Below are 112,671 nucleotides of genomic sequence, written 5' to 3' on the forward strand. Positions count from 1 at the left end.
ACGGCGGTATACTCAATGATTGAGGACGAACAGGAATATGACGTGGCTATGGATCTCCTGAGAGGACACTTTCTCCGGCTGGTCAACAAAGTATATGCACGGCATCTCCTGGCTACTAGACAACAGTTCCCTGGTGAGTCCCTCGACGGGTTTTACCGGGCCCTTGCGGCTCTGGGGAGAAATTGCGCATGTCCCCAAGTTTCTGCGACAGAGCACATGGAACTTTTAATTAGAGACGCTTACGTTGCCGGCATGCAATCCTCCTCTATCCGCCAGCGATTGCTGGAAAAGGACGCCTCAGCCTAGCTGAGGCACGGACACTCGCAACCTTCCTGGAGGTCGCCGACCTGAACGCCCGCGCATACACCCCTAGCCACGTGGCAACCCCTTGGACATCATGGCACACGCCACCTCCATCCTCCGCTGACCCTGACACCCTCCCCAGGCCTGCGCAGCAGGACGCTCCGACAAGCTAGCGGGGCCCCGCTGCTTTTTTTGCAGCCTCTCAAAACACCCCCGCCCGTGCTGTCCAGCCCGCTCCGCTCTGTGTAAGAGCTGCGGGAAGAAGGGCCATTACGCTGTGGTCTGGCAGACCAAGTTGGTCGATGCGCTTCCGCGCAGCGACCGCAGATCGTCCCCCTTTGCCCTCCCAGGGCCCAGTGCCGCGCACCGACCTCTCCGGCCCACCTCCCGGCCCCCGCAACAGGCCCACGGTCCTCCCTACCACCGCTCCCGGCTGTCCTGACCGGCCCGCCGATGCCGCTAACCCTGTCCCCAGCCGCCAAGAGGGTCCCACGGGCGCCGCCATCTTGGGCCCAGCACGCCGCGTGCGGGTCCTGGGCGCCGCCATCTTGGGGCCCTGACTCCACGTGCGGGTGCTGGGCGCCGCCATCTTGGGCCAACACGGAAGGCCCTGCCAGCGATTACTCTACCACCGAGGTTGATCTGGAACTCCTGCCACAACTTGCTTCCATCACGCTCGACCAGTCGCGACCATGCACGCTCGCCAAGACAACAACACCGATCCAGCTCAACGGGCATGAGACGAAATGCCTACTGAATTCCAGGAGCACAGAAAGTTTTGTCCACCCCGACACGGTAAGACGCTGCGCGCTCCCCATCCACCCAGTCAAACATAAGATCGAGTTAGCCTCGGGTTCGCACTCCGCCCAGATCACCGGGTGCTGCATAGCGGACCTCACGGTCCAGGGAAGGGTTTTCAAAAACTACAAACTCCTCATCCTCCCCCGTCTATGCGCTCCGGCACTCTTGGGCCTGGATTTCCAGTGCAACCTGCAGAGCTTAACCTTCCAATTCGGCGGCCCTATCCCCCCCCTTACTGTCTGCAGCCTCGCGTCTCTCAAAGTGGACCCCCCTTCCTTGTTTGCTAATCTCACCCCAGATTGTAAACCTGTCGCCACTAGGAGCAGACAATACAGTGCCCAGGACCGGACCTTCATCGGGTCCGAGGTCCAGAGGCTCATAAAGGAAGGAGTCATCGAGGCCAGCAACAGTCCATGGGAGCCCAAGTGCTGGTAGTTCGGACTGGGGAGAAAAACCGGATGGTCATTGATTACAGTCAGACCATCAACAGGTTTATGCAGCTGGACGTGTACCCTCTCCCCGGTATTTCCGACCTGGTTAACAGGATCGCGAAATACAAAGTCTTTTTCACGGTGGACCTTAAGTCTGCCTACCACCAGCTCCCCATCCGCGTGAGTGACTGAAAGTACACCGCGTTTGAGGCAGATGGGCGACTCTACCACTTCCTCAGGGTTCCATTCGGTGTCACAAATGGGGTCTCGGTCTTCCAACGGGAGATGGACCGAATGGTCGACAAATACGGTTTACGGGCTACCTTCCCGTATCTCGATAACGTCACCATCTGCGGCCACGACCAGCAGGGCCATGACATCAACCTCCAAAAATTCCTCCGAACCGCAAAACTCCTTAATTTAACCTACAATAAGGATAAGTGCGTGTTTAGCACTGGCCGTATAGCCATCCTTGGCTACGTAGTGTGTAACCCCGATAGGAGTGATAGGCCCCGATCTCGAATGCATGCGCCCCCTGATGGAACTCCCTCTCCCCAACACCCTAAAATCCCTCAAACGCTGCCTGGGCTTCTTCTCCTATTACGCCCAGTGGGTCCCCAACTACGCCGACAAAGCCCGCCCCCTCATCCAGTCCACCTCCTTTCCCCTGTCGATGGAGGCCCGCCAGGCCTTTAGCCGAATCAAAACGGATATTGCAAAGGCCACGATGCATGCTATCGATGAGTCCCTCCCATTCCAGGTCGAGAGCGACGCGTCTGAAGTTGCTCTAGCGGCCACCCTGAACCAAGCGGGCAGACCCGTGGCCTTCTTCTCCCGGACCCTCCACGCTTCCGAACTCCGCCATTCCTCGGTGGAAAAGGAGGCACAGGTCATAGTTGAAGCTGTGCGATATTGGAGGCACTATCTGGCCGGCAGGAAGTTTACCCTCCTCACGGACCAACGGTCAGTAGCCTTCATGTTCGATAATGCACAGAGGGGCAAGATCAAGAACGACAAGATCTTGCGGTGGCGGATCGAGTTGTCCACGTACAACTACGATATCTTGTATCATCCTGGGAAGCTCAATGAGCCTCCCGATGCCCTATCCCGCGGTACCTGCGCCAGCGCGCAGATTGACCGCCTCCGCTCCCTCCACATGGACCTCTGCCATCCAGGTAACCTGTTTTTACCAATTTATCAAGACCCGCAACCTGCCCTACTCCATTGAGGAGGTCAGGACCGTGACCAGGGAATGCCACGTCTGCGCCGAGTGCAAACTGCACTTCTACCGCCCCGAGCAAGCGCATCTGATGAAGGCGTCCCGCCCCTTCGAGCGTCTCAGTATAGACTTCAAGGGTCCCCTCCCCTCCAACAACCACAACACATATTTCTTGAGTGTTATTGACGAGTACTCCCGCTTCCCTTTCGCCATCCGCTGCCCCGACATGACCACAACAACCGTCACAAAGGCCCTCCTGTCCATTTTCTCCCTGTTCGGTTACCCCGCGTACATCCACAGCGACTGGGGGTCCTCCTTTATGAGTGACAAACTGCGTCAATTCCTGCTCAGCAGGGGCATAGCCTCTAGCAGGACGACCAGTTATAACCCCCGGGGTAACGGGCAGGTCGAGCGGGAGAATGGCACCATCTAGAAGACCATCCTGCTGGCCCTACGGTCCAGAGATCTCCCTATCCCCCATTGGCAAGAGGACATCCCCGACGCCCTCCATTCAATCTGGTCTCTCCTCTGTACCACCACTAATCAAACACCTCATTAACGTCTTCTTGTTTTCCCTAGGAAGTCGTCCTCAGGATCCCCTCTCCCAACCTGGCTGGCCACCCCCGGGCCCATCTTGCTCCGGAAGCATGTGCGGGTGCACAAATCCGACCCGTTGGTTGAGCGAGTCCAGTTACTCCACGCCGCAGTATGCATACGTGGAGTATCCCGACGGTCGGCAGGATACGGTCTCGCTCCGGGACCTGGCACCCGCCGGCGTGCGGCCTTCCCCCCCTACATCAACACTTCCCCCCCAATCCCAATTCCCCCCAGCACCCCCTGCGCTCCCACGACCCAGCGCACAGAACCCCCCTTCCCCGATCACAGCGTCTCCACTACCGGCCCGGGGTACGGAGACACATCTACGACCGACGCTCCCGGAGTCAAGGATGACCACTGGCCCGACGTCACCGACTCCACTGCGACGGTCCACCAGAACACCACGGACACCCGACAGGCTGATCGAGTCCATCTGATGCAATCATGGGGCTTTATTGGACTCTATTGTAATATATTCTTTGCACCCAACTGTATTCGGTTTTGTTCACTTTTGCCACGAGCCAGTGGGCAGCCTCCATCTTCTCAATTGTCTCTACTCATACCACCAGTCCTCGCGCCCCCCTCTCTCTTTTCCCCTTACAACACCCCACCCCCGGGCTTCTTTCTCCACAAGGGGTGAATGTGGTGGTATGAATAGGAGCACTGCCATTGGTGCAGAGCATTGGTTTCCCATTGGCTCTGGCTGGTCATGTGCCTCTCGGCTGATTGGCTGGGACTAGTCATGTGACTGCTCACCAATTGGTCAAGAGGCCTCTGGGGTGGGGTATAAGCACCCAGAGTTCCCGGCGGTCGGCCTTTCACTGTAGTCGACCACCGGGCTTACAACTAGCTGATTAAAGCCTAAGTTTGGACCTTCATCGTGTCTCGCGTCCAATTGATGGTACATCAGGGTGTTCCATTTCTGCACTGGACGTATGTAGGATGGACCGGTTTTGATGTCAGAATCTAACACTGATTTAATGCTCACTTGACTTTTTCCACTCATTGTTCGAAGTGATCCTGTCATTTAAAATCACACAGCTGAATGCATAAAGGACCCAAATCAGCATCACCCAACTTGCAGGGATGTTACCTTTGACTACCTACTGCCTTTGCAGAGTTAGTAGAAGTAATTGGCTATTGGAGCAATTGCAAGAGGTTATTTAAGTCAGTGGGGGGTGGTGTTGGACATTGCGTCAGCAATTTGTGGTTTTGAAGTCCTCTGAGTGGCATCACTTTCTCCCAGTCACGGGGGTTATAGCAAAGGTTCTCCTAGGACTGCAGGATCAGAGGGAGATGAAGCAAAAGCAGCAGGGAAGACTGGCTCTTCACAGAGGAATGCGCAGAAGAGCCCTCAATACTACAATAGGCCTTCAGGAAGAACTTCTCTGACCTACACCTCAGCCAGGAGCAGTGTGTGAAGCTGGCACTGCAGTAGGTAGGATTTAGCATGTAAACGTCCATTCACTGACCTTGACCACTCATGTGAAATTATTAAATCTCTTGCGCTTCTGCATCTCAGCTCTCTTGATGATAGACTGTTGGTATTGACCAGGTCAATAGGAACATGAGTAGGTTATCTAACTGTAGGAGCCTCTACCAGCATTCAATGAGGTCACATCTGATCTGTGACTCCCTCATCTTTAACCCTTTAACCCATATAAATTAATACCTTTAGATAACAAAAATCTATTCATTTCAGATTTAAAACATCCAATATCTATCATCAATGCCAATTTGTCAAGAGTTCGAACCTTCTCCCATCTATTCTGTGAAGAAATATTTTCTAATTTCACTTCTGAAAGATCAGTCACTAATTTTTAGACTGCACCCCCTGTCCAAAGCTCCCAATCAGTAGAATAGACTGGGATTCTCTGGATGTTGCAGTTCAATTTTCCTGCCGGCAGAGCACCCTCTCCAGCGGGTTTTGCGGTGGTGTGGAGTGGTTACAATGGGAAATCCCATTGACAATTGGCAGGAAGATAGAATCCTGCCGTCAGCGAATGGCGCGCGGCCGAGTAACATGCTGCTGAGGAACTGAAGAAACCAGCCCATGTGTTCTATCTATTGAACTTATCTGTTCCCCATAATATCTTTAAAATCTTGTTCTACCATGGCTCAGGCTCCCAGTGTCTTCTGAGCTGCTTTTTGGAGGACCCCTCTCCTCTGACCTGCTTCTTGCACCAGTGACTCCAACCCAATGTCCAGAATCCTGGGGGGATACTTTTGCACCATTTCAGGCCAACCCCCTCATCTTTAAGAGGTGAAGGCTGGCCTGAATTCGTACTCATCAGCTTTAGCGGGTGCTAGTCTCACATGAACATGGGATTCCTGCTAATACATCTCAGTCAAATAATGGCACCACTGACAGTACAACTCTCGGTCAGAATTGCATTGAAATGTCAGCTGAGATTAATGGGTTCAAACTGGCCACTGGGAAGTCAATGTTTGCTGGACTATAGCATTATAGCTGCAATGATTGTTAATCCATACTCTCTGGGCTGGATTGACCTATTTGGAATCTAAGTGCCGACGCCGGTATGGGAACTGTGGCGTTTAACGCCGGAAAAATCAGTGCTGAACACTCACCGATCCTGTGACCGGTGAGGGGCTAGTAGCCACTCAAGTAAAACTTCCGGCTCCCATGACAAAAACTGCTGGAGAATGGCCAGGTCCGTGGCTGCGCATGCACACGCACGCATGCCCTGCACCTGTCGCGCCCTAAAACATGGTGCCGGCCGTGCGCAGACCTGACCTGCCAAATACTGACCACCCCCCACCAATCCACCCAGCCCTTGCTGAAGCCCCCCCCCCCCGGCCAGCAGCACAGCTCCTGGCCGATAGTAGCAGCGCTGGTCACAGTCTGCAGCCGCCACGCCAGGTTCCTGTCCACTGAGATCACAAGCGAACCGCACCACCTTGAACTTGGCCCATCAGCGGCGGTGAATCGCGGAGGCCCTGGAGAATAGAGGGTCAGGCCTGCGAATGATACGCCAACGGTGTTTAAACACCGCGCAGCGAGCAATGCATTTACACTATTTCTGGAGTGCCGGGCGATTCCGATTTGGCGTCAAACGGGCACCCACCGCAATTTTAGCATCGGAGGCTATTCTCTGCCCAATTGCGTTTCGCCATTTCGGCATCGGCCGACGGTGAATCCCACCCCCTATTCCTGCTCTACTTAAAAGTTTGTATGATTTGACTGTTACTTCCAACGTTGCTGTGAAACTTTCTCCAATCATTATTTCTCTTCCCTTCTTGTTGGATCCAGCTAGTTTCCCTAGCACCCAAAGTGAATGTTGATTTGTCGTTGGTGAAAGTGATTAGACTTTGGGTTGTTGATCATACCTGTGCCAATTGTTATCCATGAACAATCAAATGGGCACAGCATCTCTCCATCTAGAAATAATGAACAATGACCAGAAACCGAAACCTTGCTAACATCACCCAAAAATTAATACTCCATAGGTTATACTCTTTTTAATGAACAAAATGGCAGATGACAAACCCTGGTGGGGCACTGTAACTAATATAAAATGTCAAAAGGAAACTTAAATTAAAATGTCATTCCTGGCGGATGATGACGCACCCCAGCCCTGGTGGCGTCCATCGGGCATGGAAGAAGGCTTGGCCCGACACAAGACTCCCGAAACAAGTGCTCTACTCCGAGCTCCACAATGGCAAGCGGAGGGCAGATGAAATACTACCAGGATGCTCTGAAAGTCTCCTTAAATAAAAGCAACATCCCCATCGACACGTGGGAATCGCTCGCCTCAGAACGCATAAACTGGAGAAGAAGCTTCCGTGAAGGTGCCAAACACCTTGAGCATCACAGGGTGGAGCACACGCGGGCCAAGTGTAAACAGCGGAGAGAGAGAGCAGAATCCAGAGCGCCCTACCCTCCCACCTCATCAAACACCACCAGCTAAACCTGTGGCAGGGTCTGCGGATCTAGGATTGGATTATTCAGCCACTGCAGAACCCACCTCACCGGAATGGAAGCAAGTCATCTTCGACCCTGAGGGACTGCCCAAGAAGAAGCACTCAATCTACCTCATGGCTGCTGCTTGCAACACTCAACAGCATGTGGTAGGTTGTCAATTTATCACCCACGTGCAAAAATGACATTGTGAATCGGGTAATTACAGATGTGGTTCAATTTTCATTGAAATCGCCAATGTACAAAGCCAGTTTTGTGCCTGAGCAGCAAGTTGCAAATGTACCCCAACATTTGTTTTCTCTTTAGTTCAAAACAATATTTTTTTTAAAATGTTTTTATTAGTTTTGCGATTTATGCAATACAAAATAAACAAATCTGTACAAACAAAGTTCAATTTACACAAGCCAAATATTACAAATAACCCCCAGAACCAAATTCCCCTTTCCCCCTTGACCACTTCTCCCTTTTTTATGGTATACTGTTTTTTGATTTGTTTTCCATTATCATACATAGCAAGGTCGTATAGTGACACATGCATTACATCATGATACCTCAATCCTGGTCAGCTGCCCATATTTACAAACTTTCGGTCTGAGGCGTGGGGGCGGAGGGGGGGAATGCCATCCCCTCCTCTGCTCAGGGTGTGATTCGCATAAGTGCCTCACTGTTTTATCCCACCTCCCCCATCCTTCTCCACATTTGTTGCTGTCTGTGGTCTCTCTGTGGGTCACCCCCTCCCCTCGTTCTGTTGGCTGTTAGCTACAAACAGGTGTTGGAACAAGTTGGTGAATGGCCTCCACATCTAATGGAAGCCCTCTTCCAATCCCCAGATGGTAAATTAGATTTTGTCTAGTTGGGGAAATTCGGACAGGTCGGCCAGCCAGTCAGCAGCTTTAGGTGGTGCTGCTGATCACCAGGATTCTTCGGTGGGTGATTAGGGAGGCAAAGAGGCAAAGGCCGTCAGCAGCCCCCCCCCCCCCCCCCCCCTCTCCCCATAAAGAGTTCTGGCTGGTCGGATACCCCAAAGGCTACCAATTTTGGGCACGGCTCCACCCTCACCACCACAACATTGGACAGTGCCTTGAAGAATGCAGTCCAGAACCCGACATGCCTGAGGCAGGCCCAGAACATATGGGTGGAGTTGGCCGGGCCTCCCTGGCACCATTCACATTTGTCTCCCACCTCCGAGAAGAACCTGCTCCTTCGGGCTCTGGTTAGGTGCGCTCTGTGTAAATGCACTCTGTGTGCAGCTTTCCGCTGCATTAGGCTCAGCCTTGCACAGGTGGAGCTGGCCCTGCACAGTGCTTCACTCCAGAGTTCCCACCCCATTTCAATCCCTAGCTCTTCCTCCCATTTTTCTTGTCTCGTCCAATGGGAGCGTGCCTTTCCCAACAGTTGCCGATACAAGTCCCTGTAGTTTCCCCACCCCATAAATTGTCCACATCCAACAGTTCTAATAATGATTGTCCCAGCACCCGTAGGTATGTCTTTGTTTCCCTACGGAGGACGCTTTTGACTTGCATGTGTCATAGCTCATTTCTCCTGGCCCGTTGAAGCCTGTCAGTTCTTCTAGCGTTTTTAGTCTGTTGTCCGTGTGGAAGTCACTAACTGTCAGTGCCCCCCCCCCCCCCCCCGTTCTATCTCCACCGTTTAAAGTGGTGTCCATTTTGGCTGGCACGAACCTGTGATTGTTGCAGATGGGGGCCATAGTGGACATTTCGGTCAGACCGTCTTGGCTGGTGGAACCAGAGCCCGGACGGACATCCCTGTGCAGGAACCCTCCTCCATCCTCACCCATTCTGCTTCTGTTCCTTTACCTATCCCCTCACCCTTTCTTCTGTGGCTTCCCAGTGGTAATATTGCAGGTTTGGGATGGCCACGCCCCACCATGTTTCTCGTTCGTTGCAGGACTTTTAGGGGATCTTTGAATTCTTCACTTTGTCTACTGTGTTAAAGAAGGCCCTGGGGACGTAGATCGATGTGGATCTGAACAGGAAGAGGAACCTGGGCAGTACGTTCATCTTGATCATCTGCACCCTCCCCGGCAGGGAGAGTGGGAGTACGTCCTACTTCTGCAGGTCCTTTTTTACTTTCTCCTCCAGGCTGGTCAGGTTCCATTTGTGGATCCATGTCCAGTTGTGGGCGATTTGGTGCCCCAGGTAACGGAATTTGTTTTGGGCTTGTTTAAATGGCAGTCACTCCAGCTCTGCCCCTCTCCCTTGTGGGTTCATCAGGTTGCGCTTGTAGCCCGAGGAGGCTCCAAACTCTTTCAGGAGCGCCATGGTCCCTTCTGTGCTGCTATGGGCATCTGCGACGTAGAGGAGCAGGTCATCTGCACAGATTGAGACTCTGTGCTCTCTGTCTCCCCTCCAGATCCCATTCCAGTTTTTGCCGCTCTGAATGCAATCTCTAGTGGCTCAATTGCCAGGGTGAATAGCCACGGGGACAATGGGCATTCTTCCCTTGTGCCTCTGTGCAACTGGAAACACTTTGAGTATCTATGGGACTGTTGTACAGAAGTTTCACCCATGCTGTGAACCTTGCTCTAAGTCTGAACCGCTCCAGTATCTTTATGAGGTACTTCCACTCGACTGTGTCGAAGGCCTTTTCTGCATCCAGGGAGATGATCACCTATGGTGTTCTCTCCCTGTTTGTGGTCATTATCACGTTTAGCAGGTGCTTGATGTTCGATGTTAGCTGTTTACTCTTAAACAAGCCCATCTGGTCCTCTGTGACCACCTCTTGTACGCAGTTCTCCAGACGCCTGACTAGGAGTTTGGCTAGTATTTTAATGCCTACATTAAGCAGCGAGATGAGTCTGCAAGATCCACACTCTGTTGGTTCTTTTTCTTGGGTATCAGCGTGATTGAGGCTTGTGCTAGCGTTGGAGGCAGGGTGCCCCTTGCTAGCGAGTCTTTGAACATCTCCCTCAAGTGCAGACAAGTTGTGTCATAAATATCATACAGAGGTCCGCTGGGAATCCATCTGCTTCCAGCGCCTGCCCGCCTGTGTGGAGTTGATGCTCTCCAAGACTTCTCCTAGTTCTCATGGTGCTTCCAGCCAGTTTCCTATCCTCCCCCATGACTGGCATGTCCAGTCCATTGAGGAACTGCTTCACTCAAGTCCCTGTCTGGGGGATCAAACGTGTACAGCCTCCGGTAGAAGGCCTCAAACGCATTGTTGAACTTTTCCAGCTCTGCTACAAGTCTGCCTTTGTAGTCCCTAATCTGAGCTATTTCCCCCGTGGCTGCCTGTTTTCTCAGCTAGTGAGCCAGCAGGCAGCTGTCTTTGTCTCCGTGTTCGTAGAAGGTCCCCTGTGTCTGGCGGAGTTGGTGCACTGCTTTGCTCATGGAGAGGGGTGACACGGTAGCACAGTGGTTAGCAGAGTTGCTTCACAGCTCCATGCTCCCAGGTTCGATTCCCGGCTTGGGTCACTGTCTGTGCGGAGTCTGCGCATTCTCCCTGTGTCTGCGTGTGTTTCCTCCGGGGGGTCCGTTTTCCTCCCACAGTCCATAGATATGAGGTTAGGTGGATTGGCCATGCTGAATTGCCCTTAATGTCCAAGGAGATTGGGTGTAGTTACTGGGTTACGGGAAGAGGATAGAAGTGTGGGCTTGGGTGGGGTGCTCTTTCCAAGCGCCATGCACTCGATGGGCTGAATGGTCTCCTTCTGCACTGTAAATTCTATGATTCTATGAAAGCAGGTCAAAGTCCATTTGTAGCTTTTTCCTCTCTACCAGAAGCTCGACAGTCGAGGCCGTGGAGTATCGTCAGTCGATCTCCAGTATGGAGTCGACTAGCTGTTGCCTAGCAGCCTTCTCTTCCCGCTCTCTACGTGCTTTAAAGGCATTAATCTCACCCCTGATCACAGACTTCAGCACTTCCCAGAATGTGGAGGGTGAGGTCTCCCCATTGTGGATTACCAGGGGGTTACTGGTAATGTACCTATCTATGGCTTGTGATATTTTCACAGAATCACAGAAGCCCTACAGTGCAGGCGAAGCCATTTGGTCCATCAAGCCTGCACCAACCCTTCGAATGAGCACACTGCCCATTGACAAGTGCCCACCTTGCCCTAGCTTTGTAATCCCATAACCCAGGGGTGGGCAAACTACGGCCAGCGGGCTGCATGCGGCACGACAAAGGTTTTTATGCGGCCCGCCAATGAGGTGCCCGGAATCATAACCGGCATTTTTGAAAAGCCGCCGGGGAAAAGCCGCTGAAGTAAATGCGCTTATTCAATAAGCGCATTTACTTCAGCGGCTTTTCCCCGGCGGCTTTTCAAAAATGCTGGTTATGATTCCGGGCACCTCATTGGTGGGCCGCATAAAAACGCGTGTAGTGGGGTGGATGAGTGGGGCTGTCTCATTGGTCGGTTTAGTTGGGTGTGCGACCAATAGGAGTCCAGGTTACAAACAATAAGCCTTATTATTGTTTGTAACCTGGACTCCTATTGGTCGCACTCCCAACTAAACCGACCAATAAGGCAGCCCCACTCATCCACCCCACTACGCGCGTTTTTATCGTTGACTCGGCTAGGCTGTGCTTCTGTCAGTGTTAAGGATCAGCACAAGCAACTTGACACCTAATTTCAACAAACTGGTAAATAACTGCAGTCAGATGCATCATTCTCATTGACATTGTTCTGTTACTTACTGAGTTACTTTGTTTTTCAAATAAATGTGCTTTTTTTTCTTTAAAGACCTTTTATTTTGGCTATTTAAAATATTAATTATTTTACTTAATATATCATGCGGCCCTTTAAAATTGTGAATTTCTGAATGTGGCCCTTGCATGGAAAAGTTTGCCCACCCCTGCCATAACCTAATTTACACATCCCTGAACATTCAGGGGCAATTTAGCATGGCCAATCCACCTAACCTGCACATCTTTGGACTGTGGGAGGAAACCGGAGCACCCGGAGAAAACTCATGCAGACATGGAGAGAATGTACAAACTCCACACAATCATGCGAGGCTGCAATTGCAACTGGGTCCCTGGCGCGGTGAGGCAGCAATGCTAACCACTGTGCCACCATCTCGCCAACACAGAAAACCTTGTTGGCTTTGTGTCCAAACTCCATGAGGGCATTGGGCACGGCCCGACTCCAACCTCACATCCTTTTCACCTGGCTGTCTGAACCTCCATGGGTCCAGTGCCCCCATCTGCTCCATAAATGTGCTCAATTATTTTGCCATGTAAGAGGTCTTCCCTGTTTTAGGGTTCGACCTGTCTGTCTGTGGTTCCTGACCACAGTTAAAGTCCCCTCCCATGATGAGTCAGTGCGTGTCTATGTCAGGGATTTCCACCTGATCTTCCTAATAAACTCTGTGTCATCCCAGTTGGGAGAGTATATGTTAACAAGGTCCACTGGTGGCCATTCTAGGACCCTACTGACCATAATGTACTGTCCCCCTGGGTCCGTAATTGCCTGCTTCGCAATAAACACAGTCCTCTTGTCAAATAGTATGGCCACCCCTCCAAGCTCTCATCGCATAGCAAGAATGGTATGTCTGTCCCATCCAGCCCTTTCTTACCCGCACTCGGTCCTTCTCTCTCAGGTGTGTCTCTTGAAGGAAGACTATGTCAGCTTCCATATTTTTCCTGTGGGTGAAGACTCTGGATCTTTTCACTGGGCCATTAAGTCCCCTGATGTTTCAGGTGACTATTCTGATGGGGAGGTTTAGTCCCCCCTCCTGTGGGATCAACCATACATACCTTGTGGATGTGCCCCTGCACTCCAGGTTTCCCTTTGTTAGGGGGACATCCAAAATGGCCGCGGTCACCGTACTCACCATGAGGCCGTGCACCTGAGCTCCGGGGTTTCCCTTTGCCCAGGGCCACCCAACATGGCTGGCGACTATGTGTACACCATGTGGGTGAGCCTCTGCACACCGGGATTTCCCTTTGTTTGAGGACTCTCCAAAGTAGCTACTTATGGTGCCATTGTGTTCCCTGTTGCCATGTGTGGCCTGTTGTAACCAGCCCACAGCCCTTTCCACCCCCTCGTCCCTTTGTTCCCCCTATAGTTGTGCACCTTCCCCCATCCCCTCTCACTGCCACTGTCCCTCTCCCCTCTCTCCCCCTCTCTACTTGTCTTCCCTCTTGTGGTATTCCCCCCCCCCCCTCCCCCCATAGCCAGGTGCTCTCTCTCCCCCACAGGAGATGCATTGCAGCCCCCCATTTGCTCGCACCTGCTGGCGCTAGCTTTCCCGCTAGTGTGATGGACCGCTCCCGGGGTTGGTCTGAGCCTTTCCTCCACCCGCTGTTTTTCTTTCCTTTCCTCTGTTGCTTTCTCCCTCTTTCCTGCGCCGTCCTGCCCTCGCCCCCACCTTTCTGTGCCTTAGCTTTTGGTTTCAGATCTAGGCGGTACAGTCCCGCGCAAATTGTTTCTGCTGCTACTTTCCCAGCAGACGAATCTGTCTGCTTCTGCAGGGCTGGAAAATAGTGCTCCTTGACCTGGAAAGTTACCCATAGCTTGGCTAGGTAGAGCATCCCAAACTTCACCCCACTTTTGAACAGGGCCTCCTTTGCTCTGTTGAATTTGGCCTGGTGCTTGGACAGGTCTGCCCCAATGTCCTGATAGATTTGTATCTGGTGTCCCTCCCAGTTGCAGGTCCTCGTCAGTGATGTACCATCAATTGAACGCGAGACGAGTTGCTGAACCAAAGTATGGCTTTAATCTACTAGATGTTAGCCCTGCGGTCGATTACAGTAGAAGGACGACCGCCGAGAGTACTGGGTATTTATACCCCGCCCTGGAGGCGGGGTTAACAGCCTCTCGACCAATCGGGGAGTCGCCACATGACTAGTCTCAACAAACCGGTCGAGAGGCACACGACCGACCAGGGCCAATGGTAAGCCGGTATTCTGCACTAATGGCAGGCAGCTATGCTAATCATACCACCACATTCACCCCTTGCGGAGAAAGAAGCCGGGGGGGGGAGGGGTCAACGAGAGCTGAGGGGGGGGGGAGAACTGGTGGTATGAGTAGTAAGGAGAGAAGGAAAAAAAATGTATCCTTGGCTTCCCACTGGCCCAGACATTTAGCAACAGTACATAGTGTCCATACAAGGTCCATGGTGGTGTTGAAGTTAAATGGACTCGATCAGCCTTTTCGTTGCCCGTGACGTCCTGGCAGACCGCCGCAGTGGAGTTGGTGACGTTGGTTCAGCCGATGGTGGTGGTTCAGCTGATGTCCTGGACTCCGGGAGCGATGGTCCTTGAACTGTCTCCATACCCCGGGCTGGTGGGGGAGACGCCATGGATGGGGGAGGGGTGGCCTGGGTGGGGCGCTGGGGGAAAAGGGACAGGGGGGGTCTGTGGTGAAGGGGGGGAGGGCCGCACGCCAGCGGGTGCCAGGACCCGGAGGGAGACCGTGTCCTGCCGACCGTCGGGGTACTCCACGTACGCATACTGCGGGTTAGCGTGGAGTAACTGGACTTGTTCCACCAACGGGTCGGACCTGTGCACCCGCACATGCTTCCGAAGCAAGATGGGTCCGGGGGCGGCCAGCCACGTCGGGAGAGGGGATCCGCAGGACGACTTCCTGGGGAAAACAAGAAGATGTTCATGCGGTGTCTGATTAGTTGTGGTACAGAGGAGGGAGCGGATAGAATGTAGGGCATCTGGGATAACCTCTTGCCATCGGGAAATAGGGAGATCTTTGGACTGGAGGGCCAGTAGTATGGTCTTCCAGATGGTACCATTCTCCCGTTCGACCTGTCCATTACCCCGGGGGTTATAGCTGGTCGTCCTGCTAGAGGCAATGCCCCTGCTGAGCAGGAATTGACGCAGCTCATCGCTCATAAAGGAGGACCCCCGATCGCTATGGGGAGAAGTTGGAGAGGAGGGCCTTAATGACGGTCGATGTGGTCATGTCAGGGCAGGGAATGGCGAAGGGGAAGCGGGAGTATTCATCGATCACTGTCAGGAAGTAAATGTTGCGGCTGCTAGAGGGAAGGGGCCCCTTGCTGAGACGTTCGAAGGGGCGGGGTGCTTTGATCAGATGCGCGGGCTCGGGGCGGTAGAAGTGCGGTTTGTACTCTGCGCAGATGTGGCAGTCACGGGTTACTGTCCTGACTTCCTCGATGGAGTAGGGCAGGTTGCGGGTCTTTATGAAATGATAGAAACTGATCACCCCTGGACGGCAGAGGTCCGTGTGGAGGGAGCGGTTACGGTCTATCTGCGCGCTGGCGCAGGTACCGTGGGACAGGGCATCAGGAGGCTCATTGAGCTTCCCAGGACGATACAAGGTACCGTAACTGTACGTGGACAGCTCGATCTGCCACCGCAAGATCTTGTCATTCTTAATCTTGCCCCTCTGTGCATTATCGAACATGAAGGCTACTGACCGTTGGTCTGTGAGGAGGGTAAACTTCCTGCCGGCCAAATAGTGCCTCCAATGTCGCACAGCTTCGACTATGGCCTGGGCTTCCTTTTCCACTGAGGCGTGGCAGAGTTCGGAAGCCTGGAGGGTTCTGGAGAAGAAGGCCACAGGTCTTTCCGCTTGGTTCAGGGTGGCCGCCACAGCTACTTCTGATGTTTCGCTCTCGACCTGGAAGGGGAGGGACTCGTCGATGGTGCGCATTGTGGCCTTTGCGATGTCCGCTTTGATGCGGCTAAAGGCCTGGCAGGCCTCTGTCGACGGCGGGAAGGTCGTGGACTGAATGAGGGACGGGCCTTGTCGGCGTAATTGGGAACCCATTGGGCATAGTAAGCGAAGAAACCCAGGCAGCGTTTAAGGGATTTGAGGGTATTGGGGAGAGGGAGTTCCATCAGGGGCGCATGCGTTCGGGGTCGGGGCCTATCACTCCGTTACGCACTACGTAGCCGAGGATGGCTAGACGGTCGGTGCTAAACACGCACTTATCCTTATTGTAAGTTAGGTTAAGCAGTTTTGTGGTTTGGAGGAATTTTCAGAGGTTGGTGTCATGGCCCTGCTGGTCGTGGCCGCAGATGGTGACGTTATCGAGATACGGGAAGATAGCCCGTAATCCGTACTTGTCGACCATTCGGTCCATCTCCCTTTGGAAGACCGAGACCCCATTTGACACCGAATGGAACCCTGAGGAAGTGGTAGATGCGCCCATCTGCCTCGAACGCGGTGTACTTGCGGTCACTCGCGCGGATGGGGAGCTGATGATAAGCGGACTTGAGGTCCACCGTGGAGAAGACTTTGTATTTCGCAATCTCGTTTACCATGGCGGAAATACGGAGGAGAGGATACACGTCCAGTTGCGTGAACCGGTTGATGGTCTGGCTGTAGTCGATGACCATCCGGTTTTTCTCCCCAGTCCGGACCACCAGCACTTGGGCTCGCCAGGGACTGTTGCTGGCCTCGATGACCCCTTCCTTCAGCAACCTATGGACCTCGGACCCGATGAAGATCCGGTCCAGGGCGCTGTACCGTCTGCTCCGGGTCGCGACGGGTTTGCAATTGGGGGTGAGATTAGCAAACAAGGAGGGGGAGTCTACTTTGAGGGACGCGAGGCTGCAGACAGTGAGGGGGGGTATAGGGCCGCCGAATTGGAAGGTCAAGCTCTGCAGGTTGCACTGGAAGTCCAGTCCTAGGAGTGCTGGTGCGCAAAGGTTGGGAGGATAAGGAGTTTATCATTTTTAAAAACCTTCCCCTGGACCGTGAGGTCCGCGATGCAGCACCCGGTGATGCGGACGGAGTGCGAACCTGAGGCTAACCCGATTTTGTGTTTTACAGGGTGGTCAGGGAGCGCGCAGCGTCTTACCGTGTCAGGGTGAACAAAGCTTTCCGTGCTCCCGGAGTCCAGCAGGCAATCCATCTCGTGCCTGTTGAGGTGGATTTGCGTCGTCGTCTTGGCGACGTGCGTGGACGTGACTGGGCGAGCTGAATGGCCGCGAGCCGTGGAGAAGATCCATAGTCGGCGTCGTCGGCCGAGTGGGTGTTCATAGAATCATAGAATTTACAGTGCAGAAGGAGGCCATTCGGCCCATCGAGTCTGCACCGGCTCCTGGAAAGAGCACCCTACCCAAGGTTAACACCTCCACCCTATCCCCATAACCCAGTAACCCCACCCAACACTAAGGGAAATTTTGGACACTAAGGGCAATTTATCATGTCCAATCCACCTAACTTGCACATCTTTGGACTGTGGGAGGAAACCGGAGCACCCGGAGGAAACCCATGCACACACGGGGAGGATGTGCAGACTCCGCACAGACAGTGACCCAAGCCGGAATCGAACCTGGGACCCTGGAGCTGGGCTGGACCTTGTGTGCCAGTCCAGGATGGCGGCGCCCAGGACCTGCACGTGGAGCCGGGGCCCCAAGATGGCGGCACCCAGGACCCGCTCGTGGCGTCCGGGGCCCAAGATGGCGGCGGCCGCAGAGCCCTAGTGGTTGCTGGGGGTGGGGTTAGCGGTGCCGGCGGGCCGTTCGGACCGGCTGAGAGCGGGGGCAGAGAGGCGCGCAGGCCGGGCGCAGGTGACCGGGGCGGGGGGGGGGGGGGGGGGGGGGGAAGATTGACGCGGTGCGCTGGAAGGGCCCAGAAAAGCCCGGAGGAGGAGATCCCCGGTCGCTGCGCGGCACAGCAGCGACCGATTTGGCCTGGCAGACCGACGAAAAATGGCCCTTCTTCCCGCAGCTCTTACAAAGGGCAGAACGGGACGGGCAACGCGGGCGAGGGTGTTTGGCAAGCCCACAGAAATAGCAGCGGGGGCCCGCGGACTTGTCGGGGCGTCCCGCGGCGCAGGCCTGAGGGGGGTCGGGAGCGGCGGATGGCGGTGGGGAAGTGTGCCAGGACGCCCAGGGCGCTGCAGCATGGCTGGGGACATAGGCGTGGGCGTTTAAGTCGGCGACCTCCAGGGAGGTGGAGAGAGTCTGTACCTCAGTTAGGCTGAGGTCGTCTTTTTCCAGCATCCACTGGCGGATAGAGGCAGACTGCATCCCAGCCACGTAAGCATCTCTGATTAAAAGTTCCATGTGCTCAGTGGCTGAAACTTGGAGGCAGGTGCAATTCCTCCCCAGGACAGCGAGGGCCCGGTAAAAATCATCTAAGGACTCACCGGGGAACTGGTGTCTGGTAGCCAGCAGATGTCGGGCGAACCGGCTTAAGAAATTGTCCTTTTAGAGTATCCATGGCCACGTCATATTCCTTTTCTCCCCCCATCACCGCGTAGGCTGCCATGCCCGCGCTGGAATGGAGAATATGAAGCTTCTGTGCCATGGTGGGGGGCTGCTTGAGGTCGCCAGAAACACGCCAGCCAATGCTTGAAGATCTCCGATGCATTCGGAGTTTGCGGGCTGATGAGGAGACATTCGGGCTTGATCCGGAGCTCCATCTTCAAATTTCTAGTAGATTAAATTGATGTACCATAAATTGAACGCGAGACGAGGTGCTGAACAAAAGTATGGCTTTAATCTACTAGATGTTAGACCTGCGGTCGATTACAGTAGAAGGACGACCGCCGGGAGTACTGGGTATTTATACCCCGCCCTAGAGGCGGGGTTAACTCAGCCTCTCGACCAATCGGGGAGTCATCACATGACCGACCAGGGCCAATGGTAAGCCAGTGTTCTGCACCAATGGCAGGCAGCTATGCTAATCATACCACCACAGTCAGCCTGGCCTATTGCAGGATTCTTTCCCGGTCTTGGTACCGTTGCATCTTCGCAAATATAGTCCTCTGCTGCTCCCAGCCCTGGGTTTCGGCCGGAGAGACCTGTGAGCCCTATCTTTGGCAGGCTGGGGAAGCTCTCCCTTCCCAACAGGTGTCCCAGCATCTGGACCACATAGTCCGTGGGGTTCCTGCCTTCGGTTCCCTCGGTAGTCCCACTATTCTGAGGTTCTGGTGCCTCGACCGGTTCTCTTGGTCTTCCACCTTCCGCTTAAGGTTTCCCTGGGCTGCCACCAACCTTACTATCTCTTCCTCTAGGCTGATGATCCAGTTGATCTAGTCCTTGGAGAACTTTTCCAGCTCCTTGATTGTGCTCCCGTACCTCTAGTCGCCTATCCACTTTGTCGAGGGCCACCTGCATGGCGGCCAGTGCTTCCGTGACCTCCACCTTGGCCACTGCCTGGATTCCAAGCCTTATGTCCTCCTTTAGATTTCTGGTGAGGAACTTCCTCCAGGCGCCCTCCGGTGAGGGCGAGTTCCCTAAGCGGCTTGTTGGCCCCTCTCCTTCAGGTGCGGTCAGGGCTTCCTCTCCTCATGGGTCTCGCTCATGGGTTTCTTGAGGTTCCTGTTGCTTCTCATTTCCTCGCGGCCTCTGGGGCAGCTGTTATTCGGCATTTGGATTAATGTTTTGTATCTTCGTTTGTAAGTTGAAGAGGGTGATGAGCGGCTCCTGTTTTTCTCAGTTCTGGTGGGCGATTTTCGGTTAAAAGTGCCTAACTTTGATTTCCTGGGAGGAGCAACACCTTCTGTTCATCCACTCAGCCTGTCCCCGTCACTGGACGTCAGTTCAAAACAAGATTGACAGTCTGGATGTCTGTCTCTGTACAGCTCAGTACCCCAAGAGCGCTGAATAACATTTCCACGTTTAATACACAGGCATACAATGTTGCACAGTTAAACAAGAGCCTCATCTGACAAATGCAATTCAGTCATCAAAATGAATGAGCTGAACACTGCTGGAGAAACAATGTGGTGCAATAGGTACCAGTGTTCTCAGAGCGGACAATAGAATAAATTGCCAGGGCCCTGATAAGCATTCGGTATCTGTCACCTGATGGCATGTACGTATAGGCATGCCAGGTCAGGTTATTATATAAACTCCAGTTTTTTTCAGAGTGTGGTGGCAGCAGTAAATTTATTAAAATGCCAATGTATCCTCTGACATCGCAAAGCTGAATTAAAAACCTCACACCAATGATTCTCATTATCCAGTCCAGTGAGATTCAAGCTCTTCCATTTTTACCTGTAATCTCCATTTTCACTAGACGAATAATACAAGTAACACTTTGTACATGTTTAGCTTAATCAATTCTCGTAATGTATGTGGCTTCAATTGTTCCATCTCGAAGGTAACTTGTTTCTTCATTCCTCATTTGTAGTGCTGTATCTGGAAAAGTACATGAGATCCACATCTCTATTATTTGGAAAGTAGTCAGACATACAAGATTCACCAGCCTAACAAAGTACAGCTCTGGCCATTTAACGCACAACAGTCTACAGAATCATGTTTCTCTAAAATATTCCCTTTACATAGTTTGCGGGGAGAAGAATGACAGAATTACAGTCACTTCTTAATGCGAAAGGGTTTAGAACGTAGAACAAGAAATATTCGACGAGAATAGTAAAGGAGAAGCTAGATAAACAACTGAGAAAAAAGGAATAAAAGGTTATCCTGACAGAGTTAGATGAAGAAGGATGGGAGGACGTTCATTTGGAGTATAAACACCAGCATGGACCAGATGGGCAGAATGGCCTGTTTCTTTCTTTTATATTCAGTGCAATCTCTGTAATTCTATGGACACTTTGCTTGTATTCCTTTGAGCAGAAAAAATGAGGTATGATCTAATTGATTGGTTCAAATATTAAAAGGATAAGGTAGATACAGAGAAACTATTTCCTCTTGTGGGGTAGCAAAAACTCGGGTTGTCATCTTCAAATTGGAACTTGGTCATTTCGCAGGTAAATCAAAAAACATTTATTCACTCAAAAGCTTGTGGAAATCTAGAATCTCCCCACTAAAGCTTGTCTGCTGTGGGAGGAACACTGAAGCTTTCCAGACTGAGAGATTTTTAAAATTACTTTGGAGTATCAAAGGATAAAGAGCTAAGGGAATAACTAGGATTGAGGATTGGGTTTTCCATGATATAACTGAATGGCAGTGCAGACGCGAGAGGTTGAATGGCTTACTCATGATCCTATAGGCTGGAATATACAGGGCACCATGTTCTTCGCCACCCTTCCCTACTAAAACGTTGGTTGGGAGACCACCCATGAGAAAACTGGCTGTTATGTAATCATATTAGACTTGGCGGGGCACTAACTGGCTAACGGTCAGAATTGTGCTGGCACCTCAGGGTTGCTACAGATTGAAGCAGTGACCACTAATGGGTCTGCAGCCAGTCCTTGAAGGAGAGATGGTTGCAGATGCTGGCAGGCCTAAGCGAGGGGGCTCAGAGGCTGGGGTCTGGGTTTGAGCTGCCTGTGGGGGAGGGTTCAAGGGTGGTTGGGGGGAGGGGGGTCATGATCTTTGGTGGTGGAATACCTCCAACAGGCAGAGGGGACCTACTATAGAAGGTCTCTCACTTTCTTGCCTGACACCTCACTTACTTACCCAACAAAACCTGCAGGCTTACCCATTTAGCATGGGTAACATTTGCTGCAGGTAAAATTGTGGTGGGATGAGACATTGAAGTGACCATTAATGGGCTAGTTACAGAACTCCATAGAAACAAGTGCGAGAGAACCACCCAACTCCTCCACCAATCACCGCTCCCCCCCACACCTCCCCTAAAATGCAATACATGTCGTGGACAGGCAGGTAGGCAGTGGGAAGGCCAGACATTGCATTTTACAAGTCCCCTGCCTTCAAACATGCCAGCACAACTCCATAAAACCAAACCCTAGGAACATTTCAGTCATCGTTTCATACATATTTCAGAGAATAGACATTTGAGGGGCCTTAATTTTGGAACGACCCAGTCTTTGACTTTGTGTTCTTAATCCACAAAATTAAAATGTTTATGAAAATCATACCTTTTGTTTGATAATCATTTTTAAAAATACAAGCAAATAATTCAGGTGCTGTATTTTTAAAATACAATTTCTGCATGATTTAAAATATATTTCAAGCCCAATATTTGATCCTGAAATAACTGAAGTATTTTGACTAACAGTACATTTTCTGAATATTTTCCTGAGTGATTTTACTGTTCATAAATCTTCCCATATATGGAAACAATAATAAATATCTTTGGACTCTGTGGAATCCTTATAGTTTTGTCTAATAATAACAAGTGTACTTACTGCATCCTTTATCACTCGCAATTTGTTTCATTTTGTAGCAGATGCATGCAATTAAAACCAAAACAAGAAGCCATACTGATGCAATACTTATCCCGAGCAGGATACAAGCTAAAATAAATCAGAAAGGGGTTGAAATTTAGCATGCATTAAAACATTGAAATCACAATTTAACCAACCTGAGAAGGACTTCGCAGAAAGCAACCATCAGTTATATACTATCATTCAATAGATATAGGGAAAATACGATGAAAATATTAGAAGTTGGTTAAGTCTTGGTGTTACATAGATAATTTACTTCCTTTGTTGCATACATAAGCAGGTGCTCCAAATTTCCGTGGAGTCCAAGAAAAGAAAGAGATCTATCCTACAACTTGAGGTCAACATTTTGTTTGAAAAAATAACAGATAATCTCCCAGTTCATTGTTGGTGATATTTAATATCTAAGGTGGTGCGACTTTATTTGGTTATGTTTTTTCAGTAAGAGTGCCACCTAGATTCTTGCAGTGAAAGTCATCTAAATAGAAATCCACTAAGCTCACTTAGAATTTAACTGTTGGGGGTAGTTTCTATGAATCATTAGATTTAATTGAAGAGATTACACTCTTGGACTCAGAGAAAATAACCCACAGAATATGATAACATTTTTTTCTTTTTATAATTGATATGGTCAGGACTTTGACATGTGAAACCACATCCTCGAAGCAAGACTTTATTGAAAGCACAGTGGAATCACTCAATAGTGTTCACTCTTGGTAATGTTCAAGGTAAAAGCAGTGTTCAATTATAAAAAACACGTGGTACGTTTACAGCTACTTGTGGTGGACAGTGCAAATCAATGGCATAGCTCAGTGTGGTTTTGAATGCACATTTTCCATTGTCATTTTTTACAAGCATTCTGAAAGAGATGTGTTTTTACGGTAATAAGAACTTCTGCAGATAGTTTCAGCAGCCAGGAATTGCAGAATGTTTTCCCTTTGAATAAATTTTTATTTACGTTTTCAACATTTTAACATTTTTACAACACACAAACCCAGCCTCAATGCCATCACCCCCACCCCGAACTTCCCCCCCCCACCGCCCCATCCCTTGACGGTATCCAGATAATAATAATCTTTATTGTCACAAGTAGGTATACATTAACACTGCAATGAAGTTACTGTGAAAAGCCCCTAGTCGCCACAGTCCAGCACCTGTCCGGGCATACAGAGGGAGAATTCCGAATGTTCAATTCACCTGACAGCACGTCTTTCGGGACTTGTGGGAGGATACCGGAGCACCCGGAGGAAACCCACGCAAACAGAAGGAGAACGTACAGACTCCGCACAGACAGTGACCCAAGCCAGAAATCGAACCTGGGACCCTGGAGCTGTGAAGCAACAGTGCTAACCACTGTGCTGCCATGCTGCCGCAGAGTTTAAGATAAACAAACCCCATCTCTGGCAGAAATTTCACCTCCAAGTACCCCATTAGATCCCCAGCCACACCGAGGCATGGGGCTGGAGGGGAAGGGGGGGAAAACAGACCATTACCCCAACAGGACCCACGTACGAACAATCAATGAGGTGACAGCCAAAACATCTGCCCCCACACCCATTTGCAGCCCCGGCAGCTCTGACACCCCAATTTTGGCCTCCAGGGGAACCAGCTCCAAATCCACGTGCAGGATCTCAGACATATTGTTGAAAAACGACCCACAAAATTTCTCCAACTTTGGACAGGACCAGAACATATGGACAGGATTGGCTGGGCCCCTCCTCCCACATCACTCACAGCTATCCCCCACCCCCTCAAACAGCCGGCTCATCCTTGCCTTTGTTCAGTGTGCCCTGTGCACCACTTTTAATTGAATCAACCCAGCCTCACACACGAGGTTGATGTTTTAACCCTTCGCAGCACTTTGCACTGTAGTTCTTCCGCCAACACCATCCCCAACTTTTCCTCCCACTTGGTGCTTCCATGTACTACTCCCTAATCCTACCGTAGATCACCAAAACAGCCCCACTGTCCAGCACCCCCACCAACAGCGAGAAGGACGGTGCCACAGGAAAGATCGGGGAAACCTTTCTGTGTAATTCCGTACCTGCATGTACCTGAAGCCCTCCTCCCACTGGAGCCCATACTTCACCCCCAACTCTTCCAAGTTTGTGAACCGCCTCTCTAAAAACAGATCCTTCATCTCTTTTACCCCATTCTCCTCCCATCCTGAAACCTTGCATTCATACTCCCTAGCTCAGACCCATGATTCCCTCTTAAAGGCATCAACCTTGAACCTTCCCTCATCTTGAAGTGCTGTAGGAATTTCCCTCAAATATTCAGCATGACTACCACCACAAGACTCCCCAAGTACTGCCCCGGGGCAAACGGTAGCAACTTCAGTGCCAGCGTCCACAACCCCGACCCTTGACAAGAACCATCCTGTATCCGAACCCACAAAAGCCTCCGTCTCTCTACTCTAGCCCCACACCTTCTCCACATTTACCACCCAGTAATAGTGTAACATGTTCGGAAAGGCCAAACTCCCCAACTGCCGCTCTCTTTGGCGCATCGCGTTCATAATCCTGGCTGCCTTCCCTGCCCCACAGAAGACGAGACCAGCCTGTCCACCCCTCGAAAGAATGACTTTTGCAAAAAGACCAGCAGCCACTGGAACCGCAGTATCTCATCAAGATTCCTTAAATAGCACCTTCCAAGCCCACAACCACTACCATCTGACAGAAAAGAGCAGCAGATACCTGGGAACCCCACCACGTGGAGGTTCCCCTCCAAGTCACTCATCACCCCCACTTGAAATATATCACCGTTCCTTCACTGTCACTGGGGCAACATCCTGGAACCCCCTCCCTAACAGCACAGTGGATGTACCTACACCTCAAGGACTGTAGTGGTTCAAGAAGGGAACTCACCCCCACCTTCTGAAGGTTAACTAGGGATGAGCAATAAATGTTGGCCTAACCAGTGACGCCCACATCACATAAGTGAATAAAAAAAAGAGAGGATGCTTAGTGGAATGTTATTTTTTTACTCCCTGCACCTGGTCTGCCCGTAACAAGGGTAGACTATCCCATTGCACCAAGCACTCATCACCCTCCCAACCAAGCTCGTGAAATTAGCTTACGATGTCCCACACACCTTCATCCCCAAATGCCTAAAATGAGTTGTCGCTACCCGGAATGGCAACCCTTCCACTCCCAACCCTGCACCTGGAGACGATACCACAAAATATTCCCTCTTCCCTAAATTTAACTTGTACCCTGAAAAGGTCCCAAATTTCCTCAGCAAGCCCATTATGTCCCTCACCGAGATGTATAGCAGCAGATTGTCCGCGTACAGAGACACCCTATGCTCCCCCCCTTCATTAACCCCTTCCATAAGTCCATAAATCCGAGCCCCTCAGCACAATGGCCGAGGACTCAATCGCCAGCAAGAGCAGAAGGGGGATATGGGACATCCCTGCCTCGTTCCCAAAAATACTGGAAAGTACCCCAAATTCATATCGTTCATCTGCACACTTGCAGTCAGATCCTTGAATAACAATTTCACTCATGCCACAAACTTAGGCCCAATCCCAAATTTCTCCAGCTCTGTAAACAAATAACTCCAGTCCACTCTGTCATACGCCTTCTCTGTATCTAATGCCACCACCACCTCCAGCTCCCTTCCCTCTGCCGGAGAAAGCAACACATTTAGCAGCCACCACACATTTGATGACAGCTGCCTGCCTGTATGGTACGGTAGCACAGTGGTTCGCACTGTTGTTTCACAGCATCAGGGTCCCAGGTTCGATTCCCGCTTGGGTAACTGTGCGGAGTCTGCACATTCTCCCCGTGACTGCGTGGATTTCTACCGGGTGCTCCGGTTTCCTCCCACAAGTCCTGAAAGACGTGCTTGTTGGTGAATTGGACAGTCTGAATTCTCCCTCTGTGTACCCGAACAGGTGCCAGAGTGTGGCGACTAGGGAATTTTCATAGTAACTTCATTGCATTGTTAATGTAAGTCTACTTGTGACAATAATAAAGATTATTATTATGTGGGGCCATTCATTCCCATCAACTTTGCCAGCATGTCGCCAAAGTACTCCGTAGGCCTCTGGCCCTTCACCCCTCAGGCACACCATGATCCTCAGATTTTGACTTTGTGACCTGTTCTCCAGGTTTTCTAGTTTGGCTCTTAGCCCTCTGTTGATCTCTACCGCCTTCAGCAGCTCCTCACCTGTCGAGGTAGCCATTAAGCCATGACCATGCCTCCTCCACCTCCTTCATCTTCTCCCCATGCTCCCTCACCACCATTGAAGTCTTCACTAACCTCTCTCATTGGTGAAAGGGTCTCACCCACCCACTCCTTGAGCGAGGTCATCATCTCTGTCCGATGCCTTTCAAAATGTTTTGAGAACATCCACTCAAATTTCCCAGTCATCACTTCAGACATCATTTCCACTGTGATGGGCCTGGCCCCACCCGATGGGCTCTCTCTTGCCATCTTTACCCCTGATGCGTTCCTCACCATGCTTGCCGACGGAATTTCGCTCACTCCCTTTTTCCCTGGATTTTCTTTCCCGGTTTTTAACATTCCATAAATACCTCAGATTTTCCCACAACATCTCGCAAAAGCATTTTCCCCAAAACTAGGTGCATAGCGCTTAAAAAGACCACTCTGGCAGTAGCCGCCATTCATGCGACCTCCATCTACATGCCACAGCGGAAGTCTGTTGCACCATATAACCCTTTAATATTCGATATGATATGCTGAAATGTTCTGCCACCAAACATTTTTTAAACCTGTAGATCCTTTCTTTAAATAGTCATCAAAGACATAACTTCAGCAGTATTATCATGGGGAGGTTGGTGCCTATCGGGGACTGGCAATTTAAAACAAAAATTCCTTAACGTGTCTCTGACAGGGCAGCATTTGTTGCCCATCCTTTAATGCTCTTGAGAAGGTGGTGGTGGTGAGTCATCTTCTTGAACTGCTGGGACCCTTGTTGTGAGGTCCAAGCAAAGTGCAATTAGGGAGTTCCAGGACTTTGACCAAGTGGCAATGAAGGAATATCGATATGGTTCATAGAATCCCTACAGTGCAGGAGGAGGCCATTCAGCCCATCTGATCGAGCAGCCTACCAAGGCCCACTCCCCTACCCTATCCCTGCAACACCGTAACCCCACCTAACCTTTTGGACACTAAGAACAATTTAGGATGGCCAATCCACCTAACCTGCATATCTTTGGACTGTGGGAGGAAACTGGAGCACCCGGAGGAAACACATGCAGACAAGGGGAGAACATACAAACTCCACACAGTCACCCGAGGCTAGAATTGAACCCAGGACCCTGGCTCTGTGAGGCAGCAGTGCTAACCACTGTACCATCGTGCTGCCCTCTAGTTCCTAGTCAGAATGGTGTGGCTTGGAGGGAAATCATTAATCATATTCAGGTAGTTTGGACAAAGATTTCACACCAATGTTGACTTGAAAATATCAATGAATTAATGAGTGAACAAACGCTATCGAGGAAGCCAGCTTTAGAAAAGGCACAGTGGCGCAGTGGTTAGCAGTGCTGCCTCATGGCGCCGAAGACCCGGGTTCAATCCCAGCCCGGGTCACTGTCCTTGTGGAGTTTGCACATTCTCAGCATTTCTGCGTAGGTCTCACCCCCACAACCCAAAGATGTGCAGGGTAGGTGGATCGGTGCCGCTAAATTGCCCCTTAATTGGAGAAGAAAATTGGGCGCTTTAAATTTTTAAAAAAAAACTAATTAAAAGTAATGAAAGAGAAATAACTTGCATTTATATATCACCCATCATAGTTTCAGGAAAGCCCCAGAATAAAATGCAGCAATTTGCTCATAGCAATGCCACAAACAGCAAGAAGAGAGATAACCAGATAATCTGTTTGTCTATTTTTTGGCTCAGCGATTGATGTTTCTCAGAACACATGGGGAACTCACTCCCCTTCATCAAATAATGGCATGGAATTGTTTATATCTACCTGAGAAAGTTTAACACCTTATTGAAGACAGTCCCTCCAATAGTACTGAACTCTCGAAAATGAATCCATCGAATCCCTACAGTGCAGAAGGAGGCCATGTCGCCAGTCGAGTCTATACCGACACTCAAAAAGAGCGGTCTACCTCAGACCACTCCCCTGCTCTATCCCCATGATCCCGCTCACTGATCATGGTCAAGCCATCTGACCTGCACATCTTTGGACTGAGGTTTGAAAGTTTGAAATCTAAATATTTCAATAATTAGTTTCCTAGATTGTGGTTTCTGAACAAAAACTGACACATAAATGTCTTTAATAATAATAATCTAATAATAGTTATTGTCACAAGTAGGCTTATATTAACACTGCAATGGAGTTACTGTGAAAAGCCCCTAGTCGCCTGTTTGGGTTTCACAAAGGGAGAATTCAGAATGTCCAAATTACCTAACAGCACATCTTTCAGGACTTGTGGGAGGAAACCGGAGCACCCGAGGAAACCATGCAGACACAGGGTGAACGTACAGACTCCGCACAGACAGCAACCCAAGCTGGGAATTGAACTTGGGACCCTGGAGCTGTGAAGCAACAGTGCTACCCACTGTGCTACCATGCTGGGAACATAATGTACTCTAAAGTTCCTTGTAATGCGCTGTTACTTCCATTATAAAATATATTCTTCAGACCTTTGAAGTTACAAGAATCAAGAGATGCATGATGGAAATTCATGCTACGTGAGTTACAATTCATTACAGCTGTGAATTGAATTCATGATAATTATGCCTTCAGTATACCCTGCACTTTCAGCAGGCTATACATAAATCACCAGGGTCAAATCATCTTAACAATGGCTATTCTCTCCCACAACTGATTACATCTATTGTCACCAAGTTTGACTCTAACTGGACCGAATAGGTCCATTTTATTTTTTGCAGGATTGTATGAAACAATGTACTTCTGTATGAGTGCCCTGTCTCTCATTACTACAGCAATCACAATGTGCATTTATATTGCAAATTTAACTTAGTACAACATCACTAAGCAGTTCATGGGAGCATTGTCAAGCAAATCTGACACTGAGTTACAAATGCAGACATGAGGACAGATGAACAAACACTTGGTCAATGAGATAGATTTTAATGTGCACTTTAAAGGTGAAGCAGAGATTGAGATTCAGAGAGGTTTACAGAGGGAATGCCAGAACATAGGGCCTATGCAGCTCAAAGAACAACCGTCAATGGAGGAGCAACTAAAATTGGAGATATAAAGGAGGACAGAACTGGAGGAATGCAGAGATTTCAGTGGGTTAGAGAGCTGGAGAAGGTACAAAATCAGGAAGAGGTGAGGCTATGGAGAAATGTGAAAGCAAGAGAATTTAAAATTAAGATGCTGCCATACAGAGTAGAGTGTCTGTAGGTCACCGAGCGCAGGGGTAATGGGTGAATGGAACTTACAGCAGAGATTTGGATGAGTTTAACTTTTTGAAGGGTGGAAGATAAGAGGCTGGACAGATGTACATTGGAATAGTCAAGTACTGTGGTACAGCAGTTTTTACAATTTCTCACCTTTAGAAGGCTCTTTATTACATTCCTTCATGGTCCATGGAACGCTGGTTGCATTGCTAACTGGATTCTCTGCTACACACTTGTAAATGAATTGTTCCTGTTCATTAACAATGTCAATGATCAGTTCTGTCCCATTATGGATTCTATTGATGGCTCCAGACAAAGATTGTTTACCCCAGTGAAACGTGACATTTGTCCCATTGGAGACTGTGCAGCTCAGAGTGGCATTTATAGTTGAACAAGTTGTTGTAACAAGAGGCTTGGAAACTGGCTCTGAAATAGAGACAACAGTTAGGAGGTGAATAATAAGCCTTGATAGTATTCCTTGAATTTCACCATTTTGCATTTCGTGAGAAATTAAGAATCGGTTATACAGCAAAATCTGAAATGTATATAACTGGATTGTTAGAAATGCTTAGTCAATCACCAGATAACACAGGTCCTGACGTTAATGTATTATCAATATAACTCTATCCGAACTAAGCGTCCAGTTAATTCTATCAATTCCTACAGTTTAAATGGGATAACGCAAATGTTGGAAAGACACAATATGCCATAACCCAAGGGAAAAATACACAATGTTAACCCAGCTATTCTGTTTTCTCTGTGATAAACTCTCTGTGTCAATAACAGATCTGAGAAAATGAGAAGGGCACCACAGTGTGAGCATTCCGCATTCCTCCCTCTCTACTGCATTCCTGATCTCGGCTGGAACCCTGAGTGGAGGTTTGCAGCCTCATCATTGAGCGAACACACCTTATGCCTTCTAATAATTGTCTCAGACTCACATTGAGTTTGAAAGACTAAGTTTTATTTTAAAGTTATGATATTAAAGTAACTTACCAAACACTCGCAAATCAATTAATTGTTGTCTTGCAGCTGTCATTGCTGTGCTGTAGCACTCGATTTCTATTTGATATAATTTAGTATCATGAATCTGTACATTGTGCAGCATCACAGAGCCATTCCTGCTCCTTTTCAGTCTGTTTTCATACAGTGGCTGTTTGTCAGATGTGTTGAAACTCCAGGAAGCAAGTTTAGTATTAATTGGTGATTTTGATAGAAATGTTACTTCAGACACAGCTCCACATTGGTTATGTACAGGGAACAGCACCTGTTCTCCCACGGCAGCATTAATGACGGTATTGGCTGAGATCTCTGTCTTACACAATGTAAGCAAATGGAATACTGGAATGGAAAACGCATTTCTGCATTCAATTGATTAATATTTATCTTTCTTCAAAATGATTAACGATTCCCTTTACCTGAATGCAGTGTCAGTATTTTCACATCCAAATTCTTCATATCTACATTGTGTGCCATTTGTTTTTTCTTCTTGTTTGCCATGATTGATCATAAAATAACTTCTTCTATCAAAGGATAAAATAAATTTGTTGAGTACCAGCACTGTTTTATCATGAGAATCTAATTCCGTTCAATTAGAGCAGGCTGAAGTATTTTGTTTTTAAATTGAAAAACATCAATATTGAGAACAAATCATTGTACGAGAGCACCAAGGCTGAAAGGAGTATGAGTTGACTGAGTTATAAAATGCATGGGTTTTAAAACTCCAACTGTTCCAAAAGGAGATAATTGTAAATAAACGTGCAGAGGTCCCAGGGAAGATTGAGTAAGAATACAGCAAGGATAGAGTATGTAAAATTATGTTTTTAAAATTAACAAGAATGAGAAGAAAATTTAGTGATCAGAATAGTTTTGATAACATTAAGAATGGCAAATGAAGGCATGATGAAGAAAGAGGTTTGAAATTGAAAAATAATTGACTATAATGTGACAAAATCTTGTCCACGAGTGTGAGAAAGTGTTTGAAGATTCTTCATATGTAGTGTAGTGTCTGACCTATGATGGATCACAATGTGATGTTTCAGGAGCGGTGTGATTGCTTGTTATTTTCTACACAGGAATGCAAGCTATCACCACAATTTGCCAGTCTCAAGTCTGTTGAGCATCTGCGCACGGGGAATTAATTTGCAACAGCAAAGCATTAAACCACAGGAGAGAATAACTTCACTTCATCTGTTTCATGCTGTCAATATCACACCTCCTACTGACCCATTAAAAGGTACATTCCCTGTAGTGAGAAGCCTGTGGTTGAGACCACAGAGAACTTGTAGAAGAAGCTGGCCATGTGAAGGCAAATGGCTTTGTGCAACTGCAACAAATGTGTTATCTTTGGAAGAGGTTCCAATTTTTACCCACTTACCTTATTAAACTCCTCACACACTATTCAAAGCCATAAAAGGATCATTTCACATTTTCAATGAAACAGGCCATTTTTAAAAACTGTTCAGCTCTCAAGTATGATTACTTTCAAATGATTGTAACTAAAGTATAATTAGAATATTAAACTCGTAGGCAGCACGGTGGTGCAATGGTTAGCACTGCTGCCTCATGGCGCCTCGGCCCCAGGTTCGATCCCAGCTCTGGGTCACTGTCCGTGTGGAGTTTGCACATTCTCCCTGTGTTTGCGCAGATTTCGCCCCCACAACCCAAAGATGTACAGGGTAGGTGGATTGGTCATGCTAAATTGCCCCTTAATTGGAAACAATTAATTGGGCACTCTACATTTATTTACAAAAAAGAATATTGAACTCGTTTTATTCAGGCTTTGCTTTTTGGATGGAAATGTCAGAAATATTCAGTTCCATTTCTGACTTAACTTCACGCAAAAATTGAGCAAAGTGATGCCAAAAATAGGATGCAGAATGACTGTGACGATCTGTTTAATGTTACCAGACACTAACCTGACCAAATAATGTATTTTTCATAAACAGCTATCACATAATCAGAATAAATTATATATTTCAATCTTCAGCCACAGGAAAATTGGATAATCCTATCAGATCAATGTAACATTACAGTTGGGTAATCTAACCAGCACCAGTTGGATTCCACGGGGCATTCTCATGATCCTCTCAAGGCTGAATCCATTGTGATCTATTGATCCATTGATTTAATGGTCATAATTAATTATCCATGTCTTTTTGCCCAGAATTCCCATTCAATAGTATTAATCTAACTATTAAAAGTGTTAAGCGCATTAACGATGAATGAAAATCTATTCCAAATATCGACTATTGTGCATGAGAGAGAGAACGCCCAGTGGTCGTTCCACCTTTTGAAAAAATTACTTGCGCCCTTGAATTTTGTGGTTATATTTTAGGTGAAATAATCGACTTTGACAAATACAAAGTGCAGGGAGAGAACCATATGTGCCGCTGTTGACGGTAACAAACCAAGTTGAGGTGTTTGAAAACGCCACGTGTAACTGATAGGATAACACAGCACTCTGAAACACTTCCACCCGGGCAGAGACTGTCATCTATAGCTGAGGTGGTTCAAATTTTGAAAGCTGATTGGAAGCATTTTGCTGCAGCCAAAATTCACCCATTGGAGTAAATTTAATTAAAGAGTAGAAAATCAAAATTGGCAAGGTTCACTTCAAATAATAAATAGGTTTTTTTTAAAAGCCAGCACATTGAATAAATTGAATTAATTATTTGTGTACCGCTCTATTTTAATGATGCGATATTGCCTTTAGATTCTGCTTTATCATCAAATGTAATTTACAAAAATAGAGTCCATTAAAAAAAATCCCCGCAGGAAGAGTTTGTTTAATTTCAATTTAAAACGGTCACATCATTCGGCCGATCCACTTTTAGAAATAACCGGAGAGATTTCTATCAGGAAGTAACTCTGGAATTTACTGAACATGAAGATTAGGTTTGCAGCCAAAGGTATTTTCATGTATTGAGTTTTCCATTAAGTTTTCTGGGTGTAACTCAAACTAAAGAGCATCTCAAGTTACAGTTCATATCAAACACCAACTTGAATTTAGATACCGCCTTTAATATTCCCCCAAGAGCGTTGCACATAATCAATTTTAGATTGATACATATAAATATCCATTTACCCTTTAACCCGCAAACCTTAAATACATTTCCACTGATCCCCAGTGATCACTTACCTGGAGATAGACACTGTCTAAAATGTCCTTCTCATAATAACCTGGAGTTTGCAGCAAATAAAGACTGGGCTGTAATCACGGTGCAAACTCTGGCTGAGTCTCTATAAATCCCAGTCACTACAGGTAACGCGACAATAATCTGCTGACCGACACCAGAACAAATCAATTCCTTAAAGAATAACAGAGAATGCTGGAAATCCTCAGCAGGTCGGGCAGCATCTGTGGAGAAGAAAGAGTTAAAGTCACGGTTTGGATTGCAGATTTCCAGCATTCGCTGTATTTGTTTTTGCTCCAGTTCAATTCTTTAACGGTTCACCCAGATTTGAAGCGAGCCCCACTTCACCATCCACACTTCACACCTGGCTAACTTTTTCAATGTGGATAATAATATTAAAGAGCTCTCAGTAACAGTGAAATATTCGAGAGCAAAATATCTTACAGCACACTGAAGTAAACTGGGTCGACTGTCTAGAAAGAATTCACATGAGGAAGGGGCAGTGCTCCGAAAGCTAGTGTTTGAAACACACCTGTTGGACTTTAACCTGGTGTTCTAAGACTTCTTACTGTCTTGAAAGAAGATTGTGAAAGAATTATTATTCCAGGTCAAAAACGTTTCCTAGTCCAAACACTAAAAATAATTTTAAAAATCTTTACCGGGAAATCGGTGAATGAATTTCACTTCAACCTGAATGTATACGGGAGGTTTCCAAACTGTTTTAATTTTGTTCCCGCACTTTACTAACTTCGGAAACTCGTTTGTCTTGTGGGAAATTCTGAGTCAAAATTTTCCTCCAGCCCTTTTTTTCCTGCCTTCGCTCTGAAAAAAAGGGCGCGGTTTCTAGTCAGGGAGTTGGTGATGACCTATCCCTCCGTCTCCCCCTCACTGTCTCTTGACCATGTGTCCAGCAGCGAGTCTCTCAGTCTCCCTCTCTGAGACTCACTCACTCCTCCCTGAGTCGCAGCGTCTTTCTCCCAAGCGGCTCCTCTCAATCTCTGAGCAACGTCCTGAACACCAACAAGAACAGCTCTGGCTGAGGCGTGGGGTCAACTCTGTCCACTCACAGACACGCTGGCCTGCAAGTGATTCCGAATAGAATGTCGCCTTTGGAAAGGGGCACGTGGAGCTCCGTTTAATGGTGAATGTGGGCAGATACCTCAAAGCCCAAATGTGTGAATGACACTTGGTGAGGCTGACCGATTTTAAAGTTGTAATTGTGTTCCTCTTTGCTGCCAACAGTTAATTCTCACGGTGAATGTACACATTTTATGTGGAAATCACTAGACTGATGGGTGAAAACAACCAGATATAATGGAATCAGTGAATAAGGGCTTGGCTACGCACAGAAAGAAATCAACTGTCTCAGTAAGACATGCCAGCCAGCTTCCTACAAGAGCAGTTTAGCTTGTTCCACTAGTCACCCTTTCTCCATGGCAAATTCATTCCCTTATCCGACTTTCTTTTGAAAGGCTTAACTGAACCTGCCCCGGATCTTAATCACATGCTACATTAAAAAAAACTTTTTCTTATCTCAGGTTTGGTTCTTTTGCCAATCACTTTAAAGATGTGTCCCTTGGTTTTGGACCCTTCTGCCAATGGGAACAGTTTCCCCCTACCTACTCTGACCCCTCATGATTTTGAACACCTGTATCAAACCTCCTCTCACCCTTCTCTTCCCCCCCCCCCCCCCCCCCCCAGGAGAACCATCCCAGCTTCTCCAGTCTAGCTATGTGGCTGAAGTCCATCATCCCTGGACATTCACTTCAATCTTTTCTGCACCCTCTTTAAATTCACATCTATCTGAATGGTCAGTTCCCAGAATTGGACACAATATTCCAGTTGAGGCTCAGTTAGTATTTTGTAAAGATTCATCATAACTTCCTTGCTTTTGCACTCCAAGCCTCTACTTATAAAGCCCAGGAATCCATTTACCCTTTTAACCATTTTCTCACCCTGCACAGTTATGGCAACGATTGATGCACATATACCTCCAGATCTTGTGTCTGTAGTGAATTTAGAATTGAACCATTTTGTTAAGTCGCCTCACCTCGTTCTTCCTATCAAAATATACCAGTTTCCATTTTTCTGTGTTAACTTTCAATTATTGCACCGTTGTCCATTCTGCCAGCCTGTCTGTGTCCTAACACAATGCTCCTCAGAATTTTCTGTACTTCCAAGCTATATGGTATTTTCAAATCTTGCTCTGTATACACAAATCTAGGTCATTAACATTTATATATATATATAAACAGTAATCCTGGCTCTGAACCCTGGGGAATCCAATTGTATGCCTTTCTCCAGTCCAAAAAAAAATGATTCCCCACTACTCTGCTTCCTGTCATGCGGCCAAAGTGTTATTCATGTTGCCACAGTCCTTTTTATTCCACGGTCTTCAACTATTGTCGGTGAGGCTCAAATAATTTCTGAAAGTCCATATCAACCACATTAGTCTCATAACCCTCATCAACGCTTGCTGTTTCCTCATCAAAAAACTCAATCAAGTTAGTTAAATATGATTTACATAGCAAATCTTTGCAGGCTTTACTTAATCAATCCACATGAGTAACAACTGTTAATTGTGACACAGATTATGCTTTTCAATATCTTTCCTGTCACTAAGTTTAAACTGACTGGCCTGTAGCTGTTGGCTTCATTCTGACACCATTTCTGAACATGGGCATAAGTACACAAAGTAAAACATTCAGTATTGTCATCATCGTCTGATTTCTGTCCCTTCTTTGGGGATTGCATCAACGCGTGAAAACTGGTAACTAATTTGAAACTCTTATATTACAGAAGACAATTATTTTAATTGCCAGGTTAATAAAATGCAATGTGGTAATATTCACATGAAAAAATCCTATCTCACCCACGGCTTTGTCGCTGTGTCTAAAACTTTCCTCACTGGTGTAGGTGAATCTTGATTTCTAACCTTCATCTGTTTATTTTCAACATTTTTATTGGTGTGTGGGCTGCTTTGATGTTTACAGAATGCTAATTCCCTCCGCACTGGGCATTAGAAAGAATAACCACCCAGCACGTTTGTTTTAAACAAAAGCCGTATTTATTTAAGAAATGTATGTGTGTTTCCAGCCACTTCCTGTTGAATAACCCCACCATCTGATTATATTAGTAGCCTTACTGTCCTACACATTTTCCATTCAGCTCTTGAAAACACATGAAACAAATACTGCCTGTGGTGTGTGTATGTAGTGTGTGTGGGAGTGCCCTTTGCTTTCCATCGCATTAATATAAGATTGTCAGAAGAGTTTAGTTTGTACATAAAGCTATAAAAAAAGTTCAGATTTAGGCAAATTTCACTCAATATCAATTTTTTCCTTTGTGACAGAATAGATGGAATTCCACTGTTCATTAGTGTTGTTTTTAATGAAGTTCATGCTCATTTCGGTTATCACCTTTCTTCAGACTGTAGGAACAGAAGTAGGTCATTTAGTCCTTTAAGCCTTCTGCGAGGTCATGACTGACCTGTGACTGAATTCCATTCATGAAATTTCTTTGCATCCACCTATATGATGTATAATACCACCTATCTCTGTGTCATTGGCAAATTTGGAGATGTGACTTTCCTATAATCTGTGTCATTAATAAAATCGCTCAAGGCTGGTTTCGCTCAGAGAGCTAGCCAGCTGGTTTGTGATGCAGAGCAAGACCAGCAGCATGGGTTCAATTCCCATACCAGCTGAGATTTCTGAATTCTCCCTCTCTGTATCCGAACAGGCATTGGAATTTGCGACTCGGGGCTTTTCACAGTTACTTCATTGCAGTGTTAATGTAAGCCTACTTGTGACGATAAAGATTATTTACATTTATATTAGTTAACAATTAAAGTTGTTAGCCGGGATTCTCCATTCCACCAGCAGTGCACCCATGCTCATGGGTTTTCTGGCGGTGTGGGGTGGCCACAATGGGAAATTCCATTGGCAGGTGACAGGAACGGAGAATCTTGCTGACGGCGAGGGAGCTCCGCCGTGGTACATGCGGCTGGCAGATCGGATAATCCCGCCTGTTGTTTCTCTTCCTTCACCTAGTGGTGCACAAGGCAGACTTTCAGGTGTTTCTATTGCCAGGCTTTTCCTGAAGCAGGTTGCTAGCCTGCCGCCAGAGGCTCGTAGCTTGAGGGACACCACTTATCATCAAACATGGCTGGCCAGGAGTCTCACTCGCTTTTACAGCCTGCTATTGGTGTGTTGGTAGGATTTTGTAGTTTGACACTCAATCTGTTAGCTGCATTAACACCTTCCTTGTTCATCAAGCCCTGGGTGGGACCCTGTGATAATGTGGCCCGTTTAAAGGGCGATCGTTTGCCGATGACATGATCCACCCGGGGTTTATTGTGCGTGGGTGCACGAACCATGGCCAATGGGAAAGCAGCGAGGTGCTCAAGGGGCAAGGGCCTGGTGAGTGAGGACCCAGCAGTCAAGGAGTAAAGACCTGTATTGTAGCTGCTGTGCCTGTATATAATTTGACCTCATTGTTGTTTGAATAAATCACTTTCAAGCAGCCTCCTCATTGATACCTCATGCTATTACATTGGCAACAAGAGTAAATTTGACAATGGTTGCAAGCATCAAAATTCGAGGGGAAGTGGATGTCATTGGAAATCTTCAGAGAAGGAATGAAAAGTGGTCCCTGCAGGAATGGTGAGTGAGAAATAATGCCGCTAATAGGAAAACTAGATTATTTTGACCAGGGTAATGAAAGGCCAATACATTGAGAGGCTTGATACTTTCCATAGCTAATGAGATTACTGGGGAAAACAAACAAAAGGTCATCTCGCTTATGGTGTGTGGACCCCAAACTTAAAAACTCATGAGAAATTTTACATCCTCAGAGGCTTGGGATACTAAGTCATTTGATTAGTTAGTAACATCAGTGAAAGACCATTACAACCCCAGACCCTCCACCATACTGTAATGGATAAGTTCAATTTCATCATCAGGGAACCAGGGGAGACAGTTTTTGCATTTATAGCCAGTTTTACCAAATGGTTAAACACTGCGAATTCAGCAGCACGGTGGCACAGTGGATAGCACTGCTACCTCACAGCTCCAAGGACCCAGGTTCAATTCCTGCCTCGGGAGACTATCTGGGCAGAGCTTGCACTTTCTCCCCGTGTCTGCGTTGGTCCGGGTGCTCCAGTTTCCTCCCACAGTTCAAAGACGTACAGGTTAGGTGGATTGGCCATGATCAATTGCCCCATAGTGTCCAAAAAGTTAAAGGTTAGGCTATGTGGGGTTACTGGATTTAGGGGATAGCGTGGGGGTTTGACCCCAGGTAGTATACCCTTTCAGAGGGTCGATCCAGATTCGATGGACCAAATGGCCTCCTTCTGCATTGTAGTAATTCTATTCCATGATTCTAAGTTACATGATCACCTGGTTTGTGGCATTAAGAATGTCAATGTCCAAAAGGAAATGATTAGCTGAAACAAAAATATCCCTGGATAAAGCGATAGAGACAGCTCAATACACAGAATATGCCGAAAGGCACGCTTCTGAGCTACAGTGTGTGCAGGAAGGCGAGGTAAATCAACTTTGGAGTGGTACGGCAGCTATATAAGGACACTGAGTGATGGTCAGAGGGGAGACTGAACTGAAATTCCATGACCATGATGGATTGTGGACAGAATCGGAGAAGACAAATTGGTTGTCAGCCCAGGAGTTTTAATGAGTGATACAGATGTGGGGAGATCACCCTCAGGATACATGTCACTGCAAAGATTTCATTTGCTTCAATTGTAACAGGAAGGACCATACGTGTTAGACGGTGCACCCAGTTTTCAAAGAAAAAAGACACCCTGACTCCAGTACATAAAGTGAAGGAAAAGTCTGAGGGAGAATCCGAGATTTATAAGTTAATCATGTAAAAGTGAGCAAAATGGCTCCCATTGAGATAGTCCTAAAGGTTAATGGGCGACCATTGAGTCTGGAGGTTGACACAGGCACAGCAGTCAAAAGTCATGCTGTACTTAGATAATGTCTTGGTGATGGGGACTTCACACGACGAACATCAAGCCAAACTGGAGGAAATCCTGAAGAAATTTAGAGATGTAGGCATCAGACTGAAAAGGGATAAATGCACCTTTCAGTGAAGTGACATATCTGGGGTTTAAAGTTGATGCCAAAGGCCTGCACTCCTCAGAGAAATTCCTGCACCGAAAAACATTGCGGAATTGAAATCATTTCTGGGTATGTTCAATTATTACAGGCGATTAATCCCAAACTTGGCAACAACTTAAGCGCCATTGCACCATCTATGAAAAAAAAGTATTGATCCTGGAATGATCCTTCGCAATAGGCCTTCAAACAGGTCAAGCTGGCTTTATAATTGTCTACTTTACTAGTTTTATTTTGACCCAGGCAAACAGATAATCTTTTTTTTTCTTTTTATTATTTAAGGCATTTTCAATTCTATACAGAAAGAAATAAGAAACATAACATCAATAAACAACCTTCATAATCATATCCACAGCCTTTGACTATTCACCAACAGCTGCAGCCCTTTCACAAATCCCGTTTGGTTCTCCCCTATCACACCCGGCACACAGTCCTCTCTACGTGTTACCAGCACCTTTGCTTATCTATATTCAGCGATGATATCAGGCGGTACAAACCACACTCCTTTGATTCCTTGGGCGGGATTCTCCCATCGGGAGACTAAGTGCCGACGCCAGAGTGAAAAGCGGAGTGTTTTACTCCGGCGTCGGAGGCCGCTCCTTGCCCCCTATTCTCCCACCCCCGGGGGGCTAGGAGCGGCGACGTGTTATTAACACGCGCCGGGCCTTGGCACCGCGTCAAAGCGGCACCCTGTAAATTACGCGGCCAGCGCTGCATAAATGACATCACCAGCGCATGCGTAGGTTTGCCGGCGCCAACCCGCGCATGCACGGTGGCCATCCTCCCCGCGGGTGCTCTGCAAGAAATGTCGGAGTGATCTTGCAGGGCGTTGGAGGAAAGGAGTGCCTCCTTCAGAGAGGCCGGCCCACTGACCGGTGGGCACCGATCGCGGGCCAGACCCCTTTTGAGCCCCCTCCCCTGGTGCTAAATCCACCTCTAGAATGGATCCACTAACCTATGCCTTGCTAGCCACTCCCCCTTCTTTTTATGTGCTCGGATTGAGATACACCCCCCTTTGATCACCGCCTCCAAAGCTCCACACTATGGAGGGGGAGACCTCGTCCATCTTATTTAGCTCCACGTAATTCCGTATAGCCACCCCTATCCTTTCACTGAAACCCTTATCAGCCAGCAACCCCACATCCAACCTCCACTGCTGCCACTGGAAACCCCCCCTTTCCACTCGCAAATCCAACAGATGCAACCCGTGATCTGAGACCACAATGGCCGAATATTCCTTCCTGACCACCGTTGCCATCAACCTCCTACACAGAACAAAAAAAAACCAATCAATCCTAGAATACACCCGGTCAACATGCGAACAGTATGAAAATTCCTTCGCACAGCCTCCAAATCGCCACGGGTCCACCCCTTCCATTCACTCCATAAATCCCAACTGTTCCTTCGCCATTGCCAACACCTTCAGGGACTTAGGGCATGACCAATCTACCTTTGGATCCAAAACCTTCTTGAAATCTCCCCCCCCCCACCCCCATAATCAACTGGTGTGTGTCCAGGTCTGTGACCTTTGCCAACACACTCTTCAAAAACTCCACATCATCCCAGTTGGGGGCATATATATTTACCAGCACCATGACCCCAGCCTCCCACTCACCATCACAAATCTTCCCCGAGGATCTGCCACAATATTACCACACAAAAATGCCACCCTCTTACTCATGAGCACCGCTTTCCCCCTTGTCTTCATAAATCAGAGTAGGTCAGACCCTACCAACTGAGGAAAGACAAACTCAAGTTGCGAAGACGGGGTACTATTCTGGGAGTCCCGGTCGGTGGTAACACCTCCAGCAAGAGGATCGCGACTACAAGAACCGCATAGCATGAATGCTGGACAATCCAAAATGAAAATATTGGCCAGGAGCTACATATGTAGCCAGGCATCGACAAAGACATCAAGAATCTGCTCAACCAGTCACAATAGAACCTACCGTCAGTGACTCAACTGCATTCCTGGGAATGACCAGGCCGTCCTTGAACAAGATTGCATGTTCCGGTCCCTTCCGAGGAAAAATGTTCTTGGTACTGGTGGAATCTCACTCAAGTGGTTAAATGAGCAAGAAATTTGCACCACGACTTCGGCAACCACCATTGAAACTTTAAGATGGATTTTCGCAATTCACTGCCTCCCAGAAGTTATAGTTTTGGATAGTTGCATGCCTTTACATGGGAGGAATTCCAGCATTTTGTACAGACCTATCCCGCACATCCGCACAGCCACCTATCAGCTGGCCTCGAATGGCCTGGTGGAAAAAGCTTTGCAAACTTTCAAGTCCGTGTTGAAAATGCAGCCAGATAGGCCATTGCATCTCAAGCTAGCCAATTTCCTCTTTTCTTGCAGCACCACCCCCACATTACCACTGGCTAACACCAGCAGAACTCCAAACTCGGCTGGGGCTAATGTTTCCAAATTTGGTGGGAGGGTGGAGGCGAGGCAAACTACACAAAATAAATAACATGGGCTGGATTTTACGCCAGGAAAGTTGTGCAAAATGACCATAGGTCCCTGTTCGGAGTCTTGGGGGGGGGGGGGGGATGGGGGGGTGGCTAGCAGGGGGGAATGTAGAGCCCCCAGCTCTGGCTGCAAATATGGCCCAGAGAGATGCCGTGTCCGTGGCCACGCATGCGCACAGCAGCGACCTGCAGTGGCCACGCCGCGCTTCATTGGGGATGCCGCTCGTGGACCCGGCCCGCGAAATAGTCCCCCCTTTTGGCTTGCTCGCTTGTCATGGACCGCCTCACCACAGTGCCCCCAGCCCAGAATATGTTCCCCCTGCTCGCGGATCGCCCCTCCGCTGAGTTCCCGGCGGGTGAGACCACACGCGATCCACGCTGTCGGAAACTTGGCCAGTCGTGGACGGAGCATCATGGGGCGGGCCTCAGCCAATGTTCGGAGGCCATGGATAAAGCGTGCTCTCCGAGTAGGCCGCTTTTCAGGGGGTGGATCATCGTGAATGCCGCACCGCCCCGATTTCGGCTTCATCGGGGATTCTCCGCCCCGTTGCCGAATGCGATTTCGGCATCGTTGATCAGAGAATCCAGCCCCATGTCTTGACCAAAGGCAACAGATCTTTCCAAGAAGATCTAGTTTTTATTAGAAACTTCAGGGTTGGACTACCATGGTTACTTGGGAGAATCGTAGCAAGGTCTGGGCCTGTATTGGATTTGGTGGATCGACATGGGCGACGGGAAAAATTACGTGGACCACATAAGGAGAGAGGCTGCAACCCCCGCAGCAAAACAGGTGGGTCCAGTGGTTACTGGTAATGTTTCTTCATCAAAACCAGAAATGAGGGAAACAGTTGTTTCAGAAGAGACCGCTTGCTACTTCAGAGAGAAATGGAGAGGGGGGTCTGCAGCCACTCACCTTCTGAGACCTTTAGACAACCATCTGCTGCTAACTACACCAATATCTTAATGGCAGAAGAACCTGTCAGAGAACTGAAGCATACCACCAGACTTCGGAAGTTGCCTGATCGACTGATCTACCGTTCCCTTTTTGTGGGTCTGACCTTGTTGTAAACAGTTACCTGTCAGTAGCCTGTAATGTATATAGTATTGAGTGACTTGAGGGGAGAGGGATGAGGCAGATTGGTCCATATCTGGGACGACTAATCGCGGACCACATGACCCACCCAGGGGCTAGTGTGCGGGAGCGCACGAACCCTGGCCAATGGGAAGATATCCAGGGAGCAGGGGCCCAATGAGTGTGGACCCAGGAGTCATAGAGTAAAGACCTATTTTGTAGTTACTGTACCTGTATCTCGTTTGATCTCATTGTTATTCAAACAAATCACTTTATGATTCAAGCAGCCTCCTTGTTGATACCTCGCGCTTTTACAGACTAAAACCTAGAGCTACTTGTTCAGAGGCTTGGATGCTACCCAGTGCACCCCAAGACCTTCCACTAATTAGAGTACATGTCCATTATCTCCACTCTGTCTCCTGCAACTCAACCAACTCAGTTGGTTGGAATTGGCCCAAATCTCTGGTCTTGCAATTGGCTGGCATCGTTGTTGGCGGGATGGGGCAAATCTCACCATTAGTTTCAGCTTTAGAACATAGAACATACAGTGCAGAAGGAGGCCATTCAGCCCATCGAGTCTGCACCGCCCTCACTTCCACCCTATCTCCGTAACCCAATACCCCTCTTAACTGTTTTTGGACACTAAAGGAATTTATCATGGCCAATCCACCTAACCTGCACGGCTTTGGACTGTGGGAGGAAACAGGAACGCCCGGAGGAAACCCACGAAGACACGGGGAGAACGTGCAGACTTCGCACACACAGTGACCCAGCGGGGAATCAAACCTGGGACCCTGGCGCTGTGAAGCCACAGTGCTATTCACTTGTGCTACCATGCTGCTCCGAGCTAGCAGTCTCTTATGAGTTGTATAATTAAATCTGTTGTGCCTTCTAAACCATAGTGTGTGTTTAACCCGTGTATGGTGGAAAAATGATCACACAAGTTGCTGAATACAATAATTGGCTATTAACAAGCAAACAAGGTTAATATTAACACACACATGCAAGTTGGACTCTAAAACTAATACACTAAATGACCTTAACTTAACTTCCTGGTGACTGGCAAGTACAGAGCAGGTATGACCTTATCTATAAGCTTGCAGTCTGGCAGTGCTGGATGTCTATTGCTGATCGTCTGTGTCCTCAGCTCTGGTCCCTCTGTGGATGGCGCGGATGGTCTTCTTGGCTGGCGAAGGTATCACCGTTGTTGCTGGTTTTCGAAAGCTGCAGTTGAGAAAGCGAGTGGTGGGCTACGCAGCACCTTTTATCCTTCCAATTTTCACATCCTATTGGGCGGTCCCAGGGGAAGGCCCAATGGATCGATAGGGTCTCGATCACCCTGATCGATCCTGACCAAATCGGGCGGACACCTTGATGGCTGGGCGGCTCCCTGTCGGCCATGGCCGTCAGTGTCCGAGGCACGTAGGCCTTCCCAAATAAGGAAAGGAGACGCAGCTGAGTCTGCCACTTATTGTCAGTTTCTACCTGGAGCCCATTGTCCCAGGAACTACCTTTTAATGGTCTTACCCTAGGGGTTATCACTCTTTAATGCCATTAAGTTTTGGTTAAAATAGAAAATAATGGACATCACCAATCTCAAATAACAGACAGGGTGTGACTTGTGGAACAGGAATGCTGACAGATTAAGTCATTGTTATTTGGAGCAGAGTGGACACACATGAACCTCTCAAATCTCTTTTGCCAAATCCCTATTTATTGGGTCTAACCCATCTATATACAGAGGCAGAGAAGGTCAAGGAGCATGCGAGCTTAACTCATAAGCTCATCTATGGACATCTATGACAGGTTACCTGGCCATGCTTTTGGTTCAGGAATGGTCCGTAACATGGTTAGAGTTAAAATAGGAGAATTAAAGTATCCTAGAATTAGGCTCAACAATGTAAAAAATTTTAAGGCTTGAATTTCATATTCCCCCTTTTGGGCTTTGAAGCAGGGGGTGTGTGAAATTTCATGGACGGGATCCCTTCTAGGATTCCACCCACCCTAACCGGGAGGGCCTCAGACAGGAAGCCTGGCCATGCAGGCTTTGTGACCACTGAAGGACCTTTCCCTCGGTCCGATAGCTGAAGGTGGAAATGGGAATACAAAATCACAGGCCTCAATCGCTGGGGGCTGGGCTGCGGGTGTGTGTTCTGGTGCAGTGCGCCGTGCATGGGAGTGTACATACGACTAGTTCCTCAATGTGACCATAACCTGCTGACTGAACGTTGCTGGCCAGAAAACATGTTTAATCAATCCTTTTGCACATGCTTTTTGCGCAGCTGGAGAGCAGTGTGCCAATCTGATTGCTCGGCTGCTGTGCACAGTGGGACTTCCTTCTAAGTGAGGACCTAAGTCCCGCCTGCTGCCAATCAATGCTCACTGGAATGTGAAATTGCAGTGGGCCTGTCAGAGTCGGTGGTCTGGATGGTGGGAGTCGAACCCCCACTATGTGAAAAATTCAAGCCCATGGTATTTTTGTGCTACTGGTGACCAAACACCGCTGCTTCTTCACTCCTTATATGATTCCTACTTTTACCCTGTGTGAGATACAATCAGGAACTCAAACTAAACAATGTAAAAAATGATATTTTCTACATCATGATAGCTCACACTTGTGAAAATGAGAAATTCTGACTCACATTCATGGGGTGTCAGTAATAATATGCAGTGGTCCAAACTCATGAGATAATTTTTTCAACATAACAAACCCAGTGTTTTATCATTTCCCCATGAAATGTATTCCGCAGACATTTTTCAACAGCGCAGAAGGGGAACATATAGCCTATTGGGTCAGTACCAACAACTTGTCGCATAAACAAAACCCTGCATCGCTGATTGTTTGGCAGCCTTCTGTCTTGTCAGACAATAGTTTGCCCTTTGGAGGTCAACTCTGTTGAAAAATTGTTTGGTTGTGGCTCAGGCACCCCTACTGTGGCGTGGCAGTCTGTGCCACACTTGCTGCAGTGGGAGACAGTGGGCTGAGAAGGTGGAGGATTTGCTGATCTCTTGTTTTCTTAAGGCCTTCATGTCAGCCAGCTGAGTTTTCTATTTTGTCTCGCTTCATCCACTGCCCCTCCAGGCAGTCAGCCTCCAGAGGTGACACGTCTTCTCAGCTGTCTCCATCTGTTTGTTGTTGATGTCGACCAACTTTATATCTTGCTTGCAGCAGAGGTATGGACATCCAGCAGGACATGATCCAGAGGCCAGTTTACCGTACAGACGGCCTTTTGGTATAAGGCTGTGGTCATGGCGCCACAATGGTTTGTTTTTAACAATGAGTGTATTCTGTTGGAATTAACATTCTCCACGCCTCCTGAATTGGTGGCCTTTATATTACTTCTTATGTCTGAATAAAGCTCATAGTCTTACAGTTGAAGTTGATGCTTTATTGTGTAAGTTTGTTCTCTCTCCAGAGCTTATACCAAATGTTACATGAGAGCTGTCTGTCTGTGTCCTGCTCACTAGCTGTTATTCCTGTGAAGAGTCCTCCCCCTGACTTCCTGTCTGTCTATTATATGCATCTCTAGTGCTCCCTGCAGTGGTTACTTAGTTGTAGTGTATTTACATTAACCCCTTGTGTATATACAGTGATGCAGATCACTTCAGCCTTGTCTTGCCAATAGATGTAAAAATTACATGTCTGATAGCAAATGTAGTAACCGTTCATCTTTCCCTCATCATGGTGCTATTGTAGCCACTCTCCTCATGGTGTACGGCTTCCTTCCTTCCCTAACATCCTTCCAAAAGTATGTTGCCCAGGACTGGCCACAATACTCCTGTTGAGGCCTAACCACTTATTTATAAAGCTTTACCATAACTTCTAATTGTACACAAGGCCACTTGTCCCTAAAGCCTAGGATCCTGTGGGCTAATTGTAACAACCTGCTCAACTTTTTAAGTCATCTTCAAAGATTTGTTTAACTACACCCCTAGATCTCTAACTTTAAAATGTACCATTTTGTTTCTATTGCCACTGCTCATTTTTATTACCAAAATGCTGCACTTCTCGGCATTATATTTTATTTATCTGCCCATTTCACTAGTCTGTCTAAGTCAGTAATGGGCAATCTAGGTTAATGAGTAGGCCGCATGAGTGGCCCTCCTTCATCTCAGTGGGCCACAAGATTGATATCAAGCTTGTTCACTAGCCATGAACCATGAATAAGGTTAAATACACTGAATACACACTGATTATTTCCTAATGGAGTTATAAAAAATGCTTAATCATTTATATGTTAATCAAACTTTCATAAACTTTAAATGAATAAAAAGAAAGAAATATTTACACTTGAGCTGCAGAGGGAGCCTATGCCTCTCATAGTCAATGTTGTGAGCAATCATTACTTACCTCATTTCACTTGTCTGTGCTTTACGTGTGTATCACTCCAGTCATACCGGTAGGAATAAAATCTACGCGGACAGAAATCAATGGAATGTGGTAACTCTGCTCGTGGGCAGCGGCCAACAAAATGTCTCATGGGCCGCATTCAGAATCCAGATAGGCCGCAAGTTGCCCACTACTGGTCTAGGTCCTCCTGAAATCTCCTCTTTGTTTATTATATTTCCGAGAATTTTGTTATCTGCAAATTTTGAAATTATGTTCTATATTCCCATGTCCAAATCATTAATTTATATCAAAAAGCATAATTCACCATCATTCTGTTTCTTAGCCAATCTTGTATTAATGTTGCTACTGCCTCTTTAATCCCACGTGCTTTAATTTTGCTATCAAGTCTGTTAGGTAGTGTCTTATCAAGCATCCTCTGAAAGGTTATATATATTTTCTGAAACAAATCTATTACTTCATCACCAAACTCAGCAAGGTAGTCAAACACCATTTTCCTTTAACAAATCCCAATTGTCCACATGTTTCTAAATGATAAATGATATTTGTTCTGATTGTGTCTTTAAAAGTTTCCTCACCATTGATGTTAGGCTGACTGGCCTATAGTTGCCAGGATATTCCTTTCCCATTTTTCAGCTGGAATCCTTCAGCCCTCCGGCACCACTCCCATACCTAAGGAATATTGTTGTTAGAGCCTCCACTACCTCCACCTTTTACCTCACACAGGTTGCATCCCATCTGGACCAGGTAACCTTTCTGTTTTGACTAATGCCAACAGTTCATGATCTCCATGACTACGTCAGGCTGTTGGTTAACTAATCTGTGGGACAGATCTCCAAATTTTGGCACAAGTCTGCAGGTGTTCGTGAGGAGGGCTTTTAAGGGTCGACTTGGCAAGGTGTGCCTTTGTCATTTCTGTTACCGAGTTCAATGCTGGCCGATCTGCCCAGTTTTATTCTTATTTAATACATCTGAGCGGCTTGCCAGGTCACTTCAGATGGCATTTAACAGTCAACCATGTTGCCAGGTGTCTGGAGTCACATGCAAGCCAATCTGGGTAAGGATATCCTTTCCTGAAATACATTAGTGAACGAGATGGGTTTTATGGTAATCCGGTAGTTTCCTAATCATTCTAGTTCAGATTTATTAATTAATTTAATTTAAATTCCTCCCCGCTTCCATGGTGGGAATCAAACTCATGTCATGGAGGCATTGGTCCAGACCTCTGAATTACTAGTCCAATAACATTACCATTATGTGACAATACCCATGCTCTTTCCAATACTTTTACCAATCTTCTTGAGCATTAAAGCCCAGCGCTGAACAAATATTTTCAAAACTGAGGTTCAAATCTTATGATTCAATTTCAGAGTCATCAACACGAAGCAATAAGAGATCAGTAGGATGCTTGGCAATGGTAACATAGGGGTAAATATACTAATGCTGTGCTGTCAATGGTCAGATGAACACTGAAGGCAAAACGAGTTGGAGATGCTGCACAATATCTTCGAACACAAAAGATGGAGATGGCCATTCATGGAGAAGTGTTGCCAAGTTTTAAAAGCTAGCAGATGAAGAAGGTGAGACTGCATTGCTGCCAACATACTGGGCAACGGTGACATAAGAGCAGCAAAAGGGGTAGGATTTCTTAATGTTACAGGAAAACAGATAACATAACCAACTCTAACTTGGTATGAAAAAAATGGCCACTGTAGAACTACTGGTAAAATTTTCCCTTACCCGAAAAGTGTGCATGTTGCAAGGAAGCACAACCCAGGTTGCACTGAAAATTCACATCTTACATCTCTGGCAGTATATTGAAGACAATTGTACCATTTGTCACTTGTGTGGAACCTAAATCCTCAGTCATTTCCCATGTCTGATCTGAATTCCATAACTGAAAACTACAAACATACCTGTGGTTCCCGAGTAACAGACCAGCAACACAGCTCCACGAGGACCTTCACACACTAACTGGCCCCTTTTCCAGAAACGATTTGGTTACATTGTCATGTGGTCCACCTTAAGTGAGGAGACAAAGTGTGAAAAAACCCCAGATGGGCGTTGTTAATGTGAGATATCTTACATAGGACAATGTAAGTTGTTAGTAGAACAAGCAGTTAAAATTAGTTAGACAATGACTAGAATTTCACATGTATGACAAGTAATTTAGGTTACTTTTTAACAATCTGAATAAGGAGGTACATGGCAACTATATTTTTTGAATCATAACCTGCACAGGAATCAGTTTAATTCAAAGATTATAGATTGAATACAACATATCCACTAGATATAACATACATAGCCAGTTATCAACTTGTCTGTAGTGCCCTAATTTAACAACTTCCCGTGTAACAGAACTGCTTATAATTGTAGAGTTGAGAGGAGCTGAATTTAAATGTGGAGTTGAAGGCTACAAAGGTCAGGTTTTTGAGGTGTTGAGGTGAGTGCAGAGGAGGTTTGCGATCAAGATCTAACGGGGGCTACACCATGCTTCAAATACTTTACAATATCACATAAGTTTCAGTATGAATCAAATGTGGACTTATACTGAAATCCTGGCAGCATTGAAATGTGCAAACTAGTTTGCAGCCTCAGTAAAGTTATGGTGTAAGTGCAGTACTAAAATATTCAGCTAGATTTTAACCACAAAGACAAATTGTTCATTGAGCAAAATTGTCATTCCAGTAGGGAGTTTGTATCAGAATTTCAAATGTAGAGTACGATTCACCACCACACTGCGCCCAGCGCTGATCTGGGCGTGCCGGCTAAATAGTGGGAAAGGCCAAAATTGAGATTCGTGCAGGGTGCAGACTAGTTTGCAATTCACCCAGCCCACTTCCGATGGCAAGTTCCGAAACACACCCAACCCCACGATCTCCAGGGTCATATCCTCACAGAGGGTGAGGACCTGGAACTCTGGGACTCTGACCCTGTCTTGGTCCTTTCCCGTTTATTGTAGGCTATCTTGTCCTGCGGGCAAAGAGAGGGCATCGTGACCATATGCTTGATAGGTCAGGGAGGTCAAAAGCAGTGGCATTTGTGGACTCTGCACCTGGCCATGAAAGAGTTGTGCTGGTGGGTGCCAGGGTGTTCTGAAGATTGGTGTGGGAAGGGTGTACGGTGTCAGCTAGTGATCTGTGGAGGGAGGGGTTTGGAAATTTGAGGGGTGGCAGATGGAACTAATGCCAGGAGAGAGGTGGTAACTTACCCTTGCAACGCGGTGGACATCATTGGTCTTCTGAATTGGATGGCGGTCCTCCTGGTCATGTTGCCCACACTGACAGCATCTGCCTCTGCCTCCGAGGCACCATTGCCGACCCTGCTGCTGGGCCTCCGACCACCTTGGGGTCAGACGTCCTGTCTGGCATCTATAGCGTTAAGAAGCCTGGCCAGGTTGGCATTCCAAAGTGAGGAGCAGGTCTACGCACTACCATGCTTATGTGTTCACTGGGAGTGAGTGGTGATGGATTGTTTAAAAGCAACTCCCCCTTGTTAGCGGTGTGGCGCTGAGGCGCAGGTCTGATGAATCAGACGGCGATTCAGGAGCAATGGCAAGTAGGGGCTCATTTTTGGCACTAAGCGCCATTGAATACGAGCTGCGACCCCGGGGTGTGCCCCCATGGTGGCCTGGCCCACGATCGGAGCCCACCAATCCACTGGCGGGCCTGTGCTGTGGGGGCACTCTATTCCTCCGTGCCGGCTGGTGTAGCAGTCAGCGATGGCCGGCGTGGAGATGAACCCCCCCTGCGCATGCGCTGGGATGACACCAGCACACGCTGGCGCTCCCACTCATTCGCCAACTCATGCCAGCCGGCGGAGGCCCTTCAGCGCTGGTTGGCGTGGCGCCAAGCCCCTTCCGTGCCAGCCGGCGCATCCACCGCCGGCCTAGCCCCTGAAGGTGCGGAGGATTCCGCACCTTCGAGGCGGCCCAACGCCAGAGTGGTTCGCGCCACTCCTTTGCGCCGGAGTTGCCCACCCCGCCGGTTTCCAAAGAATCCCGCCCCTGGATTCCCAGCGAAAGTAAGATTACCCTCCTGATCCTATTATTGTGTAACGCGCGAATGAACATTTATTGCACTGATTTGAAGACTTTGGCCATCATGATCCTTCCTAGAGATATATTCCATGCACGGATCACTTTTTTTGTGAAGGTTAATTTTGTGAGGGCCACAAAGAATCCAGCATGAGTTTGTCGAGTCAAACAGAAAGTAACTTTATTTACAGCAATGTGTACACAGTACCAGCAGTTCACTGCTCGTTCCCTCTCATAGAAGAGGGAGGGAGGGAGGGAGGGAGGGAGGGAGGGAGGGAGGGAGGGAGGGAGGGAGGGAGGGAGGGAGGGAGGGAGGGAGGGAGGGAGGGAGGGAGGGAGGGAGGGAGGGAGGGCATGCGTGCCCTATCTTACCTTCAGCCGGTCCCACACTGGCCAGCTGTATTTATACAGCTGCACTGCTAATGATTGCCCCTCAGCCCCCTGATTGGAGGAGCTCATATTCCTCAAGGAACATGGAGTAACTAATTGTCCCCAGCCAATAGGATCTGGGCAAGTTATAACAGTGAACGTATCCCAGTTTGCCTTTTACCAGTCAGATACCTTGTTGCCTTAAATTAAGCATGAGGAAAGTCAGCCAAGAGCTAACTGCCAGCATTTGGATGTGTGCATTACAACCTGAAATTAGCACAGATATTGAAAAGCAAGTATCCGAGCTAATCATAAAAATCAATACACCAACTTCAGGGAGGTGGGGTGGGCAGCCCAGTAAGGTAATATCGAGGTACTTGAATAAAGTTCACAGTCCTAATTGATGCTCAGTCAAAAAGGTTTCCTGGTGCCTTCCCCAAAATGTTGGTCTGAATCTTCCGAGGTTATGTTTGATGAAATCTGGATGTAAGTCTGAGGTGTGTGTTGGAACCCTGTTGAAATCTTAACACATGTACATACACTGTAATTGCCTGCGAAGTTTAAACTTCGGCCAAGCTGATTTGCGCTGCCCACGACCCACCATGAATATCTCTTACACTGATTTCAGTGTCAGGGACTTGGGCTAGATATGCTTGACTTGCCTGGATGTTTAACCTGGAAATGTGATGATGGGTATAACTCAGTGATTATTCAGTGTAACTGATTCTGAGAATCACAACCAACCTTCTCATTAGGACCCTGCAACCCAACCAAATTCTCTCTCCCACTACTACTTCCCCCAACCCAGCCCACCCCAACAGGCTCTCTGACCTGACCTGACTACTCCCAAATCCGACTATTCCCCTGACCCAATCCAATACCCTCTGACATTACTACCCTCCCCAACATGACTAACCATGACCCAACCTAACTACTCCCCGACCAAACCTGACTACCCAACCCGACCCAATAACCCTCCCATCCGACCCAATTACTTTCCTCATCTGACTACCTACTCTCACCACCCACCCACTCACTGAACTACTGATCCATTCACCCACTCATTCACCCAACTACACACCCACACACTCACTCACTCCTTCACCCACTTACCATTCACTAAATAACCAACTGAAATACTTCAGACCTTTCAAAATTTACTTGAATACAGCAGCTAATGCCATAAAAGGGACATGTTCTCTCTCCACCCATTTTCTCCTACACTCGCCGGTCTTCCACAGGGATGGCTGAGTTGACCTATCCCTGCTGCAGCCAGGTACGGAGGTCAGGCTGAAATAACACAATTTGGTGGGGGAGGCGGGGTGGGTGTCAGAAAAATTCATGGTCAGTGATAATGCATCCAGAATTACTGGGATAATTAGAGATCAAAAATATCATTGTGCAAAGAAAATTCTAAAGAAAATCATTGAGAATACACAGTAAAAATGTGTGTTGATTAGCGAACTATTCTCAGAAGGAATAATTTGCAATATCTTCAGAAAGACATTCTTGGGAATCACTTTTTTATTGATAGCAAGAAAAGACATGGGGCAGGATTCACGAAACGCGATTGGGCGAATAGCCTCTGACGTAAAAATTGCGGTGGGTGCTGGTTTGACGCCAAATCAGGATACACCGGCACCCCATGTACACTACATCCACTGCTTTACCTTCATCCACATGCTTGGTTACCTCCTCAAAGAAGTCAATAAGACTTGTAAGGCAAGACCTACCTCTCACAAATCCGTGCTGACTATCCCTAATCAAGCAGTGTCTTTCCAGATGCTCAGAAATCCTATCCCTCAGTACCCCTCCATTACTTTGCCTACCACCGAAGTAAGACTAACTGGCCTGTAATTCCCAGGGTTATCCCGATTCCCTTTTTTGAACAGGGGCACGACATTCGCCACTCCCCAATCCCCTGGTACCACCCCTGTTGACAGTGAGGACGAAAAGATCATTGGCAACGGCTCTGCAATTTCATTTCTTGCTTCCCATAGAATCCTTGGATATATCCCGTCAGGCCCGGGGGACTTGTCTATCCTCAAGTTTTTCAAAATGCCCAACACATCTTCCTTTCTAACAAGTATCTCCTCGAGCTTACCAGTCTGTTTCACTGTCCTCTCCAACAATATGGCCCCTCTCGTTTGTAAATACTGAAGAAAAGTACTCGTTCAAGACCTCTCCTATCTGTTCAGACTCAATACACAATCTCCCGCTACTGTCCTTGATCGGACCTACCCTCGCTCTAGTCATTCTCATATTTCTCACATATGTGCAAAAGGCATTGGGGTTTTCCTTGATCCTACCCGCCAAAGATTTTTCATGCCCTCTCTTAGCTCTCCTAATCTCTTTCTTCAGTTCCCTCCTGGCTATCTTGTATCCTTCCAGCGCCCTGTCTGAACCTTGTTTCCTCAGCCTTACATAAGTCTCCTTCTTCCTCTTAACAAGACAATCAACCTCTCTTGTCAACCATGGTTCCCTCACTTGACCATCTCTTCCCTGCCTGACAGGGACATACATATCAAAGACACGCAGTACCTGTTCCTTGGACAAGTTCCACATTTCACTTGTGTCCTTCCCTGACAGCCTATGTTCCCAACTTATGCACCTCAATTCTTGTCTGACAGCATTGTATTTGCCCTTCCCCCAATTGTAAACCTTGCCCTGTTGCACACACCTATCCCTCTCCATTACTAAAGTGAAAGTCACAGAATTGTGGTCACTACCTCCAAAATGCTCCCCCACTAACAAATCTATCACTTGCCCTGGTTCATTACCAAGTACCAAATCCAATATGGCCTCCCCTCTCGTCGGACAATCTACGTACTGTGTTAGAAAGACTTTCTGGACACACTGCACAAACACCACCCCATCCAAACTATTAGATCTAAAGAGTTTCCACTCAAGATTTGGGAAGTTGAAGTCACCCATGACTACTACCCTGTGACTTCTGCACCTTTCCAAAATCTGTATCCCAATCAGTTCCTCCACATCCCTGCTGCTATTAGGGGGCCTATAGAAAACTCCCAACAAGGTGACTGCTCCTTTCCTATTTCTGACTTCAACCCATACTACCTCAGTAGGCAGATCCTCCTCGAACTGCCTTTCTGCAGCTGTTATACTATCTCTAATTAACAATGCCACCCCTCCCCCCCCCCAACTCTTTTACCATCCTCCCTAATCTTGTTGAAACATCTATAACCAGGACCTCCAACAACCATTTCTGCCCCTCTTCTATCCAAGTTTCCATGATGAACATCACATCGTAGTCCCAAGTACCGATCCATGCCTTAAGTTCACCCACCTTATTCCTGATGCTTCTTGCGTTGAAGTATACACACTTCAACCCATCTCCGTGCCTGCACGTGCCTTTGTCAGTGTTACCTTCCCCACTGCGTCACTACACGCTTTGGCGTCCTGAATATCGGCTTCCTTAGTTGCTGGACTACAAATCCGGTTCCCATTCCCCTGCCAAATTAGTTTAAACCCTCCCGAAGAGTACTAGAAAAACTCCCTCCCAAGATATTGGTGCCCCTCTGGTTCAGATGCAACCCATCCTGCTTGTACAGGTCCCACCTTCCCCAGAATGCGCTCTAATTATCCAAATACCTGAAGCCCTCCCTCCTACACCATTCCTGCAGCCATGCGTTCAAGTGCACTCTCTCCCTATTCCTAGCCTCGCTATCACGTGGCACCGGCAACACACCAGAGATGACAGCTCTGTCTGTCCCGGCCTTTAACTTCCAGCCTAACTCCCTAAACTTGTTTATTACCTCCACACCCCTTTTCCTACCTATGTCGTTGGTACCAATGTGCACCACGACTTCTGGCTGCTCACCCCCTCCACGATCCGAGACATCCCTGGCCCTGGCACCCGGGAGGCAACATACCTTCTGGGAGTCTCGCTTGCGACCGCAGAATCTCCTATCTATTCCCCTAACAATTGGATCTCCTATTACTATTGCTTTTCTATTCTCCCCCCTTCCCTTCTGAGCCCCAGAGCCAGACTCAGTGCCAGAGACCTAGCCGCTAGGGCCTTCCCCCGGAATGTCATCCCCCCCAACAGCATCCAAAACGGTATACTTGTTTAGAAGGGGAACGACCACGAGGGATTCCTGCACTGTCAGCCCATTTGTTTTATTTCCCCTGACTGTAACCCAGCTACTCTTGTCCTGTAGCTTGGGTGTGGCTACATCCCTGTAACTCTTCTCTATTACCCCTTCTGCCTCCCGGATGATCCAAAGTTCATCCAGCTCCAGCTCCAGTTCCCTAACATGGTCTCTGAGGAGCTGGAGTTGGGTGCACTTCCCGCAGGTATAGTCAGCGGGGACACCGGTGGTATCCCTCAACACCCACATCCTTCAGGAGGAGCATGCAACTGCCCTAGCCTCCATACCCTCTTACTTTACAGACTATATCTTCCCTGTGGATCAACTGGATCTCCGCCCTCCAACTCTGCTCCCAGTCAGCTGCACTCTCTGTGAACTCCTGGCTCCCTTCTCGCTCTTTGCGGAAATGAAATGAAAGGAGCACCTTGCTCCCTCCTTACCTAACTCCCTCAGTCACCAAACTCTCACTATAGCACTCAAATGCACCAAATTCAGCATTCCCTCAGTCACCAAACTCTCACTGTGGCACTCAAATGCACCAAATTCAGCACCTCCTCAGTCACCAAACTCTCACTGTGGCACTCAAATGCACCAAATTCAGCACTCCCCCAGTCACCAAACTCTCACTGTAGCACTCAAATGCACCAAATTCAGCATTCCCTCAGTCACCAAACTCTCACTGTGGCACTCAAATGCACCAAATTCAGCACTCCCCCAGTCACCAAACTCTCACTGTAGCACTCAAATGCACCAAATTCAGCATTCCCTCAGTCACCAAACTCTCACTGTAGCACTCAAATGCACCAAATTCAGCATTCCCTCAGTCACCAAACTCTCACTGTGGCACTCAAATGCACCAAATTCAGCACTCCCCCAGTCACCAAACTCTCACTGTAGCACTCAAATGCACCAAATTCAGCACTCAGTGCAAACTGAGATTATGCAATGCAATTTTACTTCACTGGAATTAAACACTTGAAAGGTCAAAAGTTCTGCAGATATTTATCAGTGGCAGTGGGCAGAGATTCAGGCTACATTTTTGCTACAGAGGCAGGAAACAGGAACGAGGGTGTTTTGGGGTCAAAAGTTCACCTCTGGTGGTAAACCGATTCATGTTCAGGTTTTAATGGCTGTGAGCCTTTAATTTATTTAGATATGGGATTTCAGTCCATTACAGTCAGAGTGGGTGGGATAGACGTGGGTGGGCCAGCACTGATGCTGCTGAATGTCCTGAGGGAGAAATCTGTTGATTGTTCCAAAATCTTCCATTTCACCAGCCATAGGGGGGGCTGGAGACCTGAAACCTAAGTCAGGGCGTCCACTGGCTTTGTTGACATTGACCTGGAAGTAACACTGGAGGCCATGAGGAAGAGAAAGCATCATGTTCCCAGAGGCTGCCGGAAGGAGGTCATCTTGTGATGCATCAGAGGCCCTTCTCTGTTCAGCATTATCTCCCTCTGCCTCCATGTCTCTTTCTCTATTATCACCTGCCCCTCCGCCTACCTCAATGAGCTCTAACCTTGCAGGGCCTGGCTGTCCTCAAGGTCCACATCTTTCTTTAGGCCCATGTTATGGACAGCGCAGTAGACAACACAATAGCAGAGACTCTTGCAGGAGTGTGTTGGATCCATCACACGTCCAACCCAGACACCAAAATCGCATTGACAGAAACCCAATGGCCTACTTAATGGGGTTGTTCTCTAAGCAAAAGGCATTGGTTGGATTGTCTCTGTGCCTCTGTCTGGGATTCCTGTAGCGGGTCCAATGTCTTCAAATGATTTTCCTTGTCCCCTCAGATCCATCCAGGCATCTTGGGGATTGGACTGAAGATCTGAGAAACCAGGAATGGAGGAAGATGAATAAGTTCTGACAGCTGCCTGGAAAGTGAGTGCACACTTGGAAGATTAACCTGTTGTGGCTACAGACCAGTTAAACTTTGAAGGAGAGGATGCCTTTCTTGTTGATGAATCTCATTGGCTTGTTACTGTGTGCTTTGTCGGCCAGACGGGTGCAGTCAATAGTTCCCTGCACGTGGGGGAATTTGGTGACGGAGACAGAATACAATCTGTACCCGTGAGGCAATATCTGTCATTGAATGAATGTCCTATCCACCTCTGGCAAAGGGGACATCAGTGACCAGCAAAACGCAATGGTGTGCAGTCATGAGCAGGATCCTACCAAGGTCTACAGCTGATCAATGGAAGAGTCAGAAGCAAATAACCTCAAAGCCGGAGTGACTTTGACAGTCACTGACAGAGCATGGTGGCCAGTGCTGTAAGTTGCAAAGGCTTTGGTGACGAGGGCACGGATGTCTGTCATGATCACCCTGGAGAAGCATAGCCTCCTGTGGCATTCAGCCATCTCCGGGTAACTCTGCTTTTGGTGGTTTATCCTGTTGTTCCGTATTGCCATGGAGTCCAGAATCAGTCAGATGTGCCCATGTTGCCAACTGGAGCCTTCCTTCTGAACAGATAGCCATGCCCCTGGTTCTACTGTCCTGGGATGATGGACGTGTGTTGATCCCATTCAAAGTATGGGCACCATGTGCCCAAACCCACTTGCCACTGTCACCTGGACAGTGCCAAGTGTACGGTCTCATTACGAACATAAGAACTAGGAGCAGGAGTAGGTCATCTGGCCCCTCGAGCCTGCTTCGCCATTCAATGAGATCATGGCTGATCTTTTGTGGACTCAGCTCTACTTTCCGGCCTGAACACCATTACCCTTAATCCCTTTATTCTTCAAAAAACTATCTATCTTTATCTTACAAAAATTAATGAAGGATCCTCAACTGTTTCACTGGGCAAGGAATTCCATAGATTGACAACCCTTTGGGTGAAGAAGTTCCTCCTAAACTCAGTCCTAAATCTACTTCCCATTATTTTGAGGCTGTGCCCCTTAGTTCTGTTTTCACCTGCCAGTGGAAACAACCTGCCCACATCTATCCTATCTATTCCTTTCATAATTTTATATGTTTCTATAAGATCCCCCTCATCCTTATAAATTCCAACGAGTACAGCCCTAGTCTACTCAACCTCTCCTCGTAATCCAACCCCTTCAGCTCTGGGATTAACCTAGTGAATCTCCTCTGCACACCCTCCAGCGCCAGTACGTCCTTTCTCAGGAAAGGAAACCACGACTGAACACAATACTCCAGGTATGGCCTCACTAACACCTTATACAATTGCAGCATAACCTCCCTAGTCTTAAACTCTATCCCTCTAGCAATGAAGGACAAAATTCCATTTGCCTTCTCAATCATCTGTTGCACCTGTAAACCAACTTTTTGCGACTCATGCAGTAGCACACCCAGGTCTCTGCACAGCAGCATGTTTTAATATTTTATCATTTAAATAATAATCCCTTTTGCTGTTATTCCTACCAAAAGGGATAACCTCACATTTGTCAACATTGTATTCCATCTGCCAGACCCTCGCCCATTCACATGACCTATCCAACTCCCTCTGCAAACTTCCAGTATCCTCTGCACTTTTTGCTTTACCACTCACCTTAGTGTCGTCTGCACGAACTAGTGCCTTGTTCTCTCTTTGCACGTTTTACCCTCTTTTGGAGTTGTAATGATGCCTTGGAGATTCCATGTTATCGACAGCGCAGCAGACAACAATAGCAGAGACTCTTGCAGGAGTGTATTGGATCCACCACACGTCCAGCTCAGACACCAAAATCGCATCGACAGAAACTGACCTCTTCTCAGCTGTTCAGAAACTGGCAGCTTCTGAAACCTGTATGCCCCTTTACATATTCTACCCACCTCCTTGGGCAAACCCTGATCAAGCTTTTTAATTAGCTTCAATGGGGAGGAGTGTGGGCTTCTTGTCCCATCCTCTCCCGACCATGGTGATTATTGCAGGCACCTACCAATCAGAGGGTCACAGCTTTGAAGCCTCAGCAGTGCCAAGGAAAGGGGGGGGGGGGCACGTCAAAGGCAGGCAGGCGATCTTGGGGGTGCCTCAAAATGGAGATGCACTGTTTTTGCTGAGTAACTGCTGCTCAATATCACTGTTGACAACACCTTCCATCACATTGTTATTGATTGAGAGTAGGTTATCAGGCTGTAATTGGCCAGGTTCGACTTGTCTTGGTTTTTGGGGATAAGACATACCTGGATAACTTTCATCTTTGAGCTACTATTTGCCTGCAGAGTACCTTCTACCCTAGGATCTGATTTCCCGAGCCATTGGGCTGAATTTACAAGGCACTAGATTTCCTGCCCCTTCTCCAAGTCGAGGAGCGGGGAGCCCACCAAGGAGATCACTGGCTGACCTGCAGCCATTGGCCATTAATAGACTGGAGGCCATCAGTGACAGGACGTCCCACCTCAGCAATGTGCCAGTCAATCACAAGCCGGCAGATCTTCAGCACTTTGGATCAGAGGTGCATGGTGTTGGATTGGGATTTGGGTAATTGTTTTGGGTTCTTGCAGGGTGCCAAACTGGTCCGCCCAGGAAACGTGGTTGAGGGTGATGGGTGAATGCAAGATTGGGGTTTGGGAATGCATGGGTGGGGGACAACCTTGGGGGGATGGTAAAATATTGGGAGTACCCTCCGATGGACCCAGAGGGCCCTTCAAGGGTGTGGAGTCTGCATGTTCTCCCCGTGTCTGTGTGTGTTTCCTCCGGGTGCCTCGCTTTCCTCCAACAAGTTCCAAAAAACATGCTGTTAGATCATTTGGACATTCAAAATTCTCCCTCAGAGTACCCAAGCATGCATCAGAATATGGCGACCAGAGGATTTTCACACCAACTTAATTGATTTGATTTGATTTGATTTATTGTCACATGTACTGAAGTACAGTGAAAAGTATTTTTCTGCGGCCAAGGGAACGTACACAGTAAGTACATTGTAAACAAAAAGAATAATCAACAGAGAACATTGACAAATGGTACATCGATAAACAGTGATTGGTTACAGTGCAGAACAAGGGGCCAAACAAAGCAAATACATGAGTAAGAGCAACATAGGGCGTCGTGAATAGTGTTCTTACAGGGAGTAGATCAGTCCGAGGGGGAGTTGTTGAGGAGTTTTGTAGCTGTGAGGAAGAAGCTGTTCCTATGTTTGGATGTGCGGGTCTTTAGGCTTCTGTACCTTCTGCCTGATGGAAGGGTCTGGAAGAAGGCAATGTCCTGGGTGGGAGGGGTCTCTGATAATGCTGTCTGCCTTCCTGAGGCAGCAGGAGGTGTATACAGAATAAATGTGGTGTTAATATTAGCCTACTTGTGACAATAAAGATTATTATTATAAAGTAAACTGCTGCTTCCGGTAATTATCCTGCGATATGAAGTCAATGAGATTGTCGTGGGTGGAGCTAGCTGAACTCAAAAATAACCCATCCCCCCAAAGATACTCATTGGTTATTTGTTGGAACCCATTGCTCCTTATTTTAAGGACATCTCTGGCCAACAAAGGGGACTGAGGTCACAGGTTAGATGATTTTAAATTGTTGCTTCGATTTTAAACATAAAATGTGGTTGTTTCTATAACAGGGTTAACATTTCGAGTTACTTCAAGTTCCCACCATAATTCTGGTCTCGTTACCAAATTTAGACTTGAGTGCAGTAACATTGCACACAGCGGAGTAGATAAAAAGCATTAAGGTCTTCTTTATTTTAAATTTGAAATACGTTTTTCAGCCATTTTGATTATTGTTTCACGTTTACATTTTTAAAAGCTTTTTTTGTTGTCCTGTAGAGGCCTTGTGACGCTGTGGATAGTGTCCTGGCTCGAGGTCAGAATTTCTGGGTTTGAGCCTCACCCCCAGGACTTAGTGGCCAAGGAAGGAGTGTTCATATTGGCAAAGACTGAGCGCCAGGTCAAGCCCAAGATGAGGTGCAATGCCTTTTCTTGTCAGCTCAGATCTTGCATGTCTCTCTTGTGGCGACCATGAATTGGATTCAGTTTGAACAAAGAACAAAGAACAGTACAGCACTGGAACAGGCCTTTCGGACCTCCAAGCCTATGCTGGTCATGATACCACCCTTGACCAAAACACTAAAGAACAAAGAACAATACAATTAATACCACTGAATTAGAGTTGTTTTTTGGAGCAGGCAAGGAGATGGATTAAGGGCCTCGCCCTGTCCACTCTGCACATTGGCTTTGTAATGTAAAGAATGGAATCAAAATTTTAAAAGAAAGGAGTGTTCATACTGCAGCCAGACAACCTGCCAATCCGTTCAACACATGTCACTAGCAGTAGGTGCTAAGAGCACAAAAGATACCTGCTCAGCCATGGTGATGGAAAGAAAGCCACGACCTCTACCATCTATATCCGCGACAGCTTGGACTCTGAGTGAGCTGTTATACACCACTGTCATCAGGTGCTCTGTGTGGCAGGACATTGCTGACCACACAAGGCTGGTGGGGTTGGTAATTAGTTTCTATGAATTGAGTTTGACTTACTGGTGACCTGAGCAGCAGTTTCAGGATGAGGGAGATGACTGAAAGTGGCTAATGCACGTTAATCATCTATGTTCCCAGAACCTTACGATTGGCCACTGGTTTTTCAGTTTATTTTTTCTTAGTACATGGTCTGATTTTGTGAGGCTTCGTTGACAGTATGCTGGGAAAAACCTGACAGGATAAGACACAATCAACCATATGCTTCATATGCTGTATTTTCGTACTCAACCTCCACTTCTCAGCCAACTTTGTATCCATGCTTCCACTGTCCATTTTATTTCATGAGCTTCAACTTTGCTGATAAGCCTGTTATGTGGCACTTAATCAAATATAATTTGGAGATCCATATGGGCCACATCCTGATTAACCGTCTCTGTGACCTTACCAAACAGGCATAAGTTTGGTTAAACGTGATTTGTCCTTAACTAATTTACACATGATCGGGTGACTGTTCATGTTGTCTCAGACTATCATTCCTAAAAGCGCTTGGTCACAGTAGGAAATTCTCACTCTCCAGCACTACAATCTTCTCTTTAAACAGAACCGATATCCCTCCACGATTTTTTCCACCCTATCTTTACTGAACATCTTGTATCCAGGATTATTTGATACCCAGTCCTGCCTTTTTTGAAGTCCAGTCTCTGTTATTGCCAAACCATCATATTCCCGAGTGCCCCTTTGCGCCTGCAGCTCACCAATCCTATTTACCACACTCCTTGCATATACATGCACATGAGCATGAATTTGACCTTACTGTAGTCCCTCTTAGTCTGTCCGCATGTGATACCTTATTATTCTTACTTTAGTGCTTGTTGCCTCTCAAGGTTCAGTGTGCACCTTGTTTCTCCTTTCTGATGCTACATCCTGCTTTCCAACCATTTGCCAAATTTGTTTTTAAACCCTCTCCCACAGCACAAACAAACTGTCTGATAAGGAAACTGTCCAGCCCAGCCCATTCTGCCTGCAGTCTGCACTTCCCCAGAACCAGTATGTAGAACATAGAACAGTACAGCACAGAACAGGCCCTTCGGCCCTCAATGTTGTGCCGAGCCATGATCACCCTTCTCAAACCCACGTATCCACCCTATACCCGTAACCCAACAACCCCCCCTTAACCTTACTTTTATTAGGACACTACGGGCAATTTAGCATGGCCAATCCACCTAACCCTATGTGTTTTGGGAATCTAAAACTCTTTCTCCTGCCCCATCTCTCCAGCCATTCATTCATCCCCACAGATTTTCCCATTTTTATGCTGACTATGGCTGTGTAATCTGAGAGTAATCTGGAAATTCCAATCCTCGATGTCCTATTTTTTAGCTTCTTTTCTATCTCCATAAAATCTGCCTGAAGAACCTCACCCCTCTTTCTACCTCTATTGTTGGCTGTTCACCTTCACCTCTGGATGTTCTGCAGCCGCTCAGTGACATCCAAGACCCTGACACCTGGGAAGCAGCATGCCATCTTGGATTCTTGTCTGTGGCACAGAAACACCTTTCTGTTCCTCTAATGGGAATCCTATCAGTGTTGCCTTCCCAAGCTTCCTCCTCTCCCTCCCTCCTTCCTCACCACCATCTGTGCTATTGTTGACTTGGCTCTGGCTGCACTCCCCAGAGGAAGCATCATCTCCACCAGTTTCTAGAACTGATACCGGTTCAAGAGTGAGACACACCCAAGGGACTCCTGCATCACTTACCTGGTCTCAGTTGGCTGCTTGGTGATCAACGATTCCATCTCTGCCACTGTCCACGTAGCTGTCAGCCTTATGAATGCGCCGGAGGGCCTCCAGCTGCTGCTGAAGCTCAGAATACCAGAGCTTGAGCTTTCTCCAGCTGATGTCACTTCCTGCAAATGTGGTTGCCCAGGACTTGTAAATAGACCTAAACTAGAAGTGCTTTATGCTGGCAATGGAAAATGCTGCTCTTCCTATTGCGAATATCCGTATGTTTACAAAAAGAAAGAAAGCCTTGGATTTATGCAGCATTCTTCATGATTACCAGACATCTGAATGCACAACAAAGTATTTTTTGAAGAGTGGTCACTGTTTTAATGCAGGAATTCAACAGCCAAGGTGCACACAGCAAACTCAGTCAAACAGTAATTGTGATAATGACCAGAAAATCTATTTTAGTTTTTAAAAAAATCTTTATTGACATTTTGCAGTTTTTACATAGTTTACAGAATGAGGCCATCGTGTATTTACATATAAATAGTTCTCTTCCCTCCCGTTGGTTAGCGATGCCCTCCCTCTTCCTCCCCTCCCCTGTTTAGGTTTCCCCTTGGTGTCTTGGTTTATATACATTTTGGCAGGGTTTTGCTTGTTTTCTCGTGCCGACCCTGGCACGGCCCTCGGCCATGTATGTGGTTATGTTTCTTTGCCAGTTGGAATGGACTTTTCTACCCAAGGATAGGGGTTGGTACAGGTTGGTTCGGCCTTGGCCAACCCCCATTCTGACCTGGGACCCTTCGTCCCTGTCGCAGGGCCCTGCTTTTGTGGCCTTGTTCTTGCCCCCCCCCCCCCCACTGCTGTCTATTTCGGCTGTTCCTGTTCTCACCCCCCTCTTTTCCTTCCTCTTCCTGTTCTTTGGTGCCTTAGTGCCCCCCCTCCCCCCCTCCATCCAATCCTTTGCTCTATTGGCTGCTGGCTTAAAACAGCTCTTGGAGCAAGTTGGTGAATGGCTTCCATTTCTTATGGAAGCCCTCTTCCAACCCTCAAAGGGTGAATTTGATTTTCTCAAGCTGGAGAAATTCCGACAGGTTGGCCAGCCAGTCTGGAGCTTTGGGTGGCACTGCTGATCGCCAGCCGAACTGGATTCACCAGCGGGCGATTAGAGAGATAAAGGCCCCCCTTCCCCACAAATACTTCTGGCTGGTCTGATACCCCGAAGGCTGCCACTTTCGGGCTTGGCTCCACCCTCACCCCCAAAATCTTGGACATTGCTTCAAAGAAGCCTGCCAGAACCCAACCAGAACATGTGGGTGTAGTTGGCTGGGCCTCGCTGGCACCATTCACATTTGTCCTCCACCTCTGAGCAGAAGCTGCTCATTCGGGTTCTGGTTCGTTGTGCTGTGTGCACCACTTTCAGCTGTATGAGGCTTAGCCTTGAGCACGTGGAAGTGGAGTTGGCCCTGATCAGTGCTTCGCTCTAGAGTCTCCACCCTATTTCAATCCCGAGTTTTGCCTTCCATTTTTCCCATGTCTTGTCCAGTGGGGAGCGTGCACCTTCTAGTAGTCGTCCGAATAGGTCCCCGCAGTTTCCCCCTCCCAGATTACCCACGTCCAATAGTTCCTCTAATATTGAATGTCTCGGGGTCTGTGGGTATGATGTCATCTCCTTGCAGAGGAAGTTCTTCACCTTTAGGTGTCGCAGTTCATTTCCGCTGGATAGCTGTAGTTATTCTATCAGTTCCTCTAACGTTGCTAGTCTATCCTCCGGATAAAAGTGCCTAGCAGTCACCCTGCCCCCCCCCCCCCCCCCCCCCCCGGTCCTGTGTCCACCTCGTAAAGGTGGTGTCCAACATGGCTGGCACGAACCTGTGATTGCTGTCGATGGGGAGCATAGTGGACATTTTGGTTAGACTGAAGCACTGCCTTATTTGATTCCAGGTTTACAGTGTGGCGACCACCACTGGTCTTGTTGAGTGCTTGGCTGGCGGGGATGGGAGTGCTGCCGTGGCTAGGGCTCGGAGGGTTGTCCCTCTACAGGAGTTCTCCTCCATCCTCATCTATTCCGTTTCTGGTTCTTTCACCCATCCCCACACTCGTTCTGCTGTGGCTGTAGGTTTGGGAGGGCCAGTCCCTCCCCCCCCCCCCCCCCCCAACATATTTCTGTTAAATCTGTGTTTTTGTTTGATTAAGATATTGGCCAGGAGACTTAGGATAAGTCCTCTGCTTTTCTTTAAAACAGTGCCATGGGATCTGTTACGCCCACGCAAGGGCAGAGAGGGCCTGGGGTTAATGTAACATCTGAAATTCATCGGGCGGAATTCTCCCTTACCCGGCGGGGCGGGGTGTCCCGGTGGGACGGAGTGGCGTGAACCACTCCGGTGTCGGGCTGCCCCAAAGGTGCGGAATCCTCTGCACCTTCAGGGGCTAGGCCCGCCCCGGAGTGGTTGGCACCCCGCCGGCCGGCGGGATAGGCGCTTGGCGTCATGCCAACCGGCGCCGAAGGGCCTCTGCTGGCCGGCGCGAGTCGGCACATGCGCGGGAGCACCAGTGCATGCTGGCGTCATCCCCGTGCATGCGCGTGAGGATTCACTTCTGCATCGGCCATCGTGGAGGACCACAATGGCCAATACGGAAGGAATAGAGTGCCCCACGCCACAGCCCCGCCAGTGGATCGGTGGGCCCCGACCGTGGGCCAGGCCACCGTGGGGGCACCTCCCGGGGCAAGATCCCCTCGCGACCCGCCAGGGACCCCGGAGCCCGCCCCCGCCGCCAGGTCCCGCCGGTAAGGGACCTACTCTAATTTACGCCAGCGGGACCGGCTACAGGCGGGCGGGACTGCGGCCCATCGCGTGCTGGAGAATTTAGGCGGCCCCGGTGCCCATTGAGTTGTGCCGGATCCCGCCATTCTCCGAGGTGGGCGGCGCGACTCACGCCGGGCCTAATTTTGGGGGGCGGGAGAATTGGAAGGATGGTGGGGGCGGGATTCACGTCGATCCCCGGCGATTCTCCCACCCGGCGAAGGGTCATCTCCGACAATGCAGCACTCCAGACAATGTTACACATCGTTTCATACAATACTTCACATTGTATCAATGAAAATATGTGACTGAAAATTTTCATCTGTGACTTATTATGGCAAACCCAAGAATGCTTAATTTCAAATGATCACAACAAACAATCACAGAAAGCACGGGGGCTGCACAGTGACACAGTGGTGAGCACTGTTGCCTCACAGCACCAGAGACCCGGGTTCCATTCTGACCTCGAGTGATTGTATGGAGTTTGCATATTCTTACCATGTCTGCGTGGGTTTTCTCCGGTTGCTCCCACAATACAAAGATGTGCAGGATAAGTAGCTATGCTAAATTGCCCGAGGTGGGTTAGGGGGATAGGGTTGGGTGCTCTTTCAGAGGGCCGGTGCAAACTTGATGGACTGAATGGCCTCCTTCTGCACTGTAGGGATGTGGTGAATGTGATTCACACCGGATTATAATCTGTATATACATGTGTCTGTATTGTATGTGCAGTTGCACTACCTGTCCTCCAGGGGGAGTAGCTCTGGGAATGCACGAGTTGTATGGGGCTTCTCCCTTGGCTCTGCCCAGGACTCCTCCCCCGGAAGCTGCTGTATAAAGATCAGTGCCACAGGGTCAGCCGGCCAGTTCACCGAAAGATCAATGGCTAATAGGCTGGCTCTGTTGTGAGTATATTAAAACTGCTATTCTAATCCTACAAGCACGTGTCCGTGCAATTGTTGGTTCCAACAAGGGATTTCTATGAAAAAATTCAAATTTATGTGACAGGAGGAAGGGGTGCTAATTGAAATGAAATGAAAATCGCTTATTGTCACGATTAGGCTTCAAATGAAGTAACTGTGAAAAGCCCCTAGTCACCACATTCCGGCGCCTGTTTGGGGAGACTGGTACAGGAATTGAACCGTGCAGCTGGCCTGCCTTGGTCTGCTTTAAAAGCCAGTCTAGATGACTCTGATTGGTCAAGACATTTTTATGGAGAAAGCAGTGGGGAATTACAGGCTCCCAAAGTTTCTGAAAAATTTAGAAAAGGTGCATAGCTGAGCATATTCCTTTTGTTTGTGGAGAACAGGTCCCCACCTATGAATGCATGTCGCTTCTCGCAATACAGGGACCAGGCTAGGCTGCTGCCTTATGGCTGTGGAGTGCAAAGCAGCTTATAGAGTATCACGACAGTCTGTAAATCTGTTCTCTAACAGGTTACTGCGATTGCTGAGACATCAACATTGAGGGAGAGATAGCACCACCATGGAGCATGAACCTATTGTCTGCTTTTGGGCGAACAGCGTTCATCCTCCCATCCTTGCAACTCTGCCTGTTTCCTTTCTGGTTCCTGTCAGCCAGCCCAGATTGCTGTTGTTAATGTTGAGATACTGCAGCTTCAAGCTGGGCCTTCTTCTGCCAGAGCTTCTTGAAGCCATACCGTCAGGCCACCTAAGTGAAATTCAGTAGTCTTCCACCAGCCATGTTTCAGCCACTGGGGTATCACTGGATAGGAGCGCTAAGACAGGCAAATGCACATGGAAGACAGGCAGTAAGTCAAGGGTGCCTTGTTAACCTTTGTATGCAGTATAGCAGGAAGTCCATGATAAATATGGTTTGCAATGTTTATTTGGTGGTGGTTTTATATTTGCATTGTGGCCAGCTGATGGTTAGTGATGGGGCAAGGTAAGATTTGAAATTAGTGAATGGAGGTCTCTGTTGGATGAGTTCTTTACAAACAACTCCAACAGAAAGTGGCAATCTAGGTTGCCTCCTCCCTGTCTTTTCCTCCTTCTACTCATCCCCATTTTCCTGCTCCTCAGCTGATCACTGTACAGCTGGTGGCAAGGGCTCTGCCTTCATTATGACAGGACCTTTCAGAATGCAGCAGACCACATTGAGGCTTGGCTCCCACTCTGCTGAATACTGTATATCTCCTTTAGAATGTTCCAGGTAATGGAAGCTTTATTTCAGAATGTCGGTGATCTGCTCCATCACTGTTCATGTGGCGGTGTGGCATTCATTATATGCTTGTTGCACATGTCTGCATGGGTTATACACTGGCATCAACAGACATGTGGGGCTGGATTTTCCACCCCGCTGTGCCACATTTGTGTTTTACCCCGCCGACCGGATGCTCCATTGCACCGGCTTGTCGATGCAGTTTCCCATTGTGGGGCAGCCACACGCCGTCAGGAAACCCCCAGCCTGCTGGCAAAATGGAGCATCCCGTCGGCGGAGAATCCAGCCTGTGGTCAGGAACTGGTCCTGGTTACCTAGTAGACCAGATGGCTCAAATTCAGCTGGCATACCAAAATTAAAGCATTAAGATTGCTGCTCGGACATTGACCTGTATGATTCTCGGTGTATGGTTACACAGCAGCTGGATGTTGAGGAAGTGGAATCATTTTCAGCAGATTTGACATGTAGCACCCATAAAACAATGTGCATAACGTCAATGGCACCCTGTTATATGGAGAAGTCTGTAAAACTAGTGAAGCCTTGTGGTCACTCTACCTGGTTGTCACTAGCAAGAGAGAATGAAATGTAGTTAGCTGTCATTGAACAGAGAGCAGCAGTGACCTGTCTACAATAGTGAGCAGCAAATTGTGAGATGGTGCAAAGATCTCCAGCTCCAGTCCAGAAGAAGCCAGATGCATAAATGTTCATCACCACAGCTACCGTCACAGCCGCTGTCAATACAGTCTGTACCCTGCTCTGAAGTTGCAGCTGTAGCTGCAGGATGCAGCAGATATTGGTCACGACATCTTTACCTACTCATTCAGGCCTCTCATACTTTGTCCCTTATTGAGATTCAGATAGAAGAATTGCTCCCTCAGCATGCTAGATAGGTCTGGCTGAAAGTCCTCCCCGTCTTCCTCCCTTTCCCAACTGCTGGTCCTGCTCGGTGTGGCATCTGTTCATTCTCCAATTGATGTCATGTCCTATGTCTGGAAGCAACACGTTTGCGCAGGAACCTTGAAGTTAGCAAAACCCTTCAATACCTGGCACATCATTCCCTTCAGACTTTTGCAAGTTGGAACCACTATAACCAGTGCCAAACTCCTGTAGAATCATAGCAACAGCCAGAAAGAAATCAACCAGAAAGTAACCTGTAAGCAGTCAATAGAATCATGGAATGGTTGCAGCAGAGAAGGAGAACATTCGGCATGTCGTCTCTGTGGTTGCTCTCTGCAGGAGCAACTCACCTCTTGCCATTCCCCTGTTTTTTCCTGAACCTCTGTGATTTTTTTATCTCTTCAGATAATGATTCTTCGCCAATAGGACCAGTTTCTCTTTAGCGACTTTGTCCAAATCCCCTCATGATTTTGAACACCTTCATATCTTTAAATAGTATTAGCCGGGTATCGTTCCTGCTACGGAATGCATGTTCATCTGTGCAAGTTTGAGGAAGTGCAACTGGAGCACTGAGTTCCAGCATGACATCACGGCGTCAAGTCAGCAAGGCACGTTGGTTAATTTCATGATCGCCCAGCTCTATTTACGTCCGGGTCACATTAACTGCGCACACTTTAACACCTGCCACCAATCTTGCATACTGAGCTGCACCTGTGCTTGCATGCTATTGGACGTTCTTTTGGAGCTTCAGGGACTGTCGGCATACCCAAAAAAGTGTGCGTTAATGAGCCCAATTTCTCATCTGGGAACCGTATATCTTTTGTTTTTGTGACCGATGGGAATGGTGTCTCTGAGAAATCAAATCCCCACAAGGTAGCTGGATCTTGCCGAAAATATAATGGCCTTGCATGGTCTCAGGACATGTCAACGCGCTTTACAACTGATGCAATACTATGGAAGTGGAAATGGGATCACTTGTCGAGTAGACAAATACAGCATACCAGCAAAAATGCTGATCCACACAGGCCAGGTGACAGATATTCACCTACAAGGCATTCCCTGTGTTATCTGAGCTGCCACCTCCCTGTTTCACATTTCTCAATGTAATAATCAGCAAACTGTCGAGAAAAATAACACATTGAGAATCCATAAATGTGAAGTTCCGCTCACTCTTGCACTTCTCTCCTGTTTATTGCAATCTACCAATATGGGGCACCATGAAAATGAAATGAAAATGGCTTATTGTCACGAGTAGGCTTCAATGAAGTTACTGTGAAAAGCCCCTGGTCGCCACATTCCGGCGCCTGTCCGGGGAGGCTGGTACGGGAATCGAACCGTGCTGCTGGCCTGCTTGGTCTGCTTTAAAAGCCAGCGATTTAGCCGAGTGAGCTAAACCAGCCCCTGCAGGAGTTAAAAAGGTGCAACATGGTTTCACGCTTTACTTTGAAGAACTATCTTTGGGTCTCCCCATGATTCCATTTTATATTTCATTTAGATTCTTTTACCTAAAAGAATTTCAGACACAAACCAAAGTTTTTTTAAAGAAAGCAATCATTTATTATGAATACACTCTAAAAATAGCATCAGAATTTGAACAACATTTAGGATTTATGCAAGAATTAAAATTGGCATTACAGCAACACAAGAACACCTCCTGTATTACCAAGATGTGTAACCTTTAAAGAAATCAAATGTCCTCCTTAAACTATCTCTATAACAACAGTTAACCACATGCGTGGCTCAAGCTCGCTGGAAAGATTGCAACCAGTTGCACATATATCCTTTGTCATGCCTACTACAGGGTTATTATGTTCTAAACTTTCAGCTAAAACCTTTAAAAATTGGACACAAACACCCAGATAAAATGGCTGCCGAAAACCACGTAGCTTTTTGGAATTCGGACTACGGACAGTATCAAGTCTTCAGCGGACACCTAACTAAATATGGGCATAGGTGAGGGGACCTCACAGCCATCCGTGAAATGAATATATCTCTTTGTTTCAGGACGGACCAACATCTAAAGACCATGGGGTTTCCAGCTGACTGAGTGTCCGCTGGATAAAAGGGAAGATCAAAACTTAATGGCCACTATCATCTTCACATCCTATCACAATGACTTCCCCCATCCAAACTAGACTGGGTGGACCTCAGAAGTGTTAACCCAGGAGTCATGTGACAAAACTGGCCTCAGGTACTGCATCTTGATTACCTCAGGACCCAGCAGATCCATCAGAACCGTCAATCAACAGGCAGTCTGAAAATCAGACTGAAACTAACAGCGAGTCATCAAGCAGCCAAAGTACTTAACCTGCTCCAGTTCCAAAGCTCACCTGAGAACCAATCTCCTAAATATTCAATTGCAAGAATCCTCACAATGTCCTGTGAACCCTAGGCTATACAAGACACTCAGTTCAACTTTAAATCATTCAGTCCATTTAAGAAACCACAGGCCTGCCAAATGGGAGACGGGAAATCATAAACCAGAGGCTGAATTAACTGTAATCTGTAAAAGTGCACTATGTTTATTTGTATCCAATTTATGTGCTCATATATGTGTTAAAACTGACTGGATGATTTTGTGTTAATTCAGGCTAGGAATGAGTATCCTTTATTTTTAGCCTCCCAAATGCTTGCTGCTGAATTATTTAATTGGAATGCATATTCCAAGGTAATAAATGCAGACTTATTTTCATACAAAGCATACTGGTTACTGGAAGCAAGAGAACATATACATCTGTCCGTGACACCTTGCGGTCTTACTTTCCTTTGTAGCCAAGATATCTACATCACAGGCAATCTGTTAGCCTGCACTGAGGCATGATGCTTTAAGTCAGAGAGCAGTCAGGAAGCTACCAGGTGAGTTGACACTGAAGAACGAGGTTGGAACAGTTCTGGGAGAGCTGTGTCTTTTTCCACTCTCATCTGTTAATTTTCAAAATTCTTATTAATAGAACAACACCTATTTTTTTTCCAAACAATAGGTTGGTTTATAAACACAATCCACAACTTTTAAAAATGTTATCATTTCACAGAATGTGGGTGTTATTGACTAGATTGGCAGGGAGAGGCAATGGCAGAATGATATTGTCACTGGAGTAGTACTGTAGAGACTCAGGGTAATGCTCCGGAGATCCGGTTCAAATCTCACCACGGCAGATTAAAAACATGGATGATGACCATGAAACCATTGTCGATTATGGTAAAACCACATCTGTAATTTAGGGAAGGAAATCTGCTGTCCTTACCTGATATGACCTACATGTGACTGCAGATTCACAGCACTATGGCTGACTCTTAGTTCAAGGACAATTAGGGATTGGAAAAATTTCCACATCTTGGCCAAATCAGGTGAGGACAGAGGTTTCCTTCCCTAAAGGACAGATGTGATTTTATATGTCAAGGCATCTGATGAAGAGTCATGAAGAGTCGAAACTTGAGCTCCACAGATACTGTCAGACCTTCTGAGATTGTCCAGCATTTTCTGTTTTTGTTCCAGCATCTGCTTTTATTTATATTGTTAGCCCACTTCAGTTTGAGGTCAAAGGTAAAACCCAGGATGTTGATAGTGGAGGATTCAGCAATGCTAATGCCATTGAATACCAAGAGGTGATGGTTAGATTTTCTCCTGTTGGAAATGGTCATTGACTGGCACTTGTGTGATGTGAAGGTTACCTGCTACGTATCAGCCCAAGCCTGGATATTGTCCAGGTCTTGCAGCATATGAACACGAACTGCTTCAATATTGGAGCCGTCACAAAAGCAGTTGAACATTGTAAAATCATCAATGAACATCCCCACTTCTGACCTAATGATGGACGGAAGGTCATTAATGAAGCAGCTGAAGATTATTGGACCTAAGACACTATCACGAGGAACTTCTGCAATGATGTTCTGGAACTGAAATGATTGATGTCTAACAACCACAATATCTTCCTTTGAGCCAGGTATGATTCCAACTAGTGGAGAGTTTTCCCCCTGATTCACATTGACTCCAGGCCTCCTTAATGCCATACTCGGTCAAATGATGCCTTGATGTCAAGGGAAGTCACTCTCAGCACATCCCTTTTGGGCATGGTTGAACCAAGCCTGTAAAGAGGTCAGGAGCTGAGTGGCACTGCTTGAACTCAAACTGAGCGTCAGTGAGCAGGTTATTTCTGAGTAAGTGCCGAATGATAGCGCTGTTGCTGACTCCTTTGATCACTTTACAGATGATCAAAAATAGACTGATGGGGCGGTAATTGGACGGGTTGGATTTAGCCTGCTTTTTGTGGACAGGGCATACCTGGGTAATTGTCGACATTTCCATGTAGATGCCAGATGCTAGAACAGCTTGGCCTAGGCCGAGGCAATTTCTGCAGCACCAGTCTTCAATACAATTGCTAAACTATTGTCGGGATCCATAACCTTTGCAGTATCCAGTATCTTCAGTCATTCCTTGTTATCTATCATGTGAAGTGAATCAAATTGACTGAAGACTGGTTCCTGTGATGCTGGGGACCTATTGAGGAGGCAGATATGTACCATCCATTCGGCACTTCAGACTAAAGATGGTTTCAATTGCTTCAACCTTGTTTTTTGAACATATGTGCTGGTCTCCCCCGTCATTGAGGATGGGAATATGTGTGGAAAGTCCTCCTCGTGTGAGTTGTTTAATTGTCTAACACATCTGGACTCAGCAGTACTTCAGAGCTTAGATTTGATCTGTTGGTTGTGGGATTACTTAGCTCTGTCTTATCGCATGCTGCTTCAGCTGTATTGCAGCTTCACCAGGTTGCCATGTGCCTGGTGCTACTCCCGACACTCTTCATTGAATCAGGATTGATCCACTAGCTTGATGGTGATGGTAGAGTGGGGCCATGAGGTTGCAGATTGTATATAATGTTACTGCTGCTGATGACCCACAGCATCTCCTGGATGCTCAGTCTTGTGAAGCTAGATCTGTTCAAAATCTCTCCCATTTAGCATGATGGCAGTGTTGCGCAATACAGTGGAGGGTATCTTCAACATGAAGCAGGGCTTTGTCTCCACAAGGGGCTCACTTCTTTTTATTATATAAATTTAGAGTACCCAATTCATTTTTTTCCAGTTAAGGGGCAATTTAGCATGGCCAATCCACATACCCTGCACATCTTTTGGGTTGTGGTGGTGAGACACACGCAGACACGGGGAGAATGAGCAGTGACCCAGTGCCGGGAGCGAACCCGGGTCGTTGGCGCCGTGAGGCAGCAGTGCTAGCCACTGCACCACCATGCCACCTTCACTTCTATTGTTACAGATGCAAGTGATAGGTAGACTGGCGAGGACGGGGTTAAGTATCTTTTTCCCTTTTGATGGTTCCCTCAGCACCTGCCACAGACCCAGTCTAGCAGCTATGTCCTTTAGGACCAGACTGCTCAGTCAGCAACAGTGCACCCAGAGTACAATCTATGTAATTAATGTAAGCTTACTTGTGACAATAAAGATTATTATTATTATGTCTGTCACCTTTGGTGCATCTTCTAAGTAGTGTTCAACATGGAAGAGTAACGATTTATAGGGTTGGGTGTGCCATTATCTTTTCTGGTGCCTAGGTTGATGCTGAGAGTCGGGGCGGTCGGGGGGGGGGGGGGGGGGGGGGGGGGGTCCAACTCGTTTCATTCCTTATTGACTCTTTTGTAGCAGTTTGATTGAACTGTTAGGCTTACTGGGCCATTTTGGAGGATATTAAGTGTCAATCACATTGCTGTGGATCTGGAATTACACGTAGATGAGACCAGGTAAGGATGGCTGATGACATTAGTGACCCAGATGGGTTTTACAACAGTCGACAAAGGTTTCATGGTCCGAGAACCGAGATTAGCCTTGAATTCCAGATTTATTAATTGAATTCAAGTTCTACCAGCTGCCATGGTGGGATTTGAACCTGTGTCGCCAGAGCATTAACCTTTGGATTACTCGTCCAGTGACAGATAGTTTGACACTTCACTTGTAGTCTTTCACTGTCCAGAGTCTAATGCTTGTGTGTGCCCAACATGACTTCCAGCTGGCAGGGCTGATTCTTATTGCAATGGTGATACACCCACTGCTGTCTGCTCTTTTACAATTCATTATGTCCATAACATCACCAATTGGCAAATGTTCAGATGACTCATTTGCCTTCACACATGCTGGAATTTATTTAGTAGCAGGTGTGTGTTCATATGAAGTTTTACTGCATTTTGGATTTCAACAAGGGCTTTGTTACGCTGCCATGGGCACAACTCATCCACAACACAAGGAAGCTTAGGATAAGTGACTAGTCTGAACAGTGGGTTCATCGTACTGTCCAAACGGAAAGAGTAATGCTTGTGAATGGGAGTTGTTTCAACATGACGAAGGGTCACTACAGGGATCAGTCCTGAAACCACTCCTGTTTATCCTGTGTGTAACTAATCAACTAGGAACAGAAACCAAGCTAAATTTGCAGAATACGCCAAGCTCTAGGCAGGGAAAAGACCAGGGGCGGGATTCTCCGACCCCCCTGCCGGGTCATAGAATCGCCGGGGGCCGGCGTGAATCCCCCCCCCCCCCCCCCCCCCCCCGTCTCCGGCACCAGAGATTCGGGGGCGGGGGCAGGGCTGTGCCGTGGGGGCACTCCTTTCCTTCCCCGTTCGCCATAGTCTTCACGATGGTGGAGCGGAAGTGACCCCTCCCCTGCACATGCGGGGATGACGTCAGCAGCCGCTGACGCTCTGGCGCATGCGCGGACGTCCTTCGGCCCTGGTTGGCGTGGCGCCAAAGGCCTTTCCCGCCGGCCGGCGGGGCACCAACCACTCCGGCGCGGGCCTAGCCCCTCAAGGCCTGATCAGGGTTTCTTGAAGATTCTAAACAGATTGGGAAAATGGACCAATGGGATTTAATATGCTCAAGGGCTGGAACTACAGGAGAGAAATAAGTATTGGGAATATTAATTAAATTGGGAAAAATTTCTGTCAGATTCTTCTGATCTCCCACTGTAACTTCACTGTATGACTGGTGGAAACCATGGAGGACCTGACTGTCTGTTCCATGTTCCATGCTATAAGCCAATCATCTGCCAAAGTTATGCGAGGAGAAGCCTGGTCTGAGGAGAGGTTCTACCCTAATGGCCATAGACTGTATGGGCACAACACCTGCATGTTTAGAGGGATGGCTCACGGAAACCAACCGTGTCGTGTACGGCAACAGGAAAGAAAACTAAACACAACTTATAGTCATAGTCATGGAGCACAATTCCCATAGAAGTAATGGAGCACAATTCCCATTGGATGATAATGAACCTGTACAAATTCCCAGTATAACCACAACGTTGGAACAATGCATGCAGCCCAGCATGGCAAGAAATAATCAAACACTGGATGTATTGCGGGAAAGGGAAACAATGATGATAGCTATCTTAAGGCACCTGAGATATGAAGAGTGGTTGGAGCATCTGTGATTGTTTACTCTGGAGAAGAGAAAGATCAGAGAAGATATTATTCTGGTTTCAAAAGTTTGTAGAGGAATGCATGACTTGAATCCTGATATGATAAGAGATTGCTCCAAACTTGAGATTCAGAAATTGGCTCAAGATTAGAAGAGGGTGGATACATTGACAGGTAAGAGCTTTGAGGGTAGATTACATAAACCTAGCCTGTATTCCCTTGAGTATTGAAGAGTGAGGGTTGATTTGTTGAGGTATTTAAAACATTAGAAGAATAAATAGGGTGCGTACAATCCAACTATTTCCTCTAGCAGGAGAACACGAATGAGAGGACATAATCTTAAAATTTGAGCTAAGCCATTCAGGAGGGCAACTGAGAAACAGTTCTTTTCACATAAAAAGTTGTAAAAATATAGAATTCTCTCGCCCAAAGGCTGCGGATACTAGGCCAGTTTCCAAACAAAGATCAATACATTTTTACTTGGTAAGGGTAGCAAGAAATATGGAGTTGTGGTACAGACCCACCTTGATCTAATGGGAAACAGGCTCAAGGGGCTGAATAGTCTCCACCTATTCTAGGAACTTAGATTTAACTGCTGTAGGCAGAGGCTGGTGAATGTGTAAAGTAGACTTCCCAGGTAGGCCGAGCATGAGCATTTCAGGAAGAATTGGATTGATATTAGAAAGACAGGACAATTGAGAGGTAATAATCTTGGAATCACTTTATGTTATTAAAATAAATGTCATGTTTAGTGTCTAACATGGGCAGCACGGTAGCACAGTGGTTAGCACTGTTGCTTCACAGCTCCAGGTTTCCAGGTTCGATTCCCTGCTCGGGTCACTGTCTATGTGGAGTCTGCACGTTCTCCCTGAGTCTGTGTGAGTTTCGTCCGGGTGCTCCGGTTTCCTCTCCCAAGTCCCGAAAGACGTGCTGTTTGGTCATTTGGACATTCTGAATTCTCCCTCAGTGTAACCGGACATGTGGCGACTAGGGGCTTTCCACAGTAACTTCATCGCAGTGTTAATGTAAGCCTACTTGTGACACTAAAGATTACTATTATTATTATTATTACAATTACTGTTAAATATTCCAACAAATAATCCTGATGCTGGAATATAATTTCTGCATTTTCTGAATATTTTCAGGAGGGATTTATTTCTGTCCATAAATCTTTCAATGCATGGAATAGATAATAACTATTTTTGAATTTCTGCTGAACTCTTATAGTTTTTACCTGATAATAACTGTCATACTTACTGCTTCCTTTTTCGCCAGCAGTTGGTTTTATTTTGCAGCAGATATATACGATTGTAATCAAGGCTAAGAGCAATCCTGAAGCAGCAATGTTACGAACCATCCAGGACAGTTTCTGACCTAAAAGACATCAGACGGATTGAAGTTTATCACGCAATGAAACGCTGTAATGGCCATTAAACAAACCTGTAACGAGGCCGACTTTTAGAAAGTAATTATTAATCTACATGTATGTGCATATATGAATAGATATAGGCAGAAATACAGTGAGTGGTATCATTTCTTGTAGTTACGTGAATAATTTACTTCCTAATTTTGAAACATTAGCAGAGAGAACATTTCAAAGTCAGTTTCCAGGAAGTGCAAGAAAAATCAGGAGCAGGAGATCTAACCTACAACTTCAGTCCTGTGCACCAAAAAACAATTAATCACAGCTAATTTTCCATTTCACTGCCCATGGGTTCTCTGAGATTTGGAGCTTTATGGTGATGTTTAGATTGTAAGCCTGGGCTACCCTTACCCTGATGGGTCACTTTTTAAGGTTCTTACTGCAGAAGGGATCTAAGTATATACATTCTTAGCTCAGTTAGAAACTAATTGTTGAAGGACGTTTCTATGAATCTTTGCTTCTTGTAAACCTTTCGCTGAAGAGGTCACATTATTGCGCACAGTTAAAGCGACGAGGCATGACTAAATGTTTTCCTTTTCTATATATATTTTAAAGATTTGAAGCACATACATTATACAAGATCCAAGACTTTAATATTTGCACAATGGAATCCGTCTGTCGAGGCTGAACAGATTTTACAATCACTAACCTTTAGAAGGATTCACATTACACTCTTCTCCGATCTGTGTAGTACTGGTTGCAATGCTGACTGGATTTGTTGCTATACACTTATACATGTATTGTTCCTGTTCATGTATGTGGTCTATCACTAGTTCTGTCCCATTATAGGTTCTAATGATGGCTCCAGACAAGGATTGTTTCTCCCAGTGATATGTAACTTTTGTTCCCATGGAGACAGTGCAGCTCATCGTGATATTTGAAGTTGAACAAGTTATTATTATCAGAGGCTTGGAAACTGGCTCTGAAATAGAGACACTTGTTAGGAGGCAAATTTTTAGTATTTCTTGAATGTCACCATTTTACATTTATTGGCAAATAAACAATTAGTTACATTCCAGCAAAGTTCAAAAATCTGAAATGTTAATAACTGGAATGTTGAAAATGCTTGATCAATCTTGCGTACAAAACACAAACCCTGAGGTAAATGTATTATCAGTTCAATCACTGTCCACGATTAATTTCCAGTTAATTCTATAAATTCCTGCAGCTTCAGTGAGTTAATATAAAAGCTGGAAAACCTAGGCGAATATGCAAAATGTTGACCCATCTGTTTTCAGATGTTGATAAACTCTCTGTGTCAATAACAGATCTGAGAAAATGAGAAGGGCATCACAGTGTGAGCATTCCGCATTCCTCCCTCTCTACTGCATTCCTGATCTCAGCTGGAACCCTGAGTGGAGGTTTGCAGCCTCATCATCGAGTGAACACACCTTATGCCTTCTAATAATTGTCTCAGACTCACATTGAGTTTGAAAGACTAAGTTTTATTTTAAAGTTATGGGCCTCACGGTAGCATGGTGGTTAGCATCAATGCTTCACAGCTCCAGGGTCCCAGGTTCGATTCCCGGCTGGGTCACTGTCTGTGTGGAGTCTGCGCGTCCTCCCCGTGTGTGCGTGGGTTTCCTCCGGGTGCTCCGGTTTCCTCCCACAGTCCAAAGATGTGCGGGTTAGGTGGATTGGCCATGCTAAATTGCCCGTAGTGTAAGGTTAATGGGGGATTGTTGGGTTATGGGTTACGTGGGTTTAAGTAGGGTGATCATTGCTCGGCACAACATCGAGGGCCGAAGGGCCTGTTCTGTGCTGTAATGTTCTATGTTCTAAAGTAACTTACCAAACACTCGCAAATCAAATAATTGTTGTCTTGTAGCTGTCATTGTTGTGCTGTAGCACTCGATTTGTATTTCATATAATTTAGTATCATGAATCTGTACATTGTGCAGCATCACAGAACCATTCATGTTCCTTTTCAGTCTGTTTTCATACAGTGGCTGTTTGTCAGATGTGTTCAAATTCCAGATAGCAAGTTTAGTATAAATTGGTGATTTTGATAGAAATGTTACTTCATACATAGCTCCACATTGGTTATGTACAGGGAACAGCACCTGTTCTCCCACGGCAGCATTAATGATGGTATTGGGTAGAGCTGAGATCTCTGTCTTACACAATGTAAGCAAATGGAATACTGGGATGGAAAAGAAGTATAATAAAGTATTACATAGTTTTCACAGAACAGAAACAGGACATTTGGTTCAGCAAGTCTATGTTGTAGTTTATATTTCAGTAATCCTCCTTCAGCCTTTTTCATCGAACACCATCAATATATCCTGATGTACCTTTCTCCCTCATACTTTATCAACTTCGGCGCGATGAAAGATGGAGTTTAATCCGGCCAAATGTGAGGTGATGCATTTTGGAAGGTTTGATACAGGTAGGGAATGTACAGTGAATGGTAGAACCCTCAAGAGTATTGACAGTCAGAGAGATCTTGGTGTACAGGTCCACAGGTCACAGAAAGAGGCAACACAGTTGGAGAAGGTAGTCAAGAAGGCATACGGCATACTTGCCTTCATTGGCCGGGGCATTGAATATAAAAATTGGCAATTCATGTTGCAGCTGTATAGAACCTTAGTTAGGCCACACTTGGAGTACAGTGTTCAATTCTGGTTGCCACACTACCAGAAGGATGTGGAGGCTTTAGAGATGGTGCACAAGAGATTTACCAGGATGGTGCCTGGTATGGAGGGCATTAGCTATGAGGAGAGGTTGAATAAACTTGATTTGTTCTCACTGGAATGAAGGAGGTTGAGGGGCAAGCTGACAGAGGTCTACAAAATTACGAGGGGCAGAGACAGACTGGATAGTCAGAGGCTTTATCTCAGGGTAGAGGGGTCAATTACATCGGGGGCATAGGTTTAAGGTGTGAGGGCAAGGTTCAGAGATGAACGAGACAAGTGTTTTTCAACACAGAGGGTACTGGGTGCCTGGAACTCGCTGCCGGAGGAGGTGGTGGAAGCAGGGACGATAGTGATGCTTCAGGGCACCTTGACTAATACATGAATAGGATGGGAATGGAGGGTTCCAGACCCTGGAAGTGTAGAAGATTTTAGTTTAGACAGGCAGTATGGTCGGCGCAGGCTTGGAGGGCCAAAGGGCCTGTTCCTGTGCTGGGGTCTCTTGGGTGGAGGGCTCTTGCTCTATTCCTGCTGATCCTCTTCCCTTTTACTGCTTGGTGTCCCTTGAGATCCTCCATGAGATCCAGAAGCCTCATCCGTCCTCTGGCATTGACACTCATGGATTCCCACCACCGCATGTAGCATGCAATTGAAGCCCTGCACCATGAGCGTGCACCCTTCAACATGGAGTGCATGTTCTGCATCAAGGTCTGCACTGTGGATGCCATCCTCGCAATGTTGGTCTCATTGCATTGCAGTGATGGCACTATTCCTCAGACAGTAGATGATGGGGACTCCTCCAGTTGGTCATGCAGTCCGAGAATGGATGCTGCCATCCCTTCCTGATTCTCAGGACTCTGCCTTTGTCATTTCATCAGTTCTGAGGCGACGAGATCCAGTAACACATCATCGGCCAGGGGCTCAGCAGAGTGCTGGGCTCCAGCATCCCTCTGAGCGCCTAATCACTGTGATGTCCCTGCCTTCACCTGCTATGGATCATCAGCTGCGAGGTGATCACCAGTGAGTGACCCAGAAGCCTGCCGACTCGGTAATCCCACCGAGGTATGAGTATCTGTGCTGGTGGAGGGTGCGGGTGACAGCTGTGATGCCTCCTCAATGGTAATTTTGGTCTCCCTCTGAGCTGCCCCTGTCTCTGGTTTTCAGTGGGCACAAGGATGGTCCTGGCTGCTCTTCTGCTTGTCGTGCAAGGGAAGGAAGATAGCATTAGTACATCACGGGGGATTAATGAAGCGACATGTTTACTTACATGAGTTATAACCAGCATGAGGCTTGCGGGATCGGATGAATTAGTCTTCCCATGAATCTCGTTGAGTATGAGCCATGGACTCTATGTACAAAAGCTCGGCCTGAGTGACAGCCAAGCAGAGAAGTCTCAATGGGGATCTGTATGAAATGTGTAAATAGTTTCTTGCTCAATAAATAACCAGATTCTTTCAGCCTCTTGTGTGGACTCCTCTGTATACACAATATTGGTGACCAGGATAAAGTGGAACTGCAGACGGTGTCACTCGTGATTGGAAATCAAGCCATCTCTACTCGTACCACTGGGAGCGCGCTTTGAGGAATGACTATGTGTCCTTTCAGTTCTCACTTGTGCTCACTGCCTCCACTTCGCCATCAGCACAGGCGCAGTCCTGCTTCTCCCTGGCCAGCTTAAAGGCTCTTTCCTCATGGTGGGGGCAAGGGTGCGGAGCTCTTGCATGACACTGGTGGCTGTGGCGGCATGGTGGCACAGTGGTTAGCACTGCTGCCTCACAGCGCTGTGGACCTGGATTCGATCCTGCTCCCCGAGTCACTGTCAGTGTAGAGTTTGCACATTCTCCCTGTGTCTGCGTGGGTCTCACCCCTGCAACACAAAGGTGTGCAGGGTCGGTGGATTAGCCATGCTAAATTGTCCCTTCCTTGGAAAAAAAGAATTGAGTACTTGAAATTTTTTTAAAAGACTCTGGTGATGCTCGAGTTTGTTCCTCAGGGATATAGATGGGGAGATTTTAGGCAGGAGTCCAGTCAGTTCAGTTGGTTGAGGGGTGGCATGCATGGGACTGGAGTGGGAGCGGGATGTCAGCAGCAGAATAGAGACTGGGGAGGGCACCAAGGAATGGGGGCGGGAAGAGGGACCCATGACAGGTGGGGCAACCTGCAAGGTAGCTGTGTGAGGGATCACCTTGGAGGTTTGAGGAGTGGGTGAGGAGCGGGGGGCAGCGAGAGACTGGTGGTGGCAGATTTACCCTGGCTGCACGGAGAAGATCATTCATCTTCTTCTGCCATTGGTGCCCTGTCCTCTTCTGCAGGGAGTTGACACGAACAAGAACAGCCACTGCCTCCCAGGCATGGATGGTCACCTTGTAGAAGGAACGTCATCTGTATCTCGGGTGTAAGATGTCCCTCCTCTGCTGCACTCAGTCCAGGAGCCTGGTCAGGGCTACCTCTGAAAAATGCACTGCTGGCCTCCTGGCTGCCATTCCCTTCAATTGGATTTGGAACAAGTACAGTGGAGTGCTGGGAAGGCATTTAAAAGGGTACATTGATGGGCAGGCAAGCTCATACTCAACGAGATTCATGGGAAGACTAATTCATCCGATCCCGCAAGCCTCATGCTGGTTATAACTCATGCAAGTAAACATGTCGCTTCATTAATCCCCCGTGATGTACTAATGCATTGATCAAATTTCCCCGGCATGAGGGAATCAGCAGCAGGAGGCCGCCAAGAGCGTAGCGTGATTCAAGTATAGATAAAAACCTTTTCTTAAGAGGCTGAAAATTCCATGAGATTTCGGCGACGTGAATTGCGCCATTTTTCTCATGATGCTGCCACTTTTCTATTTTTTGGTAAAACTCCACCCTTACTATCAAAGGTTTTCAGCTTGCACTCATCAGGGCAGCTACGAATCATTAACCATCAATAAAGAGATACAATAATTGTTGCTTCCCGTTACTGTTGATTTATCTTGGGCAGCTGTCCAGATGATTGGAAGATGAAAGTTTCAATGGCATGTTTCTTTTTCAGCAACACTCAAGTTCTGTACCAAACATCAATTTAATGTAACTGGTTTTTTTCAGTTCTATCCCTGTGGAAATGAACTCCAGTGCTTTGTTAACTTTTTTATAGTCTTGCTAACCTCATCTCTACTTTTACTGGTTTAAGTAAGCCACTGCCTCCCAGGCATGGAGCAGGGTGGGCAGCAGGGTAGCATGGTGGTTAGCATAAATGCTTCACAGCTCCAGGGTCCCAGGTTCGATTCCCGGCTGGGTCACTGTCTGTGTGGAGTCTGCACGTCCTCCCCCTGTGTGCGTGGGTTTCCTCCGGGTGCTCCGGTTTCCTCCCACAGTCCAAAGATGTGCGGGTTAGGTGGATTGGCCATGCTAAATTGCCTGTAGTGTCCTAATAAAAGTAAGGTTAAGGGGGGGTTGTTGGGTTACGGGTATAGGGTGGATACGTGGGTTTGAGTAGTGTGATCATGGCTCGGCACAACATTGAGGGCCGAAGGGCCTGTTCTGTGCTGTACTGTTCTATGTTCTAACTATTACCATCTCTGCTCCTGTCCCACATTTAGGCATTATTTTCGAAGCAGTATGCAACCTCTGTATTCTGCTTCTGTGAATACACCACCTCACACCTAGTTATGCTGAAGTTAATTTTTCACATGGCATGCCCAAATGCAATTTTATTAATGCCTTCCTGTCTGTAGTTCTATTCCCCCTTTGTGTCAATTATGCTTGTCAATTAATTTGGTGTTTTCTGCAAATTGTGCTTTTGATTCTTGAGACACATTGCTTATGTAAATGGTGAAAAATCGTGATCACTGCATTGATTCTTTTTTAAAATAAATTTAGAGTACCCAATTAATTTTTTTCCAATGAAGGAGAAATTTAGCGTGGCCAATCCACCTGTCCTGCATATCTTTGGGTTGTGGGGACAACACCCACGGGGCGAATGTGCAAACTCCACACAGACAGTGACCCAGGCCCGGGATCGAACATGAGACCTTGACAACAGTAAGACAGTAGTGCTAACCACTGTGCCATTGTGCTGCCACACAGCATGGATTCTTAAGGAACACCAGCACCCCCTTAGAGTAACTCAGTTGGCCCAAAAATAAAGATTTCTGCATGAAATTAGAAAACATTCTTATTTCTAAACAATAGTTAGAATAATAATTCCTGAAGTATTTTACCTGAAAGCAGCGTCTGCATTTTCACATCAAGGAGGCCCAAGTTCTTCATAGCTTTGCTGTGAACAGTTTATTTTTAGTTTCTTCTTTTCAGGGATTGGCCCAAAAAGAATGTCAACTGGAGAAGAATAAAATAGATTTTTTGAGGTATAGCAGTAATGACCTTTCGTGGAAATCTTTATTTTTCCCAATTGGAGTACATTGAGGCATTTTGTATTTAAAAATGGAGACACATTAATGGTGAGCACAGGACGTGGTACACAAGACTATCCAGACTGAGTGGAATGGGAGATCTGAACATTTGAGAAATAGTGGTCATTTTCAGCCCTTCCTGGGTTAAAAATATAATGTATAAGAGCAGAAACAGAAACTGCAAAGAAAATGTGTGAGGTGTACAATTTTGAGGTCCTGGGAAAGAATAAGTAAGATTAACGCGCAGTTAATACGATCAGTTTAGAATACATCATCGCTTGTGATCAATTTGGAACTTCAAAGAAATGGAAGAAAAATACTCAGAGGACAAGTAGTCAAAATGGTGTTGACAAAATTAAAAAACACAAAAAGTGATGTGACAAAAGAAAAAGGTGAGGTAGAACAATATTGTCCATCATGTGACAATTGTTATCTTGTGCAGTACATCTTGCAGATGTGTGAGAAGGTGCTAAGAGGTTATTTCACTATATAGAATGGTGTCTAACCCCAAGAAGGAATGTACTGCAATGTTTAAGGACTGGTATGACTGTTTACTTTTTTTAAATAGGGATGCAACGCTACAATGTTCCAGTCTCAAGTCTGCAAAGGTGTTTTGCAGTAGCAAAGCAATTAACCACATGGGAAAATACATTTTCTTCGGCTGTTTCTTCGTGATTAATATGAGATTCCCCCACCGACCCATCAAGCGATGTATTAGCTTAGTGAGAAGCCTTGTGGTTGGGACCGCAGAGAATCTGCAGCTGTTAGGCAAATGCTTGCGTGCAGCAATAAGAGCTCTGTTAATTCTGTGATAGGTTCCGATTTTTACTCACCTTGACTTGGGCTACATTCCAACTAATTCACAGATCATTTCAAATGTTCAGTGAAACATGGCATTGTATATTTCCACAGCCAGCTTTCCACAAAATACAACTACAAATATTTGCAAAGTACATAATGAGAATAATAAACTTTTCAGATTCCACCTTTTAATTTTGGGGTGCAGCAGTAAATACCAAAAAAACAAATTTGTGTTCCTAACTAAATTTAACTCCTGGTAAGAATAATGCAATATCACAGTGAAGATCTGTGTGTTGGTCTTTATTGCAAGAGAGATGGAGTATAAAAGTAAGGAAGTCTTGTTACAACTGTACAGGGTGTCAGGAAAGCAGAAGTAGGTTAATCGATCTATGGTTGTATTGTTGGATATTCAAAATACAGGACAGTTTTATGTGGGTTTAATTTAGTAGTTTGTGTAAAAATATTAGATTCTCTAGTTCGATTCATGTTAAACAAAGGTATTTGCATGCAAGGAGTTTTGGTTTCAGTTCAAACTGTGTTTCTATTGTGCTGAAAGAATTTACGATGGGAAACGTGAACACAAACTTGGGGAAAGAATGCAATGTTGCTTAACAACCAGGGGCAACTTTTAGGGAGAAGACCTTTTGAGTACTCATGTTTAACTGGATCCAAACAGTTAGGGCTAGGAGATAAGTGAGGGAACAAGCTCCAGATAAGCTAATGGACAGTTAGTTCTAGAAATTAGAAGTTTCCAGGATGTGTGAAGTTAAAGGAACCTCCATTGGGGCAGGGTACTTGGTCACTGAAGCTAAAATCAGAGCTGAAGGTGCAGACCTGGGTGAATTTGGACAGAAAAGCCAGAGATCAGAAGCAATTCTAAAGTTGGTGTCCTTCTTTTCAGCCTTTGGAAACAATAGTATTCTTTTGGGGACTCAGTACCTGCATTTTTATGTAGAAATTTGGAGGCTGTGGCAAATCAAGACAAGGAAATACAGAAAGGAGAGTTGGCAAACCTGGAGGTGGATCCTTGCTAAAACAGGGGCTGGTTTAGCACAGGGCTAAATAGCTGGCTTTTAAAGCAGACCAAAGCAGTCCAGCAGCGCAGGTTCAATTCCCATACCAGCTCCCCAAACAGGCGCTAGAATGTGGCGACTAGGGGCTTTTCACAGTGACTTCATTTGAAGCCTACTTGTGACAATAAGCGATTTTCATTTCATTTTCAAACAGTGGGGAGGAAGCCTTGTTTGAAAGGAGTGCTGGTGTGAGCTCCAGGACATCTGGTGAGCAACCCATTAAGAAGAAGCTGAAATCAAGAACAAAGCAGTATAAAGATGATTATTAATTGTGCCAATGCAAATCAGGATGCAAAGCTCATGTATATTATATGCAGGGAAGTACTGGCAAATGAAAGATTAAAAGCATGGTGAGTTTGAGGGCAAACCTCTTTATTTTTTTCAGTGAAAAATTAAATCATCAGCTCAAGTCCTTAGCAGAAATGTAACATTGAATGACAAAGCAAGTGAGATCGGGAGGACCAAGCAGGTTCACCTGTCACATTACAGGTAAGCAAAAATGGTGGGTCGTGACGTTTGGGTGGTGTGGATCGCAAAGGTTGGCCAGTTGGTAAAAATGGGACCCTGGCAAAAAAGTTTGAAAAACACTGACCTATGGTAATCTGGGACCATGGCGACTTTACATTTACCTATATTGTGTAACCTGTGTTATTCTTGAAATCTGTGTACCTTTGCGAAGATAAGGAGTGAAGGAGTATTACATTATAGTCAAACTTTTCTTGTTTAATAAATATTATTTTCCTGTTGTCAGAAGCTAATTGGCAGTCCAGTTACTCTGTTCCTCCACGTTTTCTCAAACAAGTTAAATGTTGTGGATTTCTGAGCCAGGGTTCCATTCTGGAACCTTCCCATCCATTAGTAACACCAACTGGGATCATAACAATGGCATTGGTGAGACCACATCTAGTGTACTGTGTACAGTTTTGATCTCTTTATTTAAGAAGAGATACACTAGCATTGGAGGCAGTTCAAAATAATTTACATTTTGATTCTGAGGATCAAGGGGTTGCCTTAGGAGAGAAGTTTGAGTAAGTTGAACCTGTATTTATTGGAGTTTAGAAGAATGAGAGGTAATCTTACTGAAACATGTAAAATTTTGAGGGGGTTGTGACAGGGTAGATCCTGAGAGGGACAGGACGGAAGCATAGTGGGTAGCACAGTTGCTTCACAGCTCCAGGGTCTAGGGTTCGATTCCCGGCTTGGGTCACTGTCTGTGTGGAGTTTGCATGGTTCTCCCCGTGTCTGCATGGGTTTCCTCCGGGTACTCCGGTTTCCTCCCACAGTCCAAAGATGTGCAGGTCAGGTGGATTGGCCATGCTAACTTGCCCTTGGTGTCCAAAAAAGGTGGGGTTACTGGGTTACGGGGATAGGGTGGAGGTGTGGGCTTGGGTGGGGTGCTCTTTCTAAGGGCCGGTGCAGACTCGATGGGCCAAATTGCCTCCATCTGCACTGTAAAGACTATGATTCAATGAGAGGATGTTTGCCTAAGTTTCAAAATAAGGTGTCTCCCATCCACGATGGAGATGAGGAAGAATTTCCTCTCTCCGAAGGTTTGCAATTTTCTTCCCCAGGCTGGGTGACTGAATATGTTGAATGTTGAGTTGGACATTGCTGACCCAGAAGGGAGTCAAGGGTTTTGGAGGTAGGCAGGAAAGTGGAGCTAAGATTACACTCAGATCAGCCAGGACCTTAGTGAACAATGGAGCAGGCATGAGAAGTTGATAAGTCTACACCTGTTCTTATTTTTATTATATACTTATGTTTTTAACCCAGTCATTAACAGGGCAAAGAAATATCTCATTATAAAAAATCTTGTCACAAATTATACATTTTAATTACCAGTCACAGAAATATAGGGAGAAATACCGGGAGATCAATCTCACAGTATAGAAATCCACCCAGGATCCAGTTACATTCTACAGGTCATTCATTCTCCTGATTCTAACAGGGCGGTGTGTGCAGGAGTATATTTAATTATCAATGTCTATATTATGCCCGGAATCCCCATTCAGCATTAGTAATCCAACTCCCAATAATCAAGCACTTTAAGAAAGGCGTTTATATCCTTAACCTACTAATATTCCAGATGTGTGCAGGAGAGAGAAAGCGAGGTGGAGCAAACTGTCTCCCGTTTCACCCGATTTTTAAAAACTCATTAGTTTTACGATCTGAACTTTTAAGTGTTTACAGGGTCGGCTTTGACAAATAGCCGGACAACAAAAATGCAGTCAGTTAGAAAACAAGAATTGTCCTTTTTGACATGAAAGAAGTTGTGGCATTTAGCGAAGTTCAGAAACTTCAGGCAGAAGTGAATATTGACAAGGACAATGGAAGATGCCGAGAAAATTTCAACTAGAATCCATCAGGCAAAGATATGTGTTCGTGGACGAAATGGAATGAAGCTCTAAAGGTGATTATAAGGAGGTTGCCGTTGTCAGTACACGGCCGAAATGTTCATTCACTGAAGGAAATCGTCCCATTAAAAAATATAAATTCCAAATCAAAACAGGATTTACTTAAAACAGGGTGCATTTACCCCGAACGGCGAATATGGACGGCCAGTTATAATGAGGTGAAGTCAGAAATTGCCCTCACCGCGAATTGCAACTTACAAAAATACATTTCAATTTCAGTAGTTTGTTAAAAGTTCAGAATTTAGGATAAAATAAAGCCATAACCCGTTTTTGTAACTTCCCTTTATAAAATAAACGGGGAGAATTCAACCCAGTCGCAGCAGGATTGCTTCGGCACTGGAAGAGTCCATTCGGCCCATCGTCTTGGCACCGGTCCTGCCCTGGGATTTGAACCCGGGACATCTCGCAAACCCTCTGCTGGAAGCGAGCATCATAAGGTGCCAAACAGGTCCATAGCAAAAGGCGTACTTAAACATAGGGATCTTTCCATATTCCTTTTTAATTTTAATTAATATTGCAGTTTAATTTTCAGTTCACATTTAAAACCTGCTTGAATTTACCAAGTGCAGTTTCACATTAAATCAATTTTAGATTGACACATATAAATATCTCATTTATCCTTTAGCAGCAATAGAGAGAACCGCGCCGGCAATCCCCTAAATACATTTCGAGTGATCCCCAGTGATCACTTACCTGGAGATAGACACTGTCTAAAATTCCCTTCTCATAATAACCAAGAGTTTGCAGCAAATAAAGACTGGGCTGTAATCACGGTGCAAACTCTGGCTGAGTCTCTATAAATCCCAGAGTCATTACAGGCAACGCGACAATAATCTGCTGAGCGACATCAGAACAAATTAATTCCTTAAAGAATAACAGAGGATGCTGGAAATCCTCAGCAGGTCGGGCAGCATCTGTGGAGAGAGAAAGGGTTAAAGTCACGGTTTGTATTTCAGATTTCCAGCATCTGCTGTATTTGTTTTTGCTCCACTTCAATTCTTTAACGGTTCACCCAGATTTGAAGCTAGACCCACTTCACCACCCACACTTCACACCCGGTTAACTTTAACAGTAAAAGTAATTTGAAAAATCATTACCGGGAAATCGGTGAATGAATTTCACTTCAATCTGAGTGTATACGGGAGGTTTCCAAACTGTTTTAATTTTGTTCCCGCTCTTTACTAACTCCGGAAACTCGTTTATCTTGTGGGAAATTCTGGGTCAAATCTTTCCTCCAGCTCTTTTTTTCCTGCCTTCACTCTGAAAAAAGGACGCGGTTTCTAGTCAGGGAGTTGGTGATGACCTATCCCTCCGTCTCCCCCTCTCCCCCTCACTGTCTCTGGACCATGTGTCCAGCAGCGAGTCTCTCAGTCTCCGTCTCTGAGACTCACTCACTCCTCCCCGACTCGCAGCGTCTTTCTCCCAAGCGGCTCCTCTCAATCTCTGAGCAACGTCCTGAACCCGGGGCCACCAACAAGAACAGCTCTGGCTGAGTGGCGTGGGGGTCAACTCTGTCCACTCACAGACACGCTGGCCTGCAAGTGATTCTGAGCTGTGGACATTGGAAATCTAGGATGTGAAATTTAGAAAGGGACACCTCGTGAATTCAGATATACGTGTGGGTGTGGAGCTGTGTTCAATGACGAGCATATACACATTCTTGACACTTTAAATCACTTGGCCGAGCTGAAATTGTTTTTATATTAATTTTTTCCCCTGTCTGTTTAATCTCTTCCAAAGACCAGTTAATTGTCAGCCTGGCTGTGTATGTCAGGTTGGTACCATTACATTCTGGGTCACAATCCTGCAACTCCCTCGCTAACAGCACAGTGGGTTTACTTACACCATAAGGGCTGCAGCGGTAGAAGAAGGCAGTTCCCCAGCACCTTCTCAAGGATAAATAGGGATGGGCAACATATGCTGGCTTAGCCAGCGAAGCCCACAACCAGTAAAAAGGAATTTTTTAAAAACAGGGTCCGAATCACCCCAGGATGATCTCAGAAGTAGGGCAGAGAGGTTCTTATTCTATTTCTCCCAGGGGTCCTATAAATCATTTACTGATTGTTAGTAACAACCATATAATTAACCAGAAAAAAAAGTTCAGAATTGTGATTATCATCCGTTTCCTGACCTTCCTTTGGATATTGTATCAACTTGCCAAATAATTTGAAATGTGTAATTATACAAAACAATTATTTTGATCGACAGGTCAACAGAATGCAATGTGAAAATCTTAATGTTAAAAATGCCATCTCACCCACTGCCGTGTTGCTGTGCATCTACAAACTTTCTACACTTGTGTGGGCGAATCGAGATTTCTATCTTTCATCTCTTCATTTGCCACATTTCGCTGGCGTGTGGGCTGATTTGATGTTTACAAAGTGCGAACACCAATTCCTGCTGCACTGGACTACAAAGGATAAGCACCCAGCATCTTTTGTTCAAAACAAAAACAAAAGCCGCTCTTATTTAAGAAATTGTGTGTTTCCAGCCACTTCCTGTAGAATAACGCCACCATCTGATTGTGTAAGTATACTTACTGTCCTACACTTTTTCCATTCAGCTCTTGGAAATACATTAACAAAATAGGACCACCAGTGCTGCCCACGGAGAGTGTGTGTGTGGGAGGGTCTTTTGCTTTCCATCACACTAATATGAGACAATTAGACATGTTTATTTTGCACACAAAGCTATAAACAATGTCCAGATTTAGACAAATTTGGGTCGGTCTAAATGCGTTCTTTTGAGAACATGCAAAACTACTGTTAACTAATTTTATTTTCAATCAATTCAGGTTAGTTATGTAATTATTTCTGAGGTATTTTTTGGTTAAAATTGAAAATAATGGATGTCACCATGCACAGTGCAGGCAAACCATTGTCCAATGTCGGAGTGTAGGCAGACAACTCCTAGGAGTGGTTGTCCTTATTCCTTGGAGAGAGACTGACACATTTGAGCCCCTCAAACCACTCTTGTCAAATCCCCATTTCTTGGGTCTGACACTTCTATATAATGATGTGGAGGAATTGGCACAGTAAAAGGTCTTACAACACCGGTTAAAGTCCAACAGGTTTATTTGGAATCACGAGCTTTCACCTCGACACTCACCTGATAAAGGAGCTGCGCTTGATTAAGGAAATCACGTGTAATAAGGTTAAAGTTAAAAGAGGAAAATAAAAGAACCTTAAAATTAAGCTAAAAAATGAAAAATGGCTGTTGTTTACTGCAACGCTATTGGTGACCAAGAACTGCATGTGTTCATTTCTGGTAGAATCCTTGCCATTACCTTTTAAGTACAGAAGAAGCGGTGGCGTAATGGTATTGTCACTGGGCTAGCAATCCAGAGAACCAAAATCATTCTTTGGGGACCTGGGTTCAAATCCTATTTTGGCAGATGGTGAAATTTGAATTCAATAAAAACCTGAAATTAAAAATCTAAAGATGGGATGAAACGATTGTCGTAGAAACCTGTCTGGTTCACTAATGTCCTTTAGGGAAGGCAATCTGTTGTCCTTACCTGATCTGGCCTACATGTTGACTCCAGATCCACAGCAACGTAGTTGACTCTTAAATGCCGTCAGGGATGGGTAATAAATGTTGGCCTAGCCAGCAATACCCACATCCCATGAATAAAAAAAACAAGAATGAGATACAACCACAGTGTTTAACTAAACCATGTGAAAAATGACATTTTCCACATGACTTGTAAAAATGAGAACTGGTGATTTATAATTCCTGAGATGTCAGTTAAAGAGTGTAATAATTCATAATGAATATAAAACTATTAATATACCCAGTGTTTGCTCATAGAATCATGGAATGACCCAGCACACAAGGGAAACCATCACATCTATGTCAATTCTTTCAAAGAGATATTCACTTAGGTCCATTTAGCTGTTTACCTATGGCCCTGCAATTCTTCCTCACCATAAACTTATACAATTCTTTTCTGAAAGTTACCTTCACCTCCCTTACAGGCTACACATTCAAGATCATAACAGGCTGAGGTAAAAAATGCCTCCTCAACTTTGCCTCTGGTTCTTTTGTCAATTGCCTGAAATCTGAGCCCTCTTAGTACCGATCCTTCTGCCACTGAAAACAATCTCTTTATTTACCAAAGCAAGCTATATTGTTTTTGAATATCACTATTATGATTTAGCATTTCTTTTTTGCTTTTGTATCTTGGTAGTCATGAAGATCTATCTAAACAACACTCATGATTTACAATTGCCAGGCAATGACCATCACCAATGAAAGAAAATGCCATCTACATCTCCATAACATTCAACAATGTTACCACCACTTAATCACCCACTATCAACATCCTGCTGGTCACAATTGGTGGAAACTGAACTGGCCCAGCAACATAAATGCTGTGACTCAAGAGTAGGTCAGAGATTGGCAAGTCCGCAGCAAATAACCCACCTTCTGTTTCCCAAAAGCCTGTCCAACATCTACAAGGTACAAGTCAGGTGTATGATGGAATGCACAATAATAGTGAAGTAGGTAATTGCAGATACTGTCACCATCTCAGTAAGAAACATGAATCTGGGCACTTTTGATCTTTCCCAGCTGTGAAGTCCAGAGTGTTCCGGGGTGTTTTCATGATGTCGGAGATGCCACTTGTCTTGCAACCAGGAGGGTTTCTCCATTGCTTTGGATCTTAAAACATTTTAAAGCACTTTGCTCTGTCTCAGTTCAAAATGCAAAACTTTCCAGTCAGCTGAAAAGATAAAGGGGCATAGCCCCAGGACAGATGGCCCATTAGCAGGTTGTGTAGGGTAATTTTTATATGGTGCACACTGCTGCCATTGTGCAGCAGTGGTGAAGAGGGTGAATATTGAGGTGCACAATCCAAAGATGTGCAGGTTAGGTGGATTGGCCATGATAAAAATTGTCCCTTAGTCCTCAGGGCTGTGCAGGATAGGTGGGATTACGGGGATAGGGCGGGGGAGTAGGCTAAGGTAGGTTGTTCCTTCAGAGGGTTGGTGCAGACTCGATGGGCTGAATGGCCTCCTTCTGCACTGTAGGGATTCTATGATTCTATGACAAGGTGCCAAACAGGTGGATTGCTTGGTGTTGAGCGTCTGAGTTTTCTCTCATTCAGGGAAGTGGAGAACATTCCATTGAGGAAAAGAGAAACATTTCCTATAATCTATAATCAGAGAAAGAAGTAGGCCAATCAAGAAGAAATCATTAAGTGGTGACAAGTTTCAAAAGCCTACAGGTTGCAATGGGAAGGCTAGGCATCAGAAAGTGATGTGAAACAATAACAATGATTAAACAAGTTAACATTACATTGCCAAAGAAATAGACACTGATCTGATTTACACTAAATTAGGCATTAGAAGAATGCATTTAAACACAATAATACAAAGTATGCACTTACAGTGTGACACAGAATAACTGGCCCACATTCGCAGCTCCATGAATATTCGTAGAGGATTCTGGTCTGATTTGGTTGAGAGGATTCTTCCTTTCAACCAAACCAACAAAGTCTGCTTTCCTAAATGGACCCCAAATCAACTCCAAGGCTATCAATTAGATTGAAGAATTTTCAGGGTTTATTATGAACAAAGAATAAATAGCTTCTCAGGCTCACATTATTTTCTCTGCAACTATTTTTTGTGTTATGAAGTAGATCTATCTTGAAGATAAATTGTATAATTGTATAATTGAAGAAATGTATAATCAGAAAGAATGCATGATAACATACTGCTTCCTGGATTTTAAATCCAATAATTTGGATATGATTCTCCATCATGGAGATGTTTTCGTAGGTATTGTTGCAAGCCTGACAGTATGACTTGGACTTTGGGTGCATTAAAGCGCATTCAAACCAAATGACATGAGATCTCCTCCATTAAAACATATTCTGATGTTCAATCAGACTTGGTGTCCAGCTTATTCTTTGCATATTTTGGGTACTGCACACATTGAGTGCTGACGTCTTGTGCTAATATTGTGGGAAAACAGAAAACACCATCCACACTATTGGAAAAACAAAATACTACGGATGCTGGAAACTGAAATAAAAACAGAAAGTGCTGGAAGTATTCCACAGGTTAGGTAATATCTGTGGAGAGAGAAACAGAGTTACAGTTTTAGATCTGTCACCTTTCATCGGAAGTGAGAAAACCTAAAAAGTGATAGGTTTTGAGCAAAGGGGAGGGGGATGAACAACAGAGGAAAGGTGTGTGAGGGGTGGAGGGCAGGATTGATTAAATAATAAAAGATACAAAAAAAACAGAGGGAGTGGCAGTGGAACATATAAAGAAACAAAAGGTTTGTCTAAATTAGGTATGAATGTCAAGATAACAGCTGTCCAAATGCAAAGTAAAGAGATTAACAAGAGAATAAAACTGAACCAGCAAAAAGCCATGAAACAAACTGGGGGCAAATGTAATGATCAAAAATTGTTGAACTCAGTGTTGAGTCTCAGAAGATTGCCAAGTACCGAGTTGAAAGATAAAGTGCTGGTCCTCAAACTTGCACTGAGCTTCGTTGGTTTAGACGTCAGCCATGAAGATCAAGCAGCCTGCTTTCATTTGGCATTAAAACATAGACGCAACAGAATTACTGATAGAATTATCTGTCTCTCTTACCAGTCCTGACTTGTCCCTTGTAGATAATAATAATAATCTTTTATTAGTATGACAAGGAGGCTTATATTAACCCTGCAATTAAGTGACTGTGAAAATCCCCTAGTCACCACACTCTGGTGCGTGTTCGGGTTCACTGAGGGAGAATTCAGAATGTCCAAATTATCTAACAACACATCTTTTGGGACTTGTGGGAGGAAACGGAGCACCTAGAGGAAACCCGCGCAGACACGTGGAGAACGTGCAGACTCTGCATAGACAGTGACCCAAGCTGGGAATCGAACCTGGGACCCTGCCGCTGTGAAGCAACAGTGCTACCGAGCCGCCCATTGGGAGTCAGGACGTTACTCACCACAGGATTCTTAACTCATGAGCTGATCTTGCAGCCATGATATTTATATAGCTGGACCATTTAAGTTGCTGGTCAATGGTTGCCCCGAGAAAGTTGATAGCAGAGAATTCAATAATGAATGTTAAGGGGCAATGGTTAGATTCTCTCTTGTTGGAAATGAGCATTGCCTGGCATTTGTATGGCACCTGTTACTTGCCATTGTCAGTCCAAAACTTTGATATTGTCCAGGTCTTGCTGCATTTGGACATGGACTGCTTTGGTTTCTGTTAGTTACGAATAGTGCTGAACCTTGTGTATTCATCCTCGAGCAGCCCCACATCTGATGTTATAATGGAAGGAAGGTCATTGATGAAGCAGCTGAAGATGGTTGGGCCGAGGACACTAACTTGAGGAACCCGTGCAGTGACGTCCTGAAGCAGAGGTGATTGACCTCCAGCAAACACAGCCATTTTTCTTTGTGCCAAGTATGACTCCAACCATCATCAAATACTTGATAATAACTCAGAAGTTTCAGTATGAATCCTTGACTCTAGATTTATTTGAAATTCAGGTATCATTACAATGCAGAAATTACTTGGCAGCCACGCCAATGCCGTAGGTCTAAATAAACCATAAAAATACTGATACATATATGTCCTGGCACTGACAGTGCTTGGCCCTTCTTATCTCTGTCTTCAGTCTCAACAAAAACTTTTATTTCTCTTGTTTAATAGTCCATCCTGCAGACTGTGATGTTCTGAACTCTCAGGATAAAAGAACATGAAGTTGAAGCTCGTGGGGTTGAATACAAATACCAATGCAGGTTTATTAAATAGCTGTTAACTGTGCAAAGGCTTGATCGAGCCTGAGGCAAAACCCAGGATGCAGGACCCAGATGTCACAAAGTATCATGTGACTAAATCTTTAAGTTGTGGCGATTTCGGAGACATGGGTAGAGCAGGGACAGGAATGGTTGTTGCAGGTTCCAGGATTTAGATGTTTCTGTAAGAACATAGAAGATGGTAAAAGAGGGGGGGGTGTGGCATTGTTAATCAAGGAAAGTATTACGGCGGCAGAAAGGACGTTTGAGGACTCGTCTACTGAGGTAGTATGGGCCGAGGTTAGGAACAGGAGAGGAGAGGTCACCCTGTTGGGAGTTGTCTATAGACCTCCGAATAGTTCCAGAGATGTTCCAGAGAGGAAAGGATAGCAAAGATGATTCTCGACAGGAGCGAGAGTAACAGGGTAGTTGTTATGGGGGACTTTAATTTTCCAAATATTGACTGGTAATACTATAGTTCGAGTACTATAGATGGGTCAGTTTTTGTGCAGTGTGTGCAGGAGGGTTTTCTGACACAGTATGTAGACAGGCCAACAAGGGGCGATGCCACATTGGATTTGGTACTGGGTAATGAACCCGGCCAGGTGTTAGATTTAGATGTAGGTGAGCACTTTGGTGATAGTGATCACAATTCGGTTATGTTTACTTTAGCGATGGGCAGGGATAGGTACATACCGCAAGGCAAGAATTATAGCTGGGAGAAAGGCAATTATGATGCTATTCGGCAAGATTTAGGATGTATAGGATGGGGAAGGAAATGTGGAGCTTTTTCAAGGAACAGCGACTGCGGGTCCTTGATAAGTATGTACCTGTCAGGCAGGGAGGAAGTTGTCGAGCAAGGGAACCATGGTTTACTAAGGAGGTTGAAGCACTTGTCAAGAGGAAGAAGAAGGCTTATGTTAGGATGAGACATGAAGGCTCAGTTAGGGCACTTGAGAGTTACAAGTTAACCAGGAAGGATCTAAAGGGAGAGTTAAGAAGAGCGAGGAGAGGACACGAAAAGTCGTTGGCGGATAAGATCAAGGAAAACCCTAAGGCTTTCTATAGGTATATCAGGAACAAAAGAATGACTAGAATAAGATTAGGGCCAATCAAGGATAGTAGTGGAAAGTTGTGTGTGGAATCAGAGGAGATAGGGGAAGCGTTAATTGGATATTTATCGTCAGTGTTTACACTGGAGAAAGACAATGTTGTCGAGGAGAATACTCAGGTACAATCGCCCAGGCTAAATGGGATTGAGGTTCACAAGGAGGAGGTGTTAGCAATTTTGGAAAGTGTAAAAATAGATAAGTCCCCTGGGCCAGATGGGATTTATCCTAGGATTCTCTGGGAAGCCAGGGAGGAGATTGCAGAGCCTTTGTCCTTGATCATTATGTCGTCTTTGTCGACAGGAATAGTTCCGGAAGACTGGAGGATAGCAAATGTTGTCCCCTTGTTCAAGAAAGGGAGTAGAGACAACCCTGGTAATTATAGACCTGTGAGCCTTACTTCGGTTGTGGGTAAAATGTTTGAAAAGGTTATAAGAGATAGGGTTTATAATCATCTTGAAAAGAACAAGTTGATTAGCGATACTCAACACGGTTTTGTGAAGGGTAGGGCATGCCTCACAAACCTTATTGAGTTTTTTGAGAAGGTGACCAAACAGGTGGATGACGGTAAAGCGGTTGATGTGGTGTATATGGATTTCAGTAAGGCGTTTGATAAGGTTCCCCATGGTAGGCTATTACAGAAAATACGGAAGTATGGGATTGAAGGTGATTTAGTGGTTTGGATCAGTAATTGGCTAGCTGAAAGAAGACAGAGGATGGTGGTTGATGGCAAATATTCATCCTGGAGTTCAGTTACTAGTGGTGTACCGCAAGGATCTGTTTTGGGGCCACTGCTGTTTGTCATTTTTATAAATGACCTGGAAGAGGGTGTAGAAGATTGGGTTAGTAAATTTGCAGATGACACAAAGGTCGGTGGAGTTGTGGATAGTGCTGAAGGATGTTATAGGTTACAGAGGGACATAGATAAGCTGCAGAGCTGGGCTGAGAGGTGGCAGATGGAGTTTAATGGAAAGGGTTCAGAGGAGATTTACTAGGATGTTGCCTGGTATGGAGGGAAGGTCTTACGAGGAAAGGCTCAGCGGCTTGAGGTTGTTTTCGGTAGAGAGGAGAAGGCTGAGAGGTGACTTAATAGAGACATATAAGATAGTCAGTGTTAGATAGGGTGGACAGTGAGAGTCTTTTCCTCGGATGGTGATGACCGACACGAGGGGACATAGCTTTAAATTGAGGGATGGTAGATATAGGACAGATGTCAGAGGCAGTTTCTTTACTCAGAGAGTAGTAGGGGTGTGGAACGCCCTGCCTGCAACAGTAGTAGACTCACCAAATTTAAGGGCATTTAAGTGGTCACGGGATAGACATATGGATGAAAGTGGAATAGTGTAGATCAGATAGGCTTCAGATGGTTTCACGGGTCGGCGCAACATCGAGGGCCGAAGGGCCCGTACTGCGCTGTAGTGTTCTATGTTCTATGTTCTATTAAGTGATCACTCAACACACAACAACAACCCCACATATATAACATTCCTTTCCTTCTTTGGTCCCAGAACAACAATTAACCATAGTACTTGTATATGGTCATCAAAATATATATATGAGAGCAGGAAATTAATTACACAATAATAATACAGCTAATAGGAAAGACAATCTAGTGGGCATCTACACCGCACTGATTGCCTGTGTACTTTAAGGATTTAGTTGTTCTTGACCTCAGAGGTACACTCCGGGTCTTCAGAGGATGCCACTACCCAGGAAGGCCTCACAGTTTCTTGTGTAGAAGGGAGAGTAGTAGCAGCAAGGGGTTCTTTGGCAATTTTGGTATCTGCTGATTGACCAGAAGTAGCAGTCACACGGTCTGATATTATGGAGGGCAGTTCATCCAGAGGTAGTTCTGGCACACACAGTACTAGCACATTGATGTATGTAGATAACAATTGGCTTTTATGTCGCCTCCACACTAACTCATCTTGTGTTTGTACTGTACAGGAGACAGGGCCAATTTCAGCCAATACAGTTACACAGGGACCCACTTCTCGCTGATGGTATAGATGCGTGCCATCACTTGCTCTCCTTATCGAAAGAAGTGCCTTTAGGAATTACCTTCTCTTCTTAGGATTTGTGACTGCTGATTGCATTCTACTATCTTGGACGTCTCCTGCGGCAAAAAAAGATCAAATGCAATTCTCAGCTTCCTCTTCAGCCGTAGTAAAGCTGGGAAACTGAGCAATTGCATGTGTGGTGTAGTGATACCTCACCTTTCTTGAGTAACTAAACAGTTACTCAAGAAACTGTTTAGTTGGCAATTTAATGAACCTTGGTCCTTGGAGGATTTCAGTGCATGCGTCAAGAACTGGACAAACCTTTCGGCAAAACCAGTCGTGGATGTGTGGTAATGTGCTGATTTTATGAGTTGGATATTACTCATCTTTAGATGGTTCTCAAACCCCTGAGCAGTGAATTGTGGGCCGTTATCACTCATGATTTGTTCTGGTTTCCCAAATTAGGCAAAAATCTCATCAAGCTTTTGCATGGTTTGTTCCATAGTTGTTGACTTCATTAGGACCACCTCAGGGCATTTGGAGTGTGCATCTATGACAACCATGAACATGTGCCGTTTGTATGGACCTGCAAAGTAATTGTGTTGTTGCTCATTATGCTTTCCTTAATTTGCTCTGTTTTAATTACGTTTGCTCAAGAGTCGCCAGGTATCTTTCTGATACCACCACAAGGTTCAAAACCGAATACTGATCAATGACTCGATACACCAGTTAGTAAGTTTGAAATCAATGCTCATTTATTTACACACACAGTCAATTATTACTCATGCACAAACTCTACTCACTAAACTACAACTACTACTAATAGCCTATACTTAGCTTCGGGTGCCCACTCAGTCAGAGGAACAATGGCCGTTGTCCGATTCTGATACTGCTGGCTTCGAACTGGTATAGAATAGTAGCGAGGAGCGCCTATCTCGTAGCGTGCGCTGACCTTAGACTTACTTGGCTGGTGCTTGGCGGGCCTCTCGTCACTGAGAGCCAAGGCCAAGGTGAAGGTGAAGAAGAAGAGCGATCTGACTTTGGGGACTCTTCTTTGTACCCTAAAGGGTTTCGCGCCTGGGTGGTTCCTGAACTTGGCCCCAATCATTTGTATTGATTCTCTCCAATAAAGGGGTTGTTCCTCGATCACTGGGTAACCGTTGGCCTGCCTTTGTTTTAGTCTCCACTGGCGCCGGGTAGTCTGCCCTGGTACCGATTACTTAAATGTTTCTCTTTTGTCCCTGGAGATAGCTCATTACTATGCTAATGGCTTGTAGTATCAGTTCTGTCTGGGAGCTGCAAGTTCCAATCCACAAGCAAACCTTGCACCTGCCTGTTTTCCTAGCACTATCCAATTTTCCCTGTACTCTTTGCAAGTGCCCATTTTGAAATCGGGTCGTGGCCACCCCAGGTGGCTACAGTGTAGATGTTTCCAATGCATTTTAGGCCACTCCCACGGATGCAGTGGAGGCAACCCGAGGCATTCCTTACCTGCACACATCATTGGCATAGACCTGCTTATTCTGCAATCTGGGCATCAATTCCTAGCCACCAGAAACAACTCCTTGCAAACTCCTTCATTCAAACTATACCTGAATTTCCTTCATGTAACTGTTCCAAGTTTGTCACAAGTTTGGAGGAACTATTGCCCTCATCCCCAACAACAAGCATCAGCCCTGTACTGCCAAATCGTGGTTTTTGGAAACTTATAGCTTTAGTTCGGGATGAGTTCCTACTATGCTCCCCTTTAATATCATTTCCAGTACCTTCCCCATCGCAGGATCATTTCTGGTCTGTCATTGGACCTGAGCTGCAGATTTGGGACTAATTCTATCTGCAAAAACTAGAAGATACTCTCACTACTAGGTGGTACCTGACCAGCAGGCAAAGGCAAATGTGACAATGCATCAGCATTGGCATGGCTCTCTGACTGATGGTATCTGACCTCATAAAAATGTGCAGATATATTAAAGACCATCTTTGAAATTTGCTTGCTGTCACTGAAGGGATACCCTAATAGAACCATATAATCCCTACAGTGCAGAAGGATGCCATTCAGCCCATCGGGTCTGCATTGACCCTCTGAAAGACTAAGCTGCCTAGGCCCACTTCCCAGCCTTATCCCCGAAACCCCACCAAACCTGCACATCCCTGGACATAGGGGGAAATTTTAGCATGGCCAATCCATCTAACCTGTACATCTTTGGATTGTGGGAGAAAACCAAAGCACCCAGAGGAAACCCACGCAGACATGGGAGAAAGTGCTAACTCCACACATGTGGCCCAAAAATAGTTTTTAAGGGCCTGTGGTCCATCAACAATGTGATGTGACAACTATAGAGGTATTGGTGAAATGTTATCCCACTAAAAATAATACTCAGTGCCTCCTGCTCCAACTGGGTGTAATTTGGATCAGTACTTGTTAAGGTACATGTCACAAAGCTAATGGTCTTTCTTCCCTGTCGGTAGTATGTGTAACACCACTGCCTCAACTCTGTACAGCGAGACATCACAGACAAGTTGTAATGATAACTTTGGGTTGAAATGTAACAATACTTCCTATTTCTTCAATGCATCTTTAACTGACTGATATGCTTTTCGCACTGTGGTATCCATTTCCATGCTGGGTTTTTACACAATAAACTATGTAATGGTTTAAGCAGGAGCACGGTAGCATGGTGGAGGGAGCACGGTAGCATGGTGGTTAGCATAAATGCTTCACAGCTCCAGGGTCCCAGGTTCGATTCCCGGCTGGGTCACTGTCTGTGTGGAGTCTGCACGTCCTCCCCGTGTGTGCGTGGGTTTCCTCCGGGTGCTCCGGTTTCCTCCCACAGTCCAAAGATGTGCGGGTTAGGTGGATTGGCCATGCTAAATTGCCCGTAGTGTCCTAATAGTAAGGTTAAGGGGGGGGGGGGGGGGGGGGGGGGAGTTGTGTTACGGGTATAGGGTGGATACGTGGGTTTGAGTAGGGTGATCATGGCTCGGCACAACATCGAGGGCCGAAGGGCCTGTTCTGTACTGTTCTATGTTCTATGTTCAGAGTGATTAGATTTGAAACAAATTTTGCATAATAGTTAATTAACCCGAGTAATGATCTTAACTGTGTCATTTATTGGTCGTGGGGCCTCCATGATAGCTGCCATGTTGTTAGGTGACTTGTGCAAACTCTTGGTATCCATCACATGACCTAAATATTGTATTGATGTCTGAAAGAAGTCATACTTTATCTTTCCTGACACGAAGACCATGCATCTGAAAGCATTTCAATGCGGCTTCTGGGCTACATAGCTATTTAAAATATTCCTTAGTAACAAGCACCATCAAAACAACTCTCTCAGGCTGTTTAGGCTGTTAAGGCTGTTCAAAGACTTAAATTTTATTCAGTTAGAAATCTGCTGTGTGGCCCCGTTCCTTGGTCCACGAACCAGGCGGTCTGTAATCGTATCATCTAGAGAGTCACCAAATTCACAATTACCTGTGAGTCACCTTCAGGTTGCAACAAAATGCTATATTCCCTCCTTCTAGTTGATTTCATCTGTGAAACCTAAAATGCACTGCAATCATTAATGGTTTGGGAGAAAAATAGTCCTCCTGTATCTTAGTTAATTCTACATATATTTTGCTCCCGGGACTCCTGGGCTGGACCAGACTTCGGAGTAGATTTAAAGTTTTATTGCCAATGGTGCTAAGGAAAGCAGGGACTACTACATTCTTGGAAATCTTGTTAGCTAAAATATAGTAATGAAATCTTTCTGGATAGGATTCCAATTTTCGGATTCTTCTACAAATGGACCAATGGCGTCAAACTGTTGTGCCATTGATACCGGGAATTGCTTGCAACCCTCCTTCAGGAGCTTTCCTTATATAAATGTTGCAGTTTATATTGCAATGTAATTGTAGCAGCTTGTCTTGCAATGCAAGAAATCTCTGTGTCTCACTCTACCTCCACGCACTAGTTTAATTGTGCACGAGGTGAGCTCTGCAGCCTGAACTCCTCCGGGGTGACGGTTTTAATTTTAGGTGTGGGCTTTTCTTTTCTCTGCCCCACAACCTGACCAAATAATTTTTATCTGTACAGAGGCTTGATCTAACCTGAGGCAAAGCCTGTAAAGCAGTTGCTGTTGTCACAAACTATTATGTGACTAAACTCTTAAAGTGACTATGCACCAACACAACAACAACCCCAAATATATCACACAGGTGCAGACCCAGAAATGAATGGCCTCACTGACGGCAATCAAGCTCAACATTTATTAGGGGAATGAATGTAACCATGGCATATTAAAGCTGAGGAATTAAAATGTAGTTTACCAAGCCCTATTATTAAAAGCTAATCAAAATAGATGTACATTGGCATTCAAAAGCATGCCATCAATTATAATGGTTCAAGATGTTCCAGTCAAGGCTCTAACTTTTCAATAGTTTGGACTGAGGTTACCCCTAAAATCCTCTAAATCCATATTTCTTTACATCTGTATGTGATATTCAATCTCACTCACAATGATCTTTTTCATAATAACAGGGAAATAATCATGGAGCGTGCATAGCTGAATTCCCAGTGCATTCATTCAACCCTGGCGTGTCAGTTTACCCTCCAAATTTCCCCGTCAGATCACATTCTTGTGTTTAGTTTGGCAGAAAGGAAATGTTATCGGACTAGTACCTCTGCTATTTGAAGTGTCATAAATAAATGTACCAAAGATGCAAGCGATAAACATGAATGAGGAAGTTGTCCATTTAGTCAATCCTGTTTCCTTCATAGAGTCTACTGTTCTAATTTAATTGATCCTGCCTCCATTGTCCGACCGAGAGATTTTTTACCACATGTTAGACAATGTTTTTGTATGAAAAAAATCAACAGTTCGAGTTTCCCTTTTGGCAGGCTGAACCTGGGATGTGTTGAATGAAGCATGAGGAACCCAAGCTGATTCTTGCCCACAACCACCACAACAACATCAACTTACATTTACATACCACCTTTGACATAATAACATGTCTCAAGCCGCATCACAGGATCATTAGGAATCAAAATGTAACACCAAGTCACATGTTAGACGTTTAGCTGCTGTTGTATAAAGAGTCAAAAGTTCTGCTCCTTTTCACCAACACTTTTATTTCATTTCAACAGACTATGCACAAAACTCTAACATCACATCACCTGACACAAAGGCCACCTGAAGCCCCTTTACATATTAGTGTCAATTATTGGATACTTATCATAAATGAGACAACTAATTGGAATGTCTCTTAACCCATTACTTAACATCACATAAGGATATATATAGGTCAAATTTCTGAAAGCTTGGTCAACAGATAGTTTTTAAGAAGTGTTTCAAAGGAGAAAATGAGGTCGAGAGCTGAAGAAGTGTAGAAAAGGAATTCCAGAGTGTAGGACTGAGGCATCTGAAGGCACAACCATCAATGGTGGAGCAATCAAAATCAATGATGTTCAAGAAGCCAAAATTAGAGGAGCGTAGATATCTCACAGGGCTGCACACTAGAGGAGATTACAGAGATAGGTAGCAGAGAGGCCATGGAGGGATTTGAAAAGAAAGATGATAATTTTAAGATCAAGATATTGCTCGATGTGAGCCAATGCAGGTCAACAGTGCAGGGGTGATGGATGAAGAGGACCCGTGAGTTAGGACACGGGAAGCAGAGATTTCAATGACCTCAGGTTTACTGAAAATAGAATGTGCGAGACTAGCTGGGGTGCAGTAACGCACCGGAAAGAATACAGGAACGACAGGTCACTTAGGCAAACATCAGTCATTGGGAAAATGCTGGAATCTATTATTAAGGAAGTCTTAATAATGCACTTAGGAAAGTATAGCATGATTAGAATAAGTCCACATAGTTTTACAAAAGGGAAACCCCTGTCTGGTAAATTATTAGAGTTTGGGAGGATGCAGCTAGTAGGGTAGATAAAGGCGAACCAGTAGAAATAGCTTCCCTGGATGTCGAAAAGGCATTCGATAAGTGGCACACAAAATGTGAATAGGCATGATAAGGGCAAGTGGAATTTGGGGTAATAAATGAGTAAGGATAGAGGATTGGTTAACAGACAGGAAGCAAAGAGTGGGCATAAACAGGACATTTAAAAGTTTTGCAGGCTTTGTCTAGTGGAGTGCGGTAGGATCAGTGCTGGGGCCTCAGCTTTGACAATCCATATTAATGGTACAAAATTCTAACAGTGCTGAACAGGCTAGAGCCAGGAAGATGTTTCCCGTGGTTGGGGCATGGAGAACCGGGGACACAGTCTCAGGATATGGGCTTGACCGGTTAAGACATATGAGGTAAATTCTCTTCACTCAAAGCGTACTGAACTTGTGGAATTCTCTACCACACAGGGTTGTGGAGACCAAGTCAATGAATGTATTCAAGAAAGGGATAGATTTTTAAAATATATTAATGGCATCAAGGGGTATGGGGAGAAAGCAAGAATATGGCATTGGGATAGAGGATCAGCCTTGACCATTTTGAATGGAGGAGCAGTCTCGAAGGGCCGAATGGCCTACTTCCTTTCTAGTTCCTATGATGCAGATGAAGAGACGGAGAGTAAAGTGTCTATGTTTTCTAATGATACAAATCCAGATGGAAATGTAAGACACCAAAAGGTTGCAGAAAGATATTGAGTGAGTGGGAAACAAGATGACGGCAGATAGTCTATAATGTGAGGAATTGTGAAGTTGTTCAGTTTGGTTGCAGGAATCGAAACAAAAAATATTTTTAAAAAGGTGTGAAACTCATTAGTGTTGATGTTCCAATGGATCTGGGTGCGCTTGTGCAAGGAATGCAGAAAGTTAGCGTGCGAGTATTGCAAGTAATTAGGAAGGCAAATGGCATATTGACCTTTATGGCAATGGGGTAGAAGCAGAGGAATAAAAAAGTTTTGCTATAATCATACAGGATTTTAGTGAGACCATAATTGGAACACTGTAGTTTTGGTCTCATATTTAAGGAAGGATATACTTGCATTAGAGGTGTACAGTGAATGTTCAGTAAATTGGTTCCTGGGATAAAGAAATTGTCCCATGATTAGAGTGTGAGTAAATTGGGCTTGTATTCTATCAAGTTTAGAAGAATGACAGGTGACCTCATAGACACATACAAGATCCTGAAGGGGCTTGCCAGGTTGTATACTGAGAGATTGTTTCCATTGGTTAGAGAATCTAAAACACAGGGGGTGGGGGGTGCACAGTCCTAGGAGAAGGGAACGATAATTTAAGAATGAAATGAGGGGGCGGCACGGTGGCGCAGTGATTAGCACGGGTTTCATCCGTGAATGTCACTGGCAAAGACCAGCATTTATAGGCTACCCTTAATTTCCCTTGAGAAGGTGGTGATGAGTCAACTCATTGCATTGCTGCAGTCCATGTGGTGTAGATACACCCACTGTGCTGTTAGGAAGGGAGTTCAAGAATGCCAACCACAGTAAAGGATCGTCAATATATTTCAAATTCAGGATGATATGTGGCTGCGGGGGATAATTGCCGATGGTGGTGTTCCCATGCATTCTCTGCTCTTTGTACATTTTGGGGTTTGGGAGTCACAGATTATCCAAAATAGGCGGTTAAGAATTCATAAATAATTTTATGGTAGATCATTAAGTTTATTAAGAGGTAACAGTTTAGGTATGAAAAATAAGCAGAAAAAAACGTATGACCTGTCACAGGTGAGAGTGGTGAAAATGGATGTTCTTGCCTTGCTTCCTCATGGCCCGGAGGCAGGTTCTGCTGGGATGGAAATCCTGCACTCCATCTCGTGCCTCGGCCAGGTTAGGCAACCTCATGGAATTTCTATATTTGGTAAAGGTTAAGTACTTTACCTTACTCAGTGGAGCGGTTCTACCTGAGGTGCCAATTGTTCACCTTATACTTTAAAGAATTAGTCGCCATCAGCCGTTGGGGTGGGGGAGGCAGGGGGTGCAGTTATTATTATTGTTGGGGGTAGGTTAATTTTGTTGCACTGGTGGGAGTTATATGATCGGTTGTGGATTACTTTTGTGTCTTTTTTATTATCATGACACTGTATATATTAGCTGTTTCCTGTTTGATATTTATGTCGTGTTTATTATCAATGAAAATTTTTAAATAAAAATATTTTCAAAAATTTAAATATGTATATTTCCAGAAGGCAAAAACAGGCAGAAATAGCAAATGGGATTCAGTTTTAAGAAGCACATGTTCCTCTTTAGAACATCAAAATAAGGGGAAATAAACACAGCAGCTATTTGCAACAGTTCAAGAAATACATCCACTTCAAAAGAAAAGATCAAATAAGTGGAAAGACTGTCCTACGTAGTTTCCATTTTAAACTCTTTTGAAAGGAACAATTATCAAATAAACAAGTATATGAGTGATCAACCCTTGAAAGGGGAAGTGTCTATTTCTACTCCTTTTGAATAAACTAAAAACAAAGTAACAGCCACTTAAAGGAGTGCTGCAACTAAAACAAAACACAAAGGAAATTTATCAAATTGAAATAATCTTCTCTGGCCTAATGATGCACTCAAGTCACTACAGCGCCTTCAGGTCATGGAGGACCTCAAGCATATTGGTGGACACTGTATGCTCCCACTCCTGGGATACCCACAGACGTAATCAATGAAATGAGACATGAAGTTGGGTTGATGGTCTCCTCAACTGCCCATTTTCCGAACCTGTTAATGGCTACTTTGTTCAGACCCATGAGCAGGCCAGTGAGGAGATTTTCCTCTCTGCAGCCCCAAGAAATTCATAGCTTCACACGATTCATTGACGTCCTAAAGGTGACTTCCACTGTTTGAACCATTCAGGTGAGGCTCTGCAGGACACTTCTGAGAGGGTCTCCTGCAGAGTTTTGATCTCTTGCACCCTTCACAACCTGGCAAGTGGGGAATGCCTCGCCAGAGGGAGAAATGGAGGAGACTGAGAACTCCTCAGATGATGGTGCAGGAGGGCACACCAAGCAAAATAAAGGACACACCAAGCAAAATAAATAACTTATTTACAATAACGGTATATACACCCTACCGGGTCTCTCTCTGGTCGGTGCCTTACTGGCCGGCCTATTATACAATGCTAAATGGAGTTCCCCTGCCCCTAAGCCGGGGGAGCTCATACTCTGGTACAACCACGGGGAAGATAATCATTCCCACCCCGTCTGTCTTAGGCGGGATTTTACAGGCCAGGAGCCTGAAGAGAGAGATGACGGTCAGCTTTCATGTGACAATGTCATCAAAGAAACCTGATGTGGAAGATGTGCCTGTGCCACACTGATGGCCACAGGATTCCAGGAGGAGAGAGATACAGGCAATGGGAGAAAGCCACAATCATCCTGTCCCTTAGTGCCATGCCATTACACTGAAAGAGATTTACAATCAGTTACATCGACAGCAAGTTCTGCTTTTGCACTTGTACCTTCAACCCCCATGATTCACGAGACTATATGTGGAACCCTGTACAGTGTACTCTGGGGTGTGAAAGTCAACACAACCGTGCTGACACTGCATCAAAGAACCTTATGCAGTCATGATCAACTTAATGTGAAACTACTGCTGACAGTGAATTGAGCGGATGGTTGAAGATCTCATCATCTTGTCAGCTCTTGTGTTTTGGCACTACCACTGAGGAGACACAACTACAGCTATCCCCTCGGGCTGCTGAGCAGCCCTCACACGATGCTGTCTTGCAAGTAATAAGGTTACAAACTCATCCAGCTCTCACTTCCAAGCAAGATTTTGACACATCTCCCCGACATCACACAAGGGTTTGGTAACTACCTTGAGTGAGGTTAACATCATATGAATGTGAGGCTCGCAAAGGGAGGTGATAAGTTAGTGGGAGGATGTCTCAAATTTTACAATAAGAGGACACCCGTGTGAATGTGTACGGTGCCTCCAAATGGCCAAACTATTCTCATTGACATCAAATGTACTTACAAAAATACAGCTGAGCGGGAGAAAACGAAATGTGCACTCGGGGAAATATGGTGGCCGGGCCTTTGACCTAATTCGGTAACAGCAAGCTGGATGAATTAGTTCCTGCCTTGCCATGTGATTTGGGGAGCTACTCACCTAATAAATGAGTTTCCGAGTATGAAATTGGGTGCAACATTCCAACAAGCGGGAAATGCAATTCTTTAAAAAAAATAAATTTAGAGTACTAAATTATGCTTTTCCAATTAAGGGGCAATTTAGCGTGGCCAATCCACCTAACCTGCACATTTAGGGTTGTGGGGGTGAAACCCATACAGACACGGGGAGAATGTGCAAACTCCACACGGACAGTGATCCCGGGTCAGGATCAGACCCGGGTCCTTAGCGGCATAGAAAGCAATGCTAACCATTGCGCCACCGTGCCGCCCTGGTGAGGGGATGCAATTCCAACCAACGGGAAATGCAATTCCGACCTGCGTAAAATGCCATTGAACCTGGTACGCCAAGGCTGGGTGGGTTGTGGAAGTGATGGTCGGTAATTTTCCAGCAGAAACATGTATCAAGGTGCAGGTTGTTTTGCCTGGAGGGGTCGGCTGCTTGATGCTCCACCGGTTGGATGTTGCAGAAGACTGGCAATTTTTCAGTTCTCAAAGGCATATAGAAATTTCAAAATAATCACTCGAATCATGTGACCTTTTTTCTCCACAATTACTTCACAAAGGATGTTTATCCAGTGTCTGGAACTGGCTTTAATTTCAGGACTAATAATGTCCCAGTCAATAATTGCTGAAAGAGTTACCAACCATATTGAGTATCTGGTGTTGGGAAGCTATTATCTAGGCAGAATCACTGAATCTGCCAACAAGGCAAGCTTATCAGATGCAAATGAATTCCTTTTTGTTCCCTTTTCAAATGGGCATGGACTGTCCTAGGTATGATATGAGTCTGTTAGCAGCTTTGCATGCATAACGAGTTTTGATTTGTGAGTCTCCTGGTTTCATGATTACAAGGGACCTGGACAATTAGGTGTGAGATTCCACAACTGCAAAAAGTATACTTTTGTTCTTGTTACTCCTGGACGTAGCTCTCAGACAAAGGGCCAACCCTGTGGTCATGTAGCAGCCATCTTTTTCGTTCAGCAAGAAATCCATTTTTGAAAATAGTAATAAGGATAACATACAATGTTGGATTTCTACTTGTGTCATTGGAACCCAACTATTCACTTCAGTCATTGCAATAGCAGCCAGTTCCACATTCTTACCACTCTGTGTGTAAATACGTTTCTTCTGAATCTTAATAGAGTTCATGGACTCTGGCTATGCTCTTCCCCACAAGTGGAAACATTGGGCGAGATTTACCAAGCATCCTGCCGGTGGCGGGAGCTTCTGGCCCAATGGGGTTTCCCATTGAATGCACTCCTCACCAACAGGAAACCTATGGTGGGGGTGACCGTCTGTGGGAC

The 112,671-nt window shown here is 46.0% G+C and overlaps 2 protein-coding genes across 12 annotated transcripts; both read right to left on the minus strand.

Moving 5' to 3' along the window:
- Nucleotides 1-20,061: 20,061 nt before the first annotated feature.
- LOC119976225 (hepatocyte cell adhesion molecule-like) lies at nucleotides 20,062-106,342 on the minus strand. Of its 11 annotated transcripts, XM_038816556.1 has the most exons (8): nucleotides 64,433-64,522; nucleotides 49,716-49,821; nucleotides 33,773-33,991; nucleotides 31,050-31,154; nucleotides 30,628-30,992; nucleotides 29,785-30,057; nucleotides 22,246-22,353; nucleotides 20,062-20,329 (listed from the first exon to the last, which is right to left on the minus strand). In XM_038816556.1, the coding sequence occupies exons 4-8, from the start codon at nucleotides 31,139-31,141 to the stop codon at nucleotides 20,244-20,246; spliced, it is 924 nt and encodes a 307-aa protein (XP_038672484.1). In that variant the 5' UTR covers nucleotides 31,142-31,154; nucleotides 33,773-33,991; nucleotides 49,716-49,821; nucleotides 64,433-64,522; the 3' UTR covers nucleotides 20,062-20,243. The 11 variants fall into 11 exon arrangements, with proteins under 11 accessions (XP_038672484.1, XP_038672493.1, XP_038672485.1 ...); XM_038816565.1 differs by lacking the exons at nucleotides 30,628-30,992; nucleotides 31,050-31,154; nucleotides 33,773-33,991; nucleotides 49,716-49,821; nucleotides 64,433-64,522 and adding exons at nucleotides 80,915-81,265; nucleotides 85,952-86,066; nucleotides 91,122-91,342; nucleotides 106,255-106,342; XM_038816557.1 differs by lacking the exons at nucleotides 49,716-49,821; nucleotides 64,433-64,522 and adding an exon at nucleotides 91,820-91,911.
- On the minus strand, nucleotides 71,869-80,036 carry LOC119976228 (signaling lymphocytic activation molecule-like). Its single transcript, XM_038816574.1, has 3 exons — nucleotides 79,772-80,036; nucleotides 78,957-79,073; nucleotides 71,869-73,200 (listed from the first exon to the last, which is right to left on the minus strand). The coding sequence occupies exons 1-3, from the start codon at nucleotides 79,989-79,991 to the stop codon at nucleotides 73,109-73,111; spliced, it is 429 nt and encodes a 142-aa protein (XP_038672502.1). The 5' UTR covers nucleotides 79,992-80,036; the 3' UTR covers nucleotides 71,869-73,108.
- Nucleotides 106,343-112,671: the final 6,329 nt, after the last annotated feature.

The sequence above is a fragment of the Scyliorhinus canicula genome, chromosome 13, assembly GCF_902713615.1.
Source record: "Scyliorhinus canicula chromosome 13, sScyCan1.1, whole genome shotgun sequence".
Lineage (NCBI taxonomy): Eukaryota > Metazoa > Chordata > Chondrichthyes > Carcharhiniformes > Scyliorhinidae > Scyliorhinus > Scyliorhinus canicula.

Excerpts from the sequence above, each read along its gene's own strand:
- LOC119976225 (XM_038816557.1), bottom strand. The coding sequence starts at position 31,141 with ATGATCAATCATGGCAAACAAGAAGAAAAAACAAATGGCACACAATGT. Across the intron at positions 30,993-31,049 it reads AATACTGACACTGCATTCAG|AAATGCGTTTTCCATTCCAG; the intron begins GTAAAGGGAATC and ends AATTGAATGCAG. Across the intron at positions 22,354-29,784 it reads TAATAAAGAGCCTTCTAAAG|CTTGTATCCTGCTCGGGATA; the intron begins GTGAGAAATTGT and ends GATTTATTTTAG.
- LOC119976228 (XM_038816574.1), bottom strand. The coding sequence starts at position 79,991 with ATGAGCTGCACTGTCTCCATGGGAACAAAAGTTACATATCACTGGGAG. Across the intron at positions 79,074-79,771 it reads TAATGTGAATCCTTCTAAAG|GTCAGAAACTGTCCTGGATG; the intron begins GTTAGTGATTGT and ends GATGTCTTTTAG. Across the intron at positions 73,201-78,956 it reads TGCTGGCGAAAAAGGAAGCA|ATGAGAGTGGAAAAAGACAC; the intron begins GTAAGTATGACA and ends GAAAATTAACAG.